The sequence below is a fragment of the Thalia democratica genome, chromosome 4 (genome assembly GCF_965202585.1).
Source record: "Thalia democratica chromosome 4, ktThaDemo2.hap1.1, whole genome shotgun sequence".
NCBI lineage: Eukaryota > Metazoa > Chordata > Thaliacea > Salpida > Salpidae > Thalia > Thalia democratica.
This window is the reverse complement of record NC_139168.1, coordinates 38,286,011-38,430,189: the sequence shown is the minus strand read 5'-3', so window position 1 is coordinate 38,430,189 and position 144,179 is coordinate 38,286,011. Positions and strand designations below refer to the sequence as shown.

General features: G+C 25.4%; 7 protein-coding genes across 9 annotated transcripts in view; 2 read left to right on the top strand and 5 right to left on the bottom strand.

Annotated features, from left to right (window-relative positions):
• Positions 1-2,740: 2,740 nt before the first annotated feature.
• On the top strand, positions 2,741-23,879 carry LOC145834483 (mismatch repair endonuclease PMS2-like). The gene is made up of 13 exons (XM_082941920.1): positions 2,741-2,875; positions 5,763-5,849; positions 10,875-11,013; positions 11,193-11,340; positions 12,047-12,124; positions 15,720-15,854; positions 16,056-16,258; positions 16,734-16,927; positions 19,036-20,169; positions 20,578-20,825; positions 21,756-21,933; positions 22,224-22,400; positions 23,593-23,879. Exons 1-13 carry the CDS (start codon positions 2,746-2,748, stop codon positions 23,736-23,738), a joined length of 2,997 nt encoding a protein of 998 aa, XP_082798046.1. The 5' UTR covers positions 2,741-2,745; the 3' UTR covers positions 23,739-23,879.
• Positions 23,880-39,082: 15,203 nt separating this feature from the next.
• Positions 39,083-50,912, bottom strand: LOC145832929 (bifunctional peptidase and arginyl-hydroxylase JMJD5-like). The gene is made up of 9 exons (XM_082940131.1): positions 50,795-50,912; positions 49,754-49,975; positions 49,450-49,590; positions 48,428-48,550; positions 42,854-43,026; positions 42,438-42,615; positions 41,699-41,854; positions 40,693-40,913; positions 39,083-39,239 (listed from the first exon to the last, which is right to left on the bottom strand). Exons 2-9 carry the CDS (start codon positions 49,922-49,924, stop codon positions 39,200-39,202), a joined length of 1,203 nt encoding a protein of 400 aa, XP_082796257.1. The 5' UTR covers positions 49,925-49,975; positions 50,795-50,912; the 3' UTR covers positions 39,083-39,199.
• Positions 50,913-57,368: 6,456 nt separating this feature from the next.
• On the top strand, positions 57,369-75,009 carry LOC145834268 (sterile alpha motif domain-containing protein 12-like). Of its 3 annotated transcripts, none has more exons than XM_082941652.1 (6): positions 57,369-57,485; positions 66,897-67,009; positions 70,482-70,545; positions 70,809-70,934; positions 72,991-73,131; positions 74,575-75,009. In XM_082941652.1, the coding sequence occupies exons 1-6, from the start codon at positions 57,473-57,475 to the stop codon at positions 74,595-74,597; spliced, it is 480 nt and encodes a 159-aa protein (XP_082797778.1). In that variant the 5' UTR covers positions 57,369-57,472; the 3' UTR covers positions 74,598-75,009. The 3 variants fall into 3 exon arrangements, with proteins under 3 accessions (XP_082797778.1, XP_082797779.1, XP_082797780.1); XM_082941653.1 differs by lacking the exon at positions 57,369-57,485 and adding an exon at positions 58,770-59,022; XM_082941654.1 differs by lacking the exon at positions 57,369-57,485 and adding an exon at positions 60,117-60,177.
• Positions 75,010-93,176: 18,167 nt separating this feature from the next.
• Positions 93,177-98,014, bottom strand: LOC145834707 (WD repeat-containing protein 25-like). Its single transcript, XM_082942204.1, has 8 exons — positions 97,765-98,014; positions 97,403-97,537; positions 96,891-97,028; positions 96,170-96,287; positions 95,691-95,861; positions 93,946-94,083; positions 93,675-93,778; positions 93,177-93,580 (listed from the first exon to the last, which is right to left on the bottom strand). The coding sequence occupies exons 1-8, from the start codon at positions 97,953-97,955 to the stop codon at positions 93,460-93,462; spliced, it is 1,116 nt and encodes a 371-aa protein (XP_082798330.1). The 5' UTR covers positions 97,956-98,014; the 3' UTR covers positions 93,177-93,459.
• A 1,085-nt stretch (positions 98,015-99,099) lies between these two features.
• LOC145833815 (5-taurinomethyluridine-[tRNA] synthase subunit MTO1, mitochondrial-like) lies at positions 99,100-106,219 on the bottom strand. The gene is made up of 10 exons (XM_082941004.1): positions 106,002-106,219; positions 105,306-105,492; positions 104,580-104,693; positions 103,292-103,522; positions 102,705-102,847; positions 102,266-102,420; positions 101,415-101,646; positions 100,358-100,610; positions 100,036-100,193; positions 99,100-99,669 (listed from the first exon to the last, which is right to left on the bottom strand). Exons 1-10 carry the CDS (start codon positions 106,213-106,215, stop codon positions 99,326-99,328), a joined length of 2,031 nt encoding a protein of 676 aa, XP_082797130.1. The 5' UTR covers positions 106,216-106,219; the 3' UTR covers positions 99,100-99,325.
• An 8,421-nt stretch (positions 106,220-114,640) lies between these two features.
• Positions 114,641-116,374, bottom strand: LOC145833348 (lysine-specific demethylase 2A-like). The gene is made up of 4 exons (XM_082940528.1): positions 115,132-116,374; positions 114,967-115,059; positions 114,803-114,911; positions 114,641-114,702 (listed from the first exon to the last, which is right to left on the bottom strand). Exons 1-4 carry the CDS (start codon positions 116,372-116,374, stop codon positions 114,660-114,662), a joined length of 1,488 nt encoding a protein of 495 aa, XP_082796654.1. The 3' UTR covers positions 114,641-114,659.
• A 27,588-nt stretch (positions 116,375-143,962) lies between these two features.
• Positions 143,963-144,179, bottom strand: part of LOC145835306 (transcription factor BTF3 homolog 4-like) — a 2,941-nt gene continuing 2,724 nt past the window's right edge. The window contains exon 5 of the mRNA XM_082942877.1: positions 143,963-144,157. Coding sequence (XP_082799003.1) covers positions 144,111-144,157 — 47 coding nt within the window. The 3' untranslated portion in view covers positions 143,963-144,110. The remainder of the gene's footprint in view (positions 144,158-144,179) is intronic.

Below are 144,179 nucleotides of genomic sequence, written 5' to 3'. Positions count from 1 at the left end.
CTACTTTCGATCACTTGCATGAATGTATAATACCGTGTCAAAACTTAAACACTGATAATAATAAATTTATTGAGAGATTTGTTTGAGGTGAAATTTATAGCTTAGAACCGTCGATGCTATTTTAAAAAGAAGAACCAAAGTTAAACACACCAGTATCTGCAAATGGAAAGGCAGCTCTTTTAGATAAATTGTTAATTTATATTGTTTCTTTAATTCAGTTTGAATAGCTTGATTTTTTTTAGTACTGTATAATTACGTACTGTATAATTACGTTTTAAGAAACTTAAAATTAAAATGTTTACGTTCATCATAACTGTTTTACTTTTGATTTAATTTTTGACAAAAAGTTTAAGAAAGATTTTTAAAAAGGTCTGAATATATAAAATTTTTAAATGAAAGATATAATTATTTTAAGTTGCAAATGGTATTTAAGATAATCTTTATTTGATATATTAAAAAATAACTATAGAAAAGTTCAGACTTTCAGAGTATTGAATTTTACCGCGAACCTTAAAAATTTCCCTAAAGTGAATACTAAAAAGCATTCTTTCAAATAATTCTAGCAGTCAGTAAGTTGAAAATTATCAAAACTCAATATAATGAACATAACAATTAATACTTACTTTCCCCTTTTTTTATATAAGTTTTATGAAAAAATTATGCAAGAAAGGTTCTACATTTGTAGTTTCACCTGCTTCTTAACAATTAACTTTTGACTATTCTTGGCTACCATTATATGGCTGTTAGACATCATGGATCTATCTAGATTCTAGATCAAGAAAATAGAAGAAGTTGTTGCTAAAAACTGTTCCCTCAAAGAATCTGAGGAAATCTTGCCTGAATGCTCCCAAATTCACAAATGTCAAACCAATATTGTTTTGATAGATTAAAATATATAATTAGTGAAAATCTTAGTAGTAAAAATATTGTTTGCTTTGTTCAATGTTCAAGAAAGGTGTAAATTAATTGAAAAAACTAAATTTTAAGGAAGGAAACCATATAGTGCCCATAGTGGACTATGGTTTTTATGATGTACACTATGACATTAGTGGGTTAAAAAAGAGAGGTTACCATTTTTTAAACTCAAGTTTATTATTTGATCAATGAAAAAATATAATTTTTTTATAGACTATTTTAAAGTTTCTACTTTTATTACTATAGAAAATAAAATAACTCAAGAAGAAGAAGAAAAAGTGAACGCCCACATTTATGGTCAATGGATTGGTGTGGAGAAAGACCTTTTGGTCATCGAGCCTCACACCATATATGTGTAAATAACTTTGACAAGTTTTATTTAAAATTTTGATAAAATCTAATTTTAAATAAATGTATGATTTTTTTTTCAACTTAAACTAATTAGAGAAATTAATTCTTAAACAAAAAAAAATGGTATGCACTCTTTTTTTAACCCATTACTGCCATTATTGACCAAGAAAATCATAGTTTACCATGGGCACCACACCGTCTCCTCCCAAAGATTTTGATTTTTATGGTCATGTACGTTCATATTTTTCTTGTTGCCCTCTTTACAAGAGCAACCCTGAAAAATGCAATAAAAAGGTCAATAATAAAACAAAAAGGGAGAAGTGGTGAAAATGCTATAACTGATATATTTTCTTTTTCTAAAACTAAATGTTTTTTAAAAATAAAACAAAAAAATAGAAAAAAACTTAACAACTACTTAAGTAAATGAAATAATAGTTAATAAATCTCACCTAATAATAAAAATAAACAAAATAGGCTCCAACTATACCTGTTCAAAAACCCTGTTACTCTAAAACAAACTCAACAATTATTAGAAAAGTAAAAATAAAAAAGTAAAATTAATAATCATACTTAATTACAAACTCACATGAAAAAAAAAAGTTAAGTTAGTAAATAAAAACTGCTTTGTCAAAAACTATATCTAAGACCAAATCAACTCTGCTCACACCCAGTCAACACAGCTGTAATTACTTAAAAAGAAAAAAAAATAAAGAGTAAAACCTAATAACAAGAAATCATTTCATGTGTAAATCAAAAAAAAAGTGTTAAGCTTAATGACTAAAAGATCTTACTTCTCGTCAATTCATTGACCATAGTTTTTAGGGTTCAATTTTTCTTACTTGTCTAAATATAAATTGTTAACATGCACTACCCTTTTAAACAAAATAAAACCCTTTTTGACAAAGTTTTTTGCAAACATTGTAAACTTTATAACTTGAAATCATTTATTCGAAAAGTCTAAAAAATCCCAAAACTTAAATTCTTAGCAGGTGTTTACTAATTATTTAACCAAAATTCACACCAACAATCAATTGTGTGATCAATGGCACCAAAGTGAACCCACAATCAACTGTTACAAATTAAATCCAAATTGTAAAAAACTCAAATCAAAAGACCATTATTAGAAACATTGACCGGTATTTGAAACAATGCACTATTAAACTTTTTTTCAAATTTTTATCCTTAAGTTTTTAAAAGCAAAAAATAAAATTAAATCAAGCATATTAGTTTAGTTTTCAATGTTGCTAAATTAATCATTTTATTCGAAATAGATATTAAATACATCTCTTAAAGTTTAGACATTTTGCTTTTTAAAATTTCTAAAGGTTAAAAATTTTGTGTTCTTTTTTTTTATACTAACTGTTCAAAGTAAAAATTTAAAAAATATTTTATTAAGTTTTATAGCTTTAAAAGTCTTAAAATTAGATTTGTGAATACATAACAAAAAATGTTGTTCATTTTTTAGATATATATTTAAAAATGCCAGAAATAAAGCCCATTGGAAAAAATTCAGTGCACCATATATGTTCAGGTCAAGTGATTCTAGACCTCACAACTGCAGTAAAGGAGTTAGTTGAAAACAGCTTGGATGCTTTAGCTGAGAGTGTTGGTAAGTTTTTCCTAGTTATATTAGTAAAATCAATAGTTTGATAAAAGTAAGTTTAGTAGGAAGCACTTTGACCATATATTTATTAGTAAAGTTAACTGTTTTATGCAATTAATCTGCACCAACCAATACAAAAGTACTGTAGCATACATTTTAGTATTATTTAAGTTAATAGGCGCATATGGGAAGGATAAATCACTTTTTTCACAATTTAGTCTTATTTTATTGAATTTTAACTAAGCTACAAGTTTTTTTTTACAGATTAAAAAGTTATTAGATATTGCTGGTCAAAATAAGTGACTACAATAAGTTCCTTTTGACACAAACTAAAACGAAAAATAACTAAAAATCATAAAAATCTGTCTCCTATGTTCTTAAGATAACTACCTTAAACTTTCAGGAAATTTTTCTTGCAATATTTAAAAAAATCTGTTGGAATAAAATTAAAAAACTAAAAATTTTATGACAAAAATACAAAAATTGGAACATAAGTGACCAGTAGTTATACAATAAGATATACAAGACACACTATATCAGTAAAACTAAATATATTTCGAGCAATTCTCATCAGTAGAGTACAAAGCTAACAATTAATAAGATTTTACAAGCTTATATAGTAACCAAGTAATAAAATAATCGTAAAGTAATCAAGAGGTTAATAAACAACAAAATCAATTAGTAACAGTTAAAATCATTTAAGTTTACTTCTATAATTGATCTACAGTAAAACTAAACATAAATAAAATGAAAAAAAAAAATTCTAAAGTATTACGAAAATAAAGTAACAGTATAGTTAAAATCTTTTTGCTTACATAAAACAGGTTTCCTTGACAAAGTACAAATGGCTTCTAATTTAATCAAACCGAAAACATTACTACAAGTTTTAACAATTTTAAATCTATTTAGATTATAACTGTTTGCACAAGTTGAATTTTTAACCAAATGTTTTGCAATAGATAAATGTTTAGATGCATTTAAAACCTTGACCGGTATACCATCTTTCTTATCTGAAAAGCTAAAACTATCTTCACTTTTTGGTACATGCTCTTTTATTCTTTTTCTTAGATGTCTTGTTGTTAATCCAATATAGCTTGCTTTACACCAGCAGCTGTAATGGTAGATTACCATACTTTTATTTAAGTTTGATATTGGATCCTTACCACCTTGTATTAATAGTGGCTGAGAGGTGAAGACAATTCTAGGGTTTGCTGCATATTAAGTATTTCTTATTAATTGTCTAATTTTCTTTTCTAAAATTTCTGAGCTTTTATTAATGAATGGAACTTTTAGAGTAACTACACATTTTTCTGGTTCTATTGTCTTTAGTCTATCCAAATTTTTCAAATGTAAATGAATTGTTTTGTTAACTAACTCTTGTGGGTAACTGTTTTTGTTTAATAGTCACTTGATCTGTTTGATTTCACTTATTAGCGACTCTAGGAAAAAAAAATTGTGTGCACCATGACTTAAAGTTCTGATTAAGTTTACTTTTCTCTTTAAACTAAAGTTTGATTGAAAATTTAAATAACATCCTGTAAAAGTTTTCTTTCTGTACACTGAAGTTAAAAATCTATTTTCCTTTCATTTAATTTGTACATCCAAAAATGCAAGTTCATTGAGAAAGTTATGGATCATTTTTTAAATTTTCTGAATAATGCTCATGACTCTATAAGCTTCACAATAGAAAAAGAAAACAACAATGAACTTGCATTTTTGGATGTACAAATTAAACAAAAAGAAAATAGACTTTTAACTTTGGTGTTCAGAAAGAAAACTTTTACAGGATGTTATTTGAATTTCCTAAATGTTATATGAATTTTTTTTGTTAATTTTTTATAAAGTTTAAATTTTTAACTTTTTATAATTTTGTTTCAACAGATTTTTTAAAATATTGCAAGGAACATTTTCCAAAAGTTTGAGGTATTTATCTCAAAAAACCAAGGAGAAGATAGATTTTTAGTCAAATAGTTTTTTTTGCCGTTTTAATTTGCGCCTCTCATAAGGAACCTATTGTTGCCTCTGACTTTGACTTACTATAACTTAAAAATTATTTTGAACGTTTAAAATCTGTTAAAAGTATCTTGTAGCTTAGTTAAAACTCTATAAATTTAGATCAGATTGTAAAAAAAAGTGATTTACCCCCTCTTACTAATGATATACCCTCTTACGTATGCCCTTAATCCAAGAAAGTTTAGATATTTAACTTAAAATTTTTTGATGGATATGAAGTTATTTTATTGAAAATATAGTAAAAATACACATTTTTTACATTTAAATGGAATAAAAAAATTAAACCTTAAATTAGATTTTGATATTTTTCACAACTAAAAAAATAAATATTTCTTTAAAAGTTAATTTTACTTTCACTCAAATAAAATGAAGTATACTCTTTAGAATTTAGATTCTGCAAATACTACTAATTTAGTTGTTACACTTTTTGTTTTATTTTTAGATAATTATTTTATGATTTTTTTTAATAAACATAAATCAAGTAAAATCCAGCTATGAGTATGTTTACATATTTGTACCTAATTTTAAAGCTGTTGGGAGTAGAGCAATAAGGACATTGTTTTTTCCTTATTTAAACTTGTGCGTAAAAACGTAGCTATTTATATGATGGCTATGGCAGAATAGTATCAATCTTTAAGTATAATTTTTAAACAGAGTATTAATTTTTATTTTAATTATTAAGTTTAAAGAATTAATCTCACTGAAAATCTAAGTTAGAAAAGATTCAGAAAGTGTTCTAATACAAAAATTGTTTAAAATAAATATAGAAAATTGCAACTCTTAGTAACACATATGCTTGTTGTGCAAAACTTTAGGTTTAAAAATAATAAACAACCATTTGTTTTTCAGCATTTTTGTTAGTTACAACTACTTTTGACAGAGGTGAAGTTGAAAAATTATGGTTTGGAACAAATTGAGGTTATAGACAATGGCTGTGGAGTTGAAGAAGCTAACTTTCAAGCATTAAGTTTATTTTTTGATTATAAAATTCTATATAACTTTTATTTTTTTATATAGTAAAGCAATTTAAATATAAAACGACTGAAAACTTAATTTAAGTACCAGATTTATTTTAGGCTGATATTTTAAGAGATCTAAAATAATTAAATAATTCCTTATGTGGGAATGGATCACTTTAGCTTTAGCACAAGGGGACACTTTTGTGCGGAGGGTCACTTTTGTAAGAGAGTAAAAAAATTAATTAAATAAAAATAAATCTTAGAAAAAACAAGAAAAAAAAAAGATTAATTAATAAAAAAAAAAACAAAAAAAAAGTTATTATCCGAGGGTTAGGGTTAGAGGTAACAGTGAAAGTCAAAAAAAAAAAAGAACAGAGATTAGTTACAAAAAGAAATAAACTAGTAAAACAACAAAAATGGAAAAAAAAGTTACCTACTGTGGGTAAGGGTTTTAAATAACAGTGATAGAAAAAATATATTTAACTAATAACAATAATTAATCAAAAAAAAAAACAGAAAATAACAATATATAAGAAAAAATTAAATAGAAAATTTACGGACCGAGGGTAAAGGTTAGGGGTAATAGTGATAGCAAAAAATAAAAAGTTAAATTACTTAAAAAAAATTAAAAGTTTTTCCAATCTTTGCAAAAGTGACCCTCTGTGCAAAATTGTCCCAATGTGCTAAAGTGACACTTGTGCATAAGAGTTGCCGTGCAAAATTGTCCCCTTGTTCAAAAGTGACACCATGCAAAAGTGACACCCACTATCCTAATTTAATAGCATTACAACATTCATAAAAAAAAATTCACAAAAATATCATAAACACAGATATAAGATATTAAGTAAAGAAAGAAACAGTTGTAAAAAAAAAAAAACTTTTAGTGATAAAGAAAAGAAGTAATTAAAACACCTTTCAAATACGGTCATAGTAGATTAGTTGGTCAAAAAAATATGAAATGAAACAATGAAAATATTAAGAAAGATTGAAGATAATTAAAAGTTTTGGTAAACTTTTCTATTTGGTTAAGTTTTAATATTTTTTTATTCTACTAAGAAAATAGAACTGTGCAGAATAAAAAGTTTTATTGTACTGTTTCTTGTTTACTTTATGTTCTATAATAAACAAAATTACTACAAATCATTTAACAAATAAAATTTCATCAATCCGAAACAATTTGGTTTTCTTCCTAAACGAACTTCCTGTATTCAATTATTGGATTGCTTTATTCATGGTTAGTATCTTTTTTTACCAATAAATCTATCAATGTAATTTATACAGACATTCAGAAAGCGTTTGACTCTGTCTCTTATTTTAAATAAATTAAAACTTTATCTCATTACAAACTTTTTAGAAATCTATTTGAATGGTTTAAAAAATTTCTTCAGGATAGAACACAAAGAGTAGTTATCGGTAACAGGTTCTCAGAATCCATACCAATATTTAGTGGAGTTCCTCAAAGAGGGGTTATTGGCCCACTTTTATTTATAATTTACATAAAAGATATAGCCTCAGAAGTTGATTCTAATAGCAACATTAAGCTTTTTGCATACGACACACAAATATGTAGTCAATCTAACTTAGTTTTACAAAAATCTTTAGATAAAATCTACCATTGGTTAATGAAAGGAAATTAAACCTAAATCCTAGCAAATGTCATGTTTTAGATATTCACAGAAATACACCTATTCCTAAGTTTGACTTTAAAATAAACAATGTAATCTTACCTAAAACTGAAGTGTTTAAAAACCTTGGAATTTTTATTTCAGGTAATTTAAAATGGAACTATCACATTAACTATATTTACCATACTGCATCAATTTTATCTTTTCAAATTCTAAAAAGCTTTATATCTACGGATTTGGAAATTCTTAAAAAAATTCTATCTTGTTTAGATCCGTCCTAAGATAGAATACAACACACCTTTATGGTCTCCATGTTCTATAAAAGACATCAACCAACAAGAATTTATTCAAAGAAAATTTACGAGATCAATCTTTAATCGGTGCAACACTTCATACACGTCTTACATAACAGACTAACAAAGCATAATATAAAAACTTTAGAGTACAGAAGACTTGAATTTGATCTTATTACTTTTTTAAACTTATTTTAAATGAAACTACCATTGATACCCAAACTTTTTTTAAACCATATAAAAATAATTAATCACTCAGAGGTAATAATAGAAAATATACATGCAAATATCATTTCAACAATTTTGGTTGGCAAAATTCTTTTTTCTATCAAAATTATTATTAAAATTCATGTGGAACGAACTTCCAAATGAACCAGTATCTTGCAAATATATCGAACATTTTCGATTAAAGTTTAAAAAATTTGATTTAAATAAAATATTTACCAATAAAATTTATAAGTAATTAGTTTTGTTTACCTCTTTAACCATTGATTTGGTATGTGATATGTAGTTTATTGGTAGTTTTATTTGTAAGCAGCACCTTCCCCTTATAGATCTTAAGTACTTTTTAATTTTATTTTTTGGACGGTCTATTGTTAATGTGCTTGGGGCTTTAGATTCTAAAATTATTAGATGCTCAGTTGATTTGTAAGCTAGATTTGTGAATTGTTGCTGTGAAATGTTTGAAGTGATTTTTGACTGAATTTGCGGTGGTGAAACTTTGAAAACATGATGAATGGGGAATAGTTGTTGAGATCAATGTTCTGCAAGATGAAGATTTCTGTCTAAAGTTGAAAATGAATGCCGTTTTGAAATTTCTTTTTGTTAAAGAGTGGTTGACTTATGTCTTCAAGATGGTTCCTAAAATTTCGAGCCAGGTTCTGAAAAATTTTGGCAAGAGATGCTTGTTTCAAAGAACTGTTGTTTTGGAATGTATAATTGGAGATTGGTGGCTTTGGAATCGTTGAATATTTTGGTTGTGAAAGTTTGAGTTTTTTTCAGTTTGTGCCTTGTATGGGTTTTATGTTTGCTTTAACACTGTAGTTTGTTTTTTCTTTTAATGTAAGTATCTTTCAGTTTAAGTGGCTTTGGTTTTAATGCCTAGGTCCTTTGTTTGACAATAAACTTCAATTATAATAATAATCTAATTAAGGATGACATATGTCAATAAAGTGTAAACTAAAAAGTTTTTGAAATTTTCTATTTAAAGATTTTTATCTTTTATACTTTATAGCAGCAGTGAGTAAAAATATTATACCTGTTTGTAAACCATTACCAAGATATGTCAATTAATATTTGTAGAAGTATTGATTTGTTTGTGCTTTATGATTTGCTTAGTATTGTGTCTTTTGTGGAAAGTTTTTGATATTGATATTATTTCAAAAAGTTTTCTGATTTATATTAACAATTCAATGTTAATGTTTTCAAATTTTTCTTTCTTACTAAAAACATAAAACTTGACTCATGTTTTTCTTATAAATACTACCATGATTTTTTTGAAATTAGGATCCAAAAATCATTAGGTCACTAACTAGTAATTTGTTTATTAAGTCATCAACGGTATTTTGTGTTAATTTTGATAGTTTCACTTTTGTAGATATATAAATTTATAGTTTGGTTTATTAAAATAATCTTTCTTTATTTTAATTTTTTTTATAAATCTTTTCAATACTTTTTAATGCCTTTTAAGTCGGGACAGGTAAGTTTCACACAAAAGCACGAAGTATCAATTTTGCACAGAATCACTTTTGCACAAGTCGTCTTTTTTATTTGCGGTAAACTTGTTTAAGTAACTGCTACAATTGTCAACATCCGCTCACAAAGCCGGCAGAAGGAACTGCTTACCGACTAAGGATAAGGGTTAGGGGTAACAGTGGTAATAAAAAATAAATAAAATACAAAGTAAAAACAATTAAACCTGTGCTAAACTGACGTTGTGCAAAAGTGTTGTTTGTGCTAAAATGTCAGTTTGTGCAAAAGTGACTAATTGTGCAAAAGTGAAGCTTTACAAAAGTGTCCTTTTGTGCATTTATGTTGGGAACAGGTCATTTTTGTACAAGCGTCACTTTTTCACAAGGGAATACTTTTGCACAGTAACTGTTTTGAATAAGAGTAAAAAAAGTGTATAAAATAAATTGTAAAAAAAAACAAAAAAAAAATTACAGACCGAGGGTAACTGTTATAGTAAAAATAAATAAAAAAACTACAAAAAATTAAAAGATAAAAGACTAGAAAAAATTACAAAAAAATAAACAAACAAAAAGGGAAAAACAAAAAGTTACCAACTGAGGGTAAGGTTTAGATGTAAGAGTGATAAAAAAAAACATACCTATATTTTAAAATTATTAATTAAAAGAAAAAAAAGCATGAAATTAAAAGAATTTATTAAAAAAAAATATATAAAACCAAAAAATTTAATAAAAAATTTACCAACCGAGGGTTAAGGGTAAAAGTGAAAGGAAAAGAAAAAATTTTTCAATATGTGCAAAAGCGTCTACGTGCAAAAGTGTCCCTTTGTGCTAAAGTGACGCTCATGCAGAAAAGTTGTCGTGCTAAAGTGTCCCCTCATGCAAAAGTGACACCCACCCATTTATGACACCTACCCGTTTAAAGTATTTTATTGCCAGTTTGATTTTTAGTTATTATTTTATAAATTAATCTATTAAATGTGCTTTATGTTTAAGTAAAGCTAAGTTTTACTTTAATTTGCAACTTTTTTATATAAATTTTTAAGATAACACTACTTAAATTTTTACCTCCTATTCTAAACATATCTTACAGAATTAATCATAGTGAGAATATTGTAAAACATTTTAATCTTAAAACAATTAATACCTTTCAGTGTTTCAAAAAACACTAACTTGTGTCTGTAAGCTAATAAAAAGATTAATTAAAAAAGTGTTATTTAGAAGCTTAAAAATTATCGGACTACGTTTAATTTATTGAATGTTATTATATTTTATTATTTATTTGTTATATGTTATTAAAATTTAAGGACTACGTTACCCTAACATTTAAATGACACTTTCTGACCTTTAATCTAGTTATAAATTAAACATAGCTTACCTTTGTATTTGAATTAAATTTATAATTAATGTTATTTATTTAATCACAGCATTAAAACATCACACTTCAAAGTTGCGCGATTTCGTAGACCTAATTTCAGTAGAAACATTCGGATTTCGTGGTGAAGCACTCAGTTCGTTGTGTGCACTCTGTGACGTCGTAATATGCACAAGACACAAAAGTAGTCAGTCAGTATTTGTTTGATTGTTTCTAAACGATGGTATTACACCACATTTTATATTATTTATCTTTGTTGTTCAGTGCATTTAAAAATGATTAGTTATACCACTTTATTAGTTTTTATATATTTTATTAATTTAATTCTACTCTACACTTAAGTAAGTAAAATTATAAAACAACTTTGTAGGATAGCTCATAAAATACTGTTTGATCATGATGGTGTGATAAAGTCCAAGTCGAAAGTAGCCAGGCAAATAGGCACGACTGTTACTCTCACCAACATGTTCAAGACTCTTCCTGTTCGCCAGAAAGAGTTTAAGAGAAACATCAAAAAGGTTAGATTTATTGATTAGCATAGCTGATTGTTTTATTTGTTAAGACTCAGTCAAAGTTTGCTTTTTTTTTTTTTTTAACAAACTAAAGTATCAAAAAAGACTAAGTAAGATAGTTCGAATACATAAGCGCATTTGTCATGCAAAACATTAGTAATCAACATAAAGATAACTTGTAAGCCAATTGCATTGCAAACAATACACATAAAATATTTAAAAACATATTTTTTAACTTTAATCTCGCAACTATTGAAGCTCTCATATGATATATTTATGAAACTTTTATATCTATTTAGATATAAATTGAAAGTTAGAACTTCATATTTTTTAATCTTGCATTTTCTTTAATTACATAAATGTTACACACATTCGTAAGTTAACAAAATTTTGATAAGAATAAAATTTTGAACTTTGTTTTTTTAATTGCTTACTTTAACTTTAACTTAAACATTTCTTTAATCAGTAAAACAATTTATTAAATATAGTTCTTATAAAAAGCAAAAAATTTATCTTAGAGTTAAATTAAAAACTAAAATATCTATAAACTGTTATAATTTCAATTAACTATTGTTAATTATATGAAGCAAACTTTGAATTAAATGTTTGATTGATAGTAAGCAAATATTATTTAAAATTATATGTTACCTTATAAAAAATGCAGTAAGTTTTTGTTAAAAAATGGTTAAGTTTTTATAATAAAATTTTGCAGGAGTACACCAAGTTGTTGAACATTATGTCTGCATATTGTCTCATATCAACTAAGGCGAGGATATCTTGTTCTAATCAGGTATATATATTTTTAAAGATGATGTGCCGAAAGAATACATTATTTTATGGTTTTTAGAAAAAAAATATTTTACATCTAAAAATATACACAAAAATAAACGTTTTGTGAAGTTTTCTAAGACGACTTAACAAATGGATAAATAAACTTTTTATTATGAGGAGTTACATTTTTTTGATTGCGTATAAAACGTTAACTGACTTGCAAAAAGCGGACCTCGTAGTAAATTGTAGCCGAAAATGCAATGAAAATATTTGTTACGTGAAAGTATTATTTACTGAAACAATTTCTATTATTCTGCAAGAAGGCAAAATTTACGAATCGCGAAATAGTCATACATATTCGTAAACTGTAAGAATCGAGGCTATTAGTTATTTAAACTATTATTGCGGGTAGGTGGTAGAAAAGCACGGGTCGACTTTTTAGCATGGGATGACACTTTAGCACGGGATGACACTTTAGCACGGAGTGACACTTTAGCACGGAGTGACACTTTACCACGGAGTGACACTTTACCACGGAGTGACACTTTAGCACAGATTGACAGTTTAGCACGGCGTCACTTTAGCACAGTGTGATATTTTAGCACGGGTCGACACTTTAGCACGGAGTGAGACTTTAGCATAGAGTGACACTTTAGCACAGAGTGACACTTTAGCACAGAGTGGCACTTTAGCACAGAGTGGCCCTTTAGCACGGTGTGATATTTTAGCATGGCGTCATTTTAGTACGAAGTGACACTTTAGCACGAAGTGACGCTTTAGCACGGACTGACACTTTAGCACGATCAATACTTTTAAGTTATTTGATTAAATATTAATTAAGAATATACTTTATAAAATGTATGTTTAAAATTTAACTTTATGTAGTCAGCATTCTGTTGATTACGTATTTTAGGCACTTTAAAGTGTGAATTTAAAAGGAAGTATATCTACCAAAGCTATTTTTATTTAAAATTTTAGTTAAGTAAGGAGTATAATGAAAGTCAAAGCTTGGCAGCCTTCTAAAGTAAATTACGAATTTTACTTAGAGAAATCACTTTAGGTAGCAAAAAGTTAGAAAACATCTTTAGTAGGCAATATTTTTTAAGAACTATACTTAATATCAAATATAAGTACTAGAAAACAAGAAGTTTGTAGATTAAATAGTAATTAAACTATTAAATACTTAATTAAATGTTCCTAAACTTTATACTATTTTAATTAATATATTGAAATACTAATATTTATTTACAACTTATTTGAACATTTTGCTTGGCTGACAAGGTTAGAATAGATACTTTATTTATGTAAAACACTAGTTTAAACTTTCTTAGAAGAACGAACAAAAACGAAACTTACAAAACTATATTAATCTATACTAAAAATGTACTGTATTCCGCGAAGGAATTCCAGTTAGTTATCGTTTAGTTTAGAAATGATTTAAAAATAAAAGAACTTAAAATCTTTTTGTATTGCGATATTCAAACCTATATGTAATTCAAAAATAAATTAACTAAATTTTTAATAATCTATAAAGTTAAAGAAGCTTTGAAATACAATAAGAATTTATTTATCAGTATTTTTTGTTATTTATATTTTATTAACTAAAATTAATTTAAGCTCATTAAGGGCATAGGGGGGGGGGTAAACACCCTTTTTTGGTTTTTTATCTTATTTTATGTAGTTTTTACTAAGCTACAAGATGCTTTTTACAGATTAAAAAAATTCAAAATAATTTTTGAGATATAGCCGGTCAAAGTCGGAGGCAAAAATAGGAACCTTATGGGAGGCGCAAACTAAAACGGCAAAAATAGACTATTTCACTAAAAATCTATCTTCTCCTACGTATTTTGAGATAAGTACCTCAAATTTTCAGGAAATGTTCCTTGATAAATTTAGAAAATTCTGTGGGAACAGAATTTAAAAAATTAAAAAATAAAAATTTTATAACGAAAAAACTAAAAAAAAAATTGTTTTTTTTGTTTATTTTTTATATAAAATTTTTATTTTTTAGTTTTTTCAAATTCTGTTCCGACAGAATTTTCTAAATATTGCAAGGAACATTTCCTTAAAATTTGAGGTAGTTATCTCAAAAAACGTAGGAGGAGATAGATTTTTAGTGATTTCTAGTTATTTGCCGTTTTAGTTTGCGCCTCCCATAAGGTTCCTATTGTTGCCTCCAACTTTGACCGGCTATATCTCAAAAAATATTTTGTACTTTTTAAATCTGTAAAAAGCATCTTGTAGCTTAGTAAAAACTATATAAAATAAGATAAAAAACCAAAAAAGGGTGTTTACCCCCCCCCCCTATACCCTTAAAAATATTATAAAAAACCTGGAACTCGTTTATGTTGCTAGGTTTTCAACATAAAACTAAAAGTTTTAAAATACCTTCGTTAAAATGTTTTTGTAAAATAAGTTGTTAGAATTCGTAAATTATTTTTATACTATTATTAAAAAATTAAGGTTTACTTTAGAAAAACTGGTACTATTTCATACTAAACACGAAGTTTTAGTAAAAGCTTTAGCTTGTAACATATTTAAAGCTTGTTAACTTTTACTCTACATGTCGCATAGTTTGTTTTTATGTTTTTAAACATAACAGTAAAAATGTTATGTAAGCATAATAAAATAGTGTCAGTCCATGTTAAAGTGACGCCGTGCTAAAGTGTCACTCTGTGATAAAGTGTCTTTCCGTACTAAAGTGTCACTCCGTGCTAAAGTGACACCCTGTGTTAAAGTGATGCCGTGCTAATATGTCACTTTGTGCTAAAGTGACGTCGTGCTAAAGTATCGATCCGTGCAAAAATATCACTCCGTGCTAAAGTTTCACTCTGTGCTAAATTGTCACACTTTGCTAAAGTGTCACTCCGTGATAAAGTGTCACCCCGTCCCGTGCTTTTCTGACCCGTTCCTATTATTGCATGCAATGTATTAATTTAGATTACTTGTTTATTAATTAATACAGTTTCTATTAATTAAAAAATTGTATTTTGTAAATAAAGCACTTGCCTACAATTTTAAATGTGTTATAGTTTATAACTTAAGTATATAAGTTACTTTTAAGTAAGACATACATTATTTGTAACTTTAGTATTGTAAGCTACTTGTAAGTAAGGCACCTATATTAGCTTAAGTATTCGGAGATCGCATTTATAAGAACTCAGTTATTAAACCACATAAACATAACCTGTATTAAAATAAAATTTACTCTGTGTTTATATTATAAAAAAATACAGGGTTGCCACTTTACCTGGAAAAACCTGGAATTCGACAATTTAGGACAAAATAACCTGGAAAAACCTAGAATTTTTAATAATTTCAACATTTTCACTAGTAAATTTCGATTTGACACAAAGTATCTATCATATAAATAAGATTTTTTTGTCATCATCAAAAAATTTTTTTACCAAAAAACTCATTTAAAGTAAATTTACGGTATCTTTTCAATGTTTTTATACTATTTAACACAGTTTTTTTATATAGAAATTAACTTATAGCTAAAAATAGATCCGAGAATGTGTACTTTTAAAAACCTGGAAGAAATTTGGAAAAAACGAGTGGCAACCCTGAAAATAGTTGTTCTTTTAAGAAATATTTAATTAAATGTTTTTTAGACAACAAAGGGTCAGAGAGTAACAGTCCTATCAACGCAAGCTCAATCTACATTGGAAAATAACATAATTTCTCTGTATACTATGAAACAGAGAAAGGATTTAATAGAATTCAAACAGTTATCCCCTTCAGCTGAAGTTAAATTTTAAGCGTTATAAAACTTACACTTTATTTTTTCTTATTTCTAAAAACCAGATTTGAATTTAAATAGATTATTTTTATGATGTAATTACAACACTTTAAATTCATGGTATTTTTCAATAACATGTATATTTTTTACGGTTGAATTATTTAACAACTGCGTTTTATCTACTTAAAGAAACTAAAATTTTAACCAGACATGCGACGAATTCAAACTTGAAGTTGAAGACGCAGTAGAAGAATGCAAAACATACAAGATAAGCGGCTACACTTCAACTACTGGCATCAAAACAGGACGATCCTCACCTGACAGACAATTCTTCTTCATTAACAGCCGTCCTGTTGATTTACCCAAAGTAGCAAAGATGATTAACAAAATTTATCACCAGCATCTCAATAGGTTTTTCAGATGTCATTGGTTTTTAATCTTTTGTAAAAATAACCTGACCGATGTAGACAAAATTAAAACAAAGTATTGGTATTCGAAATTTAAATAAACGTTAGGAATGCATTAAATAAAAATTATAAATACCTCATACTGATAAAAATCAACTTGCACAGTTTTATTTTGATTTAATCTTTTAGTTTTCAAGTTATATTCTTTGTTAAAATGTTAAATCAAACACTAAGTATATAGTGAGTTGTTATTTAGACTTCTTATTATCTGAACTGAAACTATTTATAAAAGCCAATTTTTTGAATATTTTTAACCCTTACGACTGTTTGTCTGTAAAGTTTATTTCTGCTAGGTGTAAAAATATAGAAAGGATGTGCTAAGTTTTTATTATTGTCGCTAAAACAAATGAAAGCTTCATTTGAAAATGTCAAGTATGAGCTTAAGTTATATTGCTATCTTTACTCAAAATCTCTTACAGACACCAGTATCCTTTTGTGCTGCTCAACATCGAGATGGAGCGGTGCAAAGTTGACGTGAATGTTACTCCCAACAAACGCAAGGTGTTCATCGAACATGAGAAGCTGTTGCTGGCTATCATAAAGACGTCGCTGCTTGCAGTGTATGTCGATGATTCGCGTGACGTTGCTAGCTTGCCTGAGCAGTCATTTCGAGGTAGGTTACAAAAAAGAGGTTAAGTTTAAGCTTAAGAGCTTTGAAAATAAAAGAAATCCAAGAGTATTAATTTAGACGTTTTTGAACAAATAAAGTTTTTGGTAACTTTTGTTATACAAGTTATTATATACTTATTCTTTCAATACTTTATTATGCAAACTAAGTTTCGGTCAAAGACCTCGTCGGTGCTTAAATAAAAAAATTAAAAAGATATGTAACAGTCATGGAATCACTTAAACAGTTAGATAAAAACAATTTTTTTCTTAAAAAACAAAACTAATTGAATTTTATTGTTAAGGTTGAATTTATGGTAATATTTAAATTATAGTTGAGATTCGAAATCAAAATAATAACAAAAATAGTAATAACAAGTTCCTATATGTAGGCTTCTTTTTCTTCTAGTGAGTTTTCAAAATAAACATTGCTTAAAAAAAATGTTGTTTTGGTAGTAAAAGAGCTTTAAGTTAAGATATATTCTAATGTAGCTAATATTTATTGTAACGTAACTATCAAAAATTTAAAGAATCATATTCTTGTAATAACTATGAAAAATTGACAATTTAGCTTGAATGCTTTTTATAGAAACTTTTATTTTCTAAAAAGTAGTAGCTACATGAAAACTTTTTAAGAGCATGCATCAAACTAATATTACGAACATTTATGACTTAAGTTTTGAAGTGTAGTTTTTTGAAGTGGGGGCAAGAATAGAAGATTTCGTACCGTTTATTTAAATTATCCCTTTTGTCGGTTTTGGCAATCGCGACTTTTTCTAGTATGCAAGTACTGCAAATACTTTGTGGGTTTTTGGCTTTGCCAATATGGTTGATTATTTCCCAGTCTGTTTTATAATGATTGTTGTTATTTTAAAGTTTCCAGTTGTATTTCGATATTTCTGTGCCGTTTTCTTTGTAGTTTTTAGAATAAGTGATATGGTTGTACCATCTTTTTTTGAAAGTCCCACCCGTTGAGCCCAAATAGTTTTTTGTTTGGTTTTCTGATCTGAATGTTGCTTTATATATGACGTCTTCAACTTAAATGTTCGACCTTATTGACTATTGAGAGTACATTTATTTTTTTTTCGACAGTTGCAAAGTTAATTGTTTTCAAGTATTTTCGGTTATGTTTTTGGATTAAATTCTTAATATTGCTCATGCAGATATATGAAATTTTACAATTATTTCTATTTATATTTTTTTAACTTGGGATCTTCTTTAAAATGTTTATCTATTAGTTGCAGAAAAGCTTTGCCTATGTTGGTTCTTACTGACTGACAGTAGGGTGGGTTGAAATAGATTGTTTTTCTTGTACGTGTTGGTTTCTTTTTGTTTTGATTGCTTTGGTGAATTGAGTAGTTAAGTTTGAGTTTAAAATTAGAGTTAGTTAAAGCTTTCTAGTAACCGGTTATTGATTCTTGGAAAATTTGTTCGGTTTTTGATAGTTTGTTGAGTCTTTTTTCGATCATTTTTGGGAGGTTCTTTTTGGTTATCGATAATATAGATTATTATATTAATTAACAAAAAATACCTTTTAACGATAACTTATGTTTCATATTTCGTATTCTTTAACTTTTCTTAATTCTTTCTTCTCCAGAAAAATATGTACTAGTAAAATTTTGAAATAATTAAATAAGTTTTAGTTTTTTAACCTTTTATTCAAACTTCAAGACTTTTAGTTATGTAGAACTAGATTTTAAGTTTTTGAAATTGACAAATATATTAATTTTTGTTATATGTTTTCAATAAATACAGTTTAAATTGTACCTTAAATCTCTTAAGGAAACTCCTATTCATTTCCAATAATTTTAGACGTACTAACGATTGACGTATTTTCATTAGTTTATAAATAATTTACATGAAATAAATTTATTTAAATACACTTTTTAAATGTAATGAAAAAGCGTATAGAGGATATATATCTGTTATTAGTAATCATAAACTGTAAAAGGTGTAGCAAATTATAATTGTCTTGCTTTATTAAAAAAGTTTTAATATCGCTCATTTATAAGACTAAGTTATGCTATGTAAAACTAAAAATGATTTAGTTTTATTAAAGTAAATAAATATTTTTAGCTTGTCTAAAACAAAAATATATACGTTTAATATTTTCAGGTATCAGTCAATACGGGTACCTAAACAACTCGGAGCTTTTCTCACAATCAGCGAACAACAGCAAATCAGATTTAAACTCCTCTTTGGATTCTCTATTTGGGACTCCCAGAAAAGAAGTGTCCGACAAAGACTTCATTTCTGCCTTTAAAAGAACTGTTGTGGGTAAAGGCCAACCAAAACTGTCTGCGCCAAGAAAAAGACCAGCTTCCGAAGATCTCAAAACAAGCATGAAAAGGTTTCTCGATGATAGACAAAAGCACAGTTTGCTGAATTCTTTTAAAATTGCAACTCAAACTTCTGAAATGCACCGAAGAAGTCACGAAAAAAAAGCAGTAGACTCCGTAGACGAAGAAATACTAATTCCAGTAAAAGACACATATAAAAATAATGATAAAATTTTAAACATTGTAGCAGAAAATAACAATGAAAAAAAGGTAATAAATATTGAAAATAAGAAAACCAAAGAATGCTTAGATCAAAGTTCTAGTAATCTTGTTGATGAATTTGAGGAAGTTTTAATTCCTGCACCGGAAAAAGATAATTTAAAAGAAAAAGTGGACAAAAAACCTAGCTTACTTGAGAGCATCAAAATATCTCACAAAGCTAAAAGTCAACAGTCAATTTGGACGAAATGTAGTCAGCTCAAGGAAGACGATTATGATCAAGTTTTAATTCCCTGTCCTGATCAAAACAATCTAAACAGTAATGATCTTCCACAACCTGAAATGATCAGTTTTGATAAATTGAACGCTGAAATGTCTACAAAAAGTTCCTCAACACCTAAAAAACTACCTGAAAATCCGCAAATACAGATAGGGTCTGAAATTGTTTCTAGCGAATCAATAAATAACATTCGGTTGAAATCAAAATCTGAGAACGAAGCATCAAATGAATTACGTACTGCCGAAAATCATGAAACAACAAAAACGGTTTCCACTGATAAAAACTCCATTTGGACAATGCATGGAGATAAAACAGTAGAAATTGACATGACACAAACTTTAAAAGAAAGTTCTATAGAAGCAGAAATAACTTATGACGATGAGTATAACTCTGAAAATAAAAATGAAAAAATTACCAGTGAGATTAAGTTTTCTATGGAAGATCTTAAGAACTTCTATCGCACTAAAAAAAGTAAGTGTTTATTAGTTATATTAGGTTGTTAGGTGTTTTTTTATAAAAACAAAGTTGTTTTATTTCAAACTGAAGAACTTCACGTTACTTATGATGATCACATAAAACATGTATAGTTTAAGAATATAATCTGCTCAACAGTTTGCTAAACAACAAACCAGTCATTTTAAATACAATATAAGATTAAATAAAAGTCAGTCTTAGCCTTCAAACAGTTTATAGACAAAATGTCTAAACTAAAAAATTATAGATCAATGATATTAAATATAAAGTGTGTCTTCAGAAAAACGTAAAGCACCATATTAAAGAAAACGAACACCATTTTGTATTTCAACAAATATTAATACAACAAGTAGTACCATGTAACAGTTGTATATAATTTGCTAATCATAGTTGTTCTAATCATAGCAAAAAAAGACGAAGATTTAGCAGTCGAAACTGACACTAGCATATCACTAGAGGCTAGCGGTGGGTCGCTTGTTTCCAACAAGGGAACTTTTCTTGCAAGGATCCAGCCCAGTCAGAATTGCAATGCCGAGCAAGAGCTGAGCAGGAATCTGGGCAAGGACTCGTTCGATAAGATGCAGGTGATCGGCCAGTTCAATCTCGGCTTCATCATTGCCAAGCTCAACAACGATTTGTTTATTGTTGATCAGGTTTTATTTTAGTTTGATTGTATTGTTTTTTTTGTTTTTTTTTATATATACGAAATATAACTACATGATTTCTCAAAATCAAGTTGTCGTTTTAAGTTGAAAACATAAATCGAATTAATTTTGAACGAAAAGTTAGATTTTAATCTAAACAGTTTGATGTTTTTGAAACATACTTAATTTTCCTTTTTTTATTGTAATATTTTTTTTAACTTACTTTTTTTAATAGTCTATGAATTTTTCAACAATTTATTTTTTATTAAATGGTTTTCACTGTAAACCATTTAAAAAAGTTTAAATGTATATGTTCATATTAGTATCAAAATTTTTTTCAAAAAATGCTGTAAAATAATAGTTTTATATTTTGATTTTTTCGTACTTTTAATAAACAATAAAATTGTTTCAAACCAAGAATATTTAAATAGGGAGTTCTTTGTCCACATCTATATTTCAATCAGATATTGTAATTGATTTTATTACTTTTTAATATACTTGTATTGTTACCATTGTAAATATTTAGTTTTTAACCATGAACTCTTTGTTTAGTACTAATTAAGTACTACTAAAAGTTTTCTAAACTCAATTATGAATGTAGTCTAAAGTTGATGTAGTAGCATAGTTGGTGTTAGTATAGTAATAATAAAAGTTACATTAGAAATTTTTCTCCACGCTAAAATTTAAGTTAAACTTTGAATTGAATTTCCTTTAAGTTATTTACTCTTTTAGTATCAATTATGTTTTTTGTATCGTTAATACAAATCATATTTATTTTTTCTATCGCATGATATTAAGAGTAAATTAATAGTAAAATTTTATTTAAGCAGGCAGTACTAGTTTATTTTTTATACTATACTAAAAAAAAGCATTAAGATTAAGCACTAAAACCTTAAAATAAGTTCAAAAGCTTAATATAGCTTCATTTCCACATAACAGCACGCATCAGACGAAATATACAATTTCGAGAAGCTGCAGCAGAGCACCACGATCCACCAACAGCAATTAGTCGTTCCAAAGAAGATGAACCTGACGCCCGCAGATGTCATGGTGGTGCAGAGCAACAGGTGGGTGTTTGAGAGGAACGGGTTCGATTTCATCACCAAAACAGAACCAGGTTTTGTTCTTTTGTTGTAGTACTATTTGATATACATTTTATATAAAGCAGTTTAGTTAAAGCTTACTTGAGTTACTAAAGACTAGATGCACTTAAGTTTATTTTTTGCTTTAAATTCATCAAACTAAACGCATGATGGTTTAAGTGTAGGAACCCAAAGCAATTACAACTTTAAAATAAACAAAAACTTAAATTATAGCAACTCTGCTGTTAGACTTTGATGGCTTTTAAGCTGTAAATCTTAAGTGGAACACCAAAAGTTTACTTCACTGAAACTTAAACATTTGCAGGAGGAGAAACGGGTTTGTACCTGAACAAGATCCCGATGTCTGGTAGCACGCAGTTCGGATGCGGAGACGTGGAGGAGCTGATCTTCCTCTTGCAGGATGAAGCGTCGAAGATGGTGAGGCCTTCCAGAGTCGTCAAGATGTTCGCATCGAGAGCGTGCAGGAAATCCGTCATGATCGGTTCGCGTGGTTTTTTTAGTTGTGTTTTGAGTGTTTTTATTTAAATGCTCACTGCAGCATTGTTTTTTATAGCTTAGTTTTCTGAATAAAATTTTGTTTATTAATTTTATTTAAAATGTTCAAGTAATAGTGCTGGAAGTTTTTGGCAATGAACAAATTATAAATGCTATCGATTCACGATGACTATTATAATTGTGGGCAACAAATTGTTTTCTTTTTACGCTTACCTAAAACTTGAAATATAACATAACAACTATTTGAAACTTGAAATCTTAATGTTGTAAGTTGACATTTTTATTTTAAGTCTTTTGTATCACTATTTTGTATAATAGGATATTTTTTATAATAAGTAAATAAAATAATTACAAATCTAAAAAAAAAGAATCAATAGTAAAACAAAAGTGAGCCAAACAGTTTGTCGAAAATCATATTAATAATATACATTTTTTGGAAACGGGTCTGAATTGCACGAAGACAAAATTACACCAGATTATTAAATTGCACGAAGACGATTTTGCACCAAGGGTCAATTTTGCACGAGAGTAAAAAAATACAGAAAAAAAACTAAAAAAAAAAAAAGTTACAGACCGAGGGTTATGGTTAACAGTTAAAAAAAACTAATAAAAATTATAATAATAATAATAAAATAAAACTTGAAAGAAAGGTACCGACCGAGGGTAAGGGTTAGGGGTAACAATGATAGTAAAAAAAAACTATAAAAAAATAAATAACTTACCGACCAAGGGTTAGGGGTAACAGTGATAGTAAAAAAAAATAAATTACAAAGAAAAATAATTAAAAAAAAAATTTAACCCGTTCAAAATTGTCTGCTCGTGCTAAAGTGTCTTGTGCAAAAGTGATTGTTTTCGCAAAAGTATCTTCGTAGAATTTTTGCACTCGTGCAATTTTGTACGCTCGTGCAATTTAGACAGCTACCCACATTTTTTAACAATGTTTTTTTTTAAATATTTATAGCAATGTATAATTATTTCGTATGTTTTCGAAAAATTTAGTAACTAGTTTTCGTTTAGAGTTTTCATTTTAAATCGTCCCACTCTAAAAAGTTGATCACTTGAAAAAATTCAAGGCCTCTGATCAAAAAACTTCCTTCGTACTGATTTTTTTATACTTATAAAAATAACTCGACTAGTATGCTAAGTTACGAACACTAAAAGTTGTGCATGGTTTGTAGGAACAGCAATGAAGCATGCGGAGATGAAGAGGTTGCTTAGCAACATGTGCGGCATCGAACGACCCTGGAACTGCCCCCACGGTAGACCCACAATGCGGCATCTGGCCGACCTCAGAAGAATTAAGTTTCGTCAAAGTTTTGAGTGAACACAAAATTTTTATTGGATTTTTTTCAACGTTTAAAGTTTGAGAATTTTTACAGTTTAGAATTGTTGAGTAAAACATTAATGGTTAGGTAAATTTAATTTTTTTTTGAAAATTTTTTTAGTGTTTTATTGTTTGACATGAAAAATATTGATGTGGAAATCTATGTCGATAAAATTGAATCTAAAATACTCTTGCTGTTTAAAACTTTATTACTAAAGATTTTATTCACTGTTTGGCTCAAACTAACGATTCGTTAACGTATCTGTATTGATTTTAGTGAATTAATTTAGGATGATTTTGATCTAAAGTTTCGATAAACAATATTTCGTTAAAATATTTTTTGCTACAGTACTGCTTTTTGTTATAAAAAATAAACATGTATTATTTTATTACTTTTTTTTTTCATTATTTCTGCCATCCGTAATTTTCGATTATAAGCCGTTTTAGTTGTTTGTTTATTTACTTTTATTTAAGCTTTAAAGTGAGGCCTGATGACGTAAAGGTCCTAATGACGGCTTTAAAAATTCTCTGAGTTGAACGAAACCCAGTAGTTGTGACAAATATACAAACATATATTAAAACTAATAATTTTATTTTACTATAATTTTCTATACAATTATTTTAACAGTTTGTTTTTATCTAATTGTTGACTATGTCTGTAGTTTTAAGTTAAATGTGTAAAGTATACACATTGGTTAATTATATAAAGTTGTAATAAGAAGCATAAATACCTGAAGAAAAAATAGACTAAAATAATCAACTAACTTAAAGTTTAATGCAATTTCTATCTACAGCAGAAATACGAGTATTTAACTTGTTTTCAACACATTTTAAAGCTTTAAACGGTCTATTAAAACAATTTATTTATATGTTAAGGCTTTTATTGGTAAAGTGTAAGTAATACACTAAAATCATAGTTTTTTTTTAAATACAGTTTGTGTAATTTACTAACAGAAGTTTTCACACTTGAGTAAGCAAGTAATATATATTTTTTGTGAATCATAAATAACGTTTATTAAGCCAATTAAAAAAAACGCAAGGAAGATCAACAAACTTAATGTTTTAGAAAGTTACAAATTCTTACACAATGTATTTATTAACAAGAAAATATAATACACATTGGTAAATTAATTTTTAAAGTACTTCTTTTGATAATTTTTGACACTAAGAACTTTCTTTTACTAATAATGAACCTTACATAAAAAAAAAATTTTGAAGGAAAGAAATTTTTATACGATAAACTTAAAATAGACTATTAATTGGACATATCTCAGCGAAAAGATTTAAAGTGTCAATACTTTTAACCTACTTTACAAAACCTTTATAATGTTGTTTTTTTTTAGCTTTAAGCATATTAGAAGGTTTTATTTTTAGTAAGTTTTATTAGTAATAAGAAAATAAAAAGAGTAGTTAAAAGCTAAAATAACTATCCAAATTCATCTTATTTTGAATCCAATTCTTTCTATTTTTCTTTTCTGTAATTATAGGCTTAAAAAAATACTTTGCTAATCTTTTATTATTATATTTTAAGGTACTACATATTTATATCATAATTTCTCTACTAATATAAACTTAATTACCACTTAAAGAGTACATAAATACTTGAGTTTATATCTTATTTTTTACCTAAAAGTTTTAAAAAAAAGTGCACTTAAAAATGTATAAAATACAAGCAAAGAGCAACTTAAAAGCTTTAAAACATAAATTTTAAGTAAAAAAATTAAAACAATTTCTTTAGTTCAAAGAACTTAAATAGACTTAGAGTTTTACAAGCTATTTTATGTTAAAAAATGTAAAAAACAAGTTTAATCACTTTTAATAGATTTACTTAGCCTGAAAATAACATTTCAAAAAAAAAGACAACGATGTATAAAAAATGCAAAAGAAATCATAATATCTTTTTTTTTTATTACGATTAGTTTGTTTTAAGTTTGCATCTCGGTAATAATAACTTTAGTTTGTTTTACCTTATCCTTGTATAGTTTCGCAATCAAATCCAGTAAACCCAGAAACGCACTGGCACTTGTAGTATGGGTAAATGTTTTGGTAGATACATCCCCCTCCATTCTTGCAGACTGGAGTGTGATCGCTTCTTTCCCAAGTAGTACTGAAGAAAAATCCGGAGTGATCGTTGCATGGATCTGTAAAATAATGCTACTTTTCTATTTTGCTTTTGTAAGAAATTATGCGTTGTGTAAAACTGACTAGCTCGATACAACTTGTAGTGTTTCAAATTATAATATTGAGAAAATATACTGATAAAACCAGCTTAGTTTATTTCACTAAAAAGTTTTGCTGGTATATCAGCTTTTTTTTTGAGAAAAATGTAAACTTTTACAACATAAGTGAATTAAGTTAGATATAAGCAAGAACGATGTACAAACTATTAACTTTTACATGATTATAAATAAATAACTTTTAAAAGTAGTCAAAAATGTATTGTTATGTTTTTAACATACAATAAGTTAATAAAATTCAGAGTTCTAAATGTAATCATGAAATATAAACTCATTGTAATATGACTGAAAAAAAAACAGTATGAAACAAAATGCGTAAAATAATCAAAATAAGTCTACAAATAATCTATAAAGTTTAATACACCTATATAAATTGGGTAGGTGTCAAATTTTCACGAGGGGACTAAATTACACAAAGATACTTTTGAACGATGGGGCTAATTTGCACGAAGACACTTTTGCACGAGCAGACAATTTTGCACAGAGATATTTTGGCACGGGTGGAACTTTTTTTATAAGTTTTTTATTAATTTTAATTTTTTTCTTTAATTTAGGTTTTTTTACTATCACTGTTACCCCTAACCTTTACCCTCGGTCGTAAACTTGTTTTTTCTATTTTTTAATAACTATTTTGTTTTTTAACTATAATTTTTTTTTACTATCACTGTTACCTCTAACCCTTACCATCGGTTGGTAGCTTTTTTTTTTTAGTTAATTTATTTTCTCTTTTTTTTTATGATAATTTTTATTACTTAATTTTTATTTTACTATCACTGTTACCCCTAACTCTTAACCTCGGTCAGTAATTTTTTTTGTTTTTTTAATATATTTTTTTTGTTTTTTTTACTGTCGTGCAAAAATTACCTACCGTGCAAAATTTTAACTTGTGCAAAATTGACCCTTGGTGCAAAATTATTTTCGTGTAATTTTTTCCCCTCGTGCAAATAATAATTTGTTTTCGTGCAAAAGTATCTTTGTGCAAAATTGACCCTTCGTGCAATTTTGACCCGTTCCCATATAAATTACATGTTCTTATTTAAATCAATAAGCTGTATTACTTTTTCCCGCGTTTTTAATTATGTTTAGTTTTGCAATGTGTTTAGTTTTTATGATATGTTTTAAGAAGTTTTAGCTTGCTATTTTTATACTTCTATTTTTCCATGTTCATGTGCTTTTATGTCTAAATCTTAACCGTTTGTATAAACTTTGCAAACTTTGATATAACAGTTTTTATTTTCTTATTTTAGGCTTTTAGACAAAACAGTATAATTTTAACTGCATTTGAATTTAAAAATCTTTAAACCAGGTATGTATTAAATCCTACTTCTTAAAAAAATTATTGATTGTTTCAATTTTACTCGACTTGTATACTTTACATTTTGTCTTTGTTTACACCTGGTAAAACCTGGTAAAACAACAAAACATTTTTAAACTAAACAGTGAAATAAATTAAGCATACTATATTGCTGATTGTATAGATTTTATGTTCAAAGTGTAATTTTTTATTAAACTGCCTATAAATTTTGATGAAAGCAGTTATTTTCCATTTAATAAAATATTTAATAAAAAAATATCCTATTAACAAAACTAACTCCAGCTGCAATGGTTAAATCCTGTATAACCAGCATTACATTCGCATTTTTTCCCGTCTTTATACCAGCTTCTTGATCTTTCAGAATCGTACTTTGTCAATTCTCTACAACGTCCGTTGATGCACAAATCGTCAATGCATTCTTCAAGGTAAGGGTTTTCGTATCTTATCGGAGGGAAACTGTCGTCTGAAGTGAAAGGCTCCGAGAGGTTGATTGGGCTATTGTCCGTGTCTATGGAATATTATTATACAAAGCTATTGTTTTTATAACAAAACCTTTATGATAAATCAAGCACTTTGTTTTTTTTAAAAGTTTAGTTATTCACCAATGAAAAAATATGTTGTTTTTAAAGTCTATGGCATTAAAAGCTTTTATTTTATTAGTATTATAATACTTTTAATAGAAACTAATGTTACATAGTACGCTTTACCTTTAATCTCACAATTTTGACCAGAGTATCCAGGTGGGCAAAGACACTTGTAAAATGGACTTTCGTTTGAGTAAGCACACGCACCACTGTTCTGGCACATCGGAGGGTCATGTTTGTGACAGAGATCTGTATAAAAATTATGTTAGGTATACTAAATAACTTTTTTTAAGCTAAATACTATTTTAAAAATAAACTTTTTAAACATTATTTATATTTTTTCTATATTAAAAAAACTTTATTTTACAGCTTCTAATTTATTTTTTTTACAAAAAATTTTAGTTCGAAAACATTAAGCATAACCTCACATACAGATTTATTTTTAGATTAAATACTAACTGAGACTGCAATGGTTGTCTCCCCAATAACCATCATTGCACTTGCAATAATATCCATGCGGAAACTTTCTCTCTAAAGTTTTGTTTCCGGCCGTTGGAACACACCTTCCATTGATGCATGATTCTGGAGTACAAACTTCTAAGGGCTCCCAGAATATTGGAGCTGTTTAGTAAAAGCTTTTTATATAATACCCTGTTAAATTAAATTATTTAAATAATAACATTCAAATAGTTAACCAAATAAAAAAATTACTTTCAATAGAAAAAAATGGTAAACTTACGATGAGTAATGTATTCTGCGTCTTTGTGCCTCTTCAAAGTAATAGTTGCGCTTTTTAATTTTCTACCCTCAAACGTGAACAAGTCAGGGGACAAAGGGTTGAATCTAAGTTGAGAACTTAAGTAACCATTATACCACCATGCTGATGGTATACGAGAGTCTTGATCAAAACTCATAAACTTTCCATTTTTACCGTGGTCCAACACACGGTCTTAAAGTTTGATTGCATAAATAAGTAATTACTTAAAATAAACTTTATTGTATCATCATATCAATAGTTTAAATGATATTGTTTTAAAGTATTTGAAAATAGTTCAATATAAATGATAAAAATTCATAAGCTTTATATTTCTTAAAATTTATTTTGATGAAATATTAGCTGTGCCTTTGAGTTAAACTAAAACTTATATTACAACTTTTGATAATAAAAATCCTTGACATATTAACTTAGTCTAACTTTAAGCTTCCTTTATTTTATTTTTATTTTTTAATGAGTTTGTCACATTTTATTGTTTTGAAAATTAAAATAAACAATCATATTTATTTAGATGTAAATTGTCAGTATAAACCGTTATTAATCTTATACATAATATGTTTACGTACTCAAGAGTGGAAATCGATTTTGGTAGAATGAAGCTCTATAATCAGGTCCTGGACCTACTTTGAAGTTTCTGTAAAAGTTTGTACAAATTTATAAGAGTAAGAAGCTATGCTTTTAACAAAATTTTCTTTAACTAGATAGCTTAAAAACCTTTTTCTACATAAAGAAATACCACTTACAAAATATTAAAAAATACTTTTGAACTAAGTTTGTTTGATAATGTTGAAGTAGTTTGCAGTATCCTGCACACTAAATAAAATTATGTATATTTTAAGAATAAAAAGCTTTTTTTTTTGCATTTTTTTTCAATCAGTTATTTCAACCAACCATTTAAAATAATATAAGTTAAATCGTTTTGTAACTAATCAAAAAAAAGTTGTTATGTGTTGTTTTAATTTAAATTTATATTTTGAATTTATTATAGACACTAAATAAACAAAACACTTGCTAGGTTGGTACTTGAAAAATTAAATAGAAATATTTCATTAAATCATATCTTTATTAAAACAATACTTGTACAAGAAAAATTGTTCTGTATTTATGCTTAAATTTTTCTAATAGTTGTAACAACAATTATGTTGTATGCTACAGTTTTGCTAGCTATAGACTAGTTATGTTTACCCTTACTTGTAGATATATGTTTTTCTATCGCTTATTTATATAACCTTACAGTTAGTTATTTTTTACATAGCACTTTAAAAGAGAGGGTATTTAATTTAGACATTAGAAAACAAAATCAGTTAGTTATATTTTTCGTTCAAACAACAAGACTAATTTAAACAATTTGTTACTACTAAACAATAATGACTAATTTAGATTAAGAACTAATAAAAGCTTTCAAAATTCTTACTCATAAATATTCATTTGCCAATCATCACTTTTTGCAACTACAAATTCAGCTTCAAACATCAGTTGCCAAATACCAGAAGAAGTCAGCTTATGAAGGTTTTCTAATCCTGATAGTTATGATATGGTTAATATCACAATAGTTGTTTTTGATTTTTAAGACTAACTTTTAACTTTGTAATAAAGTCAAATAAAAAATACACATTAGCCCAAAAACTTTTTAAACTTAAATATTTAAAAGTATTGTACTTAATTTATTTTTACTAAAGGAAAGTAAGTAGTTATGGTTTTAATTGAAATATATGGAAACAAATTTTGTTTTTATACTTAATTGTTAAAAAATAAATTTATGTGGAAAAGTGAAGGTTTATTTTGTCTAGCTAAAACTCTATTATGCATATGTTAAGTATTAATTATGTTATTTGATGATTTACCTATCCAATAGTTACCATCAAGCATTCCGAAGCCTTCTACATAATCTTCAAAAGTGCGATTAAACGCATTATCCCTACCTGTGTTTACACTCACAACCTGAAAAAATAAATTATAGCTCTAATTAAAAGAAATTTACGATTAAATGTGCTTCTTTTGTTCTGCTTTTTTACTTGTTTTATCTTGTAATTTTGAATTTAATTATCGTTCAAAGAAATATCATTTAAAATAATTTTTAAATTACTTTAAAAATACCTACCACATGGTCTTTTGTGTAATCTTTGTATAACTTGTTTTTGGCACACTTAACGTTCATAAGTTGATCTTGACCGTCTTTAATTGTACGTTCGTCCTTAAATTTGTTAAACTGGTCATCGTCAGAGAACACCTCTTGACCAGGACTTGTTAAAGCAGAACAATCATATTTTGTCTCTTGAGCTAAATTCAGAAATAAAAATTATTGTTTTAAAAATTATATACGTAGTTTCGATTTTTATTTTGATCAAGTTTTTTCAGATAAAACTAGAACTTTTTGGTGAAGAACTTTGCTTCTTGTTTACATAGGTTCTAATACGAATTTTAAGTAAATTCAGGTTGAAGTAAAATTAGTTTGTACCTAGCTGTGTTTATAAGTACTGCTAATCCAAACAGATCATTATTTGTAAGAATACTTGATGAACATAAAATTTTATTAAAAAAATATTTAATTTCGTAAAAAATGTTTGCAAAAAAACTCGTTTTAAAATTAATGTCTTAATTTAAAGGTATAACATACTTCTTAAGTAAAGAATTTTCAGAAATTTTTACTTTGTTTATTAAACATGAACATAGCTTCTATTTAGTCAACATTTTATTTACGTTGTTTTCTTAAATGCTTTAAAAACTGTAAATATCGATGTTATATATAACCTTTGTTTTTACTGTGGTCTATATAACAGTAGAATTCTTTTCCTACATTGTCTTTATCATCAGAATACTTAACGTATCTAGCAGTTGGTGCTTCTGGATACTTTTCTAGCATCTCTTCACAACTACTTGGAGTTTCATCTTGGTCGTCTATAAAAAAATAATAGTTTTACTTTTTTTATTGAGTAGTTGAGTACAAACAATTTTTGTGTTTAATGTAACTAGTTGATACTTATTCATATAGAAATTTAGATAAAGTTACTCTTTTATTGTTCTGTATAAATTATGACTGCTAGAAACTAATAATCTTTTATTGTTTTTACGGCTTAACTAATTGTACTACTTCTATACTCAATAGACTATTGTGGAATTTTAAAATTTCTATTCTAATTATAAAACTATTGTTATCACCTTGACTGTTGCTAATCTAAATTAATTTTCATGTACTATTAATTTTCATACTTTATTGCCATGGTCTTGACAAACACTAAACTTATTAAAAGATTGAATTTTAGAAAAAAAACTAAAATAGCTTAAACATAAAAAAAATTGAAACAAAATGTTTAATAAAGGTTATCAATACTTTGTAATTAAAAATAGCACTGGCATTTAATTACATTTTAATAATTATAAGGTCACTTGTATATACCTGAAAAAACTGTTTCAAGAGACTCTATTTCCGTCATTAGCCTTCCAATAACATCTGAATGTTGACTTTGAAGTGTTTGAACCGAAACATCTTTACCAAATGACATTTTACAAAAATACAACAGTAAAGTTGCCATTGTCAAAAAGCGACAGAAACCCATTTTTGGTAATCGGATTCGCTAACTACAATAAACCTTCAAAAAATACTTCAATGAAAACTAAATTTTTTAAGAAGAAAAATTGTAAAAGTTTACATTAAAAGAAAGCAATTTACAAGTCTAAGCTTAGGTTTAAATTCAACCTTTTCTTAAGTAACTTAAGGTATACTGAAAAGACTTTGCTACATTTTTATACTTAAACAGACATTTGAAAAAGTGTTGTAACACTGATTGTACAAAGCAGTTTTTAAATTGTATGTTAAACATTATTTATACAATTTTTACTTAATATAATAGTGTTTAATATAATGTTAATAATTAACAAGGCTTAGTAAAAACCAATAAAATGTGCTTAAATTTAGTTTTTGTACTTATGTACTAATGATTTTACTGTGTTTTTAAGCTTAAGGATTTTGCAACTATAACTTTTAATAATGAATAATAAGCATATGTAAGTATTCAGCTGGTTAATTACCGTATTATATATTATTTAAGATTAAAACTAGTTTGAAGTTATGTTTAGCTTAAAATAAAATTTACTTTTATTGATTATTACAAATTAAAACTATAATTTTAAAACTACATGTATATTTTTTACCTAAAAAAATTAATGCATTTTTATAGAAGAAAATTCTAAGTACTAAAATTTAAGAGCTATGAAAAATCGTAAACTATACTTACAGTAAAACTATAAACGAAAAGTATAAATAAAGATAATATAAAATTTAAAAAAACTTAAAAAAGATAGTTAACTTATAAACCAAAATTTGTTCAACAAAAAAGCGATAACATTTTAATGAAAAATCTTTGTACATTAAAGGAAGAAACAAAACTTGATTAAGTTCAAATTAATACTAAACTATCTAAAAGTTCAGAAGTTTTAATTCATTTTTATTTAATGTTTAACACAATTTATATAGTTTTCTTAAAAAACTTTTAACTGTAATTTAGTATTTATTTACTATAAATGGTATTTAAAACAATTATTTTGTGAAACTCAGAAGAACAAGTTTCAAGTTTGATTTATATGTAGAAAATCTATTTTTTTGATAAAGCTTTAATACATTAAGATTAAGTAGCTGTTTTCTCATAAAAAAAATTAATACTATTATTTTTGATTAATTTCTTCAAAAAAACTTTTTCAAAGTTTTTATACCTTAATTTAGAAAATATTTTCTCATAAAAAACTTAAAAAGTTCTAAAACTTTGTAAGGCAACTACCAGCTGATAACATCCACAAGAGTAAAATTAGAAACAGCTTTCCAACTATTTTATCGAACGACGTGGGTGTACGAAAAGACTATTCGGTGTTTGAGTCGTACACCAAAACTAGAAACGATTTAAAAAAAATACTATTTCGATAAATAAAAACTATCAACTATTTATTTTTAAGTCACAGAAATAAAACACAATCTATTTATCTATTAACTTACTTCGATAAATCGATAATGCATTAACAGTAAAGTAATCAAACTATTATCCGACAAAATTAGTATACAATGTCTAAGATTAAACCAGCTTTCTTAATAATTTAAACTGTTGAAAGTTCCTAAAGTATTAAAGTATTTGTTTAAAGCACAAGATAAAGTTAAAAAAAGTATAAAGTATTGATTTTTAATAAAAAGAAAAATATTATTTTTTTTTAAGTATACAAGTCAATATTGATAGGAAGTTTCGTAATACTACTTTATATTTTAAGTAAAATGTTGTTACTCCCGACCAGTGGCGTAGCGTGGTATTTTGGTCAGGGGTGCGCAAATGTTTTTCTCAAAAAAACCCTTAATTAAATCTTTTGTAATTAGCTACAAAAAGTCTTTCTATAAGTAATATAATTAAAATAAGTTCATTAAGTAAAATAAGTTTAAAGTAACTGTTTTAAAAAATACTTATATATTACAAAACTAAACAACTAAAACAAAATATAATTTCTATTAGAATTACTTATACTTACACAAATGTAAACTTACTAAATAAATATAGGTTTTACTAATTACAGTAAACTTTATATCTTTAAAAGTTAACATATTCAATAAAACGAAACTATCTGTTTTATTTACGAAAAAAATATCAACCTCTTTAATATACAATACAACAGTAATAACAACACCTCATTGCACATAATTCAAGTAAAGTTACACAGATGTTAAAATAGACCAAGTTTATAATTGTTATTACAATTTATTACAACTTTTTAAAATAGTTAAAAGTATACTTTTGAAATTTAATTCAACTGATTATATTTGTTTTAAATAAAAATTACAAACAAAGTTTATTTCTCATAGGCCGACACGCTTTATTTTGTATTTTTACAAAAATAAAGATCAGAAAACTAGCAGTAGTCTTAAAATTTATTTTAGCATAAAAAAAAAAATTGTAAAATTATTTAATTTTCCATTCAGCGTGACATATTTTTGTAAAATTTTTGTGGAAAAATCTGTTATAAGGTTATAATACTGCGGTGCACTAATTAGTTGCGTTCTTTTTGAGTCTAAATTCTTATGAAGTTAATGAAGTTATAAAATTTTTCATTATGGAGTTTTTCATCAAAATCAGTGCGCACCGAATCAGTATATTGGGTAATTTCCCTAACTTGTCACTAATTGGTACTCAAAATTTCGTTTAACTTTTTATAATACTAAATAAACATTGTTGAAAAAAGGCAAACTAAGCCGAAAAAATAAACAATAAAGGATTAAGATATCACATTCTTTGTTTTACTTCTTTTCATTTTTTGGGTGGCACGCATGCGCCAGTGTCCCTTCCCACGCTACGCCCCTGCTCCCTACTGCAACACAAAAGGATAAGCGTAACACGAGAAATGTTCATTTTAAATTTCTAACCGTTTTATAGCTTAATCTGTCCACAATTAACAAAAGAATATATCAAAAATATCTATCAGTCAAAACGTTAAAATATGTTTTAAAAAATTGTCATGTTAATTAATTAAAAAATGGCACAGTGCGCCTACAATTGGAAATAGCAAAAAAAAAGTTTTGAACTTCTCTTTAAAAATGTGTGGGTAGAAAGCCAAGATTCTTTTATTACTTAGAGCTTCATACTAAACTTAAAATTCCATCTACAACTAAAGTTATGTCACTTGGCGCGAGGTGACTTAAAGGATTTTTGATTAGTTCAAATTTTGATGTCTTTAAAAATATAAAATCTACGCTTAAATAAAAAACTACAAAAAAAGTACTAAAAAATATAAGTATTTTATTAACTTTTTCATTTTTTAAAAAAGATGCTTGAAAAAATTTGTATTAAAAAAAATTCAAAATTATTAAAAAAAAGTTATTTTTCTGTTAATTTTTATCGACATTCTGTAAACTTTTTAAAATAACAAATATTCCCGGTATGTGAATAAATATATGTAAATATTTCAAAATCCTCAGATTTATTAGATTAAAAAAACACTAACAAAATATCATCCACCTACCCAGAATTTTTTTAATAAGAAGCATTCTAGAAAGAAATAGCCAACGATTTTTCCGAAAATACCCTCCAGCATTTAATTTCAAAATTTTGTTAAGAATTTTAGTATACAGAATTCTTTTTTACTGTTAAAACTTTATATTTAGTATCTACTAAACATTTCAAGTTGTTAAGAAGCAAAATTTATTGATAAAAGTTTAATTTTTCTTATTTTTAAAACAAAGATATTTATAATAATAAAAATGCATAGAGCAAAATCATTTTATAAGAGCTACTGCTTAAAGTCCAATAACTTTTGTTTATTAGAACTCTATTTAGTTTTAAAAAATTAACAGATACAACCTTTGAATACATTTAAATCAAAAACTTGTAAAGATTTACAAATCTTGATACTGAAAAAAAATCACTCCTTATTTCCAATTAGACGCAAATATTCTATTTTTTAACTTTAAATTTTTTTTAAAGTAAATTGTGTAAAGTTTTAACCAGAGTTTCCACAAAGCATTCCTTTTTTAAGTTTTATCAAGTGAATTAAAAGCTTTAAAATTAAAAAAACTTGCATAAGTGAACAGCTACAATTAGTTAAATTCTACTTTTGATAAATATGGTCTTAATTTATTTCTTAGAGTTATTTATTAAAATCTTTATCATTTATTATTCGGTGTGTATATTCATTATAAAAGTAAAAATATTTGATTAAGTTTAGAACTTACTATGTATAAAATTTTATTTAATACATAACGAAAACAAAACTAAACTGTTTTATCGTTTCTTTATGCTAAAGCATAATTTAAATCGAAGCACAAAACATTCTCATATTTTTGATGTACAAAGTCTTTTTTATTGCAACTACAATAAATAAAAAAAATCTGCTTGGAATTAAAAAATATTGCACATTTTTGAAATGACCTTTACTGAGCCATATACTTTTCAGTCAGAAATAGGGGCTTGCCAAGAATTTTTAAAGTTGGGTATTTTACTTTTTCTAGTTAAATGTCAGACTATTTTATATAACAGTATTTAATAGTATACTTTTTAAAATGATGCAAGTGTTTCAATCATTCATCTATATTTTTCTTTCTGTATCATTAAAAGTTCTTTCATAATAAGTACTTTTTTTAAAGTTTTTAAATAAATAAGTTACATTTATTTCAATCAGAAAAAAGACAATTAATTTCGGCTAAAACTTTAAAATAACACAAAATTATAAGTTTGAAACAGGTAAAAAAAATCTAGTTTAAGAAAAAAAGTAAATATTGTAAGTATATATTAACTGTTATGGAAACTTTAAGATACAACAAGTTATAAGTTTGAAACAAGACAAATAAAATTCTTGATAACTATAAGATGTTGTATAATATTTAAATAAAACTTGCAAATTAAAACTATTCATTTTTATAACATAACTTTATTATTGAATTTAAAAGAACATTATAAACAATTTTATAATTATTATTATAAAAGTATGTCTAAGCGTTTAAATAATATTTAAAATTCTATTTCAAATGCCAAATTAAAAACAAATGTTGAAACTTCACTTTATTGATAACGTTGTCGAGTAGTTGAAATGACATGATCAGTATTTAGCGAACTATGGAAATCATCAAAACTTTAAAACTAAATAATAATACTATTATATAAAGATATCATAGAAAAAAAATGTGGGAATCTGATTTCAAACAACTCAGTTTTCAATTGCGATTTGTTAGAATAAATAAAAGTTGCTTAACACAAATTTATTCTTTACTAGCAACTAAAAGTGTTTAGCTTTAATAATCAACACTAAAATAAGTCTGTACATTTTAGTTCAAAAACAGTGCATAATCATTGTTTGTAACTTCTCCTTGACAAGATTTTAGACTGTATCAAATAAGTGTACGACTCGATAACACAATAGATTTTTAGTACACTTGGTTCTAGGACCAATTTTCTTTGAGCGCTTTTTTATTGTATCATAAACAATTAACTTATTATGTAAGCATTTTTAAAATTAAAAAACTATAGCCCCTCAAACAAATTTCTCAAAAGTTCCATTAAAACCACGTAAGACCTTTTTTTGCTCTTCATCATAAACTCCAGAAAATCTAGTGTAAGTTTCAAATTATGACTTCATGGTCCCACTGTGGCCCCTTTACTGCTTATGCACACGAACTATTTTTTATGTACTCGCAACTAGTCAATATCAAATCTTAATTCTATTTCTTACCTGAAATTAAAAAACTAAAGTAAATCAAAATTTTAACCTTAGCTAAATGACCTGCCTAAATTATTTTATTTGGATTGAAAGAAACATTAAATACTCACACTAATTTATTTTAATATTAAAATGTAATTATTGTTTAGCCGAATAATCGATTAGACAACTGGTATTGTAAAAACATTATTTTTGTCAAGTTTATATAGTATCTGCAAGGAAATATCAAATAAATAAGGGTTACTTAAGTCGACCCTTTGGGACGATTTTAGCCATTAGGTGGAAATAAATAGTAAGGAGATAAAACATTGAATACTTAAGAGGCGATATTTGATAAATGGGATTATGAAAATAATTTTGGATACCTGACAATTTAATTATTTTACATCTGTATTTAAGGGCTATATAGTAAGAACACAAAAATACTCTTTATAATAAATATAGAAATTCAGGTTGCAAGTAGACTTAATTTAAGAAAGCTGATATTTGCTACTCAGACTTTAATTTTGTTATTTATTCCTTTTTATAAAGTATTTTTTCTAAAATAAATAACATTTAATAAACAGTGCAGAAATATTTAAGTATATGAATATTTTTTAGAACGGTTGTAGAACCTTTCAACCTTTACAATTTCACTATCGAATCTAAAACTTGTGCTTTAAGCCATCGTGTTTGAATAAATAAATTACTAAAAGAAACTTTACGCTGGTGACGAACTAAAATTAAAAGAATCTTTTTATGAAGCTGCTTTTCCTTTTTAAGTTATCTAATATGAAAGATATGAGTGTTTTTTTAATAATATTTTAAATTTTAACAGTGTCCTTGTTAGAAACAAAACTTATGTGTTTTTATCATATTTTAAGTTATAATGTTGATCTGCAAAATAAATTTATGTAATAAATCATAAAATTAAATACCATGTAAACATCATTCATTTAAGTGACAGTCAAGAATAAAAAAAATCGTACGAAACAGTTTATATTAAATTTATTCTCTTACCTAAAATGTAAAAACTAAACAAAATTTTACCTACTTGTAAAAAGAATATTTTGAGTGTAGATAATTTTTTTTAAATAACTATACAGTCAAAAACTTTTTAATTTGTATAAAACAGATACGATAACATAGACTAATCATTAACTAAAATACGTTACTTTTTATTCTCAAGGAAAACTTGAAATAACTATCTTCTAATATATTCAAGCATAGAGAATAAACTAAAATATTTATGTATATATGTAGTACTAATTTATTTTCAAATAAATTTGTATAATTCATAAAATTAAATAAACTAATTAAAAGCTACATTGACCAACATTCAAGGCACAATGAAAAAGTCTAAAGTTTATTGTATACAAACAAAATAAAAGTCACCACCAAAAGCTCACGGAAAAACTCACATCTAGAGATCTGTTAAATAAAAAAAACTATTACATGTACTTGTTTATCCAAATAAAACTACTTTATAATTTACTAGTTAAAAATTGGATTTAAATATTTTCGCTAATTGATTTTAAACTTTTATTTATAAGTTTATCTACGTCAGATTACGTATTTATAAAAGCCGATAGATCATTTATTTGTATGATATATATTTACAACCAAACTAATGAGTTAGCAAAATACGTTAAAGCTGTTCAACTTATAGATATATAACACATTTAATTATTTTATTTCCATACGTAACATCTGAGATTTAACATTTATAATTGAATAATATCACTCAAACTTAATAAAGTTTTTATTGAACCAACCCAAAGTTAAATTATAAATACTTACTGCAATACTTTAACATTGATATCAATAGTACTATTGGCACGTTTAAATAAATTACTTGAATGTTACTTGAACAAAATGTCTCAGAGTCAGTTTTTCTTATAGTCACGTAATATTTAGAACTAATTTAGTTATTTTTTCTTAATTTTCAGGTTTCATTGCAATTTAATTAGTTGCGGATTAAATATTTTTTAATTACATCAAAATACTGAAAATATATGGTTTTTATGGTATTTAAGATATTCCAAAAAACTTATCGTTATCAATTACTTCAAGTGTAACCTATATTATTACATATATTTAAAAGAAATTTGGCACAATTCTTTTTTTATTTTTTATTATCTAATAAAAACTATAAAACTAATTTTAGAAAAATATCATTTTTTCTCAAGAATATCTAAAAAATTTGGTAGTAATCAACAAAACATGTTTGGAAATTTATTTTTGAAGATAAAATGTTATATACATAGTCTTTGAAATTTTTTTTGGAATAATTGGTCTGAAATGTTATAAATATTTAATGAGTAAATACCAATCTTAATGCTTTTATAAGTGGAATAAAGCTAAAATTGTTGTGCAAAGTTGCCTAAAATTAAAAAAAACTAGTTTTAATTTTTTTTAACTTAGTGATCTAAAACATTTTCGTTTAAACTGCTTCTATAAACTAATTGAAAATGATTAATTAAAACAGGGCTGCCAAATGTTTTTGGCAAATTTTCTCCAGGTTTCTGAAACTACACATTTTAGGGTCTATTCTAAGTTTCAAATTAAGTTTTAAGGTAAAAAAACTGTGTTAAATAGTCTAACGACATCGAAAACATATCTTAAAGTTTCTTTAAATGTGTTTTTTAATTAAAAAAATGTTATGATGACAAAATATTTTCATCTATATGATACATTTTTTTGTTTCAAATCGAAATTTTACATAAACAAGTTGCTTAAAATTGCAGCTTTTTTTTAAGTTTTAGTAACTTTTTTTTAAATTCCAGGTTTTAGAGTCTAAACTGTTAAATTCCAGGTTTTTTCAGGATTCCAGGTTTTCTAGCAATCCTGTTAATAATTATACATGCAACACCCAACTAACTACCTTACAAAATGCCAGTGCTTGGGAGGAATGTACAAAACGTCGCCAGGTTCCAGTATCAATTGTCGGCAAAACTGAGCGTCCATCGCGGCAAAACGAGGAAATTTTTTGTGGTCGGGATTTTCGACATCAACTTGGCTGGTATTGGTCAGTAAATTATCACGTGGGTAAAGGCATTGTGACGTGTGTGCAGGGTAAAGTCGTATGTACTTTCTACCTCTAACCTGTTTTAAGTTAAATCTCAGTTAGATTTTTGAATAACTAAAATCTGTATGAACACCTTTATAAAATTATTTCTAGCATGGCAATAAAGGGTAAAAACTTGTATATATGATTTTTAAATTTTTAATCGTTATTAATATTATGTAACTTTTTGCCGGGTGCAAAGTTATAAGTTATTTTGAACTACCTCTGCTAATTTTTATTTTTTCAATTTTTTAATTACTATAATAGTTTTATTAATTTAACCTTCAGAAACATATTTTATTTTTTGTAATTTAAAATATTTTTTGTTAATTAAAACAATTTTATTAATTGATAAATTATGGCTATTTTTAGTTAAGTAACTATTAATTTTCTCTTTTAATATTTTTTTACTACCATAATCTTGCTAATTGGTTCTATCTTGGTTTATCTTCTTATCTTGGTTTTTTTTTCTGAATTTTAAGTTAGTTTAAGAGATGTAGCCCCTTAACAATTTTAACAAGAATTTGAATTGTTGTAATTTGAATTGTCATGTGTCTATTTTGCTCCGTAAAACTAAGAAATCAAGAATGAAAAAGATGATCTTAGATATAAGTTAATCAAACAGTTCGATAAAAATTCACGTAAAACTTTTAAGAGAAAAAAAAACGAAGTATTCATTCTCTCAAAATATTGTGTTTATCCTCAATAAAATCGATTTACAATCACATGATTACGTATGCACAGACTTCAATTTTAGTCACTTTTCCAAATTAAAAACAATAGTAACCAAGATTTATAGACAAACACATAACAATATTCCAACTTGTACAAGGAGATTATGTTTGGGGTCGTGATGACATGGTGACACAGTTCCTTGTGGTCCAAACCAGCAGTTAACGTCTACTTGCGGGTCTTCGTCGCTTGATGTCGGTATGCAGCAGTAATCAGGTATAATAATATCATCTCTTAATTCCTCAATCTAACAATATTATGTTTTCTAATAAAAATACTTAACTGAAACTTTACTAACACATTTATCGTCTAAATTATATTTTTTCAAGCATTTATAAAAAACTTGAAGTGTGCCAAAAATCATATTATTCAAACGAAAAAACATATATAATCTATGTAAGAAAAATTATGTTTAGTAATAAGTGTAAAATAGAAAAAAAATAAATATTGTGATCTTGTATCTTTTTGAAGTATATAACTGAGCATCATTAAAATTATTTGAAATAAAAACCGGAACATATTACCAATTCACAAAATATAAAAAACAAACATTAATTTTTATAAAAATAATAAATATTTATGCATTGCTGTGAAAGACTATTCGCAAATACTAGTTGTTATTGCAAATTTTAATGGACAAAGTACAATATACACATGTAATGTAACTACGTAAATCAAAACTAACGTTTTAAAATTGATAACTTTTTTTTATATCTCTTCAAAAACAAGTTTTTTTTTTTCTTTTTCTAACATAAAACGGACTAATTACCAGCAATTACTAAAACTACTAAATAAAACTAGATAGTATATATATCTTCATAAAAAAAAACTTGATCAAAGAGTGTGTGTTGCGCGAGGTATCCTTTGTTTTCACCACAGTTGAGAACGTAATCATTGATGAACTGATTGATGGTGATCAACTTCTGACTCCATCCATCATCCGTGTACTTCGATCCGACTTCCACAGGGACTGTTCGGTGGCCTGCTATCTCGTTGATGTACTCCAAACTGTTGATAGAAAATTCAATCACAAATACAGGTTAAAATTACTGTTAATATAATACTTAAAAATTCATGTATGATGTCTAAAATTTATATATTTTGACTTTTTTTTCTAAAAGTAAAAAATCATTACAACTTATTATTTATTGAACTCTTAAGCTTTTTAAAACTATACAAGAGTCTTCTATACTACATTGAAATAAATAGAATTAATAAAAACTTAAATAAAATGTACATGAAGTACCTCCACTTTTTTATAGCAGGCCAGTGAGTAACACAATTTTTAAGAACGACAGGAGTTTCATTTTTCATGTAGTTTTCAAAAAGCATTAGTGACGGACAACTCCGTGAATCAACAGGTTTTTCTACTACGTAAATATTACTCATTGTGTCCTTTTTACGTGTGTTCTTAAAATCCTGAGATAAATTTTTTAGTTGAAATTCAAAAAAAATAGAAAAAATAACAAGGTTAAGTGAATTAACGAGGTAAAATAAATAAAAATACAGCAAGCAAATAAGTAATTAAAATAGTTGCAAATATTATACTTCACTTTATAATTACTTATTTGCTTGCTGTATTTTAAACTTAAAACAGTTGCAAATATTATACTTGACTTTATAAGTTTAAAATCTAATTAACAAAAATATGATTTATAATTAAACTAACTTCAAAATAGTTAATTTGTTTATATATTTTTGAAAACACATGATTTAAAAATTAACTCAAGTATATAGATAATTTGCTTTAGTACTACTGCATTCATTTAAGTTAGCTGTAACGAAAGAATTTGAAGTTTTTGTTAGTTAGTTCTTTAGTAATAAAAAATTAGTAATTATAGTTTTTTTTGATTTAAGTAAAACACTTTGATAAGTATTTAAAATAATTATAAGTATTTAAAAAATTATACTAAATATTTATAAAAAAATATATATATATAATAAATAATTTATTTTTAAAATCTACAATGATTTAACCCTATTAATTTTAAAAATTTATTACTTTAACTTTTCAGAAAACAGTAAATAAACTTAAACATATTTTTATTTTAATTAGTAGGTTTATTCTAAAAGTTCTTATAACAAACTTGTTTAAAAAAATAAGTTTGCAAGAAAATCGTACAGTTTTCAAAGCTTAACTGTAGATTAACTTTTAATTCGAAATCAAATAACAAGTCTAACAAAAAGTTTGAAATTACCTAAAACATTTCAGCATTTTTATTAAAGTTCATACTAATACAAAAGTTTAATAAGTTTTTTAAAACTTGTTTTAGCATTAATTTTGTTCTCTATAACTTATATTCCAACTGCAGTATTGTTATATTTTCTGTATACAACTAGTAATTAGGAAAAAAATTAACTGAGCCATTTATTTAACTTTAAAAAGCACTTATTCCTTTGATGATGAGATACAGTTTATTTTTCAACTTTATTTAAAAAAGAAAAAAATACAAACTGACGACCACTAACAAAAAATCAGTTACAATTTTATTAAACTAAAGTATTGAAAAAAAAATTTCTTTTTTTTTTAAAGTTAAATTTGCAAGAAAACATAACAAAATAGTGTTTTAACGTAAAATATACTTTAATTAACATACTAATGACAATTTCTATGCATTTTCAAAAACCTTAAATGATACTACTATCTACTTTTTCAAAACTCCGTATTCAACATAGAGAAACGTAGTTAGTTTTTAGTAATTCATAGAGTTTTAAAGTTTTTGTTGCTATCAAAACATGTTTGTAACAAGTTTTACGTCAAGGTGTTTCGAAATTTAAATTGAAATATATTATACAAAAAAAAATTCAAAAAAAAGTTTTTCACCGTCTTACATTGCAAAAAAATATTTAAAAAATTGTACACCGCTAATAAATAAACTGCAGGAAATTTAGTACTAGAATTCTAACTACAAACTTGTTTATGTAAAATACAGCTATGGCTAATTATATTTAACAATCTATGCTAATGACTAAAATTATTTAATACTAAAACAACTATTTTGGCCTATTAAACTTTGTCTTAAACAACTAATAACTTATACTCTAAAAAAATTTAATATAAACTGCCGAAATTTAGATAATTAGATTAACGAAAATGGGACTTAATTGCACTGAAAATTTCAAAACATCGCACGGTTCTTTTCAAGTAATAGGCGTCATGACAAAAAAAGAAGCAAGGCAACATTGTGAGAAAATAGACATGATGCTACCGCCTATTAATGATAACCAGCTACTAAACGAAACTTCACAGTATTTGATGCAGGTAATACATTTAAACTTATTTCTATGATAGAATACCGAACTTTCAATACCAACGTTTTGTTAGAAGACATAGAAATACTTTCAAGAAAATTTAAGTAGGAATTTTAATATTTGTTTATTAAATTTATCTACCAGTTTTATAAAAAATAAATTCATTTAGAAGTTCATGAAAGTAAAATTTTGAAAAGACTATTTCGACCACACTCAGGGTTCGTGCGCGAAATTCCTTTTCATTTAGCCTGACAGAGACCTATTTAGCCTGACATTTTTTCAAAGTAGAAAAAATCACCTTCAGAAGGCATTTTGGAAATAAATTCACATCTCAATTTGATCTTAATTTAAAAAATTTCATGCATTTGAACTGACAAAAACTGAGATTCTCAAATTTTTAAACATAAAAACTGATTTAGCCTGACTTAGCCTGACGCGCACGAACCCTGCACACTAGAGAAACCAGTAACTAATTATACATTAAAAAAACTATAATTGTTATAGTTTAGTTTTTTTTAAACCAATTATTAAAATTTGTTTAAGGCTATCAAAAATTGGCTTATGAAAACAAAAACTGTTATGTAAAATTAAATTTAAACATATTTAGTATTTTTTTACTGATTGTAAAAATTTCATAGCACACTAAAATAATTTTTGTGCACACTTTGATAAACATTTAAAACCAAATGTAATCAACTGCATTTTAGTGTTCCAAAGCATTGCAGTACAAGCTTCAGATGAATACTAATTCACAATGGCATGTAGGACTGTTCAGGGATAATGGGACTTGGAATTGGTCTGATGGACAAATTTACAATGGTAGTTTTAACACGTTTTTTTTTTTGAATATGAACATCACTTATTTGAAAACGAATTGTAGGCAACTTTAACATATGTATTTTTAAATAACGTGACAACATGATTGCTGTTGATAATTTTCTTTATTTAATCTGCAACTTTTCTTTTTAAATAAAAAATACAATAAAAACCCAATAAACATTCTATCATAGAATTAGTAAGTTAATAAAACTACTGCTTAAATTTTATTTTATTAATATCCTTTAAATAACACATAAACCCATGCAAATTGTCAACTTAAACTTGAACTTTGGTATTCACATCAAACATACTTACACGCTGACATTTTTTTAAATTTATAAAACTAATAAAATTTAATTACAAGTACTAGTTTACATCTATATTTGTACTTGAAACATATATCTATAACATAAATTAATTTTCTTGTTTGAAAACGTCACTAAAGGTACTTTGCACGACCAGCTGTTCAAATTTTACCCTCCGCGGGAAATGGACCAGCAATCGGTGTTCCTCATCCCGCAAAAAACCCAGCTGATGAGCACGCTGACGATAGAAGGCAACAAGCACCCGACCATGTGTTACCTGGAAGACGTTGTGACAACAACCGCCGAGTCGACCACCGCGGAAGTTACTACTGTGGGGATCAACACCGGCGGCGGTGGGTTGTTCTTCGCGCTGTTGGCGGCACTTTTCTGCTTGTGGCTGCTCATCGTCCTGTGCTGCTTCTACAGAAAGTGCAAGAGGATTCTCAGGAGGAGGCGGAGGCGAAAGGCGAGCAAAAAAGAAAGCAAAATCAAAAAAAGTAAACGTTTGAAGAATAGAAAGGCGAAAGCAGATAGTCAAAAGCAGGAGGAACATGACAAGATCACTTCGATCAATTTTTTCGATGAAATGGAAGTTTTGGACGAAATAGAAGGAATTTTGAAGTCGAACGGAAGAGCGGCGAGCGGAGGGAAAAAGGAAAACGAAAGCAAAGCGAACGTTGATACTTCTTTCCGTTCCATTCCCGATACTGAAATACCGCTAAAAGTATGAATTGGAGATGATCAGCTCTTAATTATTAAAATTATTTCAAGTAAATATTTTGATGTTAAAAAGACAGCATCGTAAATTAAAATAGAAGTAAACTATATTTTAATTTTGACAAAAAAAATAACTACACGTAAGATGAAAAAATAAGTTATTAATTAAGGTTGAGTTGTAAAGTTCATGAAAACAGATTCAGTAGTTTATGTTTAAATGAAAAAGCATAAATGAAGCTAAAGAAAGTTTAAAAATAATTAAGTTTACAAAAGTTATAAAACAAAGATATAAAAATTATTTGATTACAAAAACGAAAAATAGATTAAGAATTTTATTATCAAAAAAAGACTCTATGTTTAAATTAATTGTAGTAAAAATCTTTCACATTTTTCAAATCGCTAATCATGAACTTATATTTATACTTATTCCGAAAAAGAAAATTATAACTACTCTTAATTAGTCAAAAAAATTAGTTAAATTAGTCAAAAAAACTGATATTTTCATGGATCTAAAAAATATCTAAAATATTTTTTTAAGTGAGTTTTAATTTATTAACTAGTATAAAAATACTTAAAATCTAAAACTTATATCTTATTAAGCAACGTTACGAGTTAGTTAACCTTTAAACATACTTTAGACATAAAAAAGACCAAGTTTATCATCAGTTGAGGATCATTTATAAGTTTACATCTTAAGTTACATTTATAAGTTAAAATAAAATACAAATGCATAATCAGCATATTGGGAAATATAGATAGTTTAAATTTAAAGATTAGCTTTTCGTTAAAACGTATTCTAAATTTTGTATTATGTAACAGTTTTAAAAATAGCAACGTTGCTGTAATTAATGAAAAAGAAAGTAACTAACAAAAATATTTGCATCAAGCTGAAAAACAACTAGTTTAAAAATATATTGTACTAGATTTATGAAACATGTTCAATCCTAATAAGATTTAACACTAAATATTATACTATTTTTTTTAGTAACTTTAATTAGTTAGTTTATTATAAAAATCACGAAAGCGTTATAATTCTATATAAATTTTACTTAATACCCAAATTACTAAATATTTTATGTAGTAGTTAAGCTTTAGCAAGATATTCATTGTTTTTAAAACAAAAAACAATTTTGACTTCTTCTTTAGCCAAAGTTTTGTATTCTTATAACTTTTTTTTAATAACATATTGCTTTAAAGCTTTTATTACAAAAGCCAAGAAAAAATATGACATTGAAACAAAAGCTACGAAAAAATTAAATAAATTAATTTGAAAGATCTACATGAGTTTTACATATGCTAATGTAAATTACTTTCAGTAGAAAAGTTTACCTACTAATCAACTAAAGAAGTAAATGAATCTTGTGCTATTTAAATTAAGATTAACCTTTTAAGTGAAATGTTGTATTTTATAACTATTAGTAAAACACACTACACATTTAACTAACTATATAGAAAAAACTTTAAACCTTTTAGCAGTAGTATCTATACTAGCTTTAATTGGTATATAACAATGAAACACTTCAAAAAATAAAAAAATAAATGTTTAAACTGATTAAATTGTCACAAACGATAGAAATAGCCTTACATAAAAACTAGTTCATTATTCTTTTGAATTTTAATCGAAGATACTATATTTAACTTGAATAAAAATAAATTTTTTCACAACTGAATAATTAATTTTTTATATCAAAAATCTAATAGTGCAAAAACCATATTAGAACACTTACTTTTTCGTTGTTCAAAGGAAGCTTTTGTAAAAAAGGTTTTAAAAACTTAAGGAGCTTGTTCAGGATATTGTCAAATATCGGTGCACCCATCAAAATACCCATGTCACATACACGGCAAATTTTCTGTACAATTAAACATTTTAACTAAAAATAAACTCTTTTAAGCTATTCGATTTAACTTACTTCAAACAATCAATCAAACAAATTAATAGTTTGTGGTTGAAGTTTTCCACCTATTGTTTAGGGTACAATTAAATTATGATACAGAGCATGACAAACTTAGTACAAACAAAATGTCTTAAGTAAATAATTTCATAAAAGTTGACGAAAATATGTATTGAATTATTATTTTTTATCTTAGTGAAAACTTATTTAATTTGATAAACAGCACACCTCATAATAATTTTCATACACTTGGAAAATAATTAGTACATAAGTTGGTTTAGAAAAAAAACTAATGTTATTACTAATAAGCTTATAAAATATAGTAAAAGTTTTACGAATAAGGTTTACTGAATTTAAAAGCTTACTTTATTTTGTAAATACTTGTAAACTAATTTGAAAGTACCCAAGCTTAATAAAACTTTTAGTATCAAGTTGAACTTTTTTATTTCAAAGATTAGTTTATCAAAATTAAAGTTAGATTTTAAAATTATTGTATATGATAGATTTTTTGTATTAATCATTTTTTTTATCGCATGTAAAAACAGTGAAAAATCTTAAGTATATTAAGCTTATTTTAAAAAGTTTTTCACAAATTTCAGGTTTTTCCAGTATTTTTTTCGCCTAAATTGTCAAAACTAGGGTTTTCTGGCATCCTGAAAGTAAAAAAAAAGCATTTTCTTTATGCTTTATGAATAAGAAGATATTAGCATTACAAATAAAACACAAAACAAATTAAATTTAAAGTTAATGAAAAATAAATAAAATCACTTTAAAGTTTACAATGTTATCCAAGCACTAACATGACAATATGATTTTATAATAAATAATTATATACATTATTATACGAAAAAACTAACCTGAGTACTTTGTTTTCCACTAGAGAGGTACATAATTGAAACAGCATGAAAAAAGGAAGCAAGAGAATAAGCTTTTAAATAGTTTATATTTACATCTTTCCATTTTCCTGAGTTTAGTATCTCCCAGGTATAGTCTAGTACCTAGATTAAAAACAGATATTGTATAAAACTTTAAGATAAGTTTATACAATAGAAACAATAAAACTTATTTTTTAAAACTAAACTAAAATTTTAGCAGATATATTCTAAATATGTTTAACAGTAACAATAACATTTATTATGACATATTGTAAAATATAAAAACCTGATCACTGATAAGTAAACCATTATCAAAGTCTTTTTTATGCAAACAATTTCCACACTTTTGTAAAAGTTGCAAGATTTCTATGTTAAAATTGTTTTGAATTGAGCTCAGGAAAGAAGAAAGATCCTCACATGGAGGAAAATTTTCATAGAATTGTTCCCAGTGAAGCATAGTTTTAGTGGTGGTAATTGCCAGAAAGTTCAGCAGATGAGAAATCAAAGCCTAAATGCAGTAGAGATTAAATTACTATAGTAAGAAGTTATAAATTAAAGGTCTTATTTGTCATGTTGTGAAGGGTTTTAAGTGATGGTGACAAAAATATTTTTTTAATAACTAATATTACAGTTTAGACATTTTTTCCAAACTTTAATCACTTTTTTTTGTATTACTTTAATGAAAAATACTAGTATGATTAAAAATTTTAAGCAAAAATATATTTAAACTAATTATTGTAAATTCATCTCAAACCCTTCACAATAGACAATAAATAAAACTAATGAGGTTTTACAGTACTAATAAAAAACTATATAAAATTAGAAAATACTTGAAGTATTTTAAGTTGTTATAATTGTGATAAAAAATAGCACACTTTATACTCATATAATTGTTGCAATTAAGCAATATTAAACAAGAATTTACAAGATTTTCAATATAAAGTATTTAATTAATAAATAACAAATTTTATAAAAAAGATAATCACAAAATAATTTTATCTGTTTTTTTATGCAAACTTAGAACACAAACTGTGATAAAAGCAGTTAGAAACTTTTAAGTACGCTATTAATTAAGTATTATTCATGCACAAATCATCTATTGAGAACTTGAAAATTGTTTATGAAGGTTTTTCAATAATTAAGTAATTGCAATAAATTACTAGCAGTGCTTGTAAAACTTCTTTACTTTTGAACTCATATTTAAATCAAGTTTAATTTGTTAGTAATTTTTTTTATAAAAAAATCAAATAAATAAGAAGTTAAAAAACTTTGGTATTTTAAACATTTTTTAAATCTTTTATACAAAAGATTAACTCAAAAAATTAACCTGGGTTTTTCTTTTGATAGCTTTCAAGAACGTGCTTTTTTTGCATATGATCGTAAGTTAAACTATCTGGAGCAAATATTTGTGAACCTTCGCCTTTGAACAAGCTTTTCCAACAACTCTCTGTTGTAATTTATATCCATTTAAATTCAGTACACTTAAAAATATAAAAAAATTATGTGTATCAGGATTTTTTTCAATTGTTATTACTGTGCATTATTACTAAATTACCATGACCAAAAAGTTTTTTTATTTGATAAGTATTTGGAATGAAAACATTAAAACATCTTCCAAAATTTTTGTACACATAACTGCTATTTAAAGTAAAACATTATAATAGCTTTTAGAAAAAAAATCTTGTTCAAATTAAACAAATAAAAAACATGATTTAATATAATTAATCTACCAATTTAAATATAGCTAAACCTTATGGACCAGATAAATGCCCAATATTATTGAAACTTCCATATATTGGTGCTGAATCGAAATTAATTGAGAAGAAAATAGTGGATATAACAATTAAAACACATCATGCGGTGAATCCTAGGGTTCTCTTCATGTCCAAACCAATACTTCAATGCTCGAAAAAGACCTAATGACACCAGAAGAAAAAAGTCTTGTAGTTTACAAGTTTAAATGCTGCTATGACAGTAGCTACATTGGTCAAACTTCTCGACACCTCACAACTAGAATAAAGGAAAATGTTCCCAAGTGTATCACTTTGTATACTTAAGACAAAAAGACAAAAAGAGTGTTGCAGTCAAAAATGCAATAAAAAATTCCGCAATAGCAGAACACCTTGTGAATAATCCAAGTTGTGGAAAAAAGTTTGCATTATCTAATTTCAGTGTAATGTTCAAATACATTGGAATTAATTAGACTTGAAGCCATTTTAATACATTTAATTAAACAAAATTTTTGTTAAAAGAAAGAATTTGACTACACTTTAGCCTTATTTAGTTAAGACCATTTTGTGTTGATTTTTACAGTTTTTGTTGATTACATTTACGTTTACCTTATCGATTAGTTAATTAATTTGTAAAAAAAAATTTGTATATATACTTGTTGTGTTTTATTGTACTGTTTTAATTGTAATTTCCCTGAAGAGAATTTGATGAAATATATTGGAAAGAAAAAATTTGAGTGTTCATTTATTCATTAAAAATTAAAAAACATAATTATTTTTAAACAGGAAATTAAAGTTGTTTTTTTTTTGACAAGATCTTTAAGAAAATATTAGCAAACTATATAAGTATTATATTATGATTACTGTACATACCTTCTTCTACACTTTTCTCAAGAGAGATTCTGATAAGCTTCCTGTCTTCTATGACCCACGTACTTTCGTCAACAACTATAGTACTGTATAGCTTTTCTTCAAATAACTTGTCGCCCTTTATTGTGCAACTCAAGGAAGAAGGGTTTATTTCTACTGAAACTTGTTTACCTGGAAATTAAAATATTTTATTGTATAATTAGAAGTAACTTTTTTAAGAAAAGCCTAAATGAAATGTTTCAAACTTCAGCTATTTTATGCTGTTATTTAATTTGCAACTAAAAATCTGTTTTCATAGCTTATATCAAAACAAAAATACATCAATTGTAAGTAAAATAAGTATTTTATTTGCTAAAAAGTAAAATATTTTAAGCTCTAAATAATATGGGTAGCTGTCAAATTTTCACAAGGGGACAAAATTGCACAAAGGTACTTTTTCACAAAGACACTTTTGCACGAAGACATTTTTGCACGGTTGAACTTTTTTTTTTAATTCTTTTTTTATTTTTTATCTATGATAATTTTTATAGATTTTTTTCTTATGTTTACTATCACTGTTACCCCTTACCCTTGGTCAGTAACTTTTTTTTAATTTTTTTATTAATTATCTTTTAAAATATTTTTCTGTTTTTTTTACTCTCGTGCAAAATTGTCTTCGTGCAATTTTATCCCCTTGTGCAATTTTATCTTTGTGCAATTTTGGCCTGTTCCCGAATTATATATTTGTACAACTGAACAGTTGACATATACTTAAAACTTATTTTTCAAACTTTATAGTTTAAAAAACTGCTTCTGAGATTTTTAAATACCATATAATTAAAAACAAGTGTTTAAATTTTTTTTTTAAGTTAAGTTTTTGTTTTCAAAGTTGATAGATTTTCTTCTATCTTTTTATATTATAAACTTAATTTTTTGATTATTATTATTATATTATAAAATTATTATTATATTATAACTTTTAAACTACCTACTGCTATTTTTTCTTATACTTTCTATTTATGTTATTTCAAAAAAACAAACATTTTGTAATTTATTAAATTATTTATTATTCCTGATAGTATTTTAAGAAACTTAAACTAATATCCTTTCTCAATTCCAAATTCATTTGTTACGAGGTTTTGTTTTACCAAACTGATAGCCAAATCTACTCTTTAAGAATCTGTTATTAACTTTATGGGTCAGTAGTTATAGCTATGATAGTAAGAAATCAAAGCAAGATCTAAACCTGACATGTAAAACTTCTCTGTTAAAAACGAAAATTTGGTAGAACTTTTAAGCACTTTTTTTATCGAGAAGTATTTAAATTATGAAGTTTATTAAAATGTATGTGAACCTCTAGTTCCAGGTTCACAGTCAATTTGAAGCACAACTTCACTGTAAGTTTGATACCAACTACCCCAACTCGTTTTGCAAGCAACTACTCCACTTTTTTCTTCAAAATTATTTGACATAATAATAAAAGTAAAAAACAAAAAAAATTCTAAAAACTTATTTAAAATAATTAATATTGTATTAGAAAAATAAACATTTTTTGTATTGGTAGTTTAAACAGTTAAACAGATAAATCATTTATATGTTATATATTACAGGGTTGCCAAAAATTTTTTGAAAACTTATTCCAGGTTTTTTGAAATCCTCCCAGGTTTTTAAAAGTACAATTTTTCTGTAATTTGTAATATAAAATTTAATTTAAGATAAAATACTTTAGAATATTTTAATAGAAATATTAAAAAGATACTATATAAGTGTATTATAATAAATTAGTCTTGTAAATGGTTTCAAAAAATAATTATATGATGGATTTTTAGTAGCTAAAAATATTTCATTACTCCACATGTAATTCTTTTTTTTCCATATAATTTTTGTCTAAATTGTCAAATTCTAGGGTTCTCAAGGATTCCAGGTTTGTTGGTAACCCTGATGATATAATATTTAAACACATACACAAACATTACTATTTTTTAATAAAACTATAATAAGCTAAAATAATTACAATAAAATTTAACTGCTTCAAGGAGTAGCTAAATATTGGCTAAACTACGTGAACGAATAGGACTATATTTCTTTTAAAAATTTCAAAAAAATCAACTAAAACATTTTAAAAACTACAATTCTAACAAATAGTGACCTCTCTGCAAACTATTTAGTAGAAAAAGTATTTATAAAAAAAATTCCTAATCAATGTATTGATAAAAAGCCATTGTTAAAAGTTAAATGGTTACAAACTTAATTGCCAAACATTTTGAGAGAAAAAAAGAAAATTGAAATATTTTTTTTAGTTTGAACCGCTGTTTTTTAAACAAGTCAAGAAAAAATTTAATGAAAATTTTGAACCTAAAGATTTATTTTATATAGGTAATAAGCTGAACAAAATATAACAGATGTAATAACTCAAATTTTCTTTAGGTGCATGTCAAATGTAAAAATTTCATTAATTTGCATTACAACAGATTCTGAACTGTATGAACAAACCTTCAAAAATTAATTTAACTGTATAAATTACATGTTTTACCCATTTTTTACTTAATGACTTCTGAAGGGACTTTAATCACTTTAATAAAATTCCTTAGTTTTATACTCATTTGTATTTCCACAAACTTAAATTCATTTGTTAAAGTAAGACCTGATGGCTTAAGGATCACAATGATAGCTTTAAAATTCGCTGAGTTGAGCCTTGAGGGATTGAAACCCAGTGATTTAAACATAAGCAGAAATAAAAAAAATCTGGTAGTTATTATTTCTACATGAACAATCTAGAATTCTATTTTAATTGTAATTTAACTGTATTACTATTAACTTTATTACTTTCATAAGTATGGTTTCAGTAAGAATACAAAAGTTTATATTGGGTCTAAAATTTTTTTCAAAATTAAATTTAAGCAGCACAACAGTAATATAAACTACAATAGTAGCTTTTTATAGTAGTGTAAATTTGTGCACAGTATTTTAAGAAACAATGAAATAAACTTCAAAGTAATATTTAAGATATAACTTTAGATATACTTCTAATATATTTTTTTTTATTACAAATTGGAGGTTAAAGTAAAACATTAATACAAATTTCATTTTTATTATTATTAATATATATAGCTTTTTTTTGAGTTTTATGTCAAGTTAATACCAACAAATTCATGTATAATTTGTTATAGATATATATTTATTTTATAATACACTTGTATTTTTTTTAATAAAAGCATTTTTTTTATAGAACCTAATATTTTCAGTAATTTATTGGTTTACTTGAGTTTGAAACAGCTGATTGTGAGTTCACACTGGTGGTAGTGATCACATGATTAGATTGTTGGTGTGTTGTAGTTGCTCAGGGGTTTGAGCTTTGTCAAGTTTCCACACTTTGTGGTTTTTAGTGTTGAGATTTTAATCTTGTGAGTATTTACCAAATGATATGTCACCATTTGGTAAACGAATGATGGGATTTTTATTCAACTAAAAAGATATTTTTTATTTTATGGTTAGCTTTGGTTAATTTTGAAGGGGGAGGTAGAATTACAGGTGATGACAAATTGCTTGCTTGAACTTCAAAAAAACGTTCATTGTTGTTGAGAGAAGAGTGAGTCTGATGTTTTTCTACCATTAAAAAACATTGAACAAGAAAATATAAATATAAGTAAAGAAACATGGAAGCAGGTGATTACACCTTGCATTTGATAAACCTTTAAAATCAAGTTTTTAAGTTAAAATTATCTTCAACTCAAAATTCTATACAAAACATATTTGCAATTTTCATTATTTAAATATAAATCAATTACATGAGACTTGAGTTGCTAACTCAACCTGTCAATTGTATATCTTAAATTTGGTTTTTGTATTTTAAAAGATACTATAAGCCCCTAATGTACACTTTTAAATCTCGTCTTAAAAAATAACAGTGAAGATTTAGTATGTTAAACAGAGTGATCATTAGTATATTCATAAACGACTACCTTTGAGTTTTAAGCATTTTTTTTAGGTTGAGCAATTAGAGTGCTTAACCACTTATCCGGACATTTTGGGCAACATTTTTCTGCAAACATGTCCTGATAAGCATTTTTCCGGATAAGTACAAAATAGTTTTTTTTTTAAAGTGAAATAACTGTTCTACATTATGCAAATAAATGATAAAAGCTCAGCTTCTCTTTTTCTGCTTTAATATTTTATAACGTTTCTTAACATTTTAAAATGTGTTACAAAGTTTACTTGCTTATGCTAAATTCCTCCATTATAATATACTTTGGCACATTGCTTTTTACCATTTTAAAAACTTCTAGTTTGTTTTAAAAAGAAAAAATTGTCAGGCACCTCATCTTTAACAAAAACTGTTTCGATCAAAAACTTTTATAAAATAATTTAAAGTAAAAATCAAATATAAAAGAAACGTTATACATTCATTTTCTTAAAAACTTTAAATTCAATCAACTATTGAAGAAACTTTAAAATTTTAAACTGACTTACTTTACATACAAACTTTCATAACTAAACTAATTTTGCTCAAAGTTTAAAAAGAAGCTTTAGAAAAATAATTACATCATATTAATAAACTAAGTTGTAGAATTTATAAAATGACTTAAATTTTCTTACAGCATGAAAGCTTAATTATATGTTTCAAATGCTTGTGTTTGGTAGTTTATTGAAAGATAAAAAAAAATCGCTTATAATATTTGGTCCTAGGACCTGGTGCACGAAGAATTTTTCGGTTATCGAGTCGCACATCACGAATACCTTTTAATGTCATGTCCAGAACAAACTATGAAATTTTATAAATATTATTAATGTTGATTTAAGTATATAGGTAATATATATTAATATTGAATTGTTTATTTTTTCTTGATAAAAACTGTCCGGTAGGGTGCATCTATTGCCCCGACCTTGGAATTTCGCTGAGTAAAGTTTTTTGACGTTGGAAAATCATATGAATAGAAAGAAAAAAAAGCTTCTTAGCTTTAAACCTGTTGGAGCAAACTACTTTTAAAATTTTGCTTAATATTAGTATTTTAAAAAAGGGGAAAAAAGATTATTTCACTAAAAGTCTATTTTCTTTTACCTTTTTCGAGATATTTTTCTGAAACGAATGTTCCTTGCCATCTTTAGAAAATTCTGAATTTGTTTATACAGAATTTTCTAAATATGGCAGCAAGGAACATTTCTAACCGTTTCAGGAAGTTATCTCAAAAAACTTAGGAGAAAATAAATTTTTAGTTAATTTAAGCTTGTTTGACCGAACACGAAAGTTCAGGTTTTGGCTCTGATAATAGTACATTGATGAATTCTTTGACTTACAATTTTCTGAATATTCTTAGATTAGGGGAATGCATTAGTTTTTTAAATATTCAAAACAAAATGATAGTAAATAGATAGTGAAAATAATCTAAGTTGATGCCATTCTAGTTTATTTTTACATCTTTACAACAATGTCTAGAATAGGTTAGTTTAAATAAGTTTTAAGGATAATAGACATATTAAGTTTTGTTTCTCGTTCATAAATAATCTTTGTAAAAAATACTTTCATTAAAAAATAATAACTTTTTTTATGGTAGAAAAACATCAGACTTCCTCTTCCCTCTACAACAATAAAAAAAATTTTGAAGGTCAAAGACCAATTTTTCATCCCTGTAATTCTACCTACCCTTTTAAAATTGACATTGAACTAACCAAAAAGTATAAAACTATATATTTAAATATTTTTTATGGTAGAAATCCCTTGGATACATGTCATTTGGCAAGCACTCACAAAGTTAGAATTTCAAAACCTAAAACCACTAAAAGTTGGAACTTCCAGGGTTGCCACAAGGTCTGGAAAGTCAGGAAAAACTAAAAGTAATGACAAAAGTCAGGAAATTTGATAAAATTTGAAAAAAACATCAGATTTTGTCAGTTAAATTTTATAAAATTTCTTAATTTTTAAAGCCTTCAAGTGGTAAAAAATTAATTGAAAATACTTTAAAGTCTGACTAAAATTGCAAAATTTTTTTAGAAATTAACTAATAATTAAATTTCAATGCCTTAATTTGGTAAAAATTATTAACATATCCTTTATAAAAAAGTATAATTTTTCTATTTACATATTGAAAAACAAGCAGTTTTTTATTCTTTTTAGTACTGATGATCTGTTGCAAGGACACTTTCAAAGTGAATTTGTGATATTTACACAAATTTTTCTTGCATTTCTTTAGTTATGTGATATCTCTCATGCAGCCTTTTTTGACATTGAACCAGAGTACCCAGCCTGTTGTTACCTTTATGCACGAGGACATTCCGTGCTTGGTAATTAAATTGCTGTGCATTGTTATGAAAGATGTGATAGTTACAAACCTCAGCCTTAACCAGTTATCCAAGGTTGAATTGAATGGTCAAGCTTCCCTAAAACCTGCCCTTAATATTAGTTGTGCTGCAACCTATTCGCTTACAAATTGGAGAAAAAAATACGTAGTTTAGGAACAAAAGGTCTTAAATTATAACAAAGAATGTAGAGTATTTGTTTTAAAAGTGGTTGAAAATATCCTGAGCAGAACGGCTATTGATAGTACATTTGTAAAAAGTATGTAATGCCTAAATCAGCAAAGCCTTGAAAATTAGGAGTCATAATTGTTGTTAAGCGTTTTGCCAACATTGTGCACTTCTTAACAAAGTAAAAAATGTGCTCCTACTCTGAAGGTGATGCTAGCATTAAACAATTTAAAACTTTGGTAAATTGTCCAATGAATGAATTAAAGTTCAAGAGCTTCAAACAAAGTGAAGATTGTTTGGACCAATTCTATTTTGAAACATTGAAAGTTTCTGCCAAATCTTCTCTTGAAAATTTGTTGCAACCATTATTTGTGTTGCACAATGACCAGGCTGAGGTCAAACGAGGGTTAAGTATTAATAAAGCTCTGCTTGAAAACACATGACAGGAGAAACTATTACATCCAAAAGAAGAATTAAAGATTATGTGTATGCCTACAAACTAGATCTGTATCAAGTTAGAAAACACAAGTATTTTGATAATAGAGCTGTTTATTGTAAATTCATCAATCATACACAGATGGTTCAAGTGATGAAATGGAAGTTAAATGATTGAGTTCATCAAAAAAAAACTGTTGTTTTAACCTGTATAAAAATAAGACTAAAACCTTTGTATAGTTTCCAGTGTTAGATTATGTATTTTTGACTAGGTTTAAATTAAGAGTTTAGATTTAGAAAAGTCAGCAAAGTTTAGTAAAAAGTCAGGAAAAGTCAGGAAATTTTTCTCAGCTTGATCTGTGACAACCCTGAATATCATAAAGCTCAAATCCTCAAGCAAGTATTTGCCAATGCTGTAACAAAATACATCAATTCAATAAGTTATGGCCATAGGGGGGGGGGGGGTCCACTTTGTTTTTTACAACTTGATCTTATTTTGTAGAATTTAATCTGAGCTATCAGACACTTTTAACCGCTTAAAAAAATTCAAACTAACTTTTGAGATATAAGCGATCAAAGAAAGGGCGTTCAATAGGTGCCTTATGGAAGGCAAAAACTAAAAATGCAAAAAAAGACTATTTCACTAAAAATCTATCTCCTCCTTCATTTTTTGAGTAATCTTTCTCAAATTTTTACAGAATGTGTATCATTAAACTTTAAAGAAATCTATTGTAGGAATTTTTTTAATTTAGAGTAAAAAAAAAATTATAGTCAAAAAACTACCCTTTTTTTTAGTTTTTTGTGGATAAAATTTTTATTTTTCAAAATTTTAAAAATTCCAACATTCAGATTCTTCAAAATATTAAAAGGAACATTTCCTGAAAATTTGAAGTCTCTAGGACAAAAAATGAAGGAGGAGATAGGTTTTTAGTGAATTTTTGAAATTCCAAGAAAATTGACCCCAAAAAATTTGCGGTCCATACGTTTGTATCGGAAACTTTTTACAAAAAATAAAATATCTCAAAAGTTAAATTATATTTTTGAATTCTATAAAAACAGGCTTGTAGTTTGTATTTAAAGCTTTCATATAAAATCCAAAGTTAACTTTTGTAAAAAAAAAAGTCGGACCCCCCCCTATGGCCTTATGACCATAAGTTAAGCTTTATTAAAGCAGAGTCCTGCAATTTATTTGGATTCTTATTTATATTTAGTATTTATTTTTGTTTAGAAGCGGGTGATTTTATTTCAACTTTTAATTGACCTTTTAAAATTAATATGTTTACCTTTCTTTATTTTAATTTTCATATTGTTTAAATGTTAATGATTAAAAGTGATTTCATTTTTTAAGACATTAGCAATAACTTTTAGAACTAAAAACTTATGAAGTGTACCAACAATATTAGTGAAAAATATTGCTTTCAATCAAAACTTTTTTTAATAAACCATTTTTATAAATACACAAGTAAATTATTTAAATTAATAATGTTTTTTTCAAGAAAAAATTTATAATTGTTGTATTATTAAAGTATATATATTTTAAAAGATTGTTAATCTATAATACTAGAACAAGTTGTTCTAAAAGTAATATAGGTTTGTTCCTGAAAATAAAAAACTATAAATTATAAAAGATAGTTATACTCTCAGGTAATTTTTAATTTTTATGGAATTGTACAATTGAAAAATTACAATTATAAAATGTCTGTGTACAAAGCATTAAAAAAGTTTATTATATATCAAAAACTTATTAAAATTTTCAAACTTGTCAAAAGGTGACTTAAAGTTTTAATATGTCTGTCAATGATATGTAGAAATATCTTGAACTATTCAAGTTTCAGTAAAATTAAAAAATTTATACATTTTTCTGATAAATGTATTCTAACTGCATCAACAATTAAATTTTCTTAGTTTTCCACTCTTATTTCTTTAATAGCTTTTAGTTAAAACTTTTTTGAAATTAACACAATAACTAAAAATAATTGGTATCAACATAGTTAAGTTTTTATTCACAGTCCACTCCCAGTTATAAAATAATCACTTAAAGTTTTTATGAATAGGTATTATAAAATTCATTATGATAAAAACTCAACAAATTTAAGCCAATAAACAGAGTTGCCTCTCATTTTGGTAGCTTAGGCTAATTTGAACTTTTTTTAAGTAGTTTTAAGTTTTTATAAATAAACAAATATTAATAATGAATATAAATACCTGTAGTTTATACTATTTTGAACTTTCAATTTGTTAACCTTGAAATAGTTTCAGATTAAAAATTGGCTAGTTTTGTGTTATATACTGTGACTTTTTACTTTGAATCATTTTTAGTATTTAATTATTAAATAAATTAAGTACTTTAAGAGCTATCACGCTATAAATTATGCAATTAAGATTTTTTATTACTTTAACCTTATGCGAGAACTAGTTCAAGTCATTCAATCTTGTTTTTCATTTCTCAAACCAGAATTTTTGCCTTTATGTTTAGAGATATTATTCTTATATCATAAGTTGAAAGTTATATTTTAGTTATTTCTATAACTATGTGTAGTATTTTTATAACATTGTCAGTTTTTTTCTTACTTGTACAGTGCTTATTCACTTATCCAGACTTCACTTATCCAGACAGTTTCAGTCAAGAAGAAAATTTTAATTTTTCTATATTACACATAAATACTTTTGTGTGATACAAATACTTAAGCTTTCATGCTGTAAGTAAATTTTAAGTGATTTTATAAATTCTTCAATTTAATTCATTATTATGACTTAATAAAACTACTAAATATTTTTTTTTAAGATAGGTTTACATATTATTATTTGGATAATTTTTTTTTATTGTTTTAAGGATAAATTTAATTTATTTTTGCACCTATAGAATTTAAAAAATATTTTATTAAAATTTAAAAAAAAAAATTAGGGCAGTTGGAATTAAAAATGATGAATTTTACTTGCTTGAACCTCAAAAACGTATATTGTTGCTGAGGGTTAGTAAGTATGATGTTTTCTACCTTATAAAAAATAGTTTAATAAATGAACTTAGAATTTTATTATCTATTACTCATAATTACTATTTATTTTCTGTAATGCTTTTATTATATATATATATAGAACTAAAATACACAAAATAAACTTTTGCTTGGGACAGCTGTTTCTGCGTTTAATACGCGTCTTCAGCCAAGTTTTATTCAATGAAAAACAAACTTGTAAGTACAGCAATAAAATTATACAAAATTAGGTATTACGTAATAATAGAATAGATAGTTAATTTTTGACAAAATTATTAACAGAGTTTTTAGATAAATTGTTTTCTATAATGTATGCAGCCAGTTTGTAATTCTTTTCTTTTGTTTAGAGATTCAGATTTTTTAACTTTTAAAATTTAGATTTTTTCCGCATTGCACAATTTACATCCGTTTTTTTAATTATACTTATTTTTCGTTCTTGTTAATATTTCCCACTGAATTTTAAAATTGACCTTGTAATTTTTTAGTTTCCAAATATACTGCGATAATGTTGTCGTATTTTTATGTTTTTTGTGTTTGAAGCTGTACTTGTGCTTTGTGTAGCGATTCTTTAACAATAGTCCAGTCTTGCCGACATAAAACTTAGTCTGATTTTCAGTTATGACTGTTGCTTTATATATAATATTTTCCATTAGGCAACTTCCATTTACCGGGCATTCTTGTTTTTTTGCAGTCACACATTTGACTCTCTTTGTCCTGCGTGTCTAACATCTTTTGATTGTGTGCCATTATAAGTTGTTTCATGTTTGGCATGCAGGAATAGGACACTTTTAGTGTCTTCCTGTTAAAAACTTTACAATATGGATGGTCTTCAGTAAAGTTTTTGTCCACAATCTCTAGGAAGCGCTTCCCAACCCGTGTTGCCACACTTTTGCAGAATGGAGCATTGAAATATAATAAAATTATATATATATATATAATAAAAGTATTACAGAAAATAAATAGTAATTATGAGTAATAGATAATAAAATTCTAAGTTCATTTATTAAACTATTTTTTATAAGGTAGAAAACATCATACTTACTAACCCTCAGCAACAATATACGTTTTTGAGGTTCAAGCAAGTAAAATTCATCATTTTTAATTCCAACTGCCCTAATTTTTTTTTTTTTTTAATTTTAATAAAATATTTTTTAAATTCTATGGGAGAAAAAATAAATTAAATTTATCCTTAAAACAATAAAAAAAAATTTATCCAAATAATAATATGTAAACCTATCTTAAAAAATTTTTTAGTAGTTTTATTAAGTCATAATAATGAATTAAATTGAAGAATTTTATTTAATTTATTGAAATGGCGATTTCAAAAATTCTGGTCCATATGTTTCATAAAGCTTTATGAAAAGTTAAAGCTTTATGAAACATTTCAATAAGTTATTTAATAAGTTATAAGCCATTTCAATAAGTTATTTAAAAGCCCTTCAAGTGGGCTCAGTAGAAGGTGTTTAAGTTTGAACATTAACCTTAATTTTTATATATATATATTAAAAAGGTTTATTTAAAGATGCAAAACTCAAAGGACTCGAGTTTCGTGACTATTCACTCATCAGCTTTAAAACAATATTGCAATATTGCACAAGCCGTTTTGCATTATTTTTGATAGTTTCAAAATTACGTCATAATCTATTTATGCAAAAAAAAATTTTAACTTTCATTGGTGATTTTGTTTTGTGCTTTATTTTAAACTTGTTTTAAAGCCACGTCAGAAATAGTCACGAAACTCAAGTCCTTTGAGTTTTGCATCTTTAAATAAACCTTTTTAATAATAAAGCCCTCAAGGTGGGCTCAGTGTGAAAATTTAATTTATTAAGTTAAATAACTTAATTCTATATATATATATATATTGTTTATTGAACAACAAATATAAAATTACTCAAAATATTTGGTTCTATGATTTACCTGATGCACAAAAAAAAACCTTTTGGTTATCAAGTTGCACACCACTCAGGTACCTTTTAGCGTCTTTTCCAGGACATTTTATTATGCATTGCATAACATACAGCAGTTATATTATAATACAAAAAAGATTATTTTTTGTATTTATCCGAAAAAATGCTTATTTGGACATGTTTACAAAAAAATCTTGCCCAACATGTCTGGATATGTGAATAAGCACTGTACTGCTTCTTAACTTGTTCACTAATTGTTTGTTTTTTTTCAATAAATTAATAAGTAGTACTACAAGTTTTAAAAATGAATTTTTATAGAAGTAAAAAAAAATATGTTGTAATTATTTCCTTTAGATCATATACTCATATTAATTTCAATATGTTATTAATAAACTAAAATTCAAATTCTTAAAGTGTGGTTAAAATTAACAAAGGTTCATCAAACACTTAAAAAGTTATTACAAAACTTTTAAATTAGTTAATTTTTTTTGATGTGCTTTAAAAACATACTTTTTACTAATTTTTTTGAACAAAAAAACAACTCAGCAGTAGATTATTTTCTTAATGTGACACTAAAATTTTTAAATATTTATTTGAAAACAAAGTTATATTTAATTAGCTGAAACAAAACTTTAAACAAAGATATCAACAAAACTTTAAATAAACAAAATTCCTGATTTAATTTTAAAACTCTCAAGTGTTTAGATTATAATAAACTGATTGACCAAACTAGCACCAGCGTTTGGTTACATTCTGGATTATTTATGTTAAAAAAGTAAGGTTCTTAATGCACTGGCTCTTTTTTGGTAAAATTTTTATAATTTACAGTAACTTTTCAGCTAGGTAAGCACTTTGAACACAGCACAAAAGTTGGTACTAACTGGCAATGCATACCTAGGAAATTTTGGTCTACAATAATAGCTACAATAAGCTTAATTCACAGTTTACATATTTACATGTTTACATTTTAAACAAGCCACTAAGGTTTACAACTGGAAGCAAATTCCACAAAAAACAAAAACGTTCATCATAAAAACAAAACTTATCTTAATAAAGGAACATAAGTCTTTAATATTTAACTAATTTATATTTATAAGTATCTATTTGTGTGTGTGGTTTAAATTCAATCCACATTTAAAATATATATCTTGTATGTCCTTAAACCTTTATAAATTTACATAATACACATAATTATGTAATTGCTTATTACAAATAAATAAGTATTTGTTAATACATTGATCATGATTTTAGTTAATTGTGTTTATTCTAAAATGCTAGTTTAGGGTTCTAAAATTAAAAATAAGCATCAAAAATGTCTGCTAAACCCAAATGACCAGCTACACTAACAGAAATGTTCTACAAAAATTATTGTTGGCTCATATTTCAAAGGTTAAAAAGTATAAACTATAGAACAAAAAAATCAAATAAATTTTGAAATACAACAAGTTTTGTAAAAATATCCAGTACAACCATATGGAATCAAAAATTTCCGAGGTCAATTTACTAGAAAAAAAAAAAATTCTCCTTTTTAATTTTTAAAGCAGTTTAATTAATGTCTAAAATTGTAGACAAACAACTTGTAGAAAGTGGATTTCTGAAAAATGCCACAAAAAAAGTTTAAGACCAGAATTATTAAATAAAACTATTTTTTGTACAGTATTTATCACTTATCCAGATTTTACTTATCTGGTTGCTCGTTTATCTGGACAGTTTCAGTCAAGAATTTTTTTAAAATCAGTGTTAAACACAACCACTTCTGTGTGATACAAATATTTTTCTTTCATGGTGTAAGAAAATTTTTGAGTTTTAATGAATTCAGCAATTTAGTTCATTATTATGACATACTATTATAATAGTATTTAGTAGGTAGTAATACTACTAAAACTTACATTCAAGCTTTGTTCAAAACTATTTTAGTAATCAAAATCATTTGTATATATAATAAGTCAGTTTAATATTTTTTTTAAACAATTTAAAGTATGACTTAATTTCTTTTTAACTTAGAATTTTTTTTCATAGCTTAGTAATTTTTAAGTTAAAAAAATTTAAATCAGTTATTTTTTGTTTCATTTTTAATTCAAACTGTATTATAAAAGTTCTTAAAGCAAACACTTTTGTTTAAGATGAGGTGTATGACAATTTTTTATATCTTTATCCATAAGTTATATAAGTTTGACACACTCAACATACCAGATTTTAGAAATGAACAAGGCGTCAAAAAAAAATCAGTTGCACTAACCATTAAAAAAAACTAGAAGTTTGTTAAATGGTAAAAATAGTGTGCCAAAGTCTTTTATAAGGAGCAGTTTAGCATAGGAAAGTGACTTAGTACAATATTTTGATAAGTGAAGAAAATAAAAAAAAGTTTAAAGCGAAAAAAAAGATGAGCTGAGCTTTTATTATTTATTATGCATTGCATGATATACAGCAGTTTATTATTTTATGAAATAAATGTCTTTTTGTAATTATCCGGAAAAATGCTTATCTGGACATGTTTACAGAAAAATCTGGCCCAACATGTCCGGATAATTTAAAAGCACTGTATTCTTATTAAAAAAAATATTTTTATAAAGATTTTAAATTCTAATTCCTGCAAGTTGTTTAAAATTAAAGAAAAAATTTCACAAAACTGAAAGAGTAGATATATTTTTAGAGAAATAGTATATTTTTGCCATTTTATTTAGTTACTTTGAATTTTAACAAGCGGTAAAGTAATTTATCTAATTGTGTAAAAAATAAGACTAAATTTAAAATATAACTGTTTTAACACCCCTCCTATGCTCTTAAACTAAGATAAAGTAAAAAGTTTTGCAAAAATAAAATACTATAGTCAGTTTTTTAATCTTGTAAGTTGCCAACTATATAATCTGCTACAAACTTGTTAATATTTTGTATAGTATTAAAGACTAGAAATAATACAGAATAGTAGTAGATGTAAATATAATGTATAATATTAATTTGTTAGTGGAAAAATAAAGTGTAAAAAAATAATTCTGAAAACCCCGTATAAATATAGTCTAAAGGTTCGAAATACTTTTATTTTTATTCTTTAGGAAGTACAGCATCAATGATTGAAGAACCTTCCACTTCTTCTATGTTAGATGACAGGAGAAGGCCAGGATCTGATTCAGATATTTTAGATAATAGAAATGGTACAAACAAGCAGGTTTAATTTTATTTAAATGTGATGGGTTTTGATAAAAATGTATAAAAGTTCTTAATTGAAGTGTTTTGTTTAATTTTAAGTGTGTAAAAAATTAAGTTGCCAACTAGCTATATATTTCACAATTGGTCTATAAAAGTTTGTTTTTAAAACTTGAAAGTATATTTGGGGTATAAGATATATTTTTAAAATATAAAATAAAATAAAAAGAACTTTACTATGTAAAAAAAGCTAAACTAAAACAATATGTAGTTTGAAGTAAACAGCAGAAGTTAGTAATCTGCCAACTGTAAAAATACGACAAGTAATTAATTATTTAAAATGTTTTAAATATTATTAAAAACAACTTTTGCATATTTTTTACTATTTTTAGGGTTTATACTCATCAGGCGTAATAGTTTTGTGACAAAATGTCAATTAATTTCAGTTTAAATTTTTGAAAGTTTGAATTTCTTTAATAAATTTGAAATTAATCTTTTTTAATGTAGGTAGATTATATATATTTTTTTTTTAAGTTAAGTAAAATAGTTTTGTGGTAATAATTAATTTTATAAAGTTTAATACAATTTTGGCTAAATCAGGGGTTAGCAAACTGCAATTCACAAGCCAAATGCCCCTTAAAGCCAAGATCTGCAGCCAGGGAGGTATTTTTAAGCCAAAACGTACTTCTTAAAACAGTAAAAGAAAAGTTTTTGTGGTAAAAACAGGGTAGCCACAAAAACTGATACCCTTAAAAAATCTGAAATTTGGGAAACTTTGAAAAAAACCTGGAACACCTGGATTTTTTTAAGTTTATGTTTTTTAACAATTTAGTTAAATAAAAATTGTAAATTTTCCTATTTTTAGACTGAAAAGAAAATACACTACAGGTTTTCAACTAATAATTGATAAATTACTAGTTAAATTATTACTTTAATTAATGCAACTACTTTTTTACTTCCTTTTCCATTGTTTTGAATGTCATGTAAAGTCAGTTAAAAACAACCTATTTCTGACTGATGCAACTTTTAGAGTTTAATTTACTAGTCAACATTTAGTTCTTTAAATTTCATTGTGTTTTACAGAAGATAATTAAAGTTTTCAATAATAAAACAAAAATAAAAAGTCAAACAAGTAGAAATACAAGACGAATTGTAAATTATATTAGATTTTATTGTTCATGCTTTATGAACTTTCTTTCAGTTCTTGTTTTCATTTTATGTAACTTTATTATATGTACTGGTTTTAAGAAAACAAATAGAGAGATCTCAACTACTGGAGGAATTAATGAATTTATTCTTTCAAGGATTTATTTTACAAACTAAGATTAGGTCAAAGACCTTGTCAGTGCTTAAATAAATCTTATTTAAATAGAAATATTCACCCTTTTTTGGTTTTTGATCTTATTTTATATAGTTTTTGCGAAGCTCCAAAATGCTTTTTACAGATTTAAAAAAATCTAAATAATTTTTGAGATATAGCCGGTCAAAGTCGGAGGCAACAATAGGTTCCTTATGGGAGGCGCAAACTAAAACGGCAAAAATAGACTATTTCACTAAAAATCTATCTTCTCCTACGTTTTTTGAGATAACTATCTCAAATTTTTAGGAAATGTTCCTTGATATATTTAGAAAATTCTGACGGAAGGAAATTTAAAAAAATTAAAAAATAAAAATTTTATATAAAAAATAAACAGTTTTTTTTAGTCTTTTTGTTATAAAATTTTAATTTTTTAATAATTCCATCCAACAGAATTTTCTAAATATATCAAAAAACATTTCCTAAAAATTTGAGGTAGTTATCTTAAAAAACGTAGGAGGAGATAGATTTTTAGTGATTTCTAGTTATTTGCCGTTTTAGTTTGCTCCTCCCATAAGGTTCCTATTGTTGCCTCCGACTTTGACCGGCTATATCTCAAAAATTATTTAGATTTTTTAAAATCTGTAAAAAGCATCTTGTAGCTTAGTAAAAACTATATAAAATAAGATCAAAAACCAAAAAAGGGTGTTTATCCTCCCTAAGCCCTTAACAACAAATCTTAAGTAAATTGTATGGCTTTTTATGTTATACATCATCATAAAGGCTTTTGAACAATCATATGAGAAGAAACTATTTTGTAGAAATTGATTCAAAATAATGTTACAGGTTGCAATAGAATAAAACTAAGTTTAACAAAAGTAATAATGTACATTTTAAGTAGGTTAAATAAATCAAAAAGCACCTTTTTTAATTTTATACTACTTAAAATGGTCAAAAAAAGATGTACTTTTAAAAACCTTGAAAAATTTAGAAAATCTGGAAAAATTCTGCCAAAAACCAGTGTCCACCCTATAAAAACTCACAAATATTACTCTTAAATTGACTATTACTCTTTAGTTTTTACTAATAGTATTTTACATGCTTACTTCATTACATTTTTTGCTTTAGAAGAACCTTTTTTGGTTGATTACTTCAACTGTTTTAAAACAAAATAGCTTGAGAAGCCTTTTTCTATACAATACAACAGGCGAGTAACTTTTGTTAGAAAAATTGGCCTGAAACTTACAAAAGGCTGCCGACTCCTGGGCTAAATGTTATGGTTTATCAATACAAATGATTGAAAATTTTTGAGATTTTAAAAGAAGGAGATTTTTCAAACAAAAAAACTCTTAATCAGAAAAACATTATCAGACTATAAAGAGTAACTTTCTAAATTATTTTTCCTTTCTGTTACTTTATATTAAAAATAGATCTTTTTCAAACTTTGAAAGTTTCTGTATTTTGAATTAATTAAAAAAATTGATAATGAGTTTGAGGTTTACTTGAAAGTAAACATTTTAGTATGTCTCAAGCATTTGCATGACAGTTAAATTATAATTTTCATTATTATTAATAGTTATTATTAATAATAGTTATTAATAGTTTGATCAGTTAAATAATTCAAATTCTTAAGATGTTTTTTAGGGGCCATAATACCTAAAAAAATAAATTAAAATTGTAAATACAAAAAGTATGTACAAAAAAGTTGTATTAATTGTATGTTACGCTGTTACAATTGAGCTATGTTGTATCATCTAGTTATAAGCCTAACTAGGTGCTGAACAACAAGCGTTTAGGGTTTTGTCAATCAAAAATTACAAAGTTTTGAATATAAACACTGTATTTTTGAAAATTAAAATTTATAGCTAAACATTTATTCAAACAATATAAAAATATAACTTATATTAATTTTAAGATATGAAAATTTTGTATTCACTAAAACAACTTCTTAAATGAAAAAAGTAGCAAAGAAGTTTTTAAGATTTTTAAGTATAATTGTTTTATATTAATCACTCAATTATAAGTATGAGTCTTTTTAGTAAAGTATATTTATAGTAATATGACTCCTAAAATGTTTTTTTTAACTAGCTTTGCTTGTCTGTTACTTTTATGGTTTTTCGTCGTATATTATTGTAGCTAATATTAGAAACATAAATAATTTGATACATTTTGTTACTTTTTTTATAAAAAAAAACAGGAATACTTGGCATACCACCAGCGACCATCAGTAGTAGCTAACCATTCTGCAATTTCTGAATCAAGTTGTTTTTATTTATCTATGTAGTCTGAATTTATCTTACTAGTATTTTTCAAGCCTGTCCGTATCGTAAATTATGTTTTATTTTACGATTTTATCTTTGATAGTATTTCGTTTCAATTAGTGCTGATTATCGTTTATAATTTTGAGTTGTTATTAAGATTTTTGTTTCTAAGTAATTATGTGAGAGCTAAGCTCAAATTTGTAACGTATGAGTTTCTATCTGTGTAGCTGGAAGAAATTGATAAACATTTATAAAACTTTCAGCTTCATTCAGACATAACAAGCCAGTTTATATATGGACGCAAGCAGAAGTATCAAGATGGTTAAAACAAAACATTCCTAACTGTCAGACCGTGTACTGCCACATGTTTGCCAATCACGATATAACAGGTTGTTGTCTTTTTTAAAGTTTGATTAAGTTATTTTGTATCTCTTTATCGTTTTAAAATTGTTTGTAGTTTTTTCAATGTTTTGCTTTTTTTTTTGTAGATTTATAGTTGTTTTTCGAGTACTTTAATACATAATTGAACATTTTAATTATAATGATTTATAATTTTTTTCTTAAGTATGTTATTAGCTATACATTTGTATTTAAAAATACAAAACAAAGAAAAAAAGTTCTATTTAAGTGTTCGTACGCGTCAGAATAAATCAGTGCTTTTTTTAAGAAAGTTGACAAAATATCAGGTTTTGTCAGTTCAAATGTTTGAAAACTTCTAAATGTCAGTTTTTGTCATTTCGAATTCTTTTAAAATTCTAAATTTCTAGAAAAATGAACATTCTGTTTGTTTTAAAGTAGGTTATTAAGTTGTTATTTAATTTCCAAGTAAACATTTGGTTAAAAAAAATAATTTTACTAAATATTGTAAAATGTTAGTTTTTCACAGTTCAAATACTTAAAAAAAAAATTTTTCATTAAACAATTCGATATTTTTTTCATTGAAGAGTCCATTAAATTTTAAACAAATTTAGTTTTGTAGGCAATGTTTTAAGTAGAATTGTTTTAAAATTTCTAAATTCTTAAGTAAATTTGAGGTTTTTTTTTTTTGAGTACATATTTTTAATTTTTCTATTAGTAATGTACCATTCAATTAACATGTATTTGTTATTTGCAAAGAGTGTAGTATATTTATTAATGAGAAGGGACCATTGTAAAGTGAGTGTATCAGTGTTGATGTAGTTAAATAGTTTAAGAATTTAGAACAACTTAGCTAACTCTATGAAAACAAAAAATTTTAATATGTCTGTTTCAATTAAATAACAATTCAATTTTCGAAAACTAAAATTTGTATGGTATTTTCCCAGGAGATATATCAAATTAAATATTTGGAATTAAAAAAAAAATACTAAAAACGTCTATCATTAATAGGCGGTTACGCAGTTAGAACTGATCTAATAATCTAGCTTGTTTCTTCTGCTTAACTAAGCTAAACTGGGCACCAACCAATTAAGTAAAATGTCAGCCAAATGGAGAAATGTCAGTCTAAAATTGCAAAATTGTGCATACAAACTCTGCCTTTTTTATTCTAAAATGTTTGTGATAGAACTTATGTATTATATCTGATCCATTTATATTTCTAAACTAAAGCTAAGCATGCTGTTTGTGATAGGCTGCATAAAATGTTTCACTAATACTTGTCTGTAGGAGATATAATACACAGTCAGTGTTGATAAATTGATAATTTACTTTTACATCGTTTAAAGTTAAGTTACTTACTAAATAACTTTTATACGTTTAAAATACCAGGGTTGCTGCTCACTAAGACTTGTTTAAAAATTTCAAAAAATTTATGAATTTTTTCCATAACTTATATTTTTCACTTGAAGTATTTTAAACATATTGATTATCTTAAGTTATATAGTATTTAGTTTTGTTCATCATACAGTATCTATTTACATTTTTCATCTTTCTTTTTAAAAATTAATGTTTTAACATTCAAACAAACTGTTTTTGTACGCAAAAACTTTATTAGACTAACGGCGTTTTCCAAATTGAAAATATGAAAAATCTGCAGAGCCAACAATTGTAGTGCTGCTCCTGTATTAGTACAGCTGGTAATTTCGCAGACTGTGTAATTAGTTTAAAATATCGAAATTTAGTTATTTTTCAATAAATTGAGTACTTTTTCAAATTGTTGATCATATGTTCCAACGAACTTGTTTCGTTCGGATCCTTAGCTAGCAAACATTGTTAACAATCAATAATGTTTAACATTGTAACTGAAAAATTTTACTATTTAAACATACTGTTTTACAATTTTATAGCTTCAGGCTTTAAGTTTTGGAAAGATTTATACACAATAAATATATTCATTATTTTGGCTTTACTACATAAACTTATTAGAAAAAAAACTATCCATTGAGTATTATAAAGCTCTTAAAACTTAATTAGAAGTTCAACTAGTAGTTTATTATTAATGATGTAAACATTAACTCTATATAACAGGGAAGACTTTGTTAGCTTTAGATGATAAAAAGTTAGAAAGAATTGGTATTAAAGATGCTAATCACAGAGCAAATATTCTTAATGAAATTCTCAAGCTACTAATGAAAAATTACATGCACTGTTTCAAAGGACTTCAAAATGGTTAGTTGAATATGAATTTTTACATTAGGTAATAAAATAAAAATTTTAAAGATCAATCTGTATTTTAGATTCTATGCTAATTTTTTTTAAATTTGAACAATATTAAATCATTTACATAAAAAAAAGAGGTTTTGTGTAAACTTAAAAAAATACTTCTTTAGTAAAAAAAAAACATTAATGTAAAAAATTTAAAAAAATACTTTAAAATAAATGTCCAAAAAGACAAGTGTTAGAAAATTAAAATTTTTTTACTGTTGTTTCATTTTAATAATGAAGTGTTCTTATAGTCAAAAATACAGTTTAAAGTAAAAAATATGTTTTACATAGTTTTTAAAGTTAAATAAAAGTTGAGACATAGTTCTATTTAATATACTATCAGATTAAAACACACCTTTTGATAGTTATTTTTAAGTCTTTTTTAGTATAGAAATTTTGGGGTTGCCGCATTATCATAATGATTAACATAAATTTAATTTAAAAAAAACTCATGCTAACTTAAGCAAATAAGGGCTAGATTGAATGTTTTTAGTTAATTTTATAAATCAGGCTCATTTGAAGTTTTTTTCAAACCTAAGACTAATTTTTTATCTTAAAGCTTGGGTTAATTTATGTGAAGTTAACATTGATTTTTTCTCTTATTGTTTTTTAAATAATAAAATTTGTTAAATAGTTATTTTTTTTTAGTTTTACTTTTGGTTTTTCGTTTTATAATAAACCAAGGCTGTCTTAGGATAGTAAAATAAAACTCTAGCTAGTTTTTTATTGACTCAGGCTGACAATTAAACTAGAAAGAGTTCAATCTTGTTGTTATTTTTTAATCACCTACAGGGTTCCCACTTCTTTATAAATCCCTATAAATTTGTAATATTCTGAAAAATCCCTATAAAAAATTGAAAGATTTGTGAAAATCCTTAGAAATCCCTATAAACTACTTTTTTTTTGCTTGGTGACTTAAATTTGAAAGCCAAAACAACAGCACCGCAAGGTGAAAAAAACACATTAAAAAGTTTGATTATTTTTATAAATTAAAAACTTTGCAAACTCAGAGCAATAATATCACTTTATTGCATCACCTAGCGGATAAAAAAAATCTCTTTTTCTATTAAATACAGTTTATCTACAGTTTGCTTATTTAACTAAAATTAACGATCAAAACCCTCGAAATTTCGTAAATATCTTATTAGACTATGCTTATAAACGTTTAATAATGACATATTTACTTTATGTACCTTAAAAATATGTTTGTAACATTTGAAATTCATTGTTTTTTTATGACAATTATCCTATAAATTGGCTTTTTTAAGGATTTCCCTATATTTTTTTTAGTGGGAATCCTGCACCTAGTATTAAAAGAAAATTTGAATAAAAATAAGCTTAAACGCAAAAAAAAAAGTTAAAATTTACAAAATTCTTATTTGTAATAAAAACACACTATTTATAAAGCTGGAATGTTCGAACTGCCTTAACTTGGACAAGTACTACTAAAATGAATGATGATGAATCTGGTTTTTATTTTTATCGATTCCACTTCAGTGAAAAACTACAAAACTTTAGTTTTATTCTACTTATTAGAGTTGGAACTTTTTTATAATTTTTTCTATGTCAAAAGTACTGCTTAAAATCAATTTTTCAACACTGTTTGATTTTTTTTACTTCTGAACATCTAAATTGAACATTTTTTATTTTAATGATGTTTTTTAAACAAAATCTGAAAAGTATCTATTTATCGTTTTTAGTTTAATGGCTTAAAAATCATGTTTTTTTCAAACTTTTGTTGTAACTTTTTTAGTTGTGCACATACTTATATACTATTTTAGTATAACTTTTTTTTATTGTTTGTAAAAGCTAAAATTTTAACTCCAAAATTTTTACTCAAATAAAGTTATTTCCAATTTAGTAGTTTGAGACTACTATTGTAAAGATTAATACTTCAACCGTGTTTATTGATTTTTAAAAGTAAGTACCAATGAAACAATCAGTAGTTTTTTAGGATAGTGTATTTACAACAAGAAGTAATAATAAACATTGTTTGTCAAAGTGATACGCTAAGATAAAACTTTGATTCAATAAATTGTGTAAATATTTTAAGTTATACAACAAAAACGCATTTTAATTCTTGAACCAAAACAGTTGCCATAAAGCTTAAGTGTAAGAAAACAGTTTATAACAAGTTGGAAAAGTTTATTGTTATATTATTAAGATTTTGGAATAAATAAAGAAAATTAATGATTTATATCATTGAAGTTTATATTATTTTTTTTTTAATATGAACTTTCTTTCTTAAACTTAGTTTAATTTTTAAATAAGTACTATTTTAGTATAAAAATCATGATAAAATACGAATAATAAAGATACTAAAACCTAGGGATGAGTAACTTCTGTAGTAGATGTGTTACTGTTATATTTTTTGAAATGAAGTCATTTGGCCTAACTTGAACAGTGTCAATCTTCTAATAAAAATATACACAATTGTGCAAAATTTTGTAATGTATAAAGACCCTAAAAAAATCATAACAAGTTGGTAATATTAAATCTATGACACAATTATGCTCGATCAAAAATGTTAACAAGTTTTTTGAACCTAAATTACATTTTTGGTGTTAAAATTCTCGATAGAAACTAGTTAAACATAATTCAAGTGTTATGCTTTAAGTATATGTTGACTAGTGATGTACCGGACCCACAATTTCGGACCCGGATCCGGACTTTTTTTCAAATTAGGATTCGGAAAGTTTTTTCAAATTGGAATCCGGCCGGATCCGGATTTTTTTTTCAAATTAGGATCCGGCCGGGACCGAACCCGGATCTTTTTTCATTTAAAGATCCGGCCGGATCCGGACCTTAAAACTAGCCTGTATTTTTATAAAAAACTAAACTAGCCTGAGGCAGCCTAAAATTCCTAAAAAATTTCAAAATTGTAATTTTCAAACTAGCAGGGTTGCCACTGTTAAGTCAAAAAAAACTAGCTAGAGTGAGTATAAACTAGCCTGAGTCAGAATGAGGTTTTTAAAAACTAAAAAATACTTTACTCTAATAATCAGTAGAACAGCTAGCCATAAGGTTGACAATTTGGTAGTAAAGTATTTAATTTTACAACATAAGTAAAGAGTTGCATTTCTGAAATGTTTATTTCATAGTTTAAATGTAAATTAGTCACGTGTACATAATGAGCCAATCATGGTAGGTGTTTAATTTTACACAGGGTTTGTTTTAAAAAAAATACTTTTCTGTATGCCCTTTTTTACTAACTAGATCCGAATCGGCCGGATCTCTGTTAGGATCCGGCCGGAACCGGATCCGAACCTTTTTTTGTAATCAAGATCCGGATATCAGACAAAAATGGCAATATCCGGCCGGACCCGGATAGTGAATCCGGTACATCACTAATGTTGACCCAAACAAACAAGTACTGTAGTTTCATAGCATTTTTTGAAGCTGGGAAACTCGAATAAGTTCGGTAATTGATAAAATCTGTCAGACTGGAATTTCACTTTCATACTGGAATCACAATGGTCATCAATAAGTTTCATTTGTATCAGTTTCTATCAACTCAGTTCTAAACGGTATCAAATTCAGCAATAAAGTATATATGTGAGTAAAATGATTAGTTCAGTGCCTTTTGAGTTCATTATCATATTGATGTACTTTTCAAATTAAATGATTGGTTGCCAAAAGTGTTGTATTATACTGGTTAGACTAGCGAGAAGGTAGTTTTAGCTAAAAGTATTTTATTTTAATGATACACAGCCATCCGTAGTAACTCAAATTATGTTCTGCGATGATAACTCCATTGTACGGAATCCATTTTTTACACGCTTAAAAGTTCATTTCCTGATAGTTATGTCCTTCATATTCTTAGTAGCAGGATTGCCACAAGTTCAGGAAATACTAAAAAAATGACAAAAGTCAGAAAAAATGGAGGTTTTAGAAAAAAGGTCAGGAAATTTAAGAAAAAGTTAAATATTAGCAGTTCAAGTTTACAAAGTTCCTTATTTTCCAAAGCCTTCAAATGGTAAAAATTAGTTAGAAATTCTCATGTTAGACTAAAGTTTAAAATTTTCCTAGAAGTTTACAAAATTACTTAATTTCCAATGCCTTCAACTGGTTTAAATCAATAAAATATCCTTTATAAAACTGCAAACATTTTCTATTGCCTTAAAAGAATTGCCTTAAAACCTGGATTTTTTAATATGTATTAAGTAGTAAAATTTCGATTTGACTCAAAAAATCTATCATATTGATAAACTATTATTGTCATCATCAACAATTTTTTTATTAAAAAACACATTTAAAGAATCTTTAAGATATCTTTTCCATGTTGTTATATTGTTTAACACAGTTTTTTACCTTAAACTTTATTTTGAACTAAAAATAGACCCTAAAAAATCTATTTTTAAAAACTTGGAGGAAATTTTAAAAACCTGGAGAAAATTTGACAAAAACATTTGACAACCCTGTCTGTGGCAAGGACACTTCCATTGTGAAACTGTGATATATACACAAAAGTTTATATTGCAGAATTAAAGTGTTTTTTGTTGTAGTAAACAATTGAATAATTTCTAATTAAGCACTAAGTTTAGTATTTTGTGTAGCAAGATTATGTGTATACTATACCTCTTTAATTTTTTTTTAAGTTGTTTAAATTAGAATAATAAGTTATAAGAGAAGTATATTCCATTGTAATTTATTAGATATCATTACATTTAGGTTATTTTACAACTTTTATGCTAAGTCTGACTATATTTTGCTGATAGAGCTGTTTATAGAAAATACATCATTCATAACAATGATTAATCAAAAACAAACGTTATCAAATTTTTGTTTTGTTAAATGTTGTAATTGCTGTACTTTTAAAAGTTTATTTATTAAACTGCAACTGAAACAAACTTATTTAGTTAAAAATACAGTTAGTAAAAACTTAAAATTTAACTTCTTTTTTTAATGCTAACACCAATACACACACTTTTTAAGATTTGTTTTTCTTAGAACTACATAGACATATTTGATCCATAATTATTCAAAATAACTTCTTATTAAGATGCCATTAGGAACTCTGCTGATAAAAAAATAGCGTAACTATCTAAAACCTTCTAAAGCAGAGTTTCAAAACTCTTCTACTTGACGATTTTGATAATATTTCCTTACTAAATGTTCGGATAGCTAGAATTAAATATTGTGTAGCTAAATCTCCTTGTGTTTTTTGAAAATAAACTTTAGTAATCGTTTTTAGCAACTAAACTAGTGATCCTACTGGATAATGGATTTTTAGATCCATTTCCGGCGGGATCCTAAATTGAAAATAATATTCCGGACCATAATCTAATGGGTCCGGTAGATCACTAAATTTCCCTACTCTTTCCAGCTATTATTGTATTGCACAGAAAACGATACAGTAGTGGTCTTCATGGGGTGCTTGGAAAAAAGATCTTTGGCATACACACTGAGGGGGTAGATACATAGATACCACTGAAAATTTTTAAAGCTTGACTTAGATATTCCACAGTTTATAACAAAGAGCAAAAAAAAAGTTTGAAAGTTATACTAGATATTACGGGGAAAATTTAAGCTTACAATAGACATTCTGAAGTTTATGATGAACAGCAAAAACATTGAAACTTACAATAGATATTTTGAGTTTCTAATGAAAAACAAAAATAGACAAATAAATGTATTTGGGAAAACTATGAAAATTACGTATGATCCTAAATTTTATACAACATCCGGATCCAAAATAAAAAACCAGGTCATAACTTTTTAAATCCAGTAGATCACTAAACTAAGCCAAAAAAAAAAAAACAGTTTCATAGAATCTGCTAGTAATGGATTAAGTTTAGGAATTTTACTCGAACTTAAATCAAAGTGTACAACTATGTGTTTTTCAACAAAAAATAAAACGATTTTACTTCATGTTCACTTTCTTTAAATTTTCTACACTGTAAATGTAAAGCTTTTTGTTTACAAAGTTTCTATAAGTTTGCTCAAAATGTTAAAGCGCTTAAAAACCGACGCTTATATTCATGTTTTTATCATCTTAAGTTTTACTAAGCACATTACACTTAGAACACAAGTAAAAAAGTTGGAATTGAAAATATCATTTTTTGAATTATAAAAGTTAAATTTTAGATATTACAATTTATTTTCCGAGCATTTTCTTATGATAGCTATCGAGCTTTATAAAAAATACAAACCATCATCAAAAGTTTGTTTAAAAAGACCATAAAGGATTCCTACTTTGTTAAAGGCTTTTATGTAACTTAAGAACTTTTATCGGAACTACATTAGAACAAATTTGTTTATCCTTTTAAAAAGCTTGTGTAAATTAAGAACGTACTTTAGTCTTAAGACGTAAAAAAAAGAAATGTCTTCTGATAATTTTAATACATCAGGCGGGAACTGCAATTTTTTTTCAATAACTGCTCTTTTAACAACTTAGTGACGTAAGATGTCTTCATTCGTCTGAATTTTTTCACATGTTTTGGTTATAAACTTATGTGTTGCGTATGATATTATCACATTATTGATAAGAATGTAACAAGATGTCAGACTGTATTTATAAGTCGCAATAATATGACGGCACATGTTAAGTTAATAATTCTTAAAACTATTTCAGTGTTTTTAATAACTTCAAAATCTCTAATAATTAAAGCTTGTTCGTTAAAGATATCGAAGAACTAGATAATATAATTTTATTTGAAAAGTACATACAATCTGGCTATGAATATTGTTAGCACCAAACTTTTCAAAATAAATAAATATCAATTTCTAAAAAAAGTATTCAAGTTTTATAAGGTTTTAAAATGTTTCTTGAACTTTCGATCTGAAATCTTCAGCAGCTTTTGAACATAAATTATACAAATGAATAGTCACAATAATACTATAGTTTAATAAAAACGATAAAAAAGGAACTTTCAAATATTTTGGTCAAAAGACCTGGTGTATAGAAAGACCTTTCGGTCATCGAAAAAGACACCAACTAATATATGATGCCTTTCTATAATATAAAAGCACCAACTTATGCAACATTTAATTATTCTACAATAATCTGTTTTGGACATTTTCTTTTCAGTTAGCTATATGATATATTTTTCTGTTAATATTGTACAACCAGCTACTAATCCCTATTAATGTAAATTTAAAATTATGAAAAACAGTTTTATAAAGGTCAGGTATAAAACAAAGAGATAACATGTGATTTTTTTTACAAAAAACAAATTTTTAATCGAAAGAATTCTTTGGTTGAAAAAATTATTATCGAGTCAACTTTCATTAAAGCAAACAATAAATTTTTCTACTGGGACCATTGACAACTACTGTCTTATATTTTCTAAAATGTATAACTAATGAGAACAAGAACCTTTTAAGATACATTTTTTTCATTTTACAATATGTCTTTTAAGCGTTATGAAAAAGAAAACTCAAGTAGAACAAATTACATTTATTAACTTCAATGCTTTAGAATTTTAAACTGGGTATAAGTTAAATGTTTGGTATTTCTTGAGCTGCAATCTAAAAGTTTAATTTTTATTTTTTGCAGCTATACAGAAATATAGTCTTAGAAAGCAATTTTTTCGACTACTAAAATGTATAGCAAGGTATATTAAAGGTACCATTTGTTAGTATATTGTGAACTTAGAGGCGTTTATTTTTTGTAAAAGAAAAATAGTTTCTAAACATACAAAATAATTTAGTTTATATACAGTGAATGGTTTTCTTATAGTTCATCTTTTAAAAATATTTTAAGTAGTAGCAAAAAAGTAGTATACATAATACTATAAATATTAGTTTAATTCTATTATATTACTACGAATTAAAAAATGATAAATTCCTAAACAAAAAAATTTTTTAATGTTTTTTACGAGAATTTACTTGAATATCTAACAAAAGAGACTTTTAATGAAAAAGTCTCTAAAAAAATTATAAAAAGATTTGTATAACTGTTAAGTTTAAAAGTAAAACTAATTTATTGAAATAAAATATTGTTCTTAAACTTTTACGTATATTTAGATAAAGTTAAAACGGAAAAACTTTTACAACTACCTTTTTATTTATTGGATAATACACATTCGTTGCCTATTTTTATAATCTTTGATAACTTCATTTTTCCTTTGCTTGGCTCCTTTTGAAAGTTCTCTCCTTTTAGATTCTTTAAACTCTATTTCCTCTTCAACAGATACACAGTAGTAACCAAACTCAAATGAGTGTCTGTTTGAGTTATCGGCTGCGTTTTCCTGGTCAAATTTAGATAATAAAATTTCCCGTTTGTTATCGCAAACAACTTCAATTGACTTTGTATTTGCAACAATTGTACCTTCTATTATGCCAGTCACATCAAGAGGTCTGATTAACTTTTTGTACCATTCTAAATTATTTTCCTCAACAAAGCAATCAATTTCTTCATTATGAACAGCTTTTATTTTTTGCGCTGACTCAGTGTAACTGTGTATGTTGTTTCTTTTTATCTGGTCACATTTACCTTTTTCTTTAAAAAATTCACTAATTAAAGTAGTTTTAAAAACTTTCAAACGTTCTGATAGGTTTGCTTCAGTAATTTTCTGAAGTTGATCAGTTTTTTTTTTCAAGTTAAAGTTGAACGAAAACTTTGGATACTTCAACTTTGAGAGCTTTCTTTTAAACAGACTTATGCTTTCATTCTTTGATTCTAAATAAAGACGTTCTAATTCTTTTTCGGTAGATACTAAGTTTTTTTTGTCTGCAACTAATTTTTTATATTCACTTAGGGCAACACACTCTTTTTCATTTAAAAAGCATTCATTATTTTCTAAGTTGTCACGGAAGTTTTCATACTGATTTTCAAAAAGAACCTCTAAAGATATGTATGATTCATCGAAGTCTTTTAACAACATTTTTTCAAATTTTTCCACAAAACTTTGTTTTTCTTTTGGTTTAATTTTAAATTTAAATTTGTATTGTGGATAAGTATAGTTCTTTAAAGCCTCTTTAAACTCGTAAAGTGTTTTGTTTTTAATCTTTTTGTAAACTTCTTTCAACTGTTCGTTGGTTTCTACACAAGACTTGCATTTTTCTTTAAACACATAATCAAATTTTGTTTTAAATTTGCTTTTTTCAGCTTTGAAAGTAGCCATGAGATTTTCCTCAAAGCTGAATTTTACCTCTAGATCTTCTTTAAGCCTATTCTTCAAAGTGTTGTTACATTCTTTTAACTCATCATTAAAAAATTCTACAAACTTTTTACGTTCCATGGAGCTCTTCAACTTGTTTTCTGTCAATGATTTTATGATTTGCCAAGACAAGTTGTTAAGTTCATTTATTTCAGTCACTTCAGTACGGCATCGACGTTCAATTTCTTTTGCGTAATCATCCTTTAACTGATCTGCTATCAGTCTAAAGTAACTGTTTTTCAAAGCTTCTGCTTGGCAGTCAATTTTAGGCAGCTCTTTTCCGTTGTAAATTTCAATGAAATCAACAATATGCTTCATTAATTGATTACAGGTGTATTTGATCCCACCAAATTCTTTCACTGCTATATTAGAAAGAAACCATCGAACAAACAAATTTGTATAATTTTTAAAGTCTGGGTCAATGTTTTTAACTAAGATATCTTTAGTTGAAACACTGCTTGCTTTCTTTATTTCCTTGCCAGGTTCTGGCAGTAAGAAACATTCTAGTTCCTGGAAACATTTGTTGAAATGTTCGTTTAGTTGTATAAAAGCTTCTGTGTTGTTCGACTTGAGCCACTCTTCATTTAAATATTTTTTACCTCCTTCATTTCCATACTTATAATCTTCTTCACAATCCCAATTGCGAATGAGTATGCACATGCTCTGAAAAGGCTTGCAATCGTAGTCTTCAACCGCCAGGGAAGCGTACTCAGTGAACAAGTTCAAGTGCTGCAGCTCGGCGAAACTCAGCTTTTTATCCAGGTTGTAAATTTGCATGCTGCTCAACAGAAGACTCAAAGCAAATATGGTAATGTTTTCGTTGTTTTCCGTGGAATTGTCGAATATTCCTTGTGTATCCATCAACACAACGGCAACATCGTCTCCATCTTTGGTTTTAGATATGAATATCTTGTCACAAATGTAAATTCCAGTAGTTTCCCTTCGACAGCCGCTTGAAAATTTGAAGCCGCTCAAGTTGAGCTTATTGTTTTGACCCTCGAACCAATTGCGCTTGTCTTCGGCTAGGAAGTAGCGAATGAAAAGGTTCAAAAGAAAAGATTTTCCAGTTGAGTAAACGCCAGCAACTGATAACACGGCTACGTGAAGGTTCGAAGCATTGTTGTCTATCAAAACTTTTCTGAAAGCTTGTTGGTGAAACTTAAACATTTTTGTTGTTTCGTCCATTGAAATTATTTGCACACAACCTACATTTAATTCTTTGGTTTCATCATTTTCATATGGAGTATCAAAACGTCCAAAGCTCATTTTAAATGCCTTAGATTTAATCTTAAGATTTAATTAAATAAACTATTAAATAAATAAATTAAATAATTTAATAAGAAAATCGATAGTATAAAGCTTATTCAAGAATGTTACGCATATTAAGTAAACAAACTAAATTTATGAGAACTTTCAGTTGTAATCTTAAGTAAATATATTCTTTTTTTTTTGAAGTAAACTTGATAAGACAAAAAAAACACTTAGAATTTTCTACAGTTCTTTATTTCTGTATACCACTGTAACTTTTATTTAATTTTATTTATGCACATTATTTAATGTAATTTATGCACACTAACAGTTTGGTTGAAGTTGTAAGAATTTTCAAAAGACACTGACTTTACACTGCGAAGTATGCAAAACAAATATAAAAACTGTAATAAACGCTATATTTTGTCACATGAACTTTTCAAAACAAGTTTAAGGAAAGTCGTACTTTTTTTGCTAAAAAGCGACATTAATTAAACTTATTTTAAACGTTTTTATGTTTAGTAGGTATTTATTTTAGAAAGTTAATCTACATTCTATTGCAAAGCTGTTTCAAAAAGAATTTTTTAAATGTAATCAATAAAACACAAGTATGTATCAAAATATAAATTTCTTAATAAATATAAAATAAAAGGAGCTCTATTTATTATTTCTGATAACACAACATAATTTTATTACTCTAAAAGTTTTAAGTAAATTTAGATTTTTTTTTGACTTTATTGAAAAATTTCATATTTACTATTTACCTGGCATCTAACCTAACAAAATAAATAAATACAGTTGTAACTAGTAAGATTTATTTTGCAGAAAGTTCAAAACAGTTACATTCACAATCTGTAATAAAAATACAACAATAATTCTAACTCCTCTTAGCGACTATTGAGTGCATATTTAAAAATATTCGTTGTAAAACTAAACATAAAATATCAAAGCTTTAAAAAAGGTATGCAACAATGTTACAACCTTTATGATAGAGTGTATAAAATATCTGTAAAATTATGTAAAAATATTTAAAAGTCTTTAAGTTTAAAAAAAATACTGATTTTAGTAATATACAAATTTATGTAAGTGAGATAAACTTATTTTTAATTATAAATCAGTCGTTTAGTTAATAAGTAAACAAACATTTGTTTGTATAGTGAACAAAATTTTATAGACATTGTACTATTACATTTGAAGTGAGTCTAGTTTAAAGTTCAAAAAGTATAGCTTATATGCAAAATATTTATTTCAAAAGACAATATTAAGTTTAACTAATTCATTAACATTTTCACACCGGAAAATTAAGTTAAACTGATAAAATAGCTATATATGTGTATAAACTATTTTGCAATATTTTCTTTATTAAGTTTGTTATACTAATATTATGTTTGTATTTTGTTTTAAAATATAAAAACTTTTTTTTGATACTTAATATGTTCAAGAATTTTTTTTATTTGAAAACTCACAAGCTATCGTATTCAACAACATTGTTTATAATAAATAAAACCTTTTTCAGTTTACTAAACCGATTTAGTTATTGTTTAAAACGGTGTTTTTTTTTTTGAACTATTACTTATTGGAAATTTAACTTGTAAATTTTTTATGAACAGTTATAACTTAAGCGAAAAAACAATTATCCTTATTTTAGAAAACAGTTAAATTATTTGAACTGTTATTTGAACCATTTCAAAGATGTTCAAATCTAAACTTAGTTCTTATCTTTATCAAACATTTACATTTTATAAGTTTTAACTTTATCTTTGCTTTTTAAAGTATTCAAATTCTACCTTTAAAAAACTACAAAAAATCTTCTAAGTTCTCTAATTAATCATTCAGAACTTACTTGAAAAAAAAATCAAATATGGACTTTTAGAAGTACAATTATATTATAAAAAATGTAAAAATCAATCAAAGTAAAAAATATACGTGTATAACATTAAATTTTTATCTGATCTTTTTTTTTTGTATTTTACATAAACTGTAACTATTTTATTTATTAGTACTTCGTTTTACTATTTATAAGGTTAAGTTATACTGTCAATGCTAGCCAAGTATATTTTTTAATCACTTACTCAATTAAAGACTGCAATTTTATCAAATATTTTTTTTACAGTAATCTTGACTAAACATTTAAATCTTTTAATAACTAAGTTATAAATAGCAGTTGTGTTTTAGATATAACTAAATAATTTATGGTGTTGTAAATGTAGTAGATGTTGAAATGTTTTGTGTATATTACAGTTTCAATCTAAAACTTTACTTATATAATAAAGAAATAAAATATAAAAGAAAAAAGTTAGCAAATGTTAGAAATCTTTAAAAATATTAAACTCTTATACTAAATGTTTATTGATAGCTTGGGTAAAGTTATAAACTCACGCAAATTAAAACCAAGAGTATACAGGCAATTAACAAGACAGTAGTTGTAATTAAACTACTTTTTCAGTATTTTTTTATAATCTGACTTTAGCTATTTAGGCTTTTATTTTTTGTTCCTTTATTTTTTTATACGTTTCTTGAAAACTTCTATTTTATTTTTATTTAAGACACTAACTGTTTTTTAGTATTTTGCTGTAAATACCGTTTCTCATTTAAAAAAGTATTTTAAAAAAAGCAGTAACATTAAAAATAAACTATTTTTGTCTCTTAGTTAAAGTATTTCCTAAACTATTTTATAACATTGATAAATTGAATAAAAACTTTTAGCCTACATGCAGTAAAGATAGATTTTTTTAAGAATAATAGATTTCTTATAAAAACAAAATAAAAACAGATGTGTTAAGTTATTATATAATTTTAGTAGTCCAGAAACTAATAAGCATAATAAATTAATACCAAGATGTGAACTTTTGATGAGTTTTATTTTTTTTGTTCAAGATGAGTTGTGAAAAAGTTTGTATATTCGATTTAACATAAAGAAACTAAACGAAGTAGATTTTGTGCATCAATGTTAGAAAAATGTCCGATGAAATTATAGATAAATTTACAAATTAAAGATAAAATATTTTTAAAAAAATTAAAACTTTGTTTAATATCAAGTAATAGGACTTTAACTCTAAACATCTAAACAAGCAAACTCCGTCAGAAGTAATAAATAACTGTTTTTTTATAGGTAAATAACTCAACTTACTACCGACGTTTGTCTGAACTTTAAAACTACCAGTTGTACGTAATCTGAAAAGTATTTAAAAAAAAAAATTCCAATATATATCAAGTTTTTCTATTTCTAAAAATTTGTAACTTACAGAATGCAACGATGTTCCTTAAATTGTGCTCAGCAAAATAATATGTTATATATATTATTCACATTTTGCATTATGTATAATTAACTTTACTACATTTAACTAGTTAAGTGCTTAATAATTGCAAATTTAAAGAATTCGTTTCAGAAGAGAAGAGAGGAAGAAATGGGGTGCACGACTATTCAAATTCGGACAATTCAAATTCCGACAATTCAAATTCTTAATAAAAGATTAAAACAACTAAAAATAAAAAAGTAATGTGTATTTGACTTAAATAAAAAATGCATATGTAAATCATATTAATATTACAGGCCATTTTTTTCTTTTTGCAAAACATTTAATATTTTTTGAGATATGGTTTATATAAAGTAAAAAACTTAGTTATTTTTAGTAATTTTAAAATATCTTGAAAAGTATTTTAAATTTTGAAAAAAAGAAAAAAAGTGGCTTCAGATATTATTAAGATCTACATATGTATTTTTTATTTTTTTTCAAATTTATATGACTTATTGAGATATAGTCCTTTTAATATTTTTTTAAGAATTTGAATTGTCCGAATTTGAGTTGTCCGAATTTGAATAGTCATGTAACCGAAGAAATGTTATATTAGTATGAAACATTATGTCTTTAAATATTACAAATCTATACAACTAGTATAAATTCGTTTGTTGTAATGCTATTGTGCAATTTTCTTATCTTTAATAAGCAGATAGACTAAATTAGATGATAATTTGCTTAAATTTAAAATTAAACCAGATAAAAGCATTTCTAATGTTCCGACCACCAAAAATATCAGCATCCTTTAGGGTATCCGTACAAATCCATTTCCCTGGACATTTGGCATAAAACAAAAGGCTCACACCAACATGTTGCACAGCAGTCTCCACATATAGAGCCCTAGAAAAACATTCGCTCTTTAAATTTAGCATAAAACTTTTAAATAATTTAACTTAACCTTAACTTAATAAACTTTATAATCTAACCTTATTAAAAGTCATAAAATTAATAAAAAATCCTGTTTACTAAGTTTTTTTATTTTTTATTTCGAATACTCTTTTAATATAAGGTATATAAGCTATTAAAAACATAAGAAAAGTTTCGTATAACTTTTACTTACAATTACAAACTCCTAGTTTTATAACCAAACTGTTATATCAAACAAGTTTATACTAATTAAGTACAGTTTTAATTATAAATTAGTACCAAAACTAAAATATCAAAAATATAATATACATGAATGCCGTGTCTACTTCTCAATACACTCCTTACAGCAATCGTTCCACATCCTGTGAGACCCAAACAACAACTTTCGCCCATACGTTGCGCCAAACAGCACCTGAAGCAACAGAAGCAGCAGAGAACACAAGCACCTGTAAAACATGGTTTTCATATCAAAAACAGTGTAATATAGACAGAGAATATTTAAAAAATATGGGTAGCTTGTCAAATTTTTTTTGCTATAAATGAACAAGGTTTTCACTTGTGATGTTTTTGTAACTGTTTTATTTAGACTAGTAAGTCCGGAAATGCGTTAAAAAACTAAGTTTTACAGCAATACAAGCAGAATTACAACTGGATAATTCAGGCTAAAGTGTTTAAGTGCTAGTTAAAACTACTGAAGTTTCTTATTTGAAATATGATCTATAAGCTTTTTTAAAATATTATAAAAACAAGACAAACGCAAAAATAAATTTCATAATTACTCGTTAGAAATTTAAAATCTTGTTGTTTTATTTATGGAGGTTTAGAGATTTTATCTACTTCAATTTTTTAGTAAAAATTAGTTCACATTAACTTATCATATGTTTCTTTATTTCTCATTAAAATAATTATTTTTTGATAAGTACTTTTTTAAAGAAGAATTAAAGCAAAAATTTAATTAAATAAATATTTCCACCTAAAATGCAAAATAGTGCTATGAGTCTCTATTAGTAAATATAACGTCTTAAGATAACTGGATAAATATAGGTTTGATAACTTTTTGTTGATGTTGTATCATTCAAAAAGTTTTATAACCTGAAACATTTTTTACTTAAGTAAATTTTTTTGATAAAAAGGTACCCAACTTAAAAAATTTTTATTAATGACGGCTTAAACATCATTAAGACTAGTTATGGTGATTTATAAAAACTGACAACTGTGAAAATCTTCACAGCAGTCAAACATTACACTACTCCAATCTTTATTGTGGTGAGGTAAGTTATGAAATGAAGTGCTGAATTGAATTGTAGTCGTTGGTTGTTGCATCATAACAGCTGGTTGCTGCATCATAACAGCTGGTTGCTGGGCAATAACAGTTGGTTGTTGGGTAACTACAGCAGGTTGCTGGGTTATCACGGTTGGTTGCTTGACAACTTCAGCTGGTTGTTGTGACACGGTCACAGTAGTTGACATTTTTACTTTTAAAGCTTAAAACAAAGTAAGTAACTTTGCTACTTCACAATCTATTAGAGAGAAAAATATAAATAGTTTCCATCCATTGAACAACGTTCGTAAAATTTTATGTAAGCTGTTTTGTAAGTTTTAGAACTAAAATGCATAAACCTGTGTTATACCTAAGTTGCAATTTGTTTTTGTTAATTAAAGAGTACAAAGAGGCTTGCTAGAGTGTCTTTTTAATTTGAATCTTTTCTTACGTACTACTTAATACATATTGTTTATTGAAAGGAAAAAAAGTACGCTTGTATAGTTTGGTCCAAGGACCTGGTGTACAAAAAAAAACTTTCGGTTATCGAGTCGCACACCAGAACAGTTTAACGTCATGTCCAGAACGTTACTTAAAATAAGCTTTATTTTTGAACTGATATGAAGCTTTTATTTTTTTGAAGATTTCAACATAAGTTTACATTTTACTTCGTTGTTAAAAAAATATTAAATTATGTAAATGATAATGATTTTATCAAATAAACTTATATATCAATCAACAAATAAGCTCTATTATTCAAAACTACTATTAAAAATATATTTAAAAAATATAGTTTAAGAACTTCGTATTTATAAATCTAAAGAAATTAACTCAACCAACTTTTTTTTTGATAGTTTTTAAAAGTATTAGCTTAAAGGTTAGTCAGTTTTTATCATAAATTTTCAGAATTTTTAGTATTAATGGTTTTATAAGTTTGTAATAAACTTATGTTTTTTTTTCGATCTAAGTAATATCTAATTCAGAATTTACTTAATTATGTAAGAATCTTATTAATTTTTAATTATTCAGCTGATTAAAAACCCATAGAAAAAAACTTAAAATGTGTTATTTGCTTATTTTAAAAACTAAACTTTTTTAACACTTTAACAAATTCTTTCAAAAAATATACATAAGACTCTTATTTTCAGAACAACATATATGTCATGCTTATTTTATCAGTTGTATACTAAGCAATAAAAATAAAATTTCAAGTCTAGCTTATATAGTGAAAATTTAATCAACGTAAAAGTAATTATAATAAAGCAAAGGGTAAATAACAAAACATAACAAATCATTAAATGAAGAGTTTAAAAAGTATAGTAGTTTACCATTCTAACTGCTTCTGTGAAGTAGTTATGTTGGAATGACCTCAAAACAATTTGGCAAAAGGATAAAGGAGCATATTCCAAAAAGTATCGATGAATTTTGTATGATGAGTAACAATAAAAGTAAATATATTAGAGTAGTAAATGCTACGTAAAGATCTGCTGTTGCAGAACACCTAGTAAATAACCTTGTTTGTGCAAGTAATTATAACTTAAAAAGATTTAAAATTATAAAAAATTGTTTTCACATTTCTGACTTAACTAAACTTGAGGCTATTTGCATTTTGTTAAAAAAACCTAAATTGTGTAAACCTAAAGATTTTGATTATACTGTTTCGTTGTTTTCTTAAATTGTTTTATAAGTTGTTTCTATGTTTTATTAATTTTTTAGTTGCATTGTAATTAGAAGTACATATGCATTGTTAATTACCCTTTGCTTTATTATTATTACTTTTACGTTGATTACATTTTCACTATATAAGCTAAATTTGAAATTTTATTTTTATTGCTTAGTATACAACTGATGAAATAAGCATGACATATATATTTTCTGAAAATTAGAGTCTTATGTATATTTTTTGAAAGAATTGCTTATTTAACACCAAAAAAAGCGCTCAAAAACTTTGGTCAAATGACTTGGTGTACGAAAAAACTTTTCGGTTATCGAGTCATACATTTTTATAACAATTTAATGTTTTGGACAAGACAAGTTCAAGTTTTTAATCATAAACAAAAGTTTAAGATAAGTATTAAAATAATAAATATCTTTTTTGTTTTAACAAAAGTATAAAAAGTTAAATATGAATTATTAAAAATGTTGAGGTTCAATTAAATACAATTTTATAAGTTAGTACTATAGTTTTATTTTAACTGTAGTGAGTTTATTTTTTTTAATAAACTAATACTTTAAGTTTAATCTTTTACTTGTGAAGATTTTACCAAAGATTTTGATATCGTGGTAAGCTACTTTTCTAGTCAGCAGGCTAGATTTACAAAATAGAAACAATAAATAAAAAGTCATATAAGATATTTAAGGTGTATTATTGTATGTGTTCATTTTAGAATTGATGGCAATAGCCGGTGCTAACAAAGACAAGATTTCAAAATGAAATGTTTTGTTAGTCTCCTTTAATGCTATTTTATTAACTTAACAACTTGAATTACAGTGTGATTACAACTAACAAAGTAAACATGCATAAATATATTACTTTACATGTGTTAAGTTTATAGATAAAGTAGTAATTAATTTTTCATATTTGTAATTCCGATTCTATAGTTTTTTATTCATCCATTTTTCTCTTAAGAATCGGGAACAGCTAACTTTTATCAATTCTATTATTTTTGAAGCTTTTATACATTATATACTTGAATAAAAATATGCTACATTTGGCTACTATAAGTTTATTTTGGTAACGTCAAAAAATATTGTCTTAGTATCTAAGTTAAGGAAATAACAACTTTAAAATAAAATAACGGGTTGAAAAGTTTCAACGACCTACTTTTAATAAAATCGTAGCAAAAATTCATTACTGAAGTCAGGATTTTTTTTTAATACATCTTAATTAAAAGTTAATTCATCGCTAAAAGTTTTATTCATTGCTACTCTCATTATTACAAATATTCTAACCTAATTATTTTTAGTAAAATTTATGTCTTGTAGAACTAACTTTTTGTATTCTATACAGATTTAAGCTTAAAACAAGTAAAACAAAACAAATTTATGCTAAAGAAACATAAAATCACTTCATAAAACCTTCTTGTAACAAAATGTTTTTATTTTATCCGATAACCTACTTTAGTAGCTTTCTTTTTACAGTAATAAAAACAACTAATTGCTCTCTATTTAAATTAATTTTTCTAAGAATTTAAACAGGAAGTTGTTAAGTAAAAAAATAAGTAATTTAAACTTAAACATAAAAACATACCTAAGTTTTTTTTTTATCAAATAATTCACAGGGGCTTTAAGCCATATATTAAGAAAAGAATTGTTAATGCAAAGTTATTTAAATTAGTTTTAATTTTATTAAGTTCGTACTTAATATTCTTAAGTCTAAATAGCTGTTTTCATATAACTTACTTAAAATAATAGTTTAACAAACTCTACGATGTTTCTAGTAGAACTTTTTAGCAGAGTTGCAACAATTGGAGATTTTGTCAAGCTGGGAATGCTATAGATCTATATTCTTTTACCTTCATGCATCTAGTATTGATGCATTAAACACAAATAAGTTTAGTACAGTTAGGTTTAAAAACTAATTTTCATTTATAACGGCTCTGCTTTGAAAACTAAATTTGAAACCAGGCTCCAAAATTTCAACTGAAATGCTAACATCCTAGTTAGTAACATAGTCATTTTCAACTAAATTCAACAATAATCAACCTCGCAAGTAAGCGCTGATATATTAGTTATTTTCCTTAATACTCTAAAATCGAATACTTTAATCCGCCATAATGACAACATTAACCTAATAGAAGGTTATGTACATGCCAAAGCGCAGTATAAAAAGATTTACTTTTCCAACAGTAACTTATTAAAACCAGCAATTAATAAACAAATTTTAACTGAACAGGCTAAACAATTGAATCCAAAACTTAATAAATGTTGAAAACCTAAAATAGAATATTTTAATGTATGAGAAAAGTTGTTTTTCTTACCAGAATAATTTATTCAAAACTAATTTTAAAAGTTTAACAAAAACTTATGCTATATAAAAAATAATCAAATTTGAAAAAATGTTTGGTGTAAATTCATAAACGATAGATCGAATTGTAAAAAAATAAATATACTTAAAACTGAATAAACAACAATTAAACCAAACCTTTTGAAAAAATTTTATTAACTTCACTATAAGCTTAAATTAAAACAAAATTTTCATGTATGAACTTATTAAACATAATGCTTAGATCCATGATTTAAAAAAAATTTGTTAAGTACACATGAATTAACATTTAAAGTTATTTACAAACCAGTAAATGTAAAAAAAGGTTTAAAAACATTTGCGACATAAAATTAAAATATTTCGCTTTTTTATAAAAGTTGTATAACTTTAATTTTTTGCAAGTTTTACTTATTTCAAATGCAACATAACAACACAAACCACACAATTCTTTACAAAAAGTATTACTTCATTTGGAACGTCAATACTAAATATCATTTAAACAACTTTACCAAAATAATAAGTAATGAATCACTCCAGTAACATTATATTACCGCACCAGTCGGTAGCTGCAACCATACCAGCAATTGTAGGATTGTAACAAACATCGTAAATTGCTGAATCAAACGTTCTTGAAACAGAAGACACTAATCTGCATAGAGAAATTATCTAACATTATGTACTAATATCCCCAGTTGTTTAACTTTTAGTATTAAATACCTTGAAATACATAAAAAATCTATAACCTGCCACTCAAGTAATCGTAACAAAGCAAGCTTCCGTCGCAGTTTCCGGTTAAAACATGTTTACCATCTTGACTTATGTCGAACTGAGTACCATAGTCATACACCTGTAAAATAAAAAAGTTTCTACAAAAAGTAGAGCTATAGCATACAAAACAAATTAACTTGGTAAACATACCTTATTAAAATGTGAGAAAACTAGTATAGGTTTAAAAATTAATAGGAGAAAAATGTATAACAAGTTTGACAAAACATCCATACGAACAGCACTAACCTTATGTTGATCGTACTTTAAACTTTTATCAAGCTTGTAAGTACTAGCGCTGAATCGGCAAATAAAATTTCCGCTAGTCTGTGCTAAAAAACTCGTTCCGCTCGGATGAACCCGAACACATGGACATGACCAGCTCTCCTGTAAAAATAGAAAAGCTTCTAGTGAAATAAGCTGATATAAAATTTCAAAAAAATTGACATTAAAGCCCTTTACTTTTGAATGACTTTTTTTAATTAACACATATAATTATTACTCATCAAATAAATTATTTGAAGTTATGTTTAAGGCACACTACTAGCCATGTAGTCTTGCACAAAATTCCTATATTAAATACAGTTCAAATCTTAAATAAACAGTTTTTGCGTAAAACAGTAAAATAAAAGCTTAAAAATGTGAAAATTTGAGGTATCTAAAAAAAAACAAAAGTTATAAACTTGCATTGCTTCACAGATTTTAAAACAATAAAACAGGGGTCAGCTCACAGAGCAAAAAATTCCAGGTCGCGATGTACACATTGTTTTTAGAAATAAAAAAATATATGATAATAACTTATAGTCTAAATCTTAAATTAATAATGAGTGACTTCTAATTCCTTTTTTTTTCTTATCTTATCACATCCTCAAACTTAAATAGTATTTTCATTGATTACTTCAACTATATATGTTAAAGCAACCTGCATAAGTTTTTTTCATACAGTACAGCAAAAAATTTCCCACCACTTAAAAAAGGTTGCCAACCACTGAAATAAACATGGTTTTTGAATTTCTGTGATTTATTTTAAAGGTGTCAGCCTAGCAATTGTAATTATTCTGGAAGACTAAAACAAAAACATTATGAAAATTTCAAAGGAAAAATATGAATCTTTTAACGCTTACTTTCAAATTAAATCAGGCTTGAGTGAAAACTTTTTGATGAGTTCTTTTACCAAATCGTACAAAAATTGGTATCAGTTTTTAAGAGAGTAATTAAAAAGTTTTACAAACTTCTTTTAACAATTTTGTTAAACTTTGTAAAGAAAACTAAAAAAATATTTTTATTTTTTACTATTACAATCATGAACAAGCATATCAATTAAACAATATATTTTGTTTACATAAAAATATCATGTGTTTTTTTAACATGTTTAAAAATTAGGTAATAAATTGTTTTAAGTTATAAAAGTAATCGTTTGTACTCAATCAGACTTAACAAGATATTTTTTTTTATAAATAATGTTGAAGACAAAAAAACGGAAATAAACATTTCAAGTCTTATATAAAACAAATGGGACATGATCAAAATCCACCCAGTCAAACTCGAGAACCGCTTACCGATCAAGGGTAAGGGTTAGGGGTAACAGTGATAGTGAAAAATAAATAATAAACAAAATGCAAAAAAATTCTAAAATAAATAAAGAAATAAAAATCGGGTGGATTTTGATCGGGTGGATTTTTATAGTATACCAAAACAAATACATTACAATCACATAAGTTTAAAGACTTATTAAACATATACAAATTAAGCTATTTAATTCCCGAAAACTCCAACCAGAAAAATGTATGTAAAAATTACTATTTTAAACTATTATCATTATTTTTTTGAAGTTTTAAAATAAAATAAAGTTCAAATTTTAAATATACAAAAACTAATAACGTTCTAAAACTGATTTAGAATTTCTTGTTATTTTAAACTAAAAACATAGTGTTTTTTAAACACAACACCTTAAGCTATTTTATAACTAGTATAAATATACATCTTAAACAAACATGATAAATTTGATCAGATAGTTTAGCAGCCATTCTTGCATCCCAAACAGCAATAGAATGAATTGATGAAGCCTCATTTACATTGTTGTATGACGTAACAATCTTGTCGCTTGGATACATATCCATTGATATAACATCTCCTGCATTTGCTAACTTGTACTTTAAGACTTCCTACATATATATATTTTTTGTTAGGATATTTAAAAAGATAATCATTAAAAAAACTAAATCAACAGTTTAAAACGACCTATATAATAACTTTTTTAAATCAAATATTTTTAATCATTGCCGCATATATTTAAAGGTTTTTAAAACAATTACTTTATATATTTCAATCTATTAATCCATGTACACAGATAAAATTTTCAAACATGTAAATAAAACGTATATATATATATACATTTCTAACAAAGTTTATATTTAATGCGCCGTTTGAAGCTTAGTAAAACAACAAGAACTTATTCTTTTAATTAAAAAACCTTACAAGTTCTAAGATCAAATGCGGACAGGAATGAATTGTCACCACCGATCACCACCACATTATTGTCATTTTTCCAATATCGTACTTGAGCTGGTATAACTTTTTCTAGCTGCATGCTAACACGTGAAATAAAAAGTATTTAAAATATACATAACAGTTCTTTAACTTTTTTCACTAATTACGTTTTACTGGATTGAAAATTAATTATTATTTCGAAATTATTTATATAATTATTTAAACAAGTTTAAATAAATGCAAACTATAAAATAATATTACTGAACCTTAAATTATTAAATACAGGTCTATTGAAAATTATAGTACATACTAGTTTAGTTTAAATCAGGGTTTCCCAAAGTGGGTTAAGTTGCCTCCTTAGGGGACATTACAAAAATTTAGGGGGCTATGAGCAGTAAAGGAAAAACAGGGCCACAATTTGAAAATTTTACTAGATATTCTGATGTTGCTGATGAAGAGCAAAAAAAAGTCTTAGGCCTTTTTAATGGTAGTTTTTTTTTGAGAAGTTTTGTTGAAGGGGGCCATAGCTTTTTCTATTTCTTTAAATGGGCCTTTTGAAAAAAAGTTTGAGAAACCCTGGTTTAAATCATATACTTTATGTAAGTACTAACTAATTTGGATTAATAACAAAATTTCTTTATATTTCAAAGTATCTAAATCAGATTTTTTGTATTATAATTTTTTATAAAAACTGTCCGAAATACCTTGCTACAACTGAACTTGAATCAAGAAAATCATACAACTTAACAGTTCCATTTATAGTCACTGAAACCAACTGACGGCTTGTGTTAGACCAACAAATTGTGCGAACCATTTCTGATGCGTAAATAGAATGTTGCGGCCTTCAAATTGCAATATAAAAAATTTTTAAAAAAATTGAATGGAATATTTATTAGATTTTAAAGTGTATCTTGAATTAGTTTTTACAATAATTAATTATTTTACTTTTCGTTAAATTTGTAATGTTTATAAAAACAAAACATTTTGAACATTACACTCTTTAACTATTTTTAAGTCACCCTACAGCTTTTGCTTATATTCATTTAATAAAGTTCAAAACATAACCAATTTATATTTACTGGGTTAATATTTCACTTGTAAATAACATAATAAATCACTAAAAAATTTTAACAGGAAACTTAAACAAACAGTATAATTAACACACAGTTAATTAGTTACTAAACATGGGTGAAGATAAAACTACTTCTATACATACCCTGAACTCAAATCAAAAACATCAAACAGTAAAACACAAGAGCCACAAGTAGCGGCAAAAATGTGAGGAAATTTTTCACACCACCGTACATTCCACAACACTGAGCTGCTCAGTTGTTTTGCAAACTTGACTCTCCTGTTTAAAAGTATTTACTTATTCAATGGTTTTTGCTGTTAAACATAAAAAACCATTGAATTTATCTAACAGTACAAACATTGTTTACCTTGTGAGAACTCTTTGAAAAGAAAAATTTTAATTTAATCTGCATTTTTTAACTCATTAAATATTTTTTTTGTTATTATTACTTTTTTAATGTTAACATTGATTTGTAAACGACAATAATTTAAATGTCAAATACATACCTTGGTGATCTCGCATAATAACCTTTCTTTTGAGCAGCAATCACGTTCTCATTAGTAAGAAACAAGTTCTTTATGACAGTATCAACACTATATTTTAAGCAGTTTTTATTTATAACAACTTTTTTTCTCGATAGTTCTTTCCTTTCATGTTTGGATATGTATGGATGAAAGGGTAACTTTGGTGGATCCATACAACATTCAATTTTACCATTAGTATGGTTTTAAAATTTATAATTAATAAATGTATTGCTTAAATCTGTATATAAATTTCAAAAAATTATGTTCTTTGTAGAAGTTGGTAATCAAGACTTTTTTATGTTACATTATTAAAACAAATAAAATATATGTATTATTTTCTAAACCAAGTTAAATAAATTTGCTAACTTTTGTAACAGGTTTGACACTCTTTAAGGCAAAAAAATAGCAATAGTTATTACAAAGTAAACGTAGTCGACAACAACTTATAGATAAAGTTTTAATTATATTAAATTAGTATTAAAAGTTATAAATTATAGCTAGCTTAACTATCAAGTGAGCTTTAATAACAGAAAACTAAAAGATAAAAGTTTAGGTTATCAAAAATTACACTACCTTCAAGAAAATATTGAGTCTAAACCATTAAAATAAGTATAGCCTAATCTTAGTACGTATAAAAAATATAAAAAGCATTGTTAGTTTTTTAATGTCAGTGAAATAATTTTCTAAATTCTATTTACAATTTAAAATTATTAAGGATATACTTTTATGTGCTATTTTTTATTCTCAAAAATATATTGATAGATTTATTTGTTCATCTATTGATAATTTTTATTTAAATTTTAAGTATATAAAGTTCATTACCTTCAAGTAAAAGGATTTTAAAACAAAACGTGTTAAAATCTAAGCAAAATTTTTAAATGAAAAAAATGCTTACCTTTATCAATAAAATTGAAAGTATAAGTTTTGAAAACTTAACAATGAATTTATAAAGTACCTATTTATTAGCTAAAAGCATTAAAAAAGCCAAAAAAGTATGACAGTGTAATATACTTTAAATTCAGTTAAAGGTAATAAAACAATATCAGGAAAAAACAGTGCCTAAATTAAAGTTTTAGAAAACAACTAAAAACAAAAATGTTTAAGTGTATGTAACTTTTTGAGCAGAAGTTTTAAAATTTTCTTAAATTTAGCAATATGAGAACAATTATATAAATAAATTAAAATAAAATTTAGGACATTTTTAAAATTCAGTTTATTGTATTAACGTAGTAATATTATTAGATTTACAATTTTTCATATTCATATTTAAACTTAATGTTTTTTTTAACCACAAAATTATTATTTTCTTTTCAGTAGTGGCAAAAAATTTAACTACTAATACAAGTATAATGTTTCAGTTTCAAGTACTGAATTAAATCATTAATTTTTTTTGATAAATCATTCATAATTAAATGTTATAACAAAGCACGTTAATACTAAATCATTCTTGCATGCAATAATTATTAAACACATAAAAACATTGTATAAATTTAAACAGAAGTCTCTTAAACAATTACCTAAAAAGTTTTTACTACCGTCAACATCACACATTAGATTTAAGTTTTCTTTCCAAAAGTTCCCTTTTTTTAGCGTATCTCAGCAAAACCACCAAGCAAGCGGGAGTCATGCCCTGGATTCTGGAGGCTGCAGCGATGTTTCTCGGCTTGGCAACTTGCAGCTTTTCAGCCAACTCCGCCTTCAGAGACACGATACCGAAGTAGTCCAGGTTTTCGCTCAACTCCAAGTTTTCGTCCTTCCTCACAGCTTCGATGAGTTCCTTCTGTTGGGGGATTACCCTCTCGTACATGGCTATGGCGCGTACTCTTTCCTTGTAGATGAAGTCACGTGACTTGTTTCCGGTTGACTGAAAGTAGTCGTCCAAAAACTCTGTTTAAAGAATTAACATGAAAAAATTTGAACTAAGTAGTTTTAGGTGTAGCAAAGTATATTGTTAGTGGTTTACTTTAGCATGTTAAATTAACTTTATTTTTACTTTTTTTCTACTTCAAAATTAAACATATTAATTTAAAATATATATTTAAAACAAAATAATAAAAAACTAAAGCTTTTTTTAGTTAAGTTAATAAAGATGTACTTATTTACTTTAACGTTTTAAATACTTTTTAAATAGGTTGAGATTTACAGAATACTATACCTTTATTATCTAAATAATTAAAAAGTTAATTTAAATTTAAAGTACAAAATTAACATTTGTTTCATAGATGAATAAACTAAAAGTTTTAAAAATAAAACCTTGATATTTGTCAGCAGGCAGCATGGAAAGAACCTCAAGTGCATTTTTTTTATCTCCACGTTTTTTTACTGCTGGCATGTTCAACTCTTTTCTCCATGTCGGAAGTCCTTGGCTCTTCTGCCTTAGTTTCGACAAAGTTACTTCTATTGCATCCAGTCTGTTAAAATGCAAAGTTTAAATTTTAAAACATGCGTATATAAAATAATTTTTTTTTTAAATATCGGTTAGATATAAGTATTTAAAACAAATACAGTTTTAAATTCTTTATAAACACTATATACTATGAAAAGTAACTATTTTTAACAGTTTTTACAAGCCAACCTTGTTCTAGTGTCATGCAATCTCTGTTCACCAACGCAGCCAGCATACTGAAAAGCTTTCTCAGTAAGCCGCTCGTCGGCGTTGTCAGGCCTGAGCGAAAGTCTGAATTCAGACCTGGAAGTGAACATTCTGTACGGTTCGTTGGTGCCCTGATTCGTAAGGTCGTCAATCATGACACCGATGTAACCCTCGCTTCTCTCGATAGTGTAGTCTAAGAATTCGGCATGGATTGATTTGTTGCCAGCATTTATACCTGTTGTCAACACACAAAATATTTTCTCTGGAGTCATGTGAAGTTTCAATACTTGCAAAACTAAGTAAGTATTCTGTTTTAAATGAAAAACAACGATAAATGTAATAAGTTGTTAATAACTACAATAAAGTTTTGGTAACACGTAAAATCATCGACATTTTTCATCAAAATTGTTGTTTACTATGAATCCTACTGTAAAAGTAGTTAATATTGACAGATTTTTAGAAATTGAAAACAAGAATAAAGAAACATGTGCCTAATTGCATCGAATCTTATACTAGTGATAAATAGAATAAAATAAATACAGCAGACAAAAAATGTATAATTCATAAGATCTTCGATAGCAGATCATCTAATAAAACCTTATTTGTGCAAGTATATACCTTTTTTTAAGTTTTTAGGCAAAATTCAAACAATTTCAATTTAATTAGACTAGAAGTAATTTTAATATATTCAAACTCACCCAAACTAAGTAGAACTAAAGAGTTAGACTATACAATTAAGTTACTTATTTATTTTTTTATTTAAGCTATTTTGTTTAAATTAAAAATATATTTTCTATTAAATAAAAATATGTTTTAATCCTTATAATTTTTTTAAATAATATAGTTTAAATGATTAGTTTATATTACTTTTTAAGAATATAAGTTAGCTCTAATTTGTGCCGTTTCAATATTATTTTCTTGAGTAAAATTGAAGAAATTAATCACAAAAAAAAATCTAATCATTTTTACTTAGCATGAAACAAAAACGTATAATAATAAAACTTTACATATTAGTACAAACTAGATTCAAATAACTTACCTGCAATGAGACCCTGAGCGGCTGCTTCTTCGTAGCCGGTAGTCCCGTTTATTTGGCCGGCAAAATACAAACCTTTTACTTTTCTGGTTTCTAGAGTTGGGTTCAATTGTCTCGGATCAATGAAGTCGTACTCAACACCGTAACCAGACTTGCTGATTTCAGCATTTTCAAGCCCGTTTATTGCCTTGACAGCTTTTACTTGGTATTCCCGAGGCATTGTACAGCTAAAACCCTAAATGGTAAATTTTTCAGTTAGTTTTTTGTTTAAACTTTTCGTTTTAATTTATTGGTAGGCCAACGCATGGAAGATCAAACTAACTGAGTTCATAAAAAGTAATCAGCGTTGCATAAGTTTATTTTAGCAAATGATTAAGAGAAACTTTTAAAAAAATTATTGAAATTTACAAAACATCAATTATGAAAATGAAGTATCTTACAAAAAAAATTATGTACAGTTATTCTTTTTCATTTAAATTGTTGAAACAAAATTTTTTTAGAAACTTAATAAGAACTAAAACTATGTTTATTTTAAAAATTGTCAAAAGTAAAACATCAAACGGATTTTCTAAGTTCAAATCATCTGAGTATTGAATGAACTCCGAACAACTGAACCCTTTTTTTTTAATACAGCAGAAGGAAGTATATTTTATAAACTGATAATAATTGTAGTATATACAGAATATACTAATACTCTCAAAACTTTACTTTATTGGTCTCTTTTTATTTACAAAAAATAAACTGTTCTAATACTGTTAAAACTAATTAAAACAAAATTAAAATAAATGTGTAGATATAAATAGATAATTATTATTAAAACATTTTCTAGAAATATTTAGTAAAACAAAACCCACTTGCAAGTATATTTCATCGCAATCCCAACCCTCGGGCTCAATCCAAAGTGTATGCGAGGTTTTGTGTGGAAATTTGATTATCTTAGATTCAATAGACGGACAATACCTTGGTCCATTGCTCTCCTCCTTCAAGTGAACATTCATATGAAGACTATCTGTATTTTTTGTACATCAAATATAGTTACTAAATAAGTTTTTTTTAAGTTTAATGTAAAAAAAAACTTGTTGACTTTTTAGTTAGCTAGTTTATATTTTATTTTTCAATAAACTTAGTATAAAGTTATATTACGCACGTTTTTTTTTTTGTAATAATAAAAATTTTAATTTTTTCACCAATTCGTCAAAATCTATCTCAAAGATAGTGAATTGAAAATTTAACTTAATTATAAAATCTCTGCATATCAACACAAACAATCAAACACGTTACAAAACAACAAACCAGTTATGTACTTTCCGATGTGAGGTTTAGTGGTGGTGGTGTAGCAAGGTAATTGCTCATGCGCTTTCACACAAACATCGCTGTTCATGTACGAGAATGGATGAGGCGGATCGTCACCTTTCCATTCAACCATGCCGCTGTAACTGTTTGATTTTTTTACTTAAAGTTGCATGTTATTTAACAATGCTTGAAAAAATATAAGGCTTCTGTAATGTTCATTAGTTACAGGATTACCTTGCAACCAGAAAATTACTATTAAATGTTTTCAAGAAACATAAAATTCAAGGTAATTTTGACTAAAAATTTTTCACTTAGGTTTTTCAAGCATAATGTGGCCACCTTGTATATTGTTTTAAATACAAAAAAAATCAGAACTTAATACTTTTATAATGCACATTTTATTAATTAAAATCTTTTACAGTTTATTCAAAAACCTTTAACAAAACTTTTAAGAATACTAAATATAAAAATTTCGGATAAATTCAATATAAGAAAATAAAGTTTTATGTTTACAAAATACATTTATTTTAGATTAAAATTTTAAAACAAACCAAAACTTCTACAAAAAACATAGAAACTATACAAACTCAATTGAGTCTTTCAGGATTCTAGGAGGAGTTCCTGTTCTTAACCTTCCCATTTTAAACCCAATGCTTTCTATTGTCTTTGCAATCCCAATAGCAGGCTCATCTCCTAGTCTTCCCGCTGGTCTCACATTTAAACCCATGTGAATTTCACCTCTTAAGAAAGTACCTGCAGTCAAAATTACGCTTGATGACGCCACAATTCGTCTGTTATCAGTGACAACTCCTACACACCTGTTAAATTGTTTTTTTTTTTTTGTTTCAACTAGTAATTGAATCAAGACCTTAGTTTCTTTATTTCAATAAATAGCTTTAGAGGCTGCTTAAAACATTTAACTTGGACTAAACTTGGTTTTTAGGTTGTTCCAATAAATTTAAATAAATTTTCTAATAAGTTAATACACTTTTAGAAATATATGTGGTACAAAAAAAAACTTTTTAACACATCTAAACTATTATAAATCATCTTTTTTACATACTATTATATATTTTCAGTTATTTAGTGTCTAATTGAATTAATAGCATTGAATAGTTTTTACTAGTTCTAAAATAAAGCTGCGATACTTACAACCATTTGCATTTTTACTTCATACTTTTACTTTAAGATTTTAACTTTAAATTTTGCAACTTATATACTTCTCATTGGCATGAACTTAATAGCTAAAATTAATATGAAGCTTACGTTTAACTTGAATAATTACTTACATAGGTCTATATAGAACTTAAGTTATGGAATTTGTAAATGGTAATAAACAAAAGTGGTCAACATTTTCTAAAAATACCTTTAGTTTTTTTAATGACTTTCACAACTCATTGAGCTTGGACATAACTCAAGTACTTTACACTTACGTTCAAATTCATTATGTGAAAAAAGTTATAGGCTTCTATAGTGAAGTTTTATTTTAGTTCTAAAAACATTTTTGTTTTAAAATGAAATAATAATATAATTAATATGTTAATTAGACACTTTTACAGTCCGCTGCAACTGTAAATAGGGATAAATGCTTTCAAAATTTCTTATTAAAAATTTAAAGTTTAGAATAACGGTATTCTAATAAACTTGAAAGTTCAAGTAAAAAAATACAATTACAACTGAACTTATGTTAGTTGGCACAGACCATTTCAATGGTTTTTGCCTAAACAAAAACTGAATATCTTTTAAGTAAGAAATTTAAAAATATATATTTTTAGTAACAAATGTACTGTTAAACTAAGTTTTTTTTCAAAAATGTAAAAGTAACGATACCTTCAAAAATTTAAATTTTGCTATACTTAATTTTTTTGTACAAACTTTAGTTTAGTGCTCCCTACTTCATCTTTATAGTCGTCCAGAATTAGATCATCAACCGAGGTTTGCATCACTGTCAAGTTTTCAGTATTCATTATCTCTTTTTGCATATGTTTTCTGTAGTAGTTTTTAAATGTTTTTTATTTAAAGATAAGTTTAACCTATGTGCTAAGACTAGTAATTAACCAGATCAAGATCTGTTTTACAAGTTAAGATTCAGCTTGATCAGAATCTAATTTTCAAACTGAGGTCTTGCTCAGGGTTGCCAAATGTTTTTTGAAAATTTTTAAAGGTTTTCTAATTTTCTTCCAGGCTTTTTAAAGTATAAATTTTTTTGACTATTTTCACTATAAAATTAATTTTTAGAAAAAAGACTGTCTTAAATACTACGAAAATATTTAAAAAATACAGTAATGCTACTTAAAAAAGCTTTATAATATATAAAATTCTAAATGGTAGCAAAAAAATATTGTATATGATAGATTTTTTGTGTCTTATCAAAATCTCATCGTTTTACATGAAAAATTGTAAATAATGTAAAAACTTAACATACTTATTTTTTCAAGTTTCTAAAATCCAAGTTTTTCCAGAATTTCAGATTTTTGGCAAACTTGCTTAAAGAAAGAACTAATAAATAAAATGGATAGCAATAAATCATATTCATTAGCTACCTCTTTTACTAACTACAGCTTTAGAAAGTGAAAATTTTATAGCATAAAACCAACAAACTTGTATAGTTTTCTATCAATTTGTGCACGAGGTCCCCATACAGCAGGTCCCTTGCTCCTATTGAGTACTTTATAATGAACCCCTGACTTATCACAAACTTTTGCACATAGCCCATCGTGGGCGTCTATCTCTTTCATCAAATGTCCTTTTCCAATTCCTCCAAAAGATGGGTTACAAGACATTTCACCTGAAAAATAAGTATAAATTAACCAATTCTACTGCTATGTGCAAAAGTATATTATATTAACAAATATTCTATAGAAAATGTTCAAAAAAGAGCAGTACAAAATAACTTTATATTGAAAGTAATAGTTGTTTATAAAAGTACTAAAAGCTATAATGTGAAGTAATAGAATACTATATTTATTAATACTTAAATAAAAATAGTTAAAAAAATATTTTAAAAATCATTAAAATGTATAAAACTGTTTAACTTTAACTGATGATGAAATTAATTAATTAATAATTTATTATGTCTTATATATTAGAGGTAATGATTAGTTTTAAAATTTTAACTTTTTCAAATTTTAGATTCAATTAATGAAGTAAAAAACTAACTGAAATTTTTGAAAAACATCTTAAGACAGCTGAATACAGTTCAGTAAAAAAAACTTTGCTAGTTTTACATTTTAATTATATTAAAAAATACTGACAAACTTTACAGCCACATAAAAACTATAATGTTGCCACACAAACCTATGGTAAACAACTTATGAGTGAGTAGTAATGTGCGTGCACCAACTCTTGCTGAAGCTGCAGCAGCTTCACATCCAGCATGCCCTCCACCAACAACTATTACGTCATAGTTGTCCTTGCTTGTTATCAGTGAAGAACAAACTTCTTTCAAATGTATGTTCCTCTTGGTTATTTTATTTATTAAACTTTTCTGATTCCTTAAAACCAAAAACATAGTTTGTTCCTAAAAAAAAAAATTAATGTATTTCACCAAGAGTCTCGAATTCGTACTGATAGTTTCCTTGACATACTTTATTTAAGTAGTTTTTAATCTAACTATAAAAGCTTTATTTTAAGTATTTATGATTACTCTAATTTTCTTAAATAGAAAAAAAATCTAACAAGTAAATAAAACCATAGAACTAATATATTGTCTTTATATTGTTCACAGTTCATTCACCTATTTGACTTCAAATCATTTTTTTTAATTAAATAAATATAGAGCATCTTATTTATGCTATAATATAAATCAAAAATACTACATAGTGTAAGTTTTAGTTTTTTAAGTAATAATTTTGGCGTTTTTAAGTAGTTTTTAGTTAAATAATAACTTAAGAACGTAAACAATCTACCTTTTTAAAACAAAAACATTAAAAAAAAATTAAATTTTTAAATATTTTTAACAAATAGTAATAAAAAATTGGGTATGGAAACACACATTTATATTTATCATAAATAATGATTCTAAATTCTACCTATGAGAACTGAAATTAAACATAAACTTTAAAATATTCAGATAAAATCTGTTTTCAAAGAACAAAGCTGATTAAACGGTTTACAAAAGTTTTTTTTTTAAAGAAAAATAAGTTTTTAAACTAATTTATGATTTTCTATAAATAGTTTCCTACTAAATTTTCAAAAGAAAACTTTCATAATGTTTCTGAATGATCTAAAAAGATTTTATGTTATTTTTAGACACTCATTTTAAATATAAACTTGTAAAAAATAAAAAGTTGCACATACCACTAACCCATTGCACATACCACACAACTGAAACATAAATGTAAAAAGTGTATTGAAATACAATATAATTTAGATATTGAACAAAAACAATGAACAATAAAATATAAATTTATTTAGAACTAGATACTTTTGTACCAGGACAAAAAGACAATGATTTCTTGAGTACGTACTGCTGAGTGAGTATGACTTTTGTGTTATTTTTAAAGTGGGTACTCAAATAGCAAGTTTCTGTAATTAGTTTACTAGTAATATGAATATGGATAAACTTCCAACCTAGTAAATCAAAAAAATGGTGTTCAATATTTTATAATCATACTTTTGTTAACATAATAACCGACATAAGTTTCCAAAGTTATATTTCAATACTTTTTTTCGAACTTTCAACTCTTTAAAAAGCTTGTTTTGGTACTGATTTTTATTAGATAATTAAAATTCAAATCAGTCATTTTGAAAGTATAGTAAGTTTATTAAGGCCATAGGGGGGATAAGCCTTGTTTTTTACAAGTTGATCTTAATTTGTAGAGTTTTTTCTAAGCTTCAAGATGCTTTTTATCATTTAAAAAAAATTGAATTATTTTTTAAGATATGACCAGTTAAAGTCGGGCCGCATAATAGGTTCCCTAAGGGAAAAGAAAACTAAAAAAGACTATTTTATTTAAAATCTATCTCCTCCTAAATTTTTCAAGCAATTTTCTTCAAACTTTCACAGTCTAATCTTTATAAAATAACAAAAGACGTTACTTTGGACTTTAAAAAAAAAAATTGTAAAAGTTTTTATTATTTGAAAGTTTTACTTTTTTCAAAATTTTATAAAATTCACAAATAATGTTTTTTTCTTTTATTATAAGAAACATTTCCTGAAAATTTGAAGAAGATTGCTTGAATAATGAAGGAGGAGATAGATTTTTAGTGACTTTAAAAATTTTGAGAAAATTGACCTCAAAATTTTTTTGGCCCATACTTTTGTATCAGAAACTTTTTACAAAAAATAAAATATCTCTTAAGTTAAATAATATTTTTGAATTCTATATAAACTGGCTCGTAGTTTGTACTTAAAGCTTTTAAATAAAAGCCAAAGTTAATTTTTGTAAAAAAAAGTGTGTTAACCCCCCCTATGGCCTTAATTAGCACATGGTCAGAATAAATTTGCAAAAACTGATATAAGTATAGTAAAAATTTAAGTTTGGTATAAGGATTTTTAAATATCTAGCTAAAAATAGTTACATCATAAAAAGTCAAATGTAAAAATCTAAGTAAATGTAAAAAAAGGAGGTTTTAAAGGTTATACAGTGTTTATTCACTTATCCAGACTTCACTTATCCGGACAGTTTCAGTCAGAAGAATATTTAAAACATTTCCAATATTAAACTCTAACATTTTCGTATGATACAAATATTTCAGCTCTTATGCTGTAAGAAATTTTAAAGTGATTTCATAAATTCTACAGTTTTGTTCATTATTATGACGTAATAATATTACTAAAGATTACAGAATATCTTTGTTAAAAATTAGCTTAGTTATCATTAATCTGTAAGCATGTAAAGTAAGTCAGTTTATAAATTAATCATTAAATTTTTTTAATTTATATTTTCTCTTAAACAAAGATTAATCATTTTTTAGAATTAATAGTTAGGGCAGTTGGAATTACAAATGATAAATTTTACTTGCTTGACCCTCAAAAAACGTATATTGTTGCAGACAGTTAGTAAGTCTGATGTTTTTCTACTTTAAAAAAATGATTGATTTAATCTAAAATTTATCTTTTTTTATTTATCATTTTATTACATATTACTCACAATTACTATGTATTTGTTTTTAATATAAACTTTTATTATGCATTGCATTATATGGGTCAGTTATATTATTATATGAAATAATTGATTTTTTGTACTTATCTGGACATTTTTACAGAAAAAACTTGCCCAACGTGTCCGGATAAGTGAATAAGCACTGTACTAAGTTTAACCAAGTTTTACAGATTTACAGCTATATATAAATAGAATTAATTCCACTTTTTGTAGAAAATATTTTGTTGTCTGTAGTATTTTGTAAAACTTAAAAAAGTTATGGTGTTCGAAAATATCCTTAACAAAATCATTTTTTGATGTTAGATTTTTTTTACTTATATTATTTTATCTCTGCATTAGTATGTTTTTATATCTTTTATATATATTGAATAAATCTGACTTTAAATATTTTAATTTTAATTAAAAACAAGTACCATGTGTATGTGTATAATCTTTGTTTTTATTGTCAATACTAATAATCATTTTTCACTGTAGTAAGCAGTTTAACACAAACAACTCTTTATAAACCTAGTTTAATAAATTTCAAAGACATATTGTTTAATTTATTATGTACTTGTTTGTTTTTTATAGTTTAAAGTAATATATTAAAAGTTTCATGACAATCTGAACTTTACCTTAAAAAACACCTATATTTGCTTTTTAAAGGTATAAACCAATACCCAAAGCAACTAATACAAACTGTTTTTTTTCTTTATCAGTTAAAATTTTTCAGATATGTTATTGAATGTAAAATGATAAACCCGTTTGACTGTTTTTACAGTTTAAACTTTTTTATAAAAAATTTCATGATTTTCTGAACTTTACCCTGAAAAATACACTTATATTTCCTTTTTCAAAGGATAGGTCATTACCTAAAGCACTATAACACAAACATTTTTTTATTAAAACAATTAAAGTTTTACAGACACTTTGTTAAATGTACACTAATAAACCCATTTGAGTTCAAAGTTCTAATAATTCAAATAAAATTTTTACAATTGTCTTGAATTTACCTAAAAAACACTTATATTTTTCCAGTGACAACACAACTTAGTCAACAATGGCAATAATGAGTTTAAAAAGTATGCTTACCGTAAATTTAGATCTGTTTGGGCTTATATTTCTAGGCTAGGATTATGCAAAATTGAGTATCTAACGTTCCACATGAGTAATTATGTTAATAAAATAGGCTGATATTTTGAAAATTATATTCTAGTACATGCATGTGACCATTAGACTTTTTTCAATATTAAAAGTTATCTAAATTGAAAAAAACACATATCAATACATTCTTTAGGCTTTGTAATTAGTGAACATGTTTTTTTTTTATAAAAACTCTTAAATATACTTTTTTAAGACCTCAGAATTCGGCTTGTTTTTTTCTTAAATTTTCTAAACAAAAGTACACTTGTTTGAGGATGGACTTTTTTCAATATTAAACTTTATTTAAACTAAATAAAACACATATCAATACGTTCCTTAGGCTTTGTAGATACTGAATGTTGTGATTTTTACAACACTTTAAACATACTTTTTTAAGACTTCAAAGTTAAATTAATTAAAAACATATCAAGCTACTCCTTATGGTTTGTAATATTTTGTACAAGATAACTTTTTAAAGATTTTTTTTTTTTTTACCTAAAGTGATACAATTATGATGTATATTGTTAAGATTCAAGTTGTATTTAATAAATCAAAATCGAATTCACATACATTCAAAGTTTAAGTCCAAAAGTGTAATTTATTACTTGTGTTTTTGTTTTTAATATGTCACCCACTAAAATTTGATATTGCAACATTCAACTCTGAGAAATTTTTAAGTTTTCTTTAGGAAAAAATAGGGCATGAGATCAGAAAAAATAACTATTTAAAACTTATGTAACTTATTTTAAAAAAACATAAATTTATCTTAAAGTTTTTACTTCTATGACTATAAGTCTATAAAAAGTGAAAGTTCAAAACACTGTATATAAGCAAAAGGTGTATAGCCTGATTACTAGACCATAAGGTATTTCTCCACATTAATCCATTGACCATTTTTGTGACGAGCATAAAGTTAATTTTATAGGCAAATTTATAAATTTTTCAAAAAATATAAAACTTTAATGTCAATTATTTTCCTTATCTTAAAAGCTATCTAAAAATTTTTTTTTTATCTTAGAGAACGCACCTTTGTCTTTAATTAAAAAAAAAAATTGGTTTGGGGTTTGAATTATTTCATGGGGTCCCTCCAAAAATAAAGAGTTTTATTTTGTTTTTTCTATTAAAATTGCTTTATAACCAAAAATAATTTTTTTTTTTAATTTTTTTTTTTTGATTTCCCTTAGTTTGCATGTTATTTAAACTCTTAAATAGTTATTTTATAAATAATGTTAATAACTTTTACGATTTGGCCCCAAAACAAAATGATGTATATTACACTATTATTTACTTGGCCATTTCCTAGATAAAAAATTGATAAAAGGAAAAAAACAATTAATAAGAATGTGAATTACAACAAATGTAATTAAATTATTATAGTTTAATTAAATTTGTTGTAATTCACATTCTTATTAATTGTTTTTTTCCTTTTATCAATTTTTTATCTAGGAAATGGCCAAGTCAAATGATAGTGTAATATACATCATTTTGTTTTGGGGCCAAATTGTAAAAGATATTAACATTATTTATAAAATAACTATTAAAGAGTTTAAATAACATGCAAACTAAGGGAAATCAAAAAAAAAAATTTAAAAAAAAAATATTTTTGGTTATAAAGCAACTTTAATAGAAAAAACAAAAAAAAAAAAATTTTTTTTGGAGGGACCCCATGAAATAATTCAAACCCCAAACCAAATTTTTTTTTCTTAAATTAAAGACAAAGGTGCGTTCTCTAAGATAAAAAAAAGTTTTTTAGATAGCTTTTAAGATAAGGAAAATAATTGACATTAAAGTTTTATGTTTTTTGAAAAATTTATAAATTTGTCTATAAAATTAACTTTATGCTAGTATTTTTGTGTACATTTACTGTTTTTTTTTCACACATTGGTTCTATAGTGAAATCCAAAGGTTTTAAACTTTGAAAAATCCCCTAAAACTTTAAAACTTAAGCAATAGTGCAACGGAATAAAAATAATGTAAAACAGGAGCTTATCTCTTTTTTTTTAACTTTTTATAACGTTTTATAAAATAGTTCTTTTAGTTTAAAGAAATTTAAAGATTTTTTAAAACAAGTCTTACATATTTACTAAGTAGAGTGATTTTCTGATACACCGAAAATTAAAATAATTGAATATTCACAAACTTGAAGAGATTTTGTTGAAAAAAGTAGCTAAATTGAAACTTTTTTTGAAAGTAAAAACAGTTGAATTTTAAGTAACTTATATTTTTCCTGAACTTAAACTTTTTTTTTAAATACTTTTTAATTTATTTAAGTAAAAAATAGTTTTCAAGCTTAAAGAATGCTTGAATTTTTACAAGTTTTTCAATTTATAAATCCTTTTTTAAATATTTTGGGGTTAAGCAGTCTTGTTCTAAAAACTAGTTGTCTTTTATATTGGTCTTAAAATAAAATTCATTCTAAGACAATGTATCTATTAGGCTATGATTTGAGCTTAGTTTGTGCGTTTAAATCATTTTAGTCAAAAAACCTTCTGTTAATTGAAAAATTTTGCTACCTGCAAAGAAACCTACGCAACTTTATTTTATGTCAATTTTTAAAGTTTATATATAACTAATGGCTTGTTTTTTTAATCTGCCAAACAGAAATATAACATTTTGAACAACTTTTTTATTGAATACTTTATTTAAGCTTTGTTTTATTAATAAGGCAAAAACATTTATTCTAACTGCGCTGAAGAAAAAAACATTATTTATAGGAATGCTAAAGTTTTTACTTATATTGTTGTGTTTATGAAATTTATTTTGTAAAACACTGCTTGTATCTATCTTTTAGAAGCATTAAAAAATGTTAGATGGATAAAATTACTAGTTTTTGACTTAAGTATGTGTAAATTTTCTGGTAACGCACCATTGTATTAGCTTAAAATTTCGATTTAAGTATTAAAAATAGCTTTTATTAAAAAACATTATTTATAGGAATGCTAAAGTTTTTACTTATATTGTTGTGTTTATGAAATTTATTTTGTAAAACACTGCTTGTATCTATCTTTTAGAAGCATTAAAAAATGTTAGATGGATAAAATTACTAGTTTTTGACTTAAGTATGTGTAAATTTTCTGGTAACGCACCATTGTATTAGCTTAAAATTTCGATTTAAGTATTAAAAATAGCTTGTTGAAACTAAAAGTTAAGTTCAAGTATCATAAAATCAAATTAGTTACACGTAAAATTTATTGGTTCTGACGCACTATTAACAACTTTTAAATTAATCTTAACATATTATTAGTTTATTGAATGATTAAAAAACGCTTTAAACTATTTTGTTCTAGGACCTGGTGCACGAAGTACCTTTCAGTTATTAAGAAGCAAACCACGGACACTTTTCAACGTCTTGTCCAGGACTTTGAACAACAAATATCTTAACACGTGTAATTAATTAAATAGATATTGGTATATTTCTTCACTATTATAATTTTTTGTCATTAGTTAATTTATAAAGACAATTTAACGGTTTCAACGTTTAGATCAGTTATAAAGCAGAAAAATTATTTAAGTTGTAAACTGTACTATAAACTACTTTTGCTATTTATTTAAGATTTAAAACTATTGTAAGTCTGTTACAATAACACTTTTCAATAATAGTTGAATAATTAATAGTCCTAAGTAATGAATGTTTCAGTAATAAATCGTGTTTTGTAATGATTTTAGTGGAAGAGCATTAAAACTTTATTAAGTATTTGTCAAAACTATATAAACAAACATTTTAATGAAAAATTGTAATTTCAAAGCATAACTGCTTAGATAATGTATACTTTAAATAATTTATATAACTAAAGTAACATTTTGATGTATATTCTTTAACTACTAAGCAAGTTTACAAACCTCTAGTTTTATTAGATAATAGAGATAAATAAAAATATTATAGAGGATTTAAACAACAATAAAAAATCAAGTTATTGATAAACCACATACTAACACTTTTAGCTTATAATTGCAAGACAAATCAAAGTATAGTTTTATTTTTTTAATTAAATTAAATATAAAAGTTGCTAAACTATAAACTATACAAACAAGTAATCAATAATTTAATTGCTAAGATTTTTTTTTTAATTTATCAGGTGAGCTTTTTGGTATGGCATAATTAGACCTTAAATCTTAACTTAACATCAAAATAGTGGCAAAAAAAATTATATAACATTAACTACTTTCATAAGCATGTACGACAGAATATTATATGAAGTACTTATACAATTTCATAAACATGACATCAGTAAGTTTTAAAGTTACTTTTACAAACAAAATTTTATATTTAATAAATTTAAATTTTGGAAAATTTCAGTTTTTCAATTACTAGTTTTTTATTACATTTTTAATCTGTGTCTATTACAGTTACTTTTTTGTAAACAGTTACCTATGAAGGCATATTCAACTTTTCATTTTGTTTTTGGGTTACGTTTGAACAATAATTTTAAAAAATTACTTATCATTTCAAAACGTATTCAGCGATTCTTTTAGTTTATTTGCTTGCATAAATAATACGTTAAAAGTTGTATACAAATATTTATACTTAAAATTTCCTATAAAAACATTTAAACTAGCAAAATATACAGAAAAAAAAATTAAATTTCATTAATAAAAAAATACTTCTATTATCTTAATTATTGAATATAAGTAACTATATATTTCATGAAATTTTCAATTTTCTATATTTGATTTCAGGAATTATTTCCAAACATTAATATATTGTCAACTATCCATTTCCTTCTGCTTAACTTTCGCTTGAACTGCTACAAATAGATTCTTCTAGCTCCCTAATAAAATTTTATTAAGTTATATTTAAACATTTTTTTTTATATAACATAAAAAAGTTTATACAATAATGTTTTATGGCGTATTTTCAACTAAATTTACTTTTGTGCTAAGTCCATACGGCGACTGATGTGATAAATTTTCAATCTTATGTCTCTCCTTTTTTTGAGTAAAGCTTCCGAAAAAAAGTCAATTGAATTATTTTTAATTTCTGTAAAAAGTATGCATTTATTTCAATTTATTCAGCTTTAATTAGAAATTCTTACCTCTATCTCGTTTTTCTTTTAAAGGTTCATTTATAAGAAAACTAGGTTTGAATGTTTCATCAAAATCGGACTCTTTTTTTTCGATCATTTGTGCTAAAATATATTTAAGTAGTAACATTTGTGTGTACTCTTATTGGTAAAGTAAACAACTCAAATGCAACTTACATGGTACTTTCTCTTTAGTTGTACTTTTTCTTGGTTCTTTGAAACCAATCAATGGCATATCGTCTTCACTGTCGTTTTCGTCCATAATTGAATTAGATAATTTCATTACAACTTTATTTAACTCGTTTAAAAGTTGCCTACAGCTGGTTATTCCTTCAACTCTAGTCTTTTTTGTGGTCTTCAAATATTCAACAAGATATGCAAGTTCAGCAATCTGAGATCTGGTAAAGGTTTTCTTTTTTACTTTTTTGACATTTGTGCTATCATTTAGCACAGTTTGGTCAATAAAAGATCCACCTCCGCAACAACGGACAACGTAATCAGCTACGTACCAGTACAACCGTTTCTGGTTTGGGAATCTGTTTTCAATCGGAATGTTCATTGTTTCATTTTGCAGCTTTGTAATTTTGAGCTGCATTTTTATTGCATCAAAATGTAAAAAATTTCCACCAAAAACGATTGACTTCTCGGGAGTGTAAACACCGTGTATCCAACCACTTGGCATGAGAAACAATGAATTTTCTTTTAGCTCTACCCTTTGGCACTCTTTGACAATATCACCAAAAAAAGTACTGTCAGAACTTTTCAATTTCCAATTTTTATATAGCTCTAAATTTTCATCAGTTGGCTTAACTAACCAAAATACTTTTTTACCTTTAAGAATGTGATACCAAACTGAAGTCCCTCCAAAGTCTATATGAAAGTCTGTAAAGCTACCTTTAGATGAAAGAAGACAGTATTTTGCAATTTTTGGATGACTAGTCCATATTCCAGGTCCTTGAGGTTTATAACTATCAGGGTATGTGTTTTTAACCCAATCCATTTCATACACCTTTTTAGGACCCAAAACTTTTTTGTCTAAATAAGTATCACTGACTTCTAAACTTAAAAGGTTTAAACTGTTTTCTTCTCTTCTAAACTCTTTGATATACTCTTCAAGTCTCATAGGTTTAACTTTCTGGCTTATACTTTCAACTGCAGGAACAATTCTGTCACCTCCACAATGCCTTAATAAATTTTCTAAATTGTCTTTAATTAACGGCATTTTCATATCTAGTCCATCGCAATCTCTGAAATAGAAAGGACTTTTGAAGCCCTCTTTTTCAAAATACTCATCAAAATTAATGCCATTTTTGAAAACTCTTACAAAAGGTTTCTTTAAAACATATCTTTTGCTTGTTAAAGGATCAGATAAACCATAATAATCTTTAACGAAGTCAGCATCATTCTCTATACTGCCCATCTGCACTAGTTAAAAATTCAATATATTGACTTCAAAAAGTTATAATTATCTATAAAAACATACTTGTAATCGTTCTTCATAGGCAAAATATATTGCAGTAGAAAATACGTTTTTGATTAGTTAACAGTTTTAAGTCTATTTATAAGTTTAATGAGAAACATTGAAAAATAAAATAAATATGAAAACAAATCTAGGCAAATACTTACAAATCTCCTTACAAAATATACCATGAAAAGAAATAAAATTATTCATAAAGAAGCAAAACTTATCAGTTACAAAAACTTAATACACTTTTTCTATATTTATACAGTGTGAATCTAAAACTTTCTATTACCATCTAACATATTTCGGCTAATTTTCGTCTGAAACGTACATTGAAAAGTCTTTATTGTAAACTGAACGTTAACATAAAACAACAACAATTTCAATTTTAAGTAATTAAAGAACCATAAATCATGACATGGTTGCCACTCAAAAAACTGAGAAGAATTTCCTGACTTTTCCTGACTTTTTCCTGACTTTTTACCAAAATTTTCCTGACTTTTCTAAATCAAACTCTTGAATTAGACTTATTCTAAAATACATAATCTAACACTTAAAACTATATAAAACTTCCAATCTAACTTTAATACAGGTAAAAAACAATAGTTTTTTGTTGAATTCTATAATTAAACTTCCAGTACATCACTTAAACCATCTGTGTATGATTGATGTTTGTAATAAACAGCTCTATCAGCAAAATTCTTGTATTTTTACCTTATAAACACAGCTTGTCTGAAAAACGAAACAATTTTTTAGCAAATCCTAGCATAAATGTATCTAGATAAACAAACGAAATATAAGGAACTTTTACAATTAAAACCTTGAATTAATAACGAACTTTCACAACTAAAATCTTAAAACAATAACAAGTTTTTACAGTTGAAACCTTAAAACAATAAAGAACACAATTTTTTAGAATTTCCTAGTATAAATGTATCTATAGCATAAAGTAGATTTAGCAAATAAGTTGTAAAATAAATCTAGTAATAAAAATATAGCGTATATGTTAAAAATATCTAGTAATAAAAAGTATTTACTTAAAACATGTTTTACTTATATAAATTGTTCACTTAGTTTAATAAAATACTACCCAAACTATTTAATATAAAATCCTTAAATAAAAAACAAAAAAGAATATACTTAAGTGACTGCAAAAAAAGACATAAAAAAGTAAACTATATATCTGTTGTATAAAATATTTCCTCTTATCATTTAGTGTAAAATTTGTAACAAATAAATATATATAATTTAATTTAAAAACTTGAGTTACTCTACAAAAAATACAAATAATTAGTAAATTAAATCTTGGCATATACCTCTTTTATAACTTATTTAAAAAATTTTAACAAATATGAAAAATTATAAAGAGGTAAAGTATACACATTAACTTGTTACATCAAATATTAAACTAACTGCTTAGTTATAAAGAACTCAATTATTTACTTGAACAAAAAACACTTTGATTCTAAAATTATGCTAGATAAACTTTTGTGTATATATATTAAGTTTCACTATGAAGTGTCCTTGCTACAGATCATAAATACTAAAAAGCTTACAAAATCTGCTTGTTCAAGTAGGGTACTTGTTCAATATGTTAATAGAAAACTTTTGCAGTATTATAAAGGATATTTTACTAATTTATACCAGCTGAAGGCATTGGAAATAAAACTAAATATTTTTGTAAATTTTTAGGAAAATTTTGGAATTTTTTTCTGACTTTAAAGGACTTTTAATTAACTTTTACCACTTAAAGGCTTTGGAAAACAAAGAATTTCGTAAATTTAAATGACAAAATCTGACTTTTTATTTTTTTTTTATCAAATTTCCTGACTTTTCCTGACTTTTTTCAAAACCCCCCATTTTTTCCTGACTTTTCCTGACTTTTGTAATTTTTTCAAAATTTTCCTGACTTTTCCTGATTTCCTGACTTTTCCTGACCGAGTGGCAACCCTGCATGAAACTAACCAACTTAGTAATTACCAAAATGTTTAAACTAAAAAAGTAGCTATAACTTAAATAAAAATCTTTAATAATTGAACACCTTATGTTTACATAATTCTAAAGTAATCAGAAAAAAGGGTCAAGCATTAATTGACTTTTTTTGTTGTCAAGAAAATCAAACTAAGTGTTACACATCAAAGTTGGATATATCTAAATTTCTTGTTTTCAAAATTGGTTTTGTTTATTTTATGAAATTTTCAAGGTGTAATTTTTGGTCGAACCAATTTTTGAAATTTTTCAGTACAAAAATTACTCAAATTTTTTTAAAGTTGTCGTCAAAAATTCGTTTGCTAATTCTAGACAAAAATACCTGAAATACTAGTTTGAATCCTTTTTTTTTTTTTTTAATATTTTGAAGTGTTGATAAAAAATAAGATATTTTGTTTGAAAACATAAAATTATAATATTTTTTTTAACTTATATCTAAAAACATAAAGGTTTCAAAATACTGCTTGAAAAACCTAAAATAAGTTTTGAATCAAAAGATAGACTTATTTGCAAAATAAGTTTTAACTTCCTTATTATATGAACTAAAACCTTAAAATATATTTTGGGATGTTTACTTTGGACTTTGGTGCTTTATGACCATCAATATATCCTTAAATTAAATGAAAAACAACATTGAATTTCAGATAACAAAAAGTAATTTGAACAACTAAATCAAATATTATGAGCTTTTAAGAACTTTGTTTATCGTTCCATATCAAACAAAAATGATAAAAATACTAATCCTATTTATGTATGTTCTAGTATTTGTTGCAGGGTTTAATCGTTATAAAAAACATAAGGCAAATCAAATCTAACCTAAATTCAGGGTTGCCACTCGTTTTTTCAAAACTTTTTCCAGGTTTTCCAAATTTCTTCCAGGTTTTTAAAAGTACACATTTTTGGGTCTATTATTAGTTTTAAGCTAATTTCTATATAAGAAACTGTGTTTAATGGTATAAAAACATTGAAAAGATACTGTAAAGTTACTTTATTTTGTTTTTTAATCAAAAAATGTTTGATGATGACAAAAAAATTTATTTATATGATAGATTTTTTGTGTCAAATCGAAATTTTACTACTGAAAATATTAAAATTATTTAAAATTCCAGGTTTTTCCAGGTTTTTTCATCAAAATTCAAGGTTTTTCAAGGTTTTTTTCAAAAAATCTCAAATTCCAGGTTTTTCCAGGTTATTTTTGACTAAATTGTAAAATTCCAGGTTTTTCCAGGTTTCCAGGTAAAGTGACAACCCTGTAAACTGTAAAATAAATAAAACAGAAATAATCCAAACATTGTTTCAAAGCTAAGAAGCCAATTCTACACAACCAAGTACAACATTTACTTTGACTTTAAGTCACCAAAAAGTCAATTAACACTTAACAGCCAACTTAAATTTAGTAACATTTAAGATATTTTGCTTTCATTTTGACTGGATGAATCATATTAAAGTATTGATGTAATACTTTAAATATTTTCATTTTATATAACTTTGGAATAATCCTAGTTACTTATTAAATGTTCTGTAATAGAACTTGTTCAAAAAAGTTTTTGTTCTAACACCTGTTTTCAATTGTCTTTAATTCTACTTTTTTAAAGTTTAGATATCTAACCAATATAAATGTTGCCATAAAACCAAACTAAATTATAAATTGAACAACTAAGTTTAACAAATAAACTCTTATCAAAGGTTTTCCAAATCAGGTGTACACAGAACGCTTCCTTTACTTATTAACTATGCATAGATTCTTAAGAGTAAGATATCACTGACTTAAGCTACATTTCATATTTATATTTTACTTACTTTTACTAGTAGTTTACTAGTTGATATTATTTTACTTTAATTGACATAAACTTTTAGCTTACTTATATTAAATAAAATTAACTTTGAGTAAATTTCTATAAAAATTTCATATAACTTATAATTTCTGTAATAACACATTGATAATAATTGCTATAAAGATTGTACAATTGATGCATAAGCAATATTCTATAACATCAAAATAATGGGATAAGATTCATGGGTCTTCTGAATGTTTAGTAAAAATATAACTATACTCTAGACACTGAAAAGTTTGTTGTCCATAGTTAAAACTACTGATATCTGATTATGAGTTTATATCTTACATAACAATATTCAAATACTATTTAAACAAAAATCAGCTTTTATTTTATGTTAGTTTTTTTTTTATCTAGTTTTTTTAAGGGTTTCTACTGAAACTTGAAACAAAACGTGTTGAAAAACAAATCCTGTGTATAATGTTTTTTAATAAATTCTTGATTTTTTACAACATATTTTTAATTAACTTTTTTTTCATTATTTTTGAGAAATTAAAAAGAGTATGGTTTTCCTTTTTTTCTAATTAGAAAAATTTTTTTAGTAGAACTATTGAAGTTAAGTGTTGGTAAGTGAATTAATTTTACATTTTCTAAAATGTTAATTAAAAGTTGATAAAGATAGAATATTATTTTGATAAAGTTGTTTTGCTATTACAGTTTCCACAACATTTGCTCTTCCATAAAAAAACCTAGTTTACTTTACTATTTCATATTATTTAGTATTTTATATTTAGATTTTTAGAAGTACTATTAGTTAAAAAACTGTCTGATAGCTATAATAAAACTTTACAAGATAAAATAACCAAGGTTGAACCCATTGATCTTTAGAGCTAGACTAGTATAAGGAACTAACCTGCTTTAGTTTTGATTAGTTTTATCAGTTTCTTCTTATTTAACATTTTAAAAAATTACTATACCAAGGAGTGTAAGTTAGCATGTTAAATAGGCAAGTCTATATAAATACTGAATTATTCAGTAGTTTTATCATCAGGGTTTTCACTCACTTAGCATAACTCTGGCTAGTTTAAATTTTTTTCTGTTCCATAAACATGCAGGCTTGTATAAATTTGCAAAACTTTTTTTTGAATTGTATTACATTATTTTCTTTCAATGTTATTCTATTTATTAAGCTTACTTTGTTTTTAGTTTTTTGTTGTACTTATTTTTTTAATTTAAGCATGATTAAGAGTAAAACTTTAAATTTATGATCATTAAATTGTATAAATATAATCCTATAATTAAAATGATTGCTTAAAGTCCATACTCTGTTTTATTATACCAGCTCTGTTTTTGCTTTATAATGTGTCAACCCTGATAATAAAACTATTGCTTACTTCAAGTTTTTTGAAAGGCTTAGTTTCAACTACTTTATTAACTTATTTTTTTAATTTTATTTGGACTACTAAATGCAATTCAGAGTAATTAAGCTAAAGTTTTAGCATCATCTGAGTTTACAGTTATACATGCTCTAAATCTTGAATAAAAAACTCTATAAGTAATAATAAGAGAAAATTCAGTCTTTATTAAAGACTACTATTCAGAAGTGGTTTTATAATATGTGTTCGGTAACCTGCGCTGTCCCTGATAAAAAGAAAGAAAAATAAAACTTTTAGTAGTTAATAAATCTGTTCAACCAGAAACTTAAATATGTTAGCAGATTTGCTTGTGCATTTTTGCAAAATGCTTAAATGTTAAATATTAAATTCATAACATATACACTATAAAAATCATTAGCTTCATTTTAGATCTGGAAATCCTTACAACCAATCATCTAACAAAGTTTTAAACATAAAATGGTTGTGACATCATGATAAATTTAAAATTAATGAGAGCCTGCTTGTAAAAGGAAACCACGAACTTTTTTGCATTAAGTTTTCAATTAAAAATGCTAAAATAAGTTTATGAATTAAACTACAGCTTACTTCAAAAAATTCAATAATATTTACAAAAATTGAACTGCACTTAGTGACTAGTTTGAAGTTAATTAAAGAGGAGCAAACTTTTTATTATTTAACTATATATCAGTTAAAACTTAGGTTATATTAGAGCATACTGCTGTCTATTACCTTGATATTCTCAAATTTTATTAGAGTTAATAAAATCAAATTCTTTATAATTTAACGGTTATAGTTCATTAAAAACTGACCATGTTATTTTAACAACTTGACCACAATATTAATGTAGAGACATTTCAAATTTTCCTTTTCAATGATGTTTTACTATAACCTTTTCTGTTATTTTGTATTTTAAAAGGCTATAATTATAAAATTAAATTTTAATTTTCAAAACGTTACTTTTTTTGTAAAATTTTTAGTTTAAAAATAAATTAGGTTAATAAATAATTTAATAAATAATAGATACTTATATAAAAGGAAGTTGAATTTGCAATTATTTGATATGAAACTATAGTAAGGTCTTTAAATTGGCAATAACTAACACTGAACTTGTTAAAATATTAAATATAATTTTAAAATATAATTATGAATAACTATTTAATAACAATTATTAATTTAAGGATATTTTTTTACAAATAAGTTATTTATTATATGTTCTGTATAAGATCTGTATATGTATCATAAGTTACATGGCTGTGACTATTTTAGTCAAAAACTATCCTAAATGACCTTAAACTGTCCTAACCTTTTTTGAATTAAAAAAACCTTAACTTTTCTAAATTAATAAAAATCCAGTTCTTCAACAAAGTTGGGTATAAAAAAACAAAATATTAAAATTAAATCTCACTTAAAATCTAGAAAAAAATGCTTTGATAATATTGGCCTGGTTTACAACGCAACGTGCGCTTTAACTTGTGTAGTAGATGCCCCCAAGATAACGCTTAAATTATAGTTGACTTAAATAACTAATATGACTTACTTACTATTTACTAAAGATTTAATAAATCAGTTACTTATACTAATTTAAACTGAGTTCGAATCTGTGATAATGATTATATTTACAATGAATTTGCGAAATGAAAAGATGATAAAAAACTGCCCAACATTACACTAATAAACCAAATTATCAATTCTTTTAAAAGACGACAACACTCGAATAAAAGAAACTAAAAACTAAATGTTTAAACCAAACTCAAAAAGTGTTCTAAAGTCGAAATCAACCATTACAACAAGATTGAAACCATTAAAACTTTAGTGCAGCGAAAAGCTGCACTGACTTCACACTGCTGCCATGCAGTAGAAACTAAAAGCCCCCCTCTATTACTCGAGACTGTTGAATTTATACTCGCTTGAGAAAAAAGAAGAAAGTAAAAAAGAGACAATTACCGTGTAAGCGGTACAATAAAATTAATAAATCCTAAAACTACTACCTTGAGTTTTTCAAACAAAAAAATATATATCCTTAATCAGCCTGAGTTTATAAATAAACTCAAAATATCCTGAGCTGTCATGAGATTTTCAAAAATTTCAAAATATCCTGAGTGTGTGGCAACCCTGAAGTTGAAGCAATTAATTTTTTTTTATACTTTTCATTGGAATAAGAACTTCAAAAAAAAAATATATTTATTTAAAGCTATTATAGAAAATACTCTATAATTTTATGCTGTTGTCTTATTGATTCTTTTTTCTAGGCTAAAAATTTGTAGGCTACTGAGAATCACTATACTGTTGTACTTGCTTTGGCAGTAAAATATACTGCTAATTGGAAAGTAACTACACATAAGCTACAACCAAATCAAAACAGCCTAATTAAGATATAATATTAAACAATTATTCTTATAATTTTTAGTTTTGTATATAAGTATTTATATTTAGTAAAAGTCAAATAGTAGTAACCTAAGAAAATTAAAAGTAAATAAATCATTAAACATACTGTTTTTGAACTATACACTACAAATCTACTTCCAAAAATTAGCCCATAAAACACCAAGTTGCTTAAAAAGTAGAATATGTTCTACCCTACTTTAAATGGCCTGAACACAATAAGTGGCCTATATCATAAACACAGTTCAAAAAGAAATTCAAAATCAAACCATGTATACAGTTCAAAAATCTTCTTAAATGATCTAAAAATTTCAAACTAGTCTAAGTGTGTGGCAACCCAGTTACTACAAAAAAAACTATTTTACTTGTTTATAAATAGTTCAAAAACGGTTTTAAAGATGTACTAAATTAGTAAATATATATAGTTTAGAACTTTTCTCTAATACTAAACAAATTTGAATTGAGCTTAGTTATCAGAAAAAACAAAATTTGATAAAGTGATTTTTTCAATTCAGAAAACTAAATCTATAAAAATATATAAAGTATAAAAACTAAAGTAAAATATTAATTTCACTAAAAAAATAATTGATCAAAATTATGGTCAGAGGAGCTATATAATATTTAGTAGAACTAACTTAGCTTTTGGTCTCAAGAAATTTTCTATATAACTTTTAACCCACATAATAATAAAAACTATATGTGCTTCAGTCTTTAGTGATGTCTCCAAAATAGTATTTATTTATTTGTTAAGCACATGTTTTTTTTTTATTGCCTTTTTTCTGGGGGTTTTTTGTTTTCATTGAGGTTTCAAACTACTATCAATGCTTCTTCATCCAAAACGTCTTTTTTTAGCTAACATGTTAACGAGCGTGAACGAGTCATTTTGTCGAAATTCCGGAAATCCCCTACTATCATTAGATGATTAAAATTTAATATCAGGGACAAAACAAGCTTAAATAATTTAAATCAGTAACAAAACTTTAAATGTTTAAATAGTAAATTATACCTGAACAATCAGAGACAAAAAAATAATTTTTATCTATTGTAACATTTATCATCATATCGCAAAATCTAATCTGAAAACCACTTATCGACCGCTTATTGAGCGTTAAATGAAGAAAAAAATAAATTCGAAAGGTTAAATATACAAACCGATAATAAACTCAGTTTGCATATTTCACCTAAATCAAGACCATAATATGATACAAAAATATTTACTACTTTTCTAGGGTTAAATTTTAAAAATAATTTTAACTTAAATTTAAAAAAAATAAATATATAACTACACAAAATTAAATATTAATAGTTTGATTAGATATTAGGATGAGTAAAAATTATATTTTAATTTTAAAGTAAAATTGCAATTGACAAACAAATTTTAAATCAACGATATTTTTTTAAAGCAAATGTTATGACATAGACTTAACATTTTTATAAAAGAAATAAACTGACGTTTAGAAATTAAAATTTTGGTTATAATACAAGATTTAGAAGAAAATTATTGGTATTTACGTTATAAAATCGATTTTCATCAATAAGAACTTTTTTAAAGTAAGAACTTAAGAAATAAGATTAAGTTTATTTTTAATTATAAAGCTAATTAAAACAAGTTTGTTTTAAATTAAACAAAATCTTAAAATTTAATATACAGTTTAAAATTTACTAAAATTTAGACTTTTATTATTATTTACTTATTTTCTATAACTAAAACTGTATAGTTTGTAAATAAATAGCCTAGTCAACTTAAGCATATAAGATACAAGCAAGGCTAACTATTGAACATATAATTTATCATATAACTACAAATTTTAAGTATTTTTTGTATAGAATTTGAAAAAATTGTTTTAACTATTCTTAAAATCATTATAATATTTGAACTATACTTAACATTTACACTTTTTACACTATACTTTATGTTTTTTACATAAATAAGTTTATATAAAGTTAATTTTAATATATTAATAAAAAGAAAAATTTAGGTTTCATTTTGGCCGTAATAATTGTAAAACGATAAAATTTTTAATTTATAGTTGCAGCTTGATAGAAAGAAAAGCATTTAATTTTTAAATAGTCCTAACCGGTTTTTTTTTTGGAATTTTGACACTAAGATCAGTCGATATTGAACGATTTACATTGTAAAAGGTTAAAGTTTTGTCTTCTTTTTTTCAAAAGCTAGTTTTTTGTTATCATGAAAAATTTATAACATTAATTTTGAAAGAAGTAACTAGCAAATATAAATTATTAAATTTTTACAATGTTAAGGGGATAAGGGGTTCTAACATTTTAAACAAATAAATAAGCCTTACATTTCAAAGCTTAAGTTATATGCTATAAGATAGTTTTTACAAAACTAATAACTAATTACTTTTGAGATATAACAATTTTTGTAAAGTAATTAGGATACAACCATATAGAATTAAAAATTTTAAGGGCAATTTTCTCATAAATAAAACAAATTCATCGAAAACCTATCTCGTCCTTCATTTTAAAAGCAATATAATTTAAAATATCATAAAATGTATTTTAGAACAAACTTGGTTAAAATTTGATCAACAATTTTTTTGGTTTAATGACCTGAATAACAAAAATACCTCTCGGTCATCGAGTTGCATACCCAAACTTAATCAAAATTATAATGAGCTAAAAATTAAAAAGAAATTTAAACTCTAAAACAAAGAGCTCTTTGAAAAATGAGATTATTAAACTTTACAACCAACATTTAATATTTTACTCAAAAAAAAAAAATAAATAAAATAAAAATATTTGATGTTTTTATTTTTTTTATGTGTGTTTAAGAATTTCGACTCTACTACCAACTTATTTTAAATTATCCAAAAATAATTAACAGTAAAATAAAGCTATAACATTGAAAAAAAAAATAATAAATAAAGCTGCAATAATTTAAAAAAAAGTAAAATAAAGCTGTTTCCATAAAAATAAATGCTTAAACTAAAAAATAGTATAAAAAAAATTTTACAAACAAACATCATTTTAATTAAAACTATCTTTTTTATACAAACTTAAATAAATGTTTAAATATATGAGTTTAACTATACCAAAATAATAATGTATACAACCACAAAAAACACTCATAATAGTAAATAAATTTTTTCTTTTTGAAAAAAATAAATAAATAGTAAAAATAAATAAATAACAATAATATTAAGATAAAAAACACTAATAATCATAAAATATGTCAACCTATTGCTAGTTTAAAATTTTATCAGTGATTTTAGCTCATAATTCAAATTTTTAACTTTCTTTGTTAAAAAAAATGGCATTAAAAATTTTATGATAGAAATTATTAAAAAAAGAAATATTATTTATTAAAAAAAAAAATTAAAAATCTGTTTCTAACAAGTTGTTTAAAATTTATAAACAACTACTCTGAATCTAACTTTGGTCCCTCCCTTATATCTTGTTAGCTACTTTAATCTAACAAGCGGTAAAGAGTAACTAACAAGTATACTATCTGATTATAAACAAAAAAGGACAAAATTAAAAAAAAAAGTTTTAGTACCCCTATGCCCTTAAATTAGTTTATTGGAATTTTATAAAATATTTGATAATATTTTTTAATTCTATGAGTCTATTATACAATTCGGTTTTGTTTAACATAAAAATGTAACAAGGTTGAAAAGCGACCCTTTAAAAATATGAATCATATTTTATAAATTAAAACAGTAGGGGTGGGGGATCCACCATTAGTTTATCAAATTTTAAGAGTTTCAACTCAGCTACCAGAAGTTTTTAAAGACTTAAGAAAATTCAAAGTAACTTTTGAGTTATGAGCGATCAAAGTTAGTGAACTCGATAGGTTCTAATGGAGTTAATACCATACCTTATAAAACTTTTAATTAAGGAAAAAATGTAGTACTCCAATTCAAGAAAAAATATAACAAAAATCACAAACATAATGACTTAAAAGAAAAATAATTCATATTAAAAAATTCAGAAAATCTTTTTAGTTAAATAAATATGCACTGTAGTTTATAGTTAAATTTTGCATATTATAACCAATTTTATTTTATATTTAAAAAAATGTTAGACTATTCTATGACCATAAGAAAAGCTTGCTTTACAAGTTTAAAAATGAAGACAAAAAATTTTATAAAATATTGTAAGTTACTAATCAAGTATACGAGAAAACTTTCTAGAAAATAATTAACATGCATAGTCTTTTCAAACAAATACAATTTTTTGATAAAAAAAAATTTAATAAATACCATTGTTTTGATTAAAATTATGTTAAAACAAAATTGTATTTACAAAATGAATGAAATATTTTTGTTAAGTAATCTCAACTGTTCATTTGTTCAGATAAATAACTATAAATTAAAAAAAAAAATATTTGATGATCTACAACTTAGTAAATTTTTTAAAATAAAACATAAATAAACAAAATTATAATTCTTAAACTTTTAGATGACAAACAACATGAAAATAAAAACTTATCTATCATTTATAATTGTCTTACACTTTTTTTGAAAATTACTTATTATATCATCATATTAATAATTAAATAAATAAAAAAATTAAATAAATAATACATATTGAATATATTTTGTATCATTGTCAATGAATATAGTTATTTTTGATCCTCTGTATGTGTCAAAGATTTGATTCTATAGGCTCCCAAATTGTGATGGCAAATGCTGTCTGTACTCTGTATTCTATGAGTTGCTCTGGTGTTTTAGTCATGTCCATTTGTTTTATACTACAATTAATTAGTATAAATCTGAAAAACATTGAATTATAAAATATGGTACATGTCTGTTATTAAAGCTATTATTTTTTTTTAAATCCCATGGTGGGAACATTATTCTGTAGATAATCCTTGGTTAAAATATCAAAATTAAAATCTACTAAGTGTGGGAAAATCATTAAGCCCAAAACTAAAAGTCAAAATAGAATTTTGGTAGAAAAACATCAGTCTCATTGTTTCTCTACAACAATAAACGTATTTTGAAGTGAGTTGTCATCACCTGTAATTCTACCTTCCCCTTAAAAATTAACATTAAACTAACCAAAAAAAACTATCTATTTAAGTGAAATAAAAATTAACTTTGGCTTTTATATGAAAGCTTAAAATACAAACTACAAGCCTGTTTTTATAGAATTCAAAAATATCATTTAACTTTTGAGATATTTTATTTTTTGTAAACAGTTTCCGATACAAACGTATGGACCGCAGATTTTTTGGGGTCAATTTTCTCGGAAATTTAAAAATTCACTAAAAATCTATCTTCTCCTTCATTTTTCAAGCAATCTTCTTCAAATTTTCAGGAAATGTTCCTTTTAATATTTTGAAGAATCCTAATGTTGGAATTTTTTAAATTTTGAAAAATAAAACTTTTATCCACAAAAAACTAAAAAAAAGGGTAGTTCTTTGACAATATTTTTTTTTTACTCAAAATTAAAAAAATTCCTACAATAGATCTCTTTAAAGTTTAATGATACATATTCTGTGAAAATTTCAGAAAGATTACTCAAAAAATGAAGGAGGAGATAGATTTTTAGTGAAATAGTCTTTTTTCGCATTTTTAGTTTTTGCCTTCTATAAGGAACCTATTGAATGCCCTTTCTTTGATCGCTAATATCTCAAAAGTTACTTTGAGTTTTTTTAAGCGGTTAAAAGTGTCTGATAGCTCAGATTAAATTCTACAAAATAAGATCAAGTTGTAAAAAACAAAGCAGACCCCCCCCTATGGCCTATTTGATGGGGGGGGGGGGGTATATATACTAAATATATACTATTTGATGTACCTAGAACCCTCTTACCCTGAATATTCAGTGGTTCAAAAACTTTAGAAGAGGTTGGAAAATTTGGTACCAGCCCTTTCTTAACCAATTTTAATGGACCTGAAACATGACCACTATGTGTACTAGGTAAACTATTTGTTGAGTCCTGGTGAGGGAAAAATGTAATCTTTAGTAAAATCTAAATGAAGTGTATTTTCAAGATTTTTAACTATTTTTTTTATAAAAAGAAAAGATTCATTATTTTTTAACAATAATTTTTCAAAATCATTATTTGAAATACCTTATGGAAATTTTTCTTTAATTTCAAAAATAAATTTAATGAAGTTGTTGGCCATTTTTAATTCTAAACAAAATCTCAAAAAAAAAATAAACAAAGCTATGATAAAATTTTCTATTTAATCATAGCTTAAAAATATAAGTCTATAATCTTGTATAGAAGATAAATAGTATGAGGGTTAATCTCACATTTATATTTGTTTGATTAGTGTTTATTTCTTAATTTTTCATTATATCACCCTGTTGTTACTAGGATAACTAGTTAATACTTCTTGTTTTTGTTTATATTATTTTGTTGTTACTAAGAACAATTTGTTGAAAGTTTTAAAGTTGAAAGTCGAAAGTCAGCAAAAAACTGGGAATTCCGGAACATGTACAATCGGACCCAGCGTGAACTTGGCTTGAATGGCTTTTTTTATAATTTCATTTTTTAACCAAACTTTAAAAAAAATTATTTTTAATTTCTTTAGTGCTAACTTGGAACTTTTTTTAATTTTAAAGAACGTTCTTTTGTTTAGCTTTTCACAATAATTTTCATCGAATTGGGGTTTTAGTTTTGTAGTGGGGCCCCTTTAAAAATTTTATGTTAACCAGCAAATTAAGCTACAACAAACAAGTTCAAGTGCTGGATTTAAAACAAATGTGGTCAGTTTTAAAATAATAAAACAAAAACTTAATTTTTAATAAATTATAAGTTTTATGTTTTAATTATACTTAAGTTATAGGTTTTAATTTTTCAATGTCAAATTTATTTCATATCTTGAATAAGATTGTCATATGTCTAGATTTATATGTCGAATATATTATTCAAATCTGTCCAGGACACAGTCAATGTTTCTTTGTGATATTTCTAATGCATCGAGTCGATAAAACAATCATATCATTATTTTTCTAAAAACTACAAGTTTTTAAGACACATATAAGTTAAAAAAAAAGTGTTCAGTAGTTCTACTCCCTTTGTTAATAAACTTTTAAAACTAAAACATACTTTTGTAACTAAGTATAAAATAATGAAAAATATATTATGACGTAGTAATTCAAAACTGTGTATAATTAGTCTGTAAACAGATATAAGACTTTTAATAAAATATAATAATATTTTTAAAATGTAAAAGTAAGTTTTAAATGAAAATTAAATAAAAACAAAAATTATCTAATTTAAACCTTGAAATAAAAACTATCTTAGTAAGGGGAACTATTTCGTGAAATTCTTCTTCTTTAATTGTTACTGTTGTTAATAAAATAAAGATAAAAACTTTTTAAAACAAGACTTAAAATAGATACCAAAATACATTTTTATTAGAAACATTTGGAAACTAGTAAAATATGCACGAAGACACTTTTTCAAGAAGCTCACTTTTGCTTGGAGGATCACTTTTACACGAAGGGTCGTTTTTCACGGAAGTAAAAAATAAATAAAAAAGTATAAAAATAAGTTATTGAAAAAATAATAATTATCGACTAGGGTAAGAGTAAGGCCGTTAAAGGTAAAGGTGAAGTGATAGTAAAATTAGAAAATAAAAAACAATACGAAGTAATAAGAATTACTAATAAAAATTAAAAGTAAAATAAAAAATACAAAAAAAACAATGACAAAACTAACTAAAAAAGAAAAAGATGAAATAAAAGTTACCGACCGAGGGTAAAGGTTAGGGGGGATAACAACTATAGTTAAAATTAGAAAAATAATAATAAAACTAATAAAAAAAAATTAATAAGTTTAGATAAAAATTCAACTTGTGCAAAAGTGTCCCTTCGTGCATATTTGACTTTTCCCGAAACTGCTTGTTCAGAAATAGATATATCAAAGAATCAAAACTAATTTTTTCTACAAAAAACTTAAAATAAAAACATGAAACACTTTAATAAAAATATATTTTTGTAAACAACTGTAAAGTAAATCGGCTAATAGAGTAATACTGTTATGAAATAAAAAAAACATTTAAAAATTTTTATGTAACAAAATTTCAAAAAAAAACTATCTAAGAAAAAACTAATTGTTGTAAATGATTAGTTTATATAGTTTACTATTATCAATAAAAAGGCAGAACTATTTTATTTTTTTAAGCTTACTTGTAGCAAATTAATCCATTTGCTTTCTAAACAATCCGACTTTTATATGGTTGTTTGTTGAATCTGTAAAAGTAATTGAATATACTTCTTTAAAGTTTTTTGCTCGATGTTGCTGTTTGTTGGCATAGTGTATTTTAAGTGTAGCTCACCCGTTTGTTTTGCTGGTGGTCATGTTCTTCCAACTATGTGTGTGGTTGCACCATCTTTTTGAAAACGATGTGATGGTCTGTATCACACAGTCTTCATCTCATTCATTACACTTTGACGCATAAACTGAAAAAATTTGCAACTCAAGTTTATTTTTATTTAATAGTTTTACCGCTTTTTACTTTTATAAAACTAGTTATTTTGACCATTCCACCTTTTCCCATCGGTTGCATAGAATACATTTTCCACAATGATGTGACCCACCTGTTACAATACTATCTTCATGGGCTTAGATCTTATAGTTAATAATCAATGTTGCAATTATTTGCGGACGTTTATATGCTACTAATACATTTGGGTAAAATTGTCTTTATTTGTTAGTTTTAAAGTTGTTTCGTCCAAAGACTTACATTCTCGTTAACTTCTCTTGCCTTCTTCATTTTTGGTCTAAACCGATTTCCACTCCGCTGTAATTTGTAACATATCGTCAACTAAAGCTGTGCAGAAGCAAGACTAGATGATTACAGTCACGTTAACATAAAATATCCTTAACTAAAGAAAAACAAACTTAAACAAATTGTTTTCAAATATTCCCTAAATATTTTTAATTTCGCCTATTTACTGTATAATTAAATTACTGTTTTTAATTCCTCGCTTGCTAATTCATTTTGATAGCTAAAACCGTCTTCTAAAGGTGCGGTATTGCCCACTTTGAGGAACCCTGTTTTAGCTAGGCTGTTGATTATTATGAACTTATATTATTTTTTTAAATAAACAAGTTTTTAAAGTTTTAATACTTTACGTTTGTGTTTACATTTTTTTGTTATAGTTTATTTTTTAAGTATGGGTATACATTTGCGGTTGTACAAATTGAAAGTTTATAAATGTATTAAAAAAAGTTATATGAACTTACTTATTACTTTTTTATTTTGTCTACTTCATTGAAATTTTAACAAGTTACTATGCCCAAATTTATATTTTAAAGAAGATCTATATCTACCATTTATATATAAAAAATTATAAAAGTTATTACTTTTTTAAGTGGTTCGTTTGTTTTTTATGATTGTATCTTATTTCTATTTGTACCCTGTGAACTATTTTTTAAAGTAAATATTTCATAATAGTTAAAGTAAGTAAGTGGTGTGTTGTTTATTAAGTGACAGAGAGGTTTAAACATTTATAAGCATCAGTTTTTTGTGTTTAAAAATAAGCATAATTAAACGTATATAACATATTTTAAAATTTTCACATAAATTTTATTTTAGTTTGCAAATTAAATCTAATAGTAGCTACAAAATGTATTAACGATTAAAAAAAGGAGTTTTTACTTAAAATAAAATCATACTATCAAAAAAGTTTAAAAAGACTTTTGTCATAGTATAAATGCCATAATATTAGTCAACTAGGTTTAACAGTAGAATTAAAAATTCAAATAAATGTTGTTTGCTTTAAAAGTTAAATTACTTCAACAATTAAGTACAAAAAAATGAAATTTTATTTGTTTTTTTTTTAGTATTTAGGTAATTTTTACGTTTAAAAGCTAAAAGACATTATTTTTTTAACATTTAGATAGAAAATTTACCGTTTAAAATGTTTTCAAGTTATATAAAAGTTAAAAAATATAAGTACTTTATTTTACACTCTTAATCAAAGATGATTTAAAAGATCTATTGGATGTAAATGAATCAATTAAAAATAGTTAATCAAAAATCCAAGCTGAACGTTTGTTATTAAAGATCCTAGCGAAGCAAGTTCGCTGGAATATATAATAAAAACAATTTACGCAATACTTTTTTCTTTATTGAACTGACATATTTTTAGGTGTAATCAATGAACTTAAGAAACATATACCAGCTCAATAAAGAAAAAGTTATTGAAGCATATATGTCTTTATTTCGTTAAAAATATATTTTTAATTTAAACTCCCTATTCTCATCTAAGTAATATTACTGATAAGTAGTCGTTTAATTTTTTTTTTTTTTTTTAAATGTAATGAATATTATACTAAAATTACTTACAATTAAGCTAATTAAACTTTACTCAGTTTTAAAATCTTACAACTTCAGATAAACTACTGTTTTACAGTAATAACACTATCAGTGATCATCACTTACAACAAACTTGTAAAATCATTACATATGGCTGTATATATACTAAAAATTAGTTAGGCGTGATAATTGTTTTGAAGTAAAAAAAAAAGTTAGCTAGTGGCTAAAAAAGGGATAATAGACGCAATGAAATCTTATGATAAAAACTTAAGGTATGGAAACTTTAATTAAAGAAACATTATTAAAAAGCGTATATGTGCATAAAATGTTTAAGAATGACCCAGATCAAATGAACCAACAAAATATAAGAACCCAACTGAACTATCTAAAAATTCCATAACTTAAAAGAAAAAACCAAGGATATAAGATTGTATGGAAAATAACCAAGCAAATAAAAAACCAAATAAAGCAGAGACGCATGCAAGTTATGCATAACAGAGGCCCTAACCATTTTAGAGGAAAAAAAGAACTGTATCAACAGAGAAAACGAGCTCATGAACACATGTAGACTTCAAGTAAAATACTTACTTACTAAAGAACAGGAAAAAGCAAAAGAAAAAATGGTCTTTATAATTTTTAGTGGTTTATGTGCTTATTTTTATGTAATTGTACCAATTTTTTTAGTTTTATTTAATGGCTTTTCCGTTAAAGTTTGGATGCATTAAGGTTTTATCATGAAATTTTGGTTATGTCACTTACTAACTTCTTGGATTCACTAGTATGCATAGAATTTATTTTACTGTGCATAGAAAATTTAGTAAAGTAGAAAAAAATACTTTTGATAACATTTATTTTGGTTTTCTATAAAAAAATGCTAAAAAAAAACATAAATTTAACAGTTCTTAATTCGCTAATATATAACATAAGACTTAAAATATAAAAAGTAGTATATAAAAATAAGAATTATAAATTTTTCATAGTCTAGACTCTAGTGTGCACATAACTTTTTTCCAGTACTTTAGTGTGCACAGATCCTATGTGCACAGAAAAGGGTGAAGACCACTGATTTAACATACAAGTTGCGTTTAAAACCTGCTTTGTAAAAAACTTGCCACCTTTAAAAATTTTTTTTAATTATAATTGCTGCCTTAAATCTTATCACATAAACAAACATTTTTGTTTAAATCTACGATGAAAATTAATGCAAGCATAAATTTTTTTTACGAGTTGTAAAAAAAAATTGAAAATTATATCTAAAACAAATTAAGATATGAAAAGAGGACAACAAGAGTTCAAATTAGTTATTGAGCACAGAAACGTAGTTGTTTTAAAAAAACCTCCTTTAAAATTTTCAACTGAATTTTATAATTGTTTTTTATGCTTAATGCTTGAAAAATTAAACAATGAAAACAAGAACTAGAAATTTAGTAGGAAAATACTACAACGGGAAAAAATCTAAACCAGGAGCATTAACATGCAGGTTGTGCTTAAAAGAAGCTTTATTAATACTTGAATCTGATGCAAATTACTCAACAAATGAACGGAATTAATAAACTCATGCAGACACAGGTACAATTTTTTATTAATAAACTGGAAAGCAGACAAAACTTAAGTCAGACCATGATACTTGTAAAAAATAGGTTTTCGACTTTTTCATTGAGCTTTGTTGGTATTTGGATTAATTTAAAATTGTTTAAGATAGTTCTCAATTCAACTTAGATAAATTTTTTTGACAGTCCTTAAATCCGTATAAACTTCAACTATTACATTAACTTGAATAAAATTAGATTTTTTTGAAATTTATTAGTGACTCTAAGTTTTGTTAATGTTTTGTTGATACTTGGCTTAAAATTCCAATTTTAGATAGTTTATTATTCCATTTAGATAAATATCAAGGTAAATATCTTTGAACTTTTTTTTTTAATCAGGTTTTTTTTTGACTCATTATTTTAATTTGTAACAATTCGTTTGAAAATTAGTACTAATTTTACCTAATTATACACTGATAAGCTTGAATTTTCCAATATATAACATTTTAGTTTTTTGTTTATATTTTCATGCATGAATAATTTTTAAAATTACATTATAAATAAGCAACATTGTTATGTGCAGTTTAGTATTTTAATTAACTTGAAGACGTCATAATTTTTTGTCACCGAAACCCGGTTGTGAATAAAATATTTAATTCGCACACCTTTATTTATGCTTAATCCTTGAAAAACTACAAAATGTTGTACCTATTAAAACTGTCGTTTAAACATTTCAAGTTTTAACTATTTACTTATCATTTTAGTTTATATACTAGTTATTTTATAGTGGTGGCTTTTTATATTAATAAGAAAAAAACATGTGAAGTTTTTTTACTAAGAATTGTCAAATGTAACTATTATAACACGAATTATAGCGTATATTTATCTAGGTAGTATTCTTTCGACAACAGGCTTAAGCTCATTGATTTTATCGATATCATAAATTACATTAAATGATGTAGCACTTTGGTGATACTTGATACGAGTTTTGAAAAACAGTTTACTAATAGTTGATAGTCTACCTATGTCAATACTTGATAATTTAATTATGTTTAGAGACTAATTAAAAATGGTTTTTTTAATTTATCAAGCAAAATTTTTACTGTGATTATGGTTTAAAATATCTTAAGGTATGTATATTGTTCACGTGAACTTCTTCGAGGTAAGTTTTATATTCCAGCTCAACAATCAATAAACAACATGTATCAAGTTAAATACACAAGTTTCTTTATTATTTGTTTTTAGAATAATTGAAAAAACGTATCAGGTAAAAAAATGACGTACCAAAAATATGTTTCTGTATTTCACAATGTTGGAAAGTCAACAGAACTATCTTGAAAATAATTATGTCCTTATGGTTTAATAATTTATGATATTTAAATTGAAAAAGCTCGTCAGGAAAATTTTGCTATTTATTTTATTAATGATAATATACTCTATAATAGTGTCGCAAAAGTATATTTAATTTTAATACTGAATAAAAGCTATGTCTACTTAGAAACGGTTTATCAACAAAATATATTATATACGAATAAAAATAAGCTCAACAATATGGGTAGGTGTCAAAATGCACGAAGAGACACTTTTCCACAAAGACACATTTGCACTGGTTGAAACGTTTTTATTTTAATTTATTTATTCAAACTTTTACTATCACTATTACCATTAACTCTTAACATTAGTCAGATTTTTATTTTTCTTCTTAAATTATTGTTACTTTTGTTTTACTATCTTTTTTACCCTTAACGATTAGCCGTTATCATTTTATTTATCTCGTACAAAACTGACCCATCGTGTAAGAGAGTCCACCCGTCTCCCAACAATAAATATTTATTTGATAATGTGCTCATATAAATTAACAAGATAGTCTGTTGTGCAGTTTTAAAACAACTGCTCTAAAAGATTTTAGTCTGAAAAAAACAAACAAAATTAACTTTAGAAAATATTTTACTGTGCTTTTCTTGCCAATGGTCTCTGCAGGTTTTTTCCGGTTGTGACTGACTGATAAGTCCCAACAAGGACGAAACCGGCCTCAGTCTACCGAAGGCTTCTGGTCTGATGATAGAATTGGTATGATCAAACCTCATCTTAAACTTAAATTTGTCTCACAGCATACTAAAGTCCAGTCTTAGGTTCTGTAGATTGTCGCCGATGTTTTTGTTGATCCTTTTCTTGTCAAAATATAAATGTAGTAGGTTTTGTTAAAACAAAGATTTTTATATCATAGAATCTAGCTTTTATTTATAAAAATAAAATAAAGTTTACTTTTAATGTTTTATTAGTTTCTGCAGCCATTTTAAGACGTACCTAAAATAAAATTTAGACTGCATAGTAAAATTCAAGTGTACATTTTTTTAATGAATGTTACAAGCTGATAAAAAGTTCAGGTTTGCCAAAGATCAAGCTGAGAAAAATTTCCTGACTTTTCTAAGTCAAGCTCTTTATTTCAACTTATTGTAGAATACATAATCAAAAACTTAAAACTATATTAAGCTTTCAATCTTATTTCTATACAGGTTTAAACAACAGTTTTTTTTACTGAATTCAATCATCTAACTTCCATTACATCACTTGGACCATCTATGTATGATTGGTGTATTTACAATAAACAGCTCTATTAGCAAAACACTTGTATTTTATAATTTATCTGTATGAAAAAAGAAACAATATATCAGCATTTCCTAACATAAAAGTATCTAAATAAACGAAAAGACATATAAGTAACTTTTACAACTAAAACCTTAAAAGAATAAAGTACTTAATCAAACACAGTTTTTTATACTATATATGTACTAAAAATTATTTTATCCGTTTCTTTATTAGCACTTTAACCTCTCCATCTAATGATGATATGTCTTCCTTTATTTGGTCTGCATACCGCATTTAATTTTCTTGGCAGTTGAAACTTTTTACCTCATTTTACTTAAATCGTTCTCATCTGCTGCTCCTACGCTTGTCGAAGATAATCTTTTTTTCTAAATCTAGCCACAGTTTGTGGTCTTCATTTCTTTTTGCACTCATTTTATTCATTTTTAACAGATAAAACCATTGGAAATTAAGTAACTTTGTAAATTCTTCGGAAAACTTAGCAATTTTAGACGACTTTTAAATTGTTTTTAATTAATTTCTTACCATTTACAGGAAAATAAGGAATTTTCAAAATTTGAGCTAACAAAATGTAACTTTTTTCATATTTTGTCAAATTTCCTGACTTTATTTCAAAAACCTTTTTTTTTTCTGACCTTCTGGCAACCTTAAAAGTTCCATTCTTACTATTAATTTACAACTAAATATTCAATTTTACTACGGGTCTAAACTTCTTTAGTAGGGTTAACCAAAAAATATTATTATTTTACGAGAATGTTTACCGAAATCATATCTTCAAAAAATTTGTTAATAACGGATAACGATTTTATCCTGTTAAAGTATTCCTGATGACTGTATTTGCGACTGTTGTTTATCATAATACTATTTTGAAGTCTCAAACCTTTAACTAAAAATAACTTTGGGACCAATTTATTGCAAAGGTAATTTTGACTTAAAGTATTTATATGGGATTAAAATGCGAAATTACATACATGTTTTTTTATTTATCTAATACTTGCAAAATTTAATGCAGATTAAGTACTTTTCGTTGAACATTAAATAATTTTAGTAGTAAGTTTTAAATTGTCCAGTTTTACACTTAAGTGAAAAAAAGCATTTATATGATTTTTTGTTCTCTATAAATAAATATGCTAGTCCCAAAACATATAAATTTATTATTAATATTGAACAGGTACACGCAGTATTCACGCATTTAGTAAGCATACGTTGCAATATGCAGGGTTGTCACAGATTGAGCCGAAGATTTTTTTCTGACTTTTCTAAATAAATTTTCTTACCAAAACCTATGCAAAAGAACAAAACCAAAGACTTAAAGTTATGTAAAGTTTTAAATCTTTTTTTTATACAGGCTAATAATAAAAGTTCTATTACTGAAAATAAGATGAATTGTAGAAGGATTTTTTAAGAAAATAACATTAGCAAAATGCAGTTTTTAATGATGACAAACTCTTTTTATAAAGAGCATGTTTATGTCAATTTTCTTGACTTTTTTCGAAAATCCCCAATTTTTATGCCTTTTGTCATTTTATTTCGTTTTTCCTGACTTTTTTGGCAACCATAAACAAATCTATCATTTCGAAAAAAATATGGACTAAACTTACCTTAAAGTCTCTGTAATATGAAATGAGAATTTAGTATAGAACATTTTTTAAATTTCCAATATTTTGTCCTTTTTGATCAATGTTTTAATTTATTACAAACAGTCTGGCTATGTATAACTAAAACATAAAAAAAACATGCGAAAAATAACTTTTAATATAGTCGGAGACTAAAATTCTTAATTTTATAGAACATTGATTTATAGAATAAATTACCCTATGATGTAGTTTTGAGTGCAAGGGTAGAGTACTAAAAAAAAAAATAAATTAATCTAAGTGGATAATTGTGAGTTTCATTAAATAAAAAAATAAATATGCATAACTAACAGTTAAAAAACTTAACTTTATCTCGATTAAATTTTTCATGTTCATTTCTACATTCTATTAATACTTATTATACAAAAATCAAATACAGGATTCACTCAAAAACATTTTTATTAAAGCAAACAACAAATAAAATCAATTTCAGCTAACGCTTGTCAACTACTTTTGTTAGCAACTAATTTTAAGATTAAGTTTTGAGTAAATAAATAGTTAGTGGTTACATCAGAAAAAACAATCAATTAACACTAATTAGCATAATTGAGCAAAAATTAATTAGACATTCACAATTCATAAATACATATTTAAAATAGTTAATCAGTAATTTAACTAAGATAAGCAACAATAACAAAACAAACAATAAAATAAGCGACAAAATTCGAATAAAAAAAAAATTTAATTTATAACAACTTATAGAGATTTGAATTAAAAACGTATTGTTACTTACACAAATTAGGTTTAAACGTTTTTATAAATAAATATTTTAAAACACTTAGGTAATAATCATTACGAGCTTTACTTATAATTGAAAAACTACTATCACTTTAGTTCTTTGCACAATCTGAATTGTTTAATAAGTGTTCGGCAATCGCCGATGATCTGTTAGATAGTTTTTTTAAACCCGTTTCCATCCAACTTATTTTTGTTTTTATTCGAATTTTGTCGCTTATTTTATTGTTTATTATTGTTGCTTAACTTAGTTAAAATACTGATCAACTATTTTAAATATGTATTTATGAATTGTGAATGTCTAATTAATTTTTGCTCAACTATGCTAATTAGTGTTAATTGATTGTTATTTTCTGATGTAACCTCAAACTATTTATTTACTCAAAGCTTAATCTTAAAATTAGTTGCTAACAAAAGTAGTTGAAAAGCGTTAGCCGAAATCGATTTTATCTGTTGTTTTTTTTAATAAAAAATGTTTATGAATGAATCCTGTCTTAGATTTTTATACAATATATGTAGTACTAAAAAGTTAATACTTATCAAGTTTATAAACATAGAAATACTTAATTATTTTGTAAACTTTGTAAAACAATTTGTAAATTTTAAGATTCTAAATAATTATTACTTATTAACCTGGAAGTCTGTTTTGACTAGTATATTATAAGTTTCAATAGTATTCTGATAAACATATATTTTAAGTTGTACTCTTATATGTATGCTATTTGCGTATTTTTCAACAATAATAACCTAGGTTTTTTTTATTACTTGAAATTATAACATCAAGTGTCTGTTTGAAGTTAAACAATTGCCTTATTTTTACTCAGTTTTTTTTTTTTTCAGTGTTTGGGTTTTAATCTTAAGGCCAACGTTGTACAACAAAAAACAATAATGACAGTATCAAGGAAATGGTAGAGATCAGCTTTTTTTGAATGGTATTTTATGTACATAAATACTTTTGTAAAGATAGTTTGATTATAAATACCATACTTAAATTATATGTAAAATAGTTTGTTTTAACTTGCATTTATGTTCAAAATTGAACGGAAATAGTTCACAACTTATTTTATAATATATAAAATAAAGCTGTATGAATAATACTAAAGTTATAGCACAAAATACAATAAAAAAAACACTAAATAATATTTCCCATAAAGAAAAATACAAAATCAACAACAACCCAACTTGTAATTGCCCACCTAAAAGTTCCTGTCCCTTGAACAACAAATGCCTTATAATAAATGTTATTCACAAAGCCACAGAAATATTAAACAAGGAATACATTGGGAGCACTGGTAATACTTTTAAAAGCAGATGATACAACAATAGCCACTGTTTTAACACTTATAAATAAAACAGCACTGAACTAGCTAAATACATCTGGTTTTCAATAACAACAATATTAGGTATAATATTAAATAGAATATCATTCACCACATCGGTGAGGTAAGAAAAATCTACAGTATATGTAGAACTTGCAGCATAATAAAAGCCAGAGCCAATAAAAGATACAACTAAAACAAAAGGCACGAATTGTTTTCTAATTGTCCACACTTAAAAAACTTCATTTTAAGCGCTTGCTAGCTAGTTTTGCATGTCATTTTACTTACTTAAATTGGTTTATAAGTACAAATTGTTTTTAGTCCTTAAATAAATTAATAAAACTCCAGCTATAAAACTAAATACTAGCATTAACTTAGTTTAAACCATATATTAGTTACATCATAATAATAGAAGTTTTATCATTCAAAAACTTTCGATGCACTTTTATATTTGTTCGATTTCAGTCAGCTAGTAGCCTATCAAGTTATAATTTAATTCATATCCTTTTGTGTATGTTAATATGTAAGTTATTTAGTTTATTTATCTATTTTAAGCTGATTCTGTTTTTAAATCTAGTAGTTTCAACTTCAATACTTAAGTTAAAGTTTTCAATTTATTTGGTAATTCTAGTAAATACAGTTTTCATGTTTGAGGCTCGAAACTTTTTATTTATTATAGTACCTAAAATTTTTTGCATTGTTTTTTAATTCTATGCCACCATAAATTTTTTTTCAATACTTAAAAGTTTTTTATAAAGTTGAAAGTTTTCTTTTTTTCCAGTTAGCAGCTTATTCAGTATAAGTAGTTTTTAAAATTAAAGACTCAAACCCTTTGTGTGTTATAGATTTAATTTTACTTAGTTTTTTGCCTTCAAGCTAGTAATGTTTTTATTAAGTTAAAAGTTTACATTCAGTATAAATAATTTTCAATTCAAGACTTTAAGTTTCTCTGTATATTATAATATGTAAGTAGCTTGTTTTATTCCTTAATTTTTGAGCCAGTAATATGTTTTTTTAGAAATATAACAGTTTCACATTCAGATTTTTAAGAGCCTAAACCCATAGTGTTTATTTAGTATTTTATTCAAATTCTTGATTAATTTTCAAACTCACATAATTTACAATTTATAATTTACTTGTTTTGTTTTGCTTTATAATATCTTCCATGTTTTGTTTAACTTTTATTTTTCAGAAATTTGATTGTAACTCAAGATCCCTTTAAGGGTGAAACTTAGTTTTGCAAATAAAAATCTTAAATAATTAATCTTGTATATATAAAAGTGTATATATTTTTTTAAAGTAGAAATGAAGTTTAAGAATTTAAGTTTTATTAAAAAGACAATTAATTTAATTATGTATCTAACTCATGTAACATATAATGTATATAGTGTCTACTATTTTTATTAGTTTCTATCTGCGTTTCAAACTTAAAATTAATTTTATTTTCGGTACATTTACTAATTAAAATACGCAAATAATAACCAGGGTTGCCAAAGGTTAGTTGTAAATTTCTTCTTGGTTTCCAAAGAACAAGTTTTCTGGTACTTTCTTTAAGGTTAAGTTAAAGTACTATCTTAAACAGTATAACAACATTGAAAAGATACTGTAAAGCTACAAAACTTTTTTATTATTATGACAGATTTTTCGTATGTAATCGAAATTTCGTTACACTAAATGTAAAAATAATTTTAAATGCCAGGCTTTTCAATACTTTTTAGTGATTTTGTACAATATCCTAGGTTTTTTGCCTAAATTGTAAATTCCTGTTTTTTTTTGGCAACTCTTAATAACTAACATTAAAAACCATAGTTTCTTTACTCATACTTATACTAAGATTATTAATCTAAACTTAATTTTTATAAGGAAATAAATTAACGTTTTTACTGCTATCAATCAAACAACGATTTTATTTATTTATAAATACGCTTGATATACAAATAAGATTTATTTACAACTTTAAATTTAAAAAATTACAATCTTAACAAGAAACGGATTAAGTTGTTCAAGTTTTACTCAATCTGTGTACTTTTTTAAACACTATTTTAATCTAAATTTACAAACAAAAGCCTACATAATTCTTCTAAACATCTTCGGTTTTTGAAGGCTCATCAAAATTTTCCTCCAAATCTAAAAAAACATAAATAACAGT

Excerpts from the sequence above, each read along its gene's own strand:
- LOC145833348 (XM_082940528.1), bottom strand. The coding sequence starts at position 116,374 with ATGGGCAGTATAGAGAATGATGCTGACTTCGTTAAAGATTATTATGGT. Across the intron at positions 114,912-114,966 it reads AAAAGAAAAACGAGATAGAG|AAATTAAAAATAATTCAATT; the intron begins GTAAGAATTTCT and ends TACTTTTTACAG. Across the intron at positions 114,703-114,802 it reads CGTATGGACTTAGCACAAAA|GGAGCTAGAAGAATCTATTT; the intron begins GTAAATTTAGTT and ends AAATTTTATTAG.
- LOC145833815 (XM_082941004.1), bottom strand. The coding sequence starts at position 106,215 with ATGTTTTTGGTTTTAAGGAATCAGAAAAGTTTAATAAATAAAATAACC. Across the intron at positions 102,848-103,291 it reads ATCCTGAAAGACTCAATTGA|TTACAGCGGCATGGTTGAAT; the intron begins GTTTGTATAGTT and ends AAAATCAAACAG. Across the intron at positions 100,611-101,414 it reads CGCTCAGGGTCTCATTGCAG|GTATAAATGCTGGCAACAAA; the intron begins GTAAGTTATTTG and ends TGTTGACAACAG.
- LOC145834483 (XM_082941920.1), top strand. The coding sequence starts at position 2,746 with ATGCCAGAAATAAAGCCCATTGGAAAAAATTCAGTGCACCATATATGT. Across the intron at positions 2,876-5,762 it reads TGCTTTAGCTGAGAGTGTTG|AGGTGAAGTTGAAAAATTAT; the intron begins GTAAGTTTTTCC and ends TACTTTTGACAG. Across the intron at positions 12,125-15,719 it reads GGATATCTTGTTCTAATCAG|ACAACAAAGGGTCAGAGAGT; the intron begins GTATATATATTT and ends AATGTTTTTTAG.
- LOC145832929 (XM_082940131.1), bottom strand. The coding sequence starts at position 49,924 with ATGCTTCACTGGGAACAATTCTATGAAAATTTTCCTCCATGTGAGGAT. Across the intron at positions 49,591-49,753 it reads GTTTACTTATCAGTGATCAG|GTACTAGACTATACCTGGGA; the intron begins GTTTTTATATTT and ends TTTTTAATCTAG. Across the intron at positions 40,914-41,698 it reads AACATAATCTCCTTGTACAA|GTTAGAGGTAGAAAGTACAT; the intron begins GTTGGAATATTG and ends AACTTAAAACAG.
- LOC145834268 (XM_082941652.1), top strand. Across the intron at positions 67,010-70,481 it reads GAAATGGTACAAACAAGCAG|GAATACTTGGCATACCACCA; the intron begins GTTTAATTTTAT and ends AAAAAAAAACAG. Across the intron at positions 70,546-70,808 it reads TTCTGCAATTTCTGAATCAA|CTTCATTCAGACATAACAAG; the intron begins GTTGTTTTTATT and ends TAAAACTTTCAG.
- LOC145834707 (XM_082942204.1), bottom strand. The coding sequence starts at position 97,955 with ATGGATCCACCAAAGTTACCCTTTCATCCATACATATCCAAACATGAA. Across the intron at positions 97,538-97,764 it reads TATTATGCGAGATCACCAAG|GAGAGTCAAGTTTGCAAAAC; the intron begins GTATGTATTTGA and ends ACTTTTAAACAG. Across the intron at positions 93,779-93,945 it reads TAAAGTACGATCAACATAAG|GTGTATGACTATGGTACTCA; the intron begins GTTAGTGCTGTT and ends TTTATTTTACAG.